Genomic DNA, 140,590 nt, shown 5'->3' on the forward strand with positions numbered 1-140,590 from the left:
ATGTTGAATTGGAGGCATTAGCCAATAATGGCACCTGGTGCATTGTTGATACACCACCAAATGTGAAACCTATTGGTTGTAAATGGGTGTATAGAATCAAGTACCAAGATGATGGTTCTATTGAAAGATACAAAGCAAGATTGGTGGCTAAAGGATATAATCAAATAGAGGGTCTTGATTATTTTGATACATTTTCACCAGTAGCCAAATTAACTACTGTGAGGACCCTTCTTGCTGTTGCATCTATTCAAAATTGGCATTTGCACCAGCTAGATGTGAACAATGCTTTTCTTCACGGGGAGCTACAAGAAACTGTTTACATGACAATTCCAGAAGGTGTCTCATGTTCATCTGGCAAAGTCTGTAAATTGAAGAAAAGCCTCTATGGTTTGAAGCAAGCTAGTAGAAAATGGTATGAGAAACTGACTACATTGCTTTTAGCTGAAGGATACAATCAATCCACTGCTGACTACTCTTTGTTTACCCTTCAACATGGTAGTGATTTCACAGCACTTCTAGTGTATGTGGATGACATTATACTAGCTGGCACTTCACTTGATGAGTTTCAGAGAATCAAGAATATTCTTGATAATCAATTCAAAATCAAGGATTTAGGGATTCTTAAATACTTTTTGGGATTAGAGGTAGCTCATTCCAAGGAAGGAATCTCTATTTCAAAGAGAAAATACTGTCTTGATTTGCTTGATTCATCAGGTCTTTTAGGTGCCAAACCTGCTCCTACACCTTTAGACACTTCAGTCAAATTGCATCAAGACACAAGTAAACCTTTTACAGATGTGTCTTGCTACAGGAGGCTTATTGGAAGACTATTGTATTTAAACACTACAAGACCTGATATTTCATTGGCCACTCAACAACTGAGTCATTTTCTCAATGCTCCTACCACTACTCATTATAAAGCTGCGTGTAAAATTCTAAGATACCTCAAAAATGCTCATGGCCTTGGTCTTCTGTTTCCAAGAAAGTCAGAAGTACAAATATTGGGGTATGTTGATGCAGATTGGGCAGGTTGTGTGGACACTAGAAGGTCAACTACTGGCTTCTGTTTCTTTTTGGGTTCTTCACTCATATCTTGGAAGGCAAAGAATCATCCAACTATCTCCAGGTCCTCTTCAGAAGCTGAATATAGGGCTCTATCAGTGGCAACTTGTGAGCTTCAATGGATATTGTACTTGTTGAAGAATCTTAACATTAAATGTGTTAAGCAGCTAGTTCTTTATTGTGATAGTCAGAGTGCTATTCACATAGCATCAAATCCAGTCTTTCATGAGAGAACAAAACATCTCGAAATTGACTGTCATCTAGTTAGAGAAAAATTACATAAGGGTGTTCTTAAGCTCCTACCCATTTCAACCAATGAGCAACTGGTAGATTTCTTAACAAAAGCACTTCCACCTCCAAAGTTATGCAAGCTGGGAATGATCAACATATATCATGCTCCAGCTTGTGGGAGGCTGTTGAAAGAAGATATGAAAAAGATAGAAATGCATCTGTTAAATGAAAAAGAAGCAGAAACAAGCTAGAGTTGAATAAACTGCTGTTCAGAAGCTGTACTTCAGAAGCACAAGTTCAGAAGCTGTACTTCAGAAGCAGTACTTCAGAAGCACATGATCAGAAGCTGTTGTACTCCAGAAGCTGTTGTTCAATAACTTGCAGCTCAAGTCACCAGCCTTGTTAGCTCAAGTCACTAGCTTATATGGCTAACTTGTAGCCCAAGTTTCTTGTAACTAACTTGCTTAGCTGTCAATTAGTTAGTTATAATCATGTGCGAGATGGTTCATAGCAGCTTATAGTATAGCTTCATTTTATACACCTATATAAGGCTGTTGTATCAGTGATTCAAAGCTAATGAGAATTATTCTTCATTCTTCATATTTTTCTCGTTTTCTTCTCTGAATTTCATCTTCTCAATATGGTATCATTGAGCCTTCAGATCTAAACACGTTTCTTCCGCAAGCTTTTCAAGCTCTTCATCAATGGCGCCACGCAACAAAGACGTTGGTACATCTTCTCCTTTCGAGGAGGATCCCACAAATCATTCAAGTCCTTATTTTGTTCATCCAAGCGATGGTCCTTCTTCAGTTTCTGTTTCTCCGGTTCTTGACGGATCAAATTATCATTCTTGGGCTCGTTCAATGCGAAGAGCTTTGGGCGGGAAAATGAAGTTTGAATTCGTTGATGGATCAATCTCTCCAATTCTTGATGAATTCGATCCTCTTTTTCGTGCTTGGAATCGCTGTAACATGCTCGTTCATTCTTGGATTGTGAATTCGGTTTCTCCTTCAATTGCTCAATCCATTGTGTTTATGGAAAATGCATGTGATGTTTGGGTGGATTTGAAGGAACGATTTGCACAAGGTGACTTGGCAAGGATCTCTGAACTAATGCAAGAAATTTACTCCTTACAACAAGATTCCAAAACAGTTACCACTTTCTACTCTGAATTGGAGATTTACATGCCTATACCAAACTGCACTTGTAGAGTACGTTGTTCTTGTGAATTCATGAGAAATGCACGACGTAATCATACCCTGCTTTACGCTATTCGTTTTCTTACTGGTTTGAATGAAAGCTTTAGTATGGTGAAATCTCAAATTCTGTTAATGGATCCTCTTCCCTCTATGAACAAGATTTTCTCCATGGTTTTACAATATGAAAGACAATATAATCCTTCTCCTACTGTTGATGACTCTGTTTTAATCAACTCTATTGATTCCAAGAAGTTTAAAGGCAACAACTTTTTTGGTAAATCATCATTTCAAGGATCAAATTCTAAAGGTACTTCTCGTGTTTGCACCATTTGTGGAAAGAGCAATCACACCGTTGAAACTTGTTGGAAGAAGCATGGAGTTCCACCTCATCTTCAGAAACAATTCAATTCTGCTTATGCCAATCATGCTGCACCTGAGGGAGATAATAATGTTGCAGAATCCCCAACTAGTGTTGATAGCAAGGGTAGTGCTCCAGCTATTACACATGATCAGTATGAAAGGTTAATGAATCTTCTTCAAGGTTCATCTCTTAATCAAAGTTCAGGAACTGTGCATGCTTCCAATCAGGTTACTTCTATGTCTGTTGGTCATTCACCATCAGATAGGCAAGGTACAAGTTTCATTAATTCTTTGGCAAATTATAATTTCACTCAAAACTCATGGATCATAGATTCAGGAGCTTCTCATCATATTTGTTGCAATCTAAAGTGGTTTCATTCTTACAATGAAATTGCTCCCATGTCTATAAAGTTACCTACATGTCATATTAGTATGGCAATATATTCAGGAACTGTTAAATTTTCTTCCATTCTTATTCTTTATGATGTTCTTTATGTCCCTGATTTTAATTACAATTTGCTTTCTGTGTCCAAAATGAATAGTTCCCTGAATACTATTGTCAGTTTTAATGGTTTTCAATGTTTGATTCAGGACAAGAAAACCATGAGGATGATTGGTTCTGGTGATAAGAGAGAAGACCTGTACTACTTGAATCTGGATAATAAGTTGGCTTGTTCTGCAAGCAAGACCATTCACTCAACCATCCCTTTACCTGACAGTGCCCTTTGGCATTTCAGACTTGGCCATCTTTCATTTTCTAGAATGAATTTGTTGCAATCTAGTTTCCCTTTTGTTCATGTTGATTCTAAGGCAACATGTGATGTATGCCATTTTTCTAAGCATAGAAAACTCCCTTTCCCTATCAGTTGTAATAAAGCTTCAAAACCGTTTGATCTAATACATTTTGATATTTGGGGCCCCATTTCTGTTCCTTCTGTTCATAATCATGTTTATTTCCTCACTGCAGTTGATGATTATAGTAGATATACTTGGTTAACTCTAATGAAAACAAAAAGTGAAACCAGACAACATGTCATTGCCTTTATAACCCTCATTGAAAATCATTTCAACTGTAATGTGAAAACTGTCAGAAGTGATAATGGTCCTGAATTCAACATCCCTTCATTTTATGCATCCAAAGGAATTTTACACCAAACTAGTTGTGTTGAAACACCTCAGCAAAATGCAAGAGTTGAGAGAAAACATCAGCACATTTTAAACATTACTAGAGCATTACTTTTTCAATCTCATTTACCTAAACAATTTTGGTCCTATGCTGCAGTTCATGCAGTTTTTATCATGAATAGAGTGCCCAGCCCCATTTTACAAAATCAATCACCCTATTTTCTATTGCATAACATGCAACCTGATTTACATCAACTTAAAGTTTTTGGCTCCTTAGCCTATGCCTCTACTTTACAAGCTCAAAGAAGCAAACTTGATTCTAGAGCAAGAAAGTGCATCTTTCTTGGCTACAAAAGTGGCATGAAAGGTGTTGTGCTTTTAGACATACACTCAAAACAAATATTTGTTTCTAGAAACGTCACACATCATGAAACTATTCTTCCTTATCAGTCCAATCTTTCACATATTCCTTGGACCTATCATACCAACATACAACCTGTTTCTGACATTTCTTTTTCCCCTAGTGCTGAACCTGTTTTTGATACTTCACCTTTATCCATTGAATTCTCTCTTCCCACTACCAATGACACATCCACATCAACATCCCCATCCACCATTTCCACTATTCATTCACCCAAACCCACAAGACTTAGGTCTCAACCAGCTTATTTGAAAGATTTTGTATGCAGCTCATCTGCTCAATCACCATCATCAGTCAACTCAGGTATACTTTATCCACTCTCCTCTTTTCATTCTTTTTCTCATTTATCATCTTCACATAAAGCTTTTTCTACTTCTGTCACACAAAGTACTGAGCCTAAAACCTATAAAGAAGCATGTCAGTCTGATCATTGGTTAAAAGCAATGAATGTTGAATTGGAGGCATTAGCCAATAATGGCACCTGGTGCATTGTTGATACACCACCAAATGTGAAACCTATTGGTTGTAAATGGGTGTATAGAATCAAGAACCAAGCTGATGGTTCTATTGAAAGATACAAAGCAAGATTGGTGGCTAAAGGATATAATCAAATAGAGGGTCTTGATTATTTTGATACATTTTCACCAGTAGCCAAATTAACTACTGTGAGGACCCTTCTTGCTATTGCATCTATTCAAAATTGGCATTTGCACCAGCTAGATGTGAACAATGCTTTTCTTCACGGGGAGCTACAAGAAACTGTTTACATAACAATTCCAGAAGGTGTCTCATGTTCATCTGGCAAAGTCTGTAAATTGAAGAAAAGCCTCTATGGTTTGAAGCAAGCTAGTAGAAAATGGTATGAGAAACTGACTACATTGCTTTTAGCTGAAGGATACAATCAATCCACTGCTGACTACTCTTTGTTTACCCTTCAACATGGCAGTGATTTCACAGCCCTTCTAGTGTATGTGGATGACATTATACTAGCTGGTGTAACGCCCGTCTTAATTATTTGATTATTTAAAAATATATTTATATATATGATTTAAGTGATTTTCATGATTGATATGTGTGAATTTTATGATTCATGAAGTTGAGTGGTTTATATGATTTATAAATGAATTATGTGGGGTATTTTGTTGTGGTGAAGTTGTTATGTTGTTATGACTTATTTTATTATTAAATAAAATAAGATATGATAAATAAAATAAAAATATTAGAAGTTGGGCTGTGATGTGTAAAGAGTAAGTTTAGATGTGAGAAGAGTAATACGAAAAGATAAATAGGGCAAACAGAAGTTAGAAACGTTTTTACGTGAAACACTTTTGGAGAAAAGGGAGAAAAGTCAGAAAAGAGGAGAACTAGAGGGAGAGCTGCGATTTCATCATAACCAGGTAAGGGTGAGACTAATTTTCAATATTATTAAGGGTATAATTCTATAGGATGAATTTAGCATGATTAGGTTAAGTTTTGGTGAGAATTGAGAATTAGGTTTAGGATCAATTTTGATGAATGAATCAAGAACAGATGTTAGATTGATGCAAAATTAGTGTACAGACCTTAGATATGACTTAAGATGATAATTAGATGCTATTTGGATGAAGGAATCATGAATATAGGTGAAAAGTTGTGATTTTTAGGTTTCTGGTCGTACTGACATTCATCCCTCGCATCTGCGAGCAAGAACACTCGCAACGGCGAGCTAGAACCCAGAGCTCGCATCTGCGAGCAATGCAACTCGCAACTGCGAGTGACCTGTAAGCTCGCAACTGCGAGCAGAATAACTCGCCACTGCGAGTAAGGACTTAGGAACCCAGAATGCACGCTTTGCTCGCCATTGCGAGCAGAGTTACTCGCCACTGCGAGTTAGGCTGTTAGTTGCCCAAAATTGTCCCGATGCAATCCCTTCGCACGTGTAGTCTTGAGATGACCTTAGAATTAAGTAAGAGAGCTGTTTAAGATGTTTTTATAGACCCTGCAGTCTGTTCAGGTGACTGAGATTAGAAGTGTGGTTGCATGAATGTTATAATGATGCTTTATGGTATTTATGTTGATGTAATTCATACCTTAGATGATGTTAACGCATTCAAATGTTAATAAATGTTGTATCTTGCTGCTGTTCCCTGCTTTTGACTGTTAGTGTCTTGAAGTTGCATGAGTCGGTCTATGTTGTAGAATTCAAGGAGTGGTCCATGATTATGAGTCGTATGAGTTGTTTATGTTGTTGTCTAAGTTGTTGGAAGTTGAGTTCATTGCATACTCATTAAAGTTGGGGGCTTTAGGCCCGGCAGCCTTTGTGCTCATTAAAGTTGGGGGCTTTAGGCCCGGCAGCCTTTGTGCTCACACGTTGAAGAGCCTATTATGCTCATTTTGTTGTTGAATGGTACCACATGCATTTGCATATCAAGAAGTTTCATGTTGTTTAAGTTGTCAAGTTGTTGTCGAGTTGATAGAGTTGCATGGTCAAAGATGAGTTGTGTTGTCAAGTTGTTGTTGAGTTGATAGAGTTGCATGGTCAAAGATGAGTTGTGTTGTCAAGTTGTTGTTGAGTTGATAGAGTTGCATGATCAAAGATGAGTTGTGTCGTCAAATTGAGTGTTAAGTTGATTATGATTTGCGATGAAAATTAGTAATGGTATTTGATGATTGTATTTGTTATGAAATGAAAAATATGCTAATTGTTAACTGTTGATATGTTATTAATGTTTAAGTTGTTAAATGCATTTTATTAGATTATATGCTTAATGTATTGATTATGAAATCTCACCCCTTCTGCGTATATGTTGCCTCGACCGTGGGTAATGTGCAGGTAATAAAGATTAGAGGCGTTCGTGAGTGGACTCCTCACTTGGTGTTTAGGTGCTCTGATACGTAACGGGATGGGGGCTTGCTTTTACTGCTATTCCTTACGTGTCTCTTTTATGAACTAATTTATGAGATTTTCCAATAAGGCCTGCGTGCCAAGACTTTAAAATGTTGAACTATTTTCCGCTGCAACAGTTTAAGATTTTTCATGATGTTGATTTTGAAGGATAATTATTTTTATCTGTTTTGAGATGTTAAAGTAGTGTGTGGCATTCCGTTATGAATTAAATACTCTGATTTTAAATGAAATTTTTATGTTGGGAAAACGGGGTGTTACAATTGGTATCAGAGCAGGTCGGTCCGTCCGGCCAAGTAGTTGAGTCGCGTTGTGTCGTATTACAATTTTGTATTGTATTTAAGTTGTAATTGTTGTTGATTGTTATGTAGAGAACCAATACCTGGTATGAATTGGTTGGAGTACAACCATGTTCGTATTAATTGTTTTAGTAAGTCGGTGTATTTCTCTTCTGCCGAAGAAGAAAGTGGAGCAGAGTTTTGTCTACTAAGCAGCTGAAGCAGTTAGCACGTGATGGAATTTTGATGTTTTCGTTGATGGCGTCACTATCTATTGAGAATAAAGCAGTGAGTGATAAGTTGCAAATTGTGTGAGGATTTCCCGAAGTTTTCCTGAAGAGATTGTTGTTTGATCTTACCGGCACATCAGGAAGTGTCTGCCGTCGGAGGGAGAGGTTGAATTTTCTATTGATCTTGTTCCGGGAACGAAGCCGGTGTCAATGACACCTTATCGTATGTCAGCTTCTGAGTTGGCAGAATTGAAGAAACAGTCGGAAGATTTACTTGATAAGAAGTTGTATGCTAAATTGTCTAAGTGTGAATTCTGGCTGAATGAAGTAAGTTTTCTTGGCCATGTTATTTCTGGTAGTGATATTGCAGTCGATCCATCTAAAGTTGAAGCAGTATCACAATGGGAGACTCCTAAGTCAGTTACAGAGATTAGAAGCTTTTTGGGTTTGGCAGGTTATTACCGAAGATTTATAGAAGGATTTTCTAAGATAGCACTTCCATTAACACAGTTGACGTGTAAAGGTAAAACCTTTGTGTGGGATGTTCATTGTGAGAACAGTTTCAATGAATTGAAAAAGCGTTTGACGACGACTCCAGTTTTGATTTTACCAAAATCTGATGAACCGTTTGTGGTGTATTGTGACGCGTCCAAATTGGGCTTAGGCGGTGTGCTTATGCAAGATGGTAAAGTTGTTGCTTATGCATCAAGACAGTTGAGAACTCATGAACGAAACTATCCTACTCATGACCTTGAACTAGCTGCAGTCGTATTTGTCCTTAAGATTTGGAGACATTACTTGTATGGTTCGAGATTTGAGGTGTTTAGTGATCACAAGAGCTTGAAGTATTTGTTTGATTAGAAAGAATTGAATATGCGACAGCGACGGTGGCTTGAATTGTTGAAGGATTATGACTTTAGTTTGAATTACCATCCGGGTAAAGCTAATGTTGTTGCGGATGCCTTAAGTAGGAAGAGTTTACATATGTCTGCTATGATGGTGAAGGAATTTGAATTACTTGAACAGTTTAGAGATATGAGCTTAGTTTGTGAAATGTCGTCTCGGAGCGTTAAGTTAGGAATGCTGAAAATTGATAACGATTTCTTGAAAAGTATTAGAGATGCACAGAAGGTTGATGTTAAGTTTGTGGACTTGTTGGTTGCTAGTAATCAAACTGAAGATGGTGACTTTAAAGTCGATGATCAAGGTGTGTTGAGGTTCCGAGGTAGGATTTGTATTCCAGACAATGATGAGATAAAAAGGATGATTCTGGAAGAGAGTCATAGGAGTAGCTTGAGCATTCATCCGGGAGCTACAAAGATGTATCATGATTTAAAGAAGCTGTTTTGGTGGTCAGGATTGAAACGTGATGTGGCACAATTTGTGTACTCTTGTTTGATTTGTCAGAAGTCGAAGGTAGAGCATCAGAAACCTGCTGGGTTGATGACACCGTTAGATGTACCAGAATGGAAATGGGATAGTATATCCATGGATTTTGTGACGAGTTTGCCAAATACTCCTAAAGGGAATGACGCAATTTGGGTGATTGTTGACAGATTGACGAAGTCGGCACATTTCCTTCCGATTAATATTAGTTTTCCTGTGGCTCAGTTGGCAGATATTTATATTCGAGACATTGTGAAGCTGCATGGTGTTCCTTCGAGCATTGTGTCAGATAGAGACCCACGATTTACTTCTAGATTTTGGAAGAGTTTGCAAGAGGCTTTAGGCTCTAAGTTGAGATTGAGTTCGGCTTATCATCCTCAGACAGATGGTCAGTCGGAAAGAACAATTCAGTCACTCGAAGACTTGTTGAGAGTTTGTGTACTTGAGCAAGGTGGGACTTGGGATAGTCATCTTCCGTTGATAGAGTTCACTTATAATAACAGCTATCATTCAAGTATTGGGATGGCACCTTTCGAGGCTTTGTATGGTCGGAGGTGTAGGACTCCGTTGTGTTGGTTTGAGACCGGTGAAAGTGTGGTTCTAGGACCAGAAATTGTTCAACAGACTACTGAGAAGGTGAAAATGATTCAAGAGAAGATGAAAGCGTCGCAGAGTCGACAGAAGAGTTACCATGATAAGCGTAAGAAAGACCTTGAGTTTCAAGAGGGAGACCATGTGTTCTTGAGAGTTACCCCAACGACCGGTGTTGGTCGTGCATTGAAGTCAAAGAAGTTGACTCCAAAGTTTATTGGTCCTTATCAGATATCTGAGAGAATTGGCACGGTGGCTTATAGAGTTGGCTTGCCACCGCATTTATCGAATTTGCACGATGTGTTTCATGTGTCGCAGCTGAGGAAGTATGTTCCAGATCCGTCCCATGTGATTCAGAGTGATGACGTGCAAGTTAGAGACAACCTTACGGTGGAGACTTTACCTTTGAGGATTGATGATCGCAAAATGAAGACGTTGAGAGGCAAAGAAATACCTCTAGTGAGAGTTGTTTGGAGCGGCGCTACTGGTGAAAGCTTGACGTGGGAGCTGGAGAGTAAGATGATGGAGTCTTATCCAGAGTTGTTTGCTTGAGGTAAATTTTCGAGGACGAAAATTCTATAAGTTGGGGAGAGTTGTAACGCCCGTCTTAATTATTTGATTATTTAAAAATATATTTATATATATGATTTAAGTGATTTTCATGATTGATATGTGTGAATTTTATGATTCATGAAGTTGAGTGGTTTATATGATTTATAAATGAATTATGTGGGGTATTTTGTTGTGGTGAAATTGTTATGTTGTTATGACTTATTTTATTATTAAATAAAATAAGATATGATAAATAAAATAAAAATATTAGAAGTTGGGCTGTGATGTGTAAAGAGTAAGTTTAGATGTGAGAAGAGTAATACGAAAAGATAAATAGGGCAAACAGAAGTTAGAAACGTTTTTACGTGAAACACTTTTGGAGAAAAGGGAGAAAAGTCAGAAAAGAGGAGAACTAGAGGGAGAGCTGCGATTTCATCATAACCAGGTAAGGGTGAGACTAATTTTCAATATTATTAAGGGTATAATTCTATAGGATGAATTTAGCATGATTAGGTTAAGTTTTGGTGAGAATTGAGAATTAGGTTTAGGATCAATTTTGATGAATGAATCAAGAACAGATGTTAGATTGATGCAAAATTAGTGTACAAACCTTAGATATGACTTAAGATGATAATTAGATGCTATTTGGATGAAGGAATCATGAATATAGGTGAAAAGTTGTGATTTTTAGGTTTCTGGCCGTACTGACATTCATCGCTCGCATCTGCGAGCAAGAACACTCGCAACGGCGAGCTAGAACCCAGAGCTCGCATCTGCGAGCAATGCAACTCGCAACTGCGAGTGACCTGTAAGCTCGCAACTGCGAGCAGAATAACTCGCCACTGCGAGTAAGGACTTAGGAACCCAGAATGTACGCTTTGCTCGCCATTGCGAGCAGAGTTACTCGCCACTGCGAGTTAGGCTGTTAGTTGCCCAAAATTGTCCCGATGCAATCCCTTCGCACGTGTAGTCTTGAGATGACCTTAGAATTAAGTAAGAGAGCTGTTTAAGATGTTTTTATAGACCCTGCAGTCTGTTCAGGTGACTGAGATTAGAAGTGTGGTTGCATGAATGTTATAATGATGCTTTATGGTATTTATGTTGATGTAATTCATACCTTAGATGATGTTAACGCATTCAAATGTTAATAAATGTTGTATCTTGCTGCTGTTCCCTGCTTTTGACTGTTAGTGTCTTGAAGTTGCATGAGTCGGTCTATGTTGTAGAATTCAAGGAGTGGTCCATGATTATGAGTTGTATGAGTTGTTTATGTTGTTGTCTAAGTTGTTAGAAGTTGAGTTCATTGCATACTCATTAAAGTTGGGGGCTTTAGGCTCGGCAGCCTTTGTGCTCATTAAAGTTGGGGGCTTTAGGCCCGGCAGCCTTTGTGCTCATTAAAGTTGGGGGCTTTAGGCCCGGCAGCCTTTGTGCTCACACGTTGAAGAGCCTATTATGCTCATTTTGTTGTTGAATGGTACCACATGCATTTGCATATCAAGAAGTTTCATGTTGTTTAAGTTGTCAAGTTGTTGTCGAGTTGATAGAGTTGCATGGTCAAAGATGAGTTGTGTTGTCAAGTTGTTGTTGAGTTGATAGAGTTGCATGGTCAAAGATGAGTTGTGTTGTCAAGTTGTTGTTGAGTTGATAGAGTTGCATGATCAAAGATGAGTTGTGTCGTCAAATTGAGTGTTAAGTTGATTATGATTTGCGATGAAAATTAGTAATGGTATTTGATGATTGTATTTGTTATGAAATGAAAAATATGCTAATTGTTAACTGTTGATATGTTATTAATGTTTAAGTTGTTAAATGCATTTTATTAGATTATATGCTTAATGTATTGATTATGAAATCTCACCCCTTCTGCGTATATGTTGCCTCGACCGTGGGTAATGTGCAGGTAATAAAGATTAGAGGCGTTCGTGAGTGGACTCCTCACTTGGTGTTTAGGTGCTCTGATACGTAACGGGATGGGGGCTTGCTTTTACTGCTATTCCTTACGTGTCTCTTTTATGAACTAATTTATGAGATTTTCCAATAAGGCCTGCGTGCCAAGACTTTAAAATGTTGAACTATTTTCCGCTGCAACAGTTTAAGATTTTTCATGATGTTGATTTTGAAGGATAATTATTTTTATCTGTTTTGAGATGTTAAAGTAGTGTGTGGCATTCCGTTATGAATTAAATACTCTGATTTTAAATGAAATTTTTATGTTGGGAAAACGGGGTGTTACAGCTGGCACTTCACTTGATGAGTTTCAGAGAATCAAGAATATTCTTGATAATCAATTCAAAATCAAGGATTTAGGGATTCTTAAATACTTTTTGGGATTAGAGGTAGTTCATTCCAAGGAAGGAATCTCTATTTCACAGAGAAAATACTGTCTTGATTTGCTTGATTCATCAGGTCTTTTAGGTGCCAAACCTGCTCCTACACCTTTAGACACTTCAGTCAAATTGCATCAAGACACAAGTAAACCTTTTACAGATGTGTCTTGCTACAGGAGGCTTATTGGAAGACTGTTGTATTTAAACACTACAAGACCTGATATTTCATTGGCCACTCAACAACTGAGTCAGTTTCTCAATGCTCCTACTACTACTCATTATAAAGCTGCGAGTAGAATTCTAAGATACCTCAAAAATGCTCCTGGCCTTGGTCTTCTGTTTCCAAGAAAGTCAGAAGTACAAATATTGGGGTATGTTGATGCAGATTGGGCAGGTTGTGTGGACACTAGAAGGTCAACTACTGGCTTCTGTTTCTTTTTGGGTTCTTCACTCATATCTTGGAAGGCAAAGAATCATCCAACTATCTCCAGGTCCTCTTCAGAAGCTGAATATAGGGCTCTATCAGTGGCAACTTGTGAGCTTCAATGGATATTGTACTTGTTGAAGAATCTTAACATTAAATGTGTTAAGCAGCCAGTTCTTTATTGTGATAGTCAGAGTGCTATTCACATAGCATCAAATCCAGTCTTTCATGAGAGAACAAAACATCTTGAAATTGACTGTCATCTAGTTAGAGAAAAATTACATAAGGGTGTTCTTAAGCTCCTACCCATTTCAACCAATGAGCAGCTGGCAGATTTCTTAACAAAAGCACTTCCACCTCCAAAGTTTAATTCTTTCATATGCAAGCTGGGAATGATCAACATATATCATGCTCCAGCTTGTGGGAGGCTGTTGAAAGAAGATATGAAAAAGATAGAAATGCATCTGTTAAATGAAGAAGAAGCAGAAACAAGCTAGAGTTGAATAAACTGCTGTTCAGAAGCTGTACTTCAGAAGCACATGTTCAGAAGCTATACTTCAGAAGCAGTACTTCAGAAGCACATGATCAGAAGCTGCTGTACTCCAGAAGCTGCTGTTCAATAACTTGCAGCTCAAGTTACCGGCCTTGTTAGCTCAAGTCACTAGCTTATATGGCTAACTTGTAGCCCAAGTTTCTTGTAACTAACTTGCTTAGCTGTCAATTAGTTAGTTATAATCATGTGCGAGATGGTTCATAGTAGCTTATAGTATAGCTTCATTTTATACACCTATATAAGGCTGTTGTGCAAACTGGCCATTTAGATGCCAAATCTTTGAAAATGTGAGAGAATTGAAAAAAAAAAATCCTACGTCCAACCAAAGATAATCTAAATACTAAGTTGCCTTACAAAGCAAAGGTTTCGTTAACAAAGAACTAGTTTTTTTCTTTTCTTTTCCGTGTATAATTGTTTTCTTATCTCAACAATTGCAGTATGAAAATTATAATAAAAAGGTAAAAATGATGGAATCAAAGTCGTTTTAGCCGCGCAGTATGAAAAATTATAACAAAAAGGTAAAAATGATGGAATCAAAGTCGTTTTAGCCGCGCCATACCGAATATGCACAAGAGCACTATTTTGTATGGTATGAATTGGATTTGAATCCTCTCCAATTGGAATTTAACATGAATGATTATGTTAGTGATCTCACCGTTAAAACGCGTTGTGGAATCCCATAAATATTAAGGGTAAAGATCACAATTATATCACACATTCAAATATAGGTTCTTTTGCTATATTCAACACAGGTTTAAACATTTTTAACAATCTTCTCTTATTGAATCCCAATATATCACAGATTAAAATCCGTATGAAATCCAAACTACTGTTTCTCTTGCTATATTCAACATAGGTTATGGAGTGCTTGGTTTCCTTCTTTTTGAACATTACTTGTGACATACGCACATGAAAATGTCTAGAAATGCTTGTAAAAATTTCCAACCCAATTCGATGCAGACTTATTTGCATGAAACTTTTATGCAACAAGTTTCCTATAATTCAAAATTTCAGAAGAAATCTTGCACGACAGATGCAACATCATACCAACAAAGGTAATGGTTAGTACAGAACAAATATGTTGTTTATTTGTTCTAATACAAGGACACACCTTGTGCCATGTGCATGGTTAACCAAGTTGAGGCTTCTAATTAAATTCAAATTCATATCAGTGCAAGCGCAAGATCAAGCAATTAAGGTTGAAAAATAATTTTAATTAAACTACATAGAAAATTTCAAGTTTCTAGCACATGGCATATTTCAGCAGACATTTTCAGTAGTAGTAGTGATAAAGTTAACTGAACTCATTGAAACATATCTAATTCAATACTGAATAATTCAGATAATATCTTATAGTTTTAGATCAAACAACAAACACTGAAACTGTTTTATTTTCCAAACACTAAGAAACTTTTAGCATAGATTTAAAAAGCAAGGCGTGACAATGTTGTTAAACAGCAACGCCAGCTGCTTCCAGAAGCTGTTTCACCTTAGTGATGTAATCACTCATTGCTTCCTCCTTGGATTTCCCTGCAATTAAGAAAAAATTGACGTCTCTTATAAAACAAAAAAAAAAAAAACGATATAGCACCAACATTGATACTTCAGATTGATGGCGTGTCAGTACGACACGGACACTTTTACTTTTGGTTTCTACACGTCGGTGTCAAAATCGTATCAGGTGTTTTGTTTCAGTGTTTCATATCATAAAAGCACCACAAGGAAATAGAAACTAATCTAGATAGCTGTACATATGATCAAACTTGAAACTGGAAGTTTATATTTACCTTCAACAGCCTTCCATGCATCCCATTTAGCTCTGTCCCTCATGTTGAACATTCCAGGACGTGCTGTAAATCATACACAGATACATGAACAATCATAAGCCATCTTTGGATAAACAACTTTATTAAGTGATTATAGCATAAATTTGTATCATGTAAGTTATATGGATAACCTATTTCTATAACAAACGATAAAATAAAGTCAAACTATTTTATAAACTATCATGGAGCTTATGGAAATATGCGAAAAACAACTTTAGGACATGTCGTAAGTTGTTGCCATAAACTCTCAAGAACAATCTCACAAGTGCTTATGTCAATAGTAGATACGCTCATAAATTAATACAGATAGGCCTATAGAACAAAGGGAGGGTTGAATTTTAGAGAGAAAAGAATTCCTCAGCCAGCCCAAAGGCAAAGTGGGGCTTTAAGATAGGTGGGTCTAACAATGAACAAATATATGAGGAGGCATCATATATAATATTTTTAGTTAGGTATCAAAATAAAGACGAGGCTATGGGTTATGCCGATAGCTGAGTTGGGTAGGTTGAGGAACCTAAAGACGTGCAGCTTATGTCGGCCATGACCCCACAACCCCTTATTGTAGGAAGGTGACAGAGTGAACTCAAGCTCGAAATTATCACTTACCGGTGTCGACCTTTCCAACAGTGGCTTGCTTGTACAATCCATAAAGGATAAGCAAATCCTCATTTGACGGGCTCTCTGTCAGAGTCTTGACTTTGGCGGCATGCTGCTCAAAATCCTCCTGCATCACATTAACCAACAAATGTGAGATGCTTGAAGTACCATTTACTTTTACTTATAAGCACAATATCAAGCATCTAGCTAAGTATATATAACTAGTTCAAATTGATAACATAAGCACACAGAAAGTTTTGATACAAACTAAATTTCTATGAGAACATACCACGTTCACTAGAAAGATCAAATTTAACATTCCTGCATAAGATTAACCAGGCGGGCTCTTTGATAATATAAGCAAATCAAAATTTCCCTTTACAAATTACCAATCTGAGAGCATGTGATTCTTCCTACAATCAATAACCCTCAAAAGAACAACCAAATGCATAGTGAAATTACAGCAGACTGTTACTTTTTCTTAATTCAAAACAAAGACATAGCCGTCTAATCTAAAAAAAACAATGTGTGAAGGATTGAATTTGCCCTCACAATTCAAATTTCCAACAACCAATCAAAGAACATCAATTTCAACAAAACATCCACCAATCTTAACCGCACTAACACAGACACCTGATACACAACACTGACTCTGACAACAATTTAAAATAATAATAAATTGATTGAAGCATGTGTAAAATAGTTTTACACCACAAATTAAATCGCAGTAATAAACAGTGTCACAGATCTGAGAAACCATCACAGAAAGAAATACAGTCGAGATAAGATGTAATTGCTCAGAAAGCAATAATCTGAGCTAAATTGTTTGTTTCATATGATATGATACAAGTGGTAATTAAAGAAAAACAAAGGTTGAAATTGAAACATAATAGAATAGAATAAACCTGCAAACCCATGATGTGTGTGTTTTGGTTAGGAGATTGAAACAAGAGTGATGATTATGATTGAAATAATAGAGGGGAAATTTAGATATGCGTTACGTTCGAAGCGTGTATTTATAAACGGATACGAATTAGAATAATATTCCCACTCACGCGCGTATCACTAACGCGAGCATATCCATCATCATGAATCATATTCGTCTCACCGTTTTAAGAAGGTCATAAATTTTCATAGGTGGCGGTTTTATCTAATTAACTAATTTAAGAAGGTCATCAATTTTTATAGGTGGTGGTTTTATCTATTTAACTAACTAAACAGGACCACCATCCCCTAATATGGTCTCAGTTTCGCTTCATTAGGGTAGCTAGATAGATACGTAAGTTGATATGAGGAAAACATGTTAGAAGTTAGAACCTCTATCGGGGCAATAACTTCAAGAGCATGATGAAAAATGCGCATAAATTTTAAAATATGTGTGAGACACACTAACCTAGGTTCGATTCATGATCAAGCGTATTTTGTGCAGTTGTACTTTTACATTAAACGTATTGATCAATGATAGTTTATTGATAAAGTTCGGTCAATTTCTCTTATGCACTAAAAAGAATGATTTAGTATTATTTTCGACAGAATTTCGGTTCACAAGAGTGTGATTTCCTGTCTCTTTTTTTTGAATGATTTTCTGTCTCAAAACTATCTCTGTTTATAGATAAACTAACGTCATTTGATGTAGATAATCAATCATTTGAAAAAGTTTGTTCATGAATGGTTAGATTGATTAAATGGTAAAACATTACTCCTTTTCTATAAAAGTTCTCTATTTAACCATTGGAACTTTTCAAATATAGTTTAGAAATTTTTTCTATCACAAAACATGCGTGTGTGATTTTGACTGGAATTTCTCCCTTGTAGGATTGGAAACCGGGGTTTTACCATGGGATAAGCAATCTTAAAAGTTGCATCAAAATAAGTGATCTACAAAAGAAATCGGGTTCTGACTACCATTTGTTTTGGCACTTTAAGTTTCCTAACACTAGAGGCTGTTGACATTCTTAAAAAAATTCGAACGGCCATGCTTAACAATGGCATGTCCTCTGGGTCTTTGGATGTTGTGTTTAATATGATTGGTTTTGTCATCTAAAAAAAAGGTAACAACACAGTTTATTGTCTGTTTGCCTTTCATCTATAATGCAATGTAAATATATTTTGTTTGTTTAATATCACCTCCATAATTGATTCTTATGACTATTTAAGGACAAAACTAAATTTAAGCATGCCCACCATATCATTTACAAAAAGAATCTGTCATCTCTCAACAACAAAAGGTCAGTACGGTCCATAATGCACCCTTTATTTGAAAATAATGTTCCTTAACAGTATTTTAGCTGGTAAAAAAATTGTACTTAAAAAATGGTAAATTTTTATTTTTATCAAGGTTAATAACAAGTATTAAAACAAAAAACTGAATGAGTGAAAGAAATTAGTGATCGAACAATTCATATGTAGTGAGTAGCAATGACCCATTAAATGCAATTTTAACACTCAAAGTTCACTTTTAAAAACAGACAACATATCAAATGCAATCATGGAAGAAACCATGAGAACCAAGTTATAACAGCAGGTTATAACACCTAAGTTTGATTCAAAGATGGGCTAACCATGAGAACCAATAAACATGGAGGAAACCTTTAAAACAACACAATCAAAACTTGTATGGAAGAGATGTCAAAATACAAACTGAGATTCATCTTGTCATGGCCTAAGAAACTTGTGTTCAGATTCAAATAAAAAGAAAAAACTCCATCAACAAGAAAAAAATGTGATGTTTTTTTAACACAAAATGTGAGATTTAAAACGACTAATATTTTAAGCAATATATAATTTGCTATTACTAGTTATGACAATACTAGAAGATTTTTGTCTGCAGAAAATGACTTATCCAATGAAAAAATAAAACATGCTAATCTGACCAGAATGCGTTAAACGAACAAACTTGAATAGCCATAGTTCACAAAATAACAACAGCAACAGTGATTCATGTTTTAGACTAAGCAGATTCTTAATAAAGAAAATCTCAAACAAACATTGTCTTGCAATAACAATCATATGGGTGATTAGGAACTCAAACTTCCTGAAGTTTTCACTTCTTGTCTTCCTTCTCTGCCTCGGCAGCCCTCTTCAGTCTGGCACCCAAATGGCGTTTGTTTGTTCGCTCAAGACGAAGCTTGTAATAAGCCTTAAATGCCTTCATTTCATCTGTAATCTTAACAAGCTCTACAGATGGCTTCTCCCTCACAATTGGTAAGTATGAACCTTGAACCTGTGTAGCATTTGCTAGTTCCTCAGGAGTGGAATCACCAGCCTGGAAATATAAAACAGAGCCATAAGAAATTAAGAATAATGCACAACTTTTTCCTTTACAAATTTATCAGCAATGATGGTACCAAAATTAAGAAAAAGGCCATATATTAAAAGCATATAACTACAATTTGTATTTACCTTGACCTTGCGTGCACGTCTTGGGAAGACTACCAACTTGGCCTTGTATGTCTTCAGCCTCTGCACGTTGGCTTGCAGACCTTCCAAAGATCGGTTCTTGCGGCGATGATCGACAGAAATGCCGATAGTAGGAGCAAGCTTTTTGGGAATACCTGCAGCCTACATTGTAAAATAGAAGAAATAAGAAATAAACCATCGAAAAAGGTAAAGTAAAATAGCAGAACATCACAGTACAAAACATAGTTGTATTCCATACTAGATGCACTCAAACCAAGGTTTTTTACTCTTTTATCATCTTGAAGCTAAAATTAGACAGAATTGAATATGGAATAGATCACAACTGAGAATATTCGGAGAACTCAGTCTCAAACTGTCTATGATATGATAGTGTTTTCAGTTTTCAGTGGAGTGTATAAGCAAAGAAATCATGGATCATACAAGGAGGTTCACCTGCGTACATTGGAGATTGGTGTAATATCATAAGTATAATTGTACTGTAACAACTAAAGTTGATTTTGATGGTCATGCTAGATAAGAATTAAAAGCTCTTAAAACCAGCCATAGACCTAAACCTTGATGGTCAGGGTTACGATTAATGCCAGACATAGACCTTAAAAAAAAACTCAATTAAATTGGCTAGCTTATCCTATAGATAAAAACACTCCATATGGACAGGTTGGTCACTTGACAACGGGTTTGTACAGGAATTAAGAGAAAATTTTCCAATCGCAAATCCATGCATTGATGTAGATTGCAGACGCAGAATTACATCAAACAGAAAAATACTCTATAGGCAATGAAACTAAAAACAAAATGAACACCAGTTTCCATATAGTGATATTGCTACTAAGACCATGTAAATGCGAAGACACAGGGCACACCAAGTTTTATCCAATAAGATTAGATTATATCTTTTAAATTATAATAATATCATCAGGTAGAGTTCCTATAATTTCACATAGAGCTTGTTTGTAAAAAAAAAAAAAAAAAAATCACTTTCAAAGGTTTTCATCCATTAATCACATACTCTTAAAAATGAGAACATGATAATAAATAATAATCAAAGCTTCAAATGAGAAGCTGTTTTGAGTAGCTTCTCTTGAAAATAATTTTCAATAACCGATTTTAGTGACTTGCAATTTTGTAAACAAACACAACAGCTTCTATTTTTTCTTTAAATCTCCAAAAGAGCATCAAAACCACTTTTCTGATAATGCATAGCAATTCACTAAACTACATCGAAAAGAAATATCACATAGGTTAAAGTCACAAATATTTTACCTTCAACTCCTCAAGGGAGAAGCCTTTACCAGCCCTTAGTTTCATGTTGTATTTCTGGGTCTGTCCATGAACAATAGGCCTGAGAGGTCCAGCTGTAGGCCTTGGGAAAATCTTCACCGCCTTCTTCTGACGAGCTGAAGAATGCAACAACCCATTATGTCAAATAAATCAAAATTAACATTTTTACTTACAATTTTCAATACATACAACTGAATCAATCAAAAATCAATATCAATATTATTATAGAGATAATTATTACCTAAGCGTCTTCTTGTCTTTCTTGCAGGTTGGTTAAACCATGTCTTAACATAGTTTTGCCAATGCTTGCGGAAGTGTTCGTTAGGGATAACATTGTTATGCTTCACCATTTTTTACCTTACCTTCAAATAATCAACCATAAAACAATAAATCAGAAAGGTTTAATTCAAATAAAGTATTATGAGAATAATCACAGTATTAACATCGAAATTTGAAGAAAAAGTTGAGATCTACGATGAGAAAAGCACAAAAAATTGAGATTGGAACGTGTAAGGGAAAGTGAGAGGCGCTAGGTACCTGAGGCGGGTTTGGGAGCAGGAGCAACTGGAGAAGATGATGGTTGAAAATGGAGACTAGGGTTGGGTCTATGTTAAGGCCCGAATCGTATACAATTGGGCCAAGATTGAATTCACCGTTTTTTTTTCAAAATTTGCTCTTTAGACACCCATACTTTACTAAAATGAAGCCTCGGTTCCATGTTAAATAACTTGAAGCTCCAATTATTAATTGTCTGGAACTTCTATATGCTCATTTATCTTTTGACTTTTAATCTCTTTTTCTTTACGGACCAACTTTTTGGTCCGCGATAAAAAAAAAAAGTTGACGAAATTTTTTGGTCGAGAACATCAGCATATCTGAAAAAAGTGTATTTGGATTAAACTCATCAGGCTTTTCCCTTCTTGAGGAAGATATATACAGTATGTTGCTGCTCTGGTTTTCTTGAGAAATAGTTAGAATGATCTAATGTAGAGGCATTATGGGCTATAAATTTGCAGATTTCACAGAGAAAAAAGAAGATGAGTTTTCCGATTTATTTATTTTTTGCGTTTGGTTCGGATGTTTGAAATTTTATGTGAGAAATGAAGAATAAATGAGAAATTTGTGATCAAAATCATTAACCTCAACAAAGAAATACAACATACACAATTAGCAAATGATTAACCTCAACAAAACATGATAGATGCATTTCGCACAACACTTCAAACAAGCAAATAAATTTGTCCATTTTTCCATTATATTAAATAAATTGAAGATTCCATAAACTCATGCACATGTATAACTTAATTTATAATAGCAAATGTCGATCTTTTATGAATTATCAAACAAACCATGCTATATTACATTGATTACACCATTATTTGGCAAATTGCAGGCCTACAGCTACCATGGGATCCGCTTTTCTGATGATGATATTGCTTATTTTTTTTTTTTTTTTACTAAAAATACATGGAACAATTTTCCACCCGCAATTTTAAATGCAATGACAATTCTTTAAGAAAATGAAAATACACGACAAAGGAATGAAGATAAAGATGAGAGAAGTACAATTCTCACTTCATTGAATTAGAAAGCAATACCCACTACTTATTTATACACTGAACATAATCACACATAATTTAATGTTGCAGACCAAATTCATTGAACACACTCACTCATACACGGTTCCAGCTAGACAATCATGCAGCATACACTTCTTCTCCCACAAATGACCTTATAAATTTTGTTCAATTACTTATGAGTGTGATCACCTGAAATTTAAATCAAGAGGAAGCTCATTATTGCCTTTGTATTTTGTAGGTTAGGAATTTTGATATGCAATCAATTAATCAGTTAGTTATGACTAATGAATCAGAAAAACATGTTAATTATCTCACCTACGAAAAATGCCTTTCTGATTATGCTAAGTTCTCTAGTGACATCCACAATAGTCATTCTTTCTTTAGGTGATTCCATTGAACAAAGAAGCCCAATCCTAAAAAGTGAAACTAAGCACTCCTCTACACTTGGAATAAAATCCTCACAGTTTCCATCTTCAATTGCTACTTCTACATCTCTTGATACAAGATGTGGGTCCAAAATTGTTTTAAGATTATCAGGAAATGAAATTGCAACAAAGTTATGCAGATTTTGACCATCTCGAAAAACTTCATCTGTGGGTCTTCTCCCGGTAAGCATTTCCAACATAAGGATTCCAAAGCTATACATGTCACCACATGTAGACACTTCAGCACCCATTCCGTACTCTAAAATATGTAGCAAAAGTTGTTCATACTATATAACTAGTATGCACCAGAACATAGGAGAATTCAAAGAAACAGCTGATGATTCAAGAATTTAGAACATACCTGGAGGAGCATAGCCAACGGTTCCTTTTATCCCAATTGTACTAGTATTATTATGAGAGGTACCACCAATGGCCGAGACCAGTTTTGCTATGCCAAAATCACTCACATGAGCAACCATGTCATCGTCAAGAAGGACATTGCTTGGCTTTAGATCACAATGAATAATCAATTGCTCACATTCTTGATGGAGATAATGTAACGCAGAAGCAACATCGAAAATGATGTTTAATCTTTGACCAAGGTCCAATGGTTTTGGAGGCTCTGCATTTAAAATCTCAGGATGCAACCATTGTTCCAAGCTTCCATTTTTCATGTAATCAAAAACTAGAGCTTTAAATTCTTGACCTTTGTAATCTGTACTAGAACAACATGTTAAAACCTTAACTAAGTTTCGGTGTCTAATGTTTTTGAGTGCATTACATTCAACAATAAAACTCTTGTGAGCTCCATTCTTTTGAAGGTTTAGGACCTTCACAGCAACAACATTATCTTCCGACACAAGATTTCCACTATACACAGAACCAAAACTTCCTGATCCAATCAAGTTTTTATCCGAGAACCCATCAGTTCCTTGATGTAACTCTTGGTATGAAACTTTAGCTAGTTGATCAATTGTTGGTGAATCAATAGATGGTTTTTTGTTTCTTTTTTTCATCCAGGTGATAATTATAATAAATGAAACTATGATAAGAAAAGAAACCACACTAACTATCACTGATATCAACCTGAAATTATGGTTTGTTGCATGTTTTCTACCCTTGATAGGGCATGGTGGTAGATGCAACTCTGAAATACCTCCACAAAGCTTATTGTTTCCAATCATTGCTACTTGGGTTGCATTTCCAAAGACACCGTTTGTTGGTATCTCACCTTCCAACATGTTAAAAGAAACATTCAAGTGTTCTAAACCAGAGATATTCTGCAGAGCACTAGGAATTGACCCGTACAATTGATTTCTGGAAAGGTCTAAATATAGAAGACCTTTGAGCGAAGCCAAAGAGGACGGTATTGTTCCATTGAAGGAGTTCCCTTGCAAAAAAAGGTATTCCAAGCTTATGCACTCACCAATCGTTATAGGAATATCACCTGACAAATGATTTTCAGAGACATCTAGCTTATTAATATTTTTTAGATTGCCCACATCTCTTGGCAATCTACCACTCAAAAAGTTATCCGACAAGTCCAATAAGTTTGATAAAGAAAACAGATTAAAAATCTCTAAAGGTATGATTCCTCTAAGCTTATTTTGTGCAAGATTTAGATATTGTAAATGTTTGCAGTTTCCTATGCTTCGAGGAATACTTCCTTCAAACTGATTATGACGTAGATTCAACCAAAACAATTGGCTGAGATTGCCTATAAAGGGTGGTATATCTCCTGACAACTCGTTGCCATACAATGTTAACTGTTGCATCTTTTGGAACTTCTCGAAAGCAGCTGGAATAATTCCTTCAAAGTGGTTATTTTCCATTCTCAAGAGAGTTAAGCCAATTAAATTGCCCAATTCTGCAGGAATTTTTCCTGATATTTGATTATTCCCAAGATATAGTTCAATAAGTCCAGGGGATAAATCGCCTACAGAACTTGGCAGAATGCCTCCAAAATTATTATGGTATATAGAAAACACCTGCAACTTACTACAGTTTGCCAAAGATTTTAAAAACTCCAAATCCTTCGTTGAATTGTCACCTAGATTGTTGACTTCCAAATTTAGCAATAATAGATCTTTTAGCCTTCCCAACGTTGGAACTTGTCCGACAAATTGGTTTTGACTTATATCAATCAGTGTAATGGCAGAAGATGCATTTGTTATGGAAGCGGGGATTGAACCTGAGAATTGATTTCCCCCAATTGCACAAAATTGGAGATTGTGGAGTTTGTGGAACATGTTGGTTGGAAGAGAACCATGAAACTTATTCATTGTTAGTGTGAGCTTAGTAAGTGATGAGATATTGTAAAAACAAGAAGGAATCGTACCCGACAAGTTGTTCACACCAAAATTTAAAATTGTCAAGCTTTTGAGGCGACATATTTCTTGCGGAATATCTCCCTCGAAGTGGTTAAACACAATTGCAAAATTGGTTAAGCGTGAAAGATTCCCTATGAATGAAGAGATTCCTCCAGTTAAATTGTTCATCCAAACATCGAGTGATTGAAGCTTTTTCAAAGAGCCAATTTCAATTGGTATTTTGCCAATCAAATCATTCCCTCCCAAATGCAAGCCTTTGAGATTGGAGCAATATGTTAAGTTTGTAGGAATTTTTCCCGTAAACGAGTTATTGGTGAGATAAAGTTGGGTAAGTTGCAACAACTTACCCAACTCCTGTGGGATTTCTCCATGGAAGCTGTTGTTCATGAGATTGAAGTTTGTAAGAAAAGTGAGATTGCCAACATAGGGTGATATTGATCCATGTAATTGATATCCTTCTAAGTTTAACTCTGTAACTCTTTGATGCATGAGGTTGCATGTGATTCCACGCCACTTGCAGAAATGGATGGAAGAATTCCAAGATTCAAGAGCTTTATTTGGGTAACTGGATATTGATTCTTTGAATTTTAGCAATACAAAATGATCTGTTTGGTTTGCTAATGCTTGTGTCACAATTATGTTTGGGCCAAACCATGTTAAATTTAAGGAAAACCAAAAAAGGAAATGAAGGTACACGTACAAAAGTATAACTGACAAGAAAGAAAAAGGCTTCATTAATTTGGTTTAGGAGAAAGAGGTTTATGCTATATCATTTTGTTTGTGTGGGATAATTATGCTGGAATAGAGAAGAAGCATACTGTATGCATTTAACTTGTGCCTTAAGGGCACAAGTTAACATTTCCCTTTTAATTATCTTCTCACCCAAAACAATTAATGAATTAGTCGAAGTTCAAACTTCAATCACAACATTTGATCTAGTAATTTCAATTTTTTTTAACTAAAAATAAACAATATTCAAGTCATGTTAATAGCATAAAACTGCAAATTACTTAAGTTTACAAATACCTACCAAAAACAAACTATATTTGAGTCTCTCGAATTCCTACTAAAGTCATTGACTGGATCTACATTGGATCCTAGCTGATCTAACAATTTGAACTGAACAATATGAGAAAAACAAACAATATCGCACAAAGATAACGAACAAAACAAAGTGATATTAACACGATGAAATCACATAAGAAAAAACTAAATAGTTATGAAAATCATTTATTTAAATCAAACGAAGGAGAAAAATGATTTAGAGAAATTATTTGAGATAAAAAATTGACCGTCAACCACCTTTTTAATGGATGAAAAAAATTCAAGTTTTAGGTCACAAGAGAAAGGGACTTATCAACAACAAACTTTTGTAAATAGAAAACAACCCAATAATTTCGACTTTTAAAAACAATAAACTAACGTAAGTACTATTTTCTAAGTCAGTCGTTCACTTATTGTCAATATAAAAAACAAATATAGGAAAGATTAGCCGCCCCTTTAAACTTTTTATTTTTTATTGAAATTTGAAACATCAATAGATGATCATTGAAGACGACGAGACAAAAAATGTAACATCCTACTATTTTATATATTATTTCTGTTAATAGTAACAACCCATGTTTACTTTAATAAATTTCAATATATGATAATTAATGGTTAATATTTTTTTTTAAATGGATAATATTTTATTGGGTCATGCTAACTGGACACTGGTTAAAGAAAAAAAAATTAAAATTGAAAATGACAACTTTTTGGCCCTTGAAAAGTTGATTACACAATTTATATTATAATGCAACACCTATTATATTTACTTCCTTAACCAGAGCTTCGAAGGCAATGGTTATCATTTCCCTATTTTATTTCATGATTTACATTATTGGCGTTGCTAGGATAGCAATAATTAAGTGATAACACCAAGAGCCTTTGATTCTTTCGAAAAAAACACTAAGAGCCTTGATGGTATGATTTTTTTTTGTTACATCTTGATGGTAGGGTTAGATACACCTTTTATTTTATTTTTCCTTAAATGTCACGATAAGAAGAAAAAAAAAGAAATGTTTGTGCTTTGTCTATGAGAGTGTATAGAATAGAGTGAATTCCTGGTGATTTACGAGTTTGTTGAAGGAGTTCGGAATTTTTTAGTATATATTTTACCAAAAAATTAAACTAAATAAAAAATGTCACATTGTTTTAATAATAAATACAACAACCCTTTATTTTGTCAAATTAGCAAAACACATGCAATTTTTCATTTTCAAATCCAACCAAAGATCAAAAGTGAATGAATTTGAAATAATAGAGGTTAAATAAAAGATATAGCATGAAAGTGAATAACAACCAATAACTAAAATTTAAGATAAAAAATTAACAAATGTCATCCAATACCTAACAAAGTAGTTTATCATAATTTTGGGATAATGTTCAGACTTTCAGATGAGCCTACATTGAGTTAGAACACCATATTAGGTCAAAAGCAACCATAAAAGTGAGATTGCCACACCACATCTTCACAAAAAATCTTAAGTCATTAAGCATATGTGTCATCTCACTTATATGTTGTTCAAAATCTACTATTTTATCCAATGTAGAATGTCAACTCACACTTGATACATTAACATATGTTAATCAAGTGTGTGACTATCCACATCCGTAAATATGTGACATAGTCAAATAAGGTCAATCGTAGGCACATCATGTTCAAAAAGGTAGTTTGATAGTGATTTCATGGAGGAAAATTTATGTTTATTTATTTCATGATAATAGAGAAAGGAAATTAAAAAGAAAAAATAGAATACGAAAAAAGAATTTGAACATGATAAAAATGATTAGGGGAAAAAATATATGTAGCATGCTTTATCCGAAAAATTATTGGGAATAAACTGAGTTGCCGGTAATTATATGGGTTTGTTGAAGGGGTTGAAGATTTTTGGGTAATTATTTTACCAAAAAATTAGACTTAATTAAAAAAGCGTCACGTCATTTTCAAATGTCTAATAAGCATGTGCTTTGTCAAATAACATAACACATCTGCATTTTTCCATTGTAACATCCCACTAAAGACCAAATGTAGAGTAATTTTAAATGATAAAGGTTGAATAAAAAATGGCATGAGAGCGAATGACATCGAAAAACTATATTTAAGTTAAAAAATAAATAAACAAATGACATCTAAACACCAGAAAAATAGTTCATCTTAATGTTGGGACGACATATGGAGCCTATATTGTGTTTGATCCTCATATTATGCAAAGAACAATCACACAAGACTAAAAGTAAAATAGTTTGAAATAATAGATATTGAATAAAAAAACAGCATCAAAGCAAATGACATCCCTAAACTATAAATTTTAAGATGAAAAAATTTAATAAATGATATCCAAAACTAACTAAATAGTTCATCATAATATTGTGTCTTCTGAGGGAGCATTTTTTTTTATATAATCAGTTTAGGCTAAGATCAACCACAAAAGTAAGATTCAAACCACATCTTCATCTAAAATCTTAAGACATTATGTACATAAGTTATCTCACTTATATTTTCCTCACCGTCTACCATTGAATTCAGTGTGAAACATTAACTCACATATGACACATTAACATCTCTCTTAAATGTGAGACTTTTTGCATGTGTAATATGGTGACATATCCAAATTATAAGGACAAATTGAGACCTAGCATGAAAAAGGAAATTTTTACATGAGATAGATGGTAAGGAAAACAAGTAAGGGTGTGTGCTTTAACCTTTAAAGTATAGCAAATAGATTGAGTTGCTTGCAATTTTGTAGGTATGTTGAAGGATTAGGAGATTTTGGGGTAATTACTTTACGAAAAAAATAGACTCAATTAAAAAATGTCACATCATTTTAAAATTTCTAATAAGTATATATTTTTGTAAACTCAAAATAATACATTTATCTTTTTTCATTATAAGAATTCAAAAAAAACCAAAGTCAAAGAATTTGAAATAAGGAATGTTGAATAAAAAAACAATGAACGTGAATGAAATTCAATAACTAAAATTTAAGATAAAAAAGTTAAACAAATGACATATAAAAACTAACAAAACAGTTTATCATGATTTTGGGACTTCTAGGGGATTATGCATAGAGTTTGATCACCATCTTAGATTAAGAGAAACCTCACAAGTGAGATTGATATCATATCTTCGTCCAAAACCTTTAGGCATCAGGAGTCATCTCTCTTATATGATGTTCAAAATCTATTATTCCATCCAATACAGAACTCTAATACACACTTGATAAATTATCATTCAACTATCCACCTTCGTAATTACATGACGTATTTAAATATGGTCAATTGAAATCACAAAATGTTCAAAAAATTTGGTTGGCGGTGGTTTCATGGAGAGGGGTTTATGTTTCTTTCTTCCATGAGAAGAAATAAAGAAAATTAAAAGCAAAAAAAATAATCAAAAAAGGAATTAAAACACAAGGGAAGATAGGCAAAAGAAAATAAGTATTGTGCATTTTTTTTGTGAGAGTATAGAGAATAGTGTGAGTTGCTGGTTATTTTATGGGTTGGTCGAAGGAGTCCGAGATTTTTGGGTAATTATTTTACCAAAAAATTAGATTCAATTAAACAAACGTCACATGATTTTTTTTAAGGAAAATGTTACATGATTTTAAATTGTCTAATAAATATATATTTTTGTCAACTCAACATAACACATCGACAATTTACCATTTTCACCTGCCACAAAAGTCCAAAAGTGAATAAATTGAAATAATAGACGTTGAATGAAAAAAAAAACATATGGAAGAGAATGCCATATAAAAACTAAACTTTAAGATGAAAATAAACAAATGGCATCCAAAAACTAAAAAACCGGTTGATAACAATATTGTGATTTTCGCATAATCCTATATTGAGTTTGATCATCTCAACATACAAAGAGAATCCACACAAGTGAGTTTGACACCACATCTTAACCTAAACCTTAAAAAATTAGGTATATGGATCATATCACTTATATGTTGCTGAACATCTACTCTCACATCCAATGTGAAACTTTAGCTCACAGTCAACACATCAACATATCTCACTTAAGTATAAGACTCTCTGCAACCGACATTTGTCACTGGGATTCACCCATGCTTCATTCGCAAAGTCGAACCGAGTTATAATATCATCATTGGACCTTATGGAAAGAGTCAGCACTGGTGTTAATCTACTCATTAGACATAAAGCAACCACATAAATGAGAATAATACATCTTCATCCAATATTTTAATTACGACGAAATTCTATCCTGTGCTTGGCACGGGTGTCCATACTAGTTATATATATTTGTGCTATTTTTTTCAATAGTACACGTGTCATTCTCTCTATGCTAATATTAATTGTTTTGATCTTGGCATATGTTATGGTAGTATCACTGCGTTATCATTGATTTTACTAAGAAAGGGTTTTAATTAGTGAATTCTTAAAAAGGTACCAGATCATTGTTTTTATTAAGAAATGATTTTAATTTTTGAATTCTTAAAAAGGTGTGTATGTAAGGGATAAAAAAACGGTACAATAATGTTTGACTTATATATCATTAATTAAAAATCTTTTTTTTGGGTACAAATTAAAAATCCTTTTATTTTGTATCTCTTATTTATCTTCATCTTCATCTTCGTAGTAAACATTTGCTACGGGTGGCATGTTTATTTGCTTATCAACATGGACTGCTTGGATTATAAACTAAAACCGTGTATTATTACCAAAGTTGATTTTATAGAGTAATCAATATGCAAATCACAAATACGATTCGAATTTGGAATGTCATTGAATAAAAAGATTACAGGTGTTTGAAAAGGCATATTCATTCACTCATTTTTTTTTCATTTTTCATAATAAAAGAGGGGTGACGCCCGATTCTTTGGTGCACTAAACAAAAGAAATTAAGAGGGCTGAAATTGCAGATCACCGATTCCATGAATCACGCATGAATCATGTTCTTCATTTTTAGTGTTTAGGGTGCTATATATACATACCACTATTTACTCATCTTGCACAATAATTCATCATTCATCTCTCAGCATTAGCAGATGCACACACAACAACAATTTTTTATTCATGGATGCATCTTTTTCTGTATTATTATCACCTTTGAAAGAAAAAAAAAATTGTCTAGCATTTTGGTATCTCAACGGTGTATGTTAATGCTATTTTATTGGGAGTTTAAGGTTATATAATTGTTGTGCATTTCTATTTGGATCTAGATGTATGTTTCTCTTTAGCTATGTAGTGAGTTTGAAATGTTCAATTTAATTTTTAATCTTCAGGTGTGGAAAAGAAGTTTAAAAAGCCGGAGAAGAGATACCACTTCATTTTGTAAACTTGTTGATAATCAAGAAATAAAGACTGATGGACTTAAGGAGTTGTTCATGTCACGATAGCAACCACTCTAATTTTTTTAGAGAGCCACAATACGTTGTGTGAAGATGATCATCAAAAGTTTTGCTAGGATTCACAATTTTACAAGTTTTTTTTTTTTTTACAAAGATGGTCATATGTTTTTACTCCTACATTTTGATCTATATATTGGTTAATTCTTAATGCTAAGTTACAAATGCTAATGATTTTTCCATGTGTGTTTTTGTATTCTGATATATGGAATGAAATCAAAATAACAATTCTATGTAATTTTCTATTTGAATGTTGATATTAAATAAGAGATTAAGAAAAGATTACGAGGTTGCTGAATTTGTTTTAGTGGTTTTCATTGTAGCTCTTTGACAAGAAGTTCTATGAGTAGATAACCAGGAACATAATTTAGCAAATATAGAGTCTGTATTTTTACATGTTCTTTAACTATATGGCTGCTTAGTCCGATCGCTTTTTATGGAAAAACCTACACCATAAAATGAATCCGTAATATGTGAAAAATAAATTAAGCGATTATTGCTTCTTCTTTTCTTTTTTCTTTTTTTTTTTGTAGAAGAGAGTAGTAAAACATTGATATGCACCTGTAAAAAATGTAGAGGGCAAAATTATTTAGTGAACCACGTTTTTAATGATTTTTTTCAGCCGCGCTATTTATCGTGACACCTTTTCTCGCGAATGTATCACAAATGCATTGTGAATATGTGGTCAAACTTTCAACGAGAAGAACGACCTTGCATATTTGTTTTAATTTTTTTGACAATTTTCTTTTATTTTGATCAGAATGTGATTTTTCAAGCATCTCTCTTTATCCATCATCACCTCTTTAGATTGGTGTTGTGCTTTTTAGGTTTAATAGAACGTTTTCCTTTTTTTTTTACGTTAAGATTTCCACGCTTACCAAAAAAAATTAGTGTAATATTTGTCGAAACTTATATATTAATTTGGCAATTATATTAGTTAAAACTTAATTTAAACTTATTGTACAATCTTGACTATGAAATCGCCATCATATTAATTCGGCAACATTATGAATTCATTGTACTATTTCTTTATTTTTATTGATTTCTTTAACCAACCGTGATCTTTTTTTTTTTCTGGGTACAAACTAACCGTGATCTTTATTTTGCAAATAATGGATACTCATTTTTTTTTTTTTGATGGGTAGGGATACTCATTTTTAAATTGAAAATATCAATTTATATTAATATATCAATTTTAATATCTATTTATACTACGATAAATATCTTCACCATTTTCATATCATGTTTTGTTAAAATGATATATTAATATAAATTAATATCAAAAATGCGATATTAAGATTGAAAATAGATTAAATAGATATTCAAATGGTAAGACACTTTGTGATGCATTCCCAAGAAAAGTTTCACGATAAATAGCGGTTGAAAGAAAAATGATTAAAAACGCGGTTCACTAAATAATTTTGTCATCTATATATAAATATATATTAAAATATGTCCAAAAGATATTTAAGAAAATTGAAAATATCTTCACCATTTTAATATCTATTTATATTAATATATCAATTTTAAATGGGGTTTCCTTGCTAAAAATGTGATTTTGAATCTCCTTTATAACATTAAGTTCTCTTATTTACGATTGGAAATATGTTTATTGTCTTACAATAATCGGTTTAAAATTAGAGAAATTCTAACCGGTTTAAATTTTCTAAAGTACACATGACACCTCTTCTTTCTAATGAGCATTAAATACTACTCCATCTCATAAAAAGAGTTTTCACTTGTGATTCATTTGGCAAGGCAATGTATGTAGATTAATTCGTTACCTTTATTATGTCTTTTCATCATTAGTTTTTGCTTTGTTATTAAAATAATTTAGAGTTAAATATGTTTCTGGTCCCTATAAAATTGTAAACTTTTAAGTTTAGTCTTTACCTAATTTTAATACGTTTTTTAGTCCCTACAAAAAATATTACTTCTAATTTTAGTCACTGTTACAACAAAGTTTGTTTAATTATCCTTAAACTCTTAAATTCTTGAACGATTTGTTTGAGACAAGTTTAGAACACTATGAAAGATTCATTTACTAAAATTTAGAATTTTTTAACATGAAACGAATTAAATATGATTTTTTTTAAAACGACAAAAGTTAAAGATAAAATTAACAAAATCTGGACGTAAAAATCAAATTTTGCAACAATTTTTTGCAGAGGAACTTTTACTAATTTTCTTAACACGTCTGCAAAAAAATTGTTCAAAAACTCAAGAGTTTAACCATAAATTAAACAAATTTGAATTGAGGAGAGATTAATACTAAGTGCAGGAAAAAAATTAAGGACTAAAATAACAATTAAAATTAAGTAAGGACTAAACTTAAAAGGTCCCAATTTTATAGGGACCAAAAACATATTTAACCCAATAATTTATTTCAATATTTTAATAATTATAGCTAGGAAAAAAAAATGGTTTCAAAATTTACATTAAGTTTTGGCTTATTGAAAACCATTATTCTTAAGAATTTGTGTAAGGAGTTCGAACGAATTTATGATACATATGTTTCATTTAAACCCACTATTGTTTCCTTTTGGTGAAGATTGATATTACGTTGTTGAATTGTGTTACTAGCTTCGTTTACAAGAAGGATGAGATATATTTTCACAACTTCAAGGATGCCATGTAACTCAAATTGAAGAGAAATATAAGATTTTATCAAATCTGTGGTTTGAAGGAGAACAAAATATGCAAGAATTTGAAATGATAGAGATTGAATAAAAAACATAGCATCAAAGTGAATGACAGTCAAAAAATATTTTAGATTAAAAAATTAAACAAATGACATCCAAACACTAACAAAATAATCCATCATAATGTTGAGACTTCGGGAAGGAGTCTACATTGGGTTGAACCATTATATTAGGGTAAAAGTAATCACAGAAGTGATATTGATACCATGTCTTCACTTAAAATGTCTAAGAAACATGTATTTTGTTAACTCAGCATAATTCATCTATATTTTGACATTGTTAGATCTCATCAAAGACCAAAAATGAAGGAATTTAAAATAATGGAGGTGGGATAAAAAAAATAGCATAAAAACGAATGACATAAATTTTTTTTTTTTTTTAAAAAGTTCATCATGGGGGTGGGGGTTAAACTAGGTTGGATAATCGCATTATGCTAGGAGTAACAACAAAAGTGAAATTGACACAACATCTTCATCCAAATTGTTGACGCATTAGACATATGGGTCATTTAACTTATATGTTTCTCACCATCTACTCTTGCATCTAATGTGAAATTTTAACTCGCATGTGACTTATTGACATTTCTCGCTTACATGTGAGACTGTACATATGTAATCTGGTAACATAGTCAAATGAGATTGAGGAATGCATAACAGGGTAAAAAGATGGGTTGGTGATGAATTAATAGAGGGAGGTTTTTGTTCATTTCTTTCATGCGAAGAGAGAAAATAAATTAGAAATAAAAGACAAAAAAAGAATTTGAACATGAGAGAACTGATAAGGAAAAAAGGAGTGTTTGTGCTTTGTCTGTAAAAGTATATAAAATAAACTGAATATATGGTAATTTACGGGATTGTCGAAGGAGTTAGAGATTTTTGAGTAAATATTTTACCAAAAAAATAAACTAAATAAATAAAGCGCCACATTATTTAAAAAATCCTAATAACCATTTATTTTGTCAAATTAGCAAAACTCATATAGAGTTTTCCATTGTCAAATCTCACCAAAGACCAAAAGTGAAAGAATTTTAAATGATAAAGGCTGAATAAAAGATTTAATATGAAAGTGAATGATATCTAATAACCAAAATTTAAAATAAAAAATTAAACAAATGACATTAAAAAACTAATAAAACAATTTACCATAATGTTGGGATAATGTTAGGACTTTTGGGTGAGCCTACACTGGGTTGAATCATCATATTAATTATTTTACCAAAAAATTAGACTCAATTAAAAAAAAGTCACATCATTTTAAAATTTCTAATAAGTATATATTTTTATCAACTCAGAATAATACATATGCATTCTTCTAGGGGATTCTACACTTAGTTTGATCAAACATTATATTAAGAGAAACCAAACAAGTGAGATTGATATCATATCTTTGTCTAAAACCTTTAGGTATCAGGTATTTGAGTCATCACACTTATATGTTGTTCAAAGTCTACTCTTCCATTCAATATATATATTGAACTTTTTAACCCACACTCGACAGATTAACATCTCTTAATCAAGTGCTCAACTATCCACATCCGTAATTACAAGACATATTTAAATCGGGTCAAATTAAGGCACGATTAAACAGTTTGGTTGGTGGTGGTTTCATGGAGTGAGTTTTAAGTTCTTTTCTTCCATAAGAAGAAAGAAATAAAATTAAAAGGAAAAAAAATATGGAATTGAGAAAGGAATTTAAACATGAGAAGATAGGAGAAAGACAATAAATATTATGTGTTTTGTTTTCTTAAAAAAATAAAAATATTATGTGTTTTATTGTGGGTGTATAGGGAATAACGTGAGTTGTCGGTTATTTTATGGGTTTGTTGAAGGAGTTGGAGATTTTTCGGTATGGACAAAACTTAGGTACAATTCTTTAGGTGCTTTTCGTATGATTCTTAACTAAAAATACACCTTTTTTTTTTATATAACAAACTTTGATAAATTATGGATTTAAGGAAATCATGGTAAATTTAGTTAAGAACCATACGAAAAGCATCTAAGGAATTGTACCTAAGTTTTTTCCTTTGGGTAATTAGTTTACCAACAAATTAGATTAGTTAAATAATTTTAAATTGTCTAATAAGCATATATTTTTGTCTACTTAGCATAATGCATCATCATTTTACCATTTTCATTTGCCACCAAAGTCCAAAAGTGAATAAATTTGAAATAATAGACTTTGAATGAAAGATTTCATACGAAAGAGAACGACATCCAAATATTAAAAAAAGAACGGTTCATAACAATGTTTTGACTTTCAAAGAATACTACATTGTGTTTGATTATCTCATTAGATAAAGAGATTCCACACGAGTGAGTTTGACACCACACCTTAACCTAAATATTAACAAATTAGGTATATGACTCATGCCACTCATATGTTTCTCAATATTTACTCTTGCATCCAATGTAGAACTTTAGTTGACACTTAAAACACTAACATCTCTCACTCATGTTTGAGACTCTCTACATCTGTAACACCCGGAACCACACATGCTTCCTCCGTAAAATTGAATTAGGTTATTATACCATCGTTGGACCTTATAGAGGGAGCCAACATTAGTGTGGATCAATCTATTGGACATAAAACAACTATATAAATGAGAATAATACCACATCTTCATCCAATATTTTAATTACAAGGGAATTCTAGCCCGTGCTTGGCACGGGTATCCATACTAGTTCTACTAAAATGAGCAATTTGTTATTGATTTAAATGCACTTTTGGTGCTCCTATTTTTAGAAAAATTATGTTTTGATTCCCCTATTTTTAAATTCAACTTTTTTGATCCCCCAATTTTGAGTATTTTTCATTTTTGATCCCCCACCCCATTTTGAAGTTATTTTTGCTTATGTGGCGCGTCTAGATACTTGTGCTGATATAAGTTTGTCTCTCTATGTTTGCAGGGATGAGTTGTGGCATACTTCAAGCAGCTCATTCCGAGGAAGCGTGAGCAAGAGTACGAGCATGCTGACCCGCTTGTGTATAGATGGAAACCTACCATGGGCTATGCTGATTCTGGACACTTTAGAAGCCTAATGGATTTGATGGAGCATGATAATGTCATCTGGACATCGTACGCGTCTCGGTGAGACGTGACACCTTTTCAGGACATTTGCTGGTACTCCAGATAGATCATGACCAACAAATACATGATGTATCGTCACATGTTGGAGCGGGTTCTGAGGCAATACGATTATGTCCAGACCATTCCCAGACCTCCTACGACGATTGGGGATCTTGCGCCAGCAGATGTGGTTATGGCCTTCGCGAAATTTGTTGTCCATGTCCTTAGCCAGCAGGAGAGGGGTGATCCGGTCCCGGAGGACGAGGTGTGGAAGCATGAGGTGTGGTACATGAAATGGTTCTACCGTGCATCACATCCTATTATGATCGCCCATGAACCCGTTGCTGACTACACAACTCCTGTCCCTCCTTACGAAGAGGTTATTGTTGATCAGCAGTGGGTCAGACAGCCTCTCGACCCATTCTAGATCATCGACAACATCAGACGCAGAGTGGAAGGTGCTATGGAGATTCATGATGTGTTTTCAAATCCTCATGTTCTCAGCGTTATGAAGGGCATCCAGTCCGAGTATAACATTCTGCAGGAGGTGTCGGTTCCGCTGAGGAGGACTATGAGTCATAGTCCACAAGAGGAGTAGGTTTTTTTGTGTGTTTTCATGACATTTGTATATATTTAGATGTTTTTATGACACTTCGGCGGATATGGATGTAATATATTTACATTTAAGCGTATGCGATATTTTATGACATTTTGGTTAATTTTCGGTTATTTTGCGTATTTAAATTTTGAATGAATGAGAAAACGTGAATGAAAATGAATGAATGGATGTATTGAAGTATGAATGAAAGATTGAAATTAGGTAAAAATGCCAAAACAGCTGTTTTGGTAGTGGACGCAGAAACCAACGTGAGTTAAGTCACGCAGAAAATAAACCCAACATGACTTAAGTCACGCTGGGGGTATTTTTCGTCAGTTTAGATGGGAGTGAGCAAATCATGATGGGAGATGAGCAATTTTCCTCATACAAAACTATAGAACAGTGGATGGTATTCATATAGCACACATGCCCGATCCTAGGGGACTGTCACTATAACAAGGTATTTAGGCCTCTGAATCTTTTTTGTTTTTAATATATTTTTTAGATTCATATTCTTTAAACACGTTTACGTCTAGTTCGGATGATAGTTAAATGAAGAATTGTAGACTTATAGTTTATATTACAAGTTTGATCCCAAAGATATCTATTTTATTTGATATACATTATCTTAATTTTTTTTTTCTCTTTAGATTTGTTTTAATATCATGTTAATTGTTGAAAATTTATTAAGACACATTGTGTGCAACTAAAATATCCAAATGTAAAAAAGTAATTTATATTTGTGTTAGAATTCAATATGCAATATAACTTTGTTATTTCAAGGTTTAATAATTGGTAAATATTGTATATATTAACTTAGGGGTTTGCTACAATAGACCCACTCATTTTCATGAAGGTCTATTTTAGCAACCAGCACCTTTTCACTTGGACACAAAGACCCTTGTTTTTGTTTTTTTGAGAAAACTAAAACTAAAGGATATAAATGTAATTTTCATTAAAAGCTTAGATTTTAATTTTTTTTTTCCATTTTGGTTGCTAAAATAGACCTTCATGAAAATGAGTGGGTCTATTGTAGCAAACCCCATTAACTTATATTATTAATTAAACTTAAAAAAGTTATTGCGCTAATGGGATTGAGTCTAACGAAAGAAGTTAAACTCTCACAATCTAACGGATCAATGTTCAAACATATAATTATTGGTTGATGTACCTCAAATAAAATTGCGCATTTATTTATTGTTCTCAATATTTATGTTTCTTAGTCAACACATTTAAAAAACCTCAATTTAAAATTCTTTTTAGACCTACGAATACATCTGGGCCGATCTTGATTGCACGTTGTGGGAAAACTTGGGTCACTTTGTCAAGGTTTGGTGAAGGACCTGAGAGTCATTAAAGGACAAGAATAAGAGGTTTGGAAAATTGAAGAGGTTGGTTTTAATATTAGAGTATTACTTTTCCCACCCTGCTGTCTTCTCGCGCGTTCTGTAAAAATTCCAAAAATACCCTTGGTTCAGATTTAGTTTTCCGAACCAGATTGTTAGTCTTTCCGGAAAATAAAATCCGGACACATACAATATGAAATTTTGTGTCTTTCTTTGACGTCAAGGGTCTCTGTTGACCGTCATATAACCCCCGCATAAGCTGCTATGCAATTGTAGGGGTCATATGAATGGTCAACAATGACCATGACACCACAGACACACCTAAAAGCTACCTAAAAAACTAATTTTTTTTTTTAAGAAAATGTAAGAAAGGAGGTGAAGAAGAATGAAGGAAATTGATGAAGATCCAAGCCTTTTTATAGCCTTATATCAATCATAGGTCTTAATTACAGTCAAATAAAATGTGTTCCACAACCTAAATCGTGCAAAAATCATTAAACGCCCCACTAACCGTCCAAACCTTTGGTGAAACGTCGCCGATCAAAATGAAACTGAGGTGTTCCGGATTTTATATTCCGGAATGCATGAAGTTTGTCCGGATTGTATTATCCGGACTGCATCAGGCCCTTGTTTTTGTGGCGAATGGCTTGGAAAAAATTGGAACAAAGGTACATAACATAAATAAAAGCAACATAAGACAAATAAAAAATTAAAAAAAACCATAATAACAGAAATGATGAATCTTTTAGATCTGCAACATAATGAAGAAAAGTAAGGTGTTTCAAGAGGATTTTTTTGAGTTAGATCATGCTGCCTTGCCAAATGACTTATTCATCTGGCAGGCAGCAAGATCTAACTCATAGAAACCTCTTGATATTCAAATATAGAGCAACCTCTTTGTATCTATATATTTTTGTCAGCATGTCGACGATCTTCATCACGTGGACGCGGTCAAATAGAGAGCTATCTATTTGCGACCACGTGAGAAAGATCCCCAGCTTAATGACAAAAATTTGCATGGTTTTCTTTGGTGTGTTTGTGTGTTTTGCTGGTATTGAAGCTGAAAATCGAAGAGCACTTATTTATAAAGGTCCTTGGATGTTGTGGACAACATAAACTCTTGGTGCAATGTGGTCCATACAAAAGGACCCTATGCTGAAGTATTCTGGATTTAGTTTTCCGGAATACACTTACGCCCTATGTGAATCCGGATTTCATAATCCGGAATGCATAACTTTGGTTATTTTTTCGATTAAATGAACATCTTTGATGTAAATTAAAACATAATGAAAATTTAAATAATATATATATTATTGTAAAAATAATGCAACAATTTAATTCAACAACACATAACTAACACGCAATTAAAACAACATAAAACACTTGATTAATTAAAACACGGCACATTATCACGGATCACCTAAACTAATTTCTTCATCTGGTCCCTCCAGCAGAGCCCTGATCTCTTCGTAGTTCCTGGGCCGGTTCAAACTTTTCAGAATTTGTTCAGCAGATCTAACCAACGAAGCGTCCAACTCGATTGGTCCTCTAGTACTTTGCGGACCAAAGACAGAGAACATGGTTCTCACGTCGTCGTCGTTTGTGAGTTTCATCCGGCTGAACCGAAGAGATGAAACTGAGTCGGACAATGGACATCGATATTCAACACCGACCACCCTCCCCGTGTCTCTGTGGTTGAGTTGACGGTTGATTTGATTCAGCTCATCCTTCAGCTCGGAGAGGGTGACATCGTTGCGAATCATAAACAGATGGGGTTGTTTTCCCCCCGCTAGCTTGGTGTTCTGATCAAAGCCAGAGAATTCCATGATTTTTTTTCCAGGTGTAGTTTACTTGTAATGAAAACAGGGACCCCTATTTATAGAGTTATCTGGGCGTTCTGGACCACATAAACTCTTGGTGAAATGTGGATCACACAAAAGAATCCAATGTTGAATCTTTTCGGATTTCAAAATCCGAACCATCCATCACCCTACAGGAAGAGCAAAGTTTCCCGTAGTTTCACCATGATCGTATTTTTCTGGAACATATAACCCGGAATCCATGTGTATTCCGGATTACATATTCCGAACTGCATCAGAAGCTTTTGGCCGGTGATCTGCACCACAGATAAAACGTTTTTCAAACGTTTTGGGCGGTGGTCAAGTTGAAAAACGTGTTTTTACACGTTTCTTGACTGTAATTATGGCTTCCCACCTATTTGTTTTACCCTCCCTCCCTATAAATTATAAATAGGCTTCATTTCCTCACAATTTATCACACCCTCTTCTCCTCTTTCTTCTACAACGATGTGTTTTCATCGTTTGTCTTTCATTGAAAGAGGCCTCTTTAAAAATTCATTGGGGTTATATGATCGGTTATCAGGGGTTTAATTTCTTTAATTTTTCATATATAAATATAAATAAATGTTGTTCCACCTGTTGCACGTTCCACTTTTATGTTACCGATCAAGATTTATATTGCATCTAAAACCACATGTATACATTTTTTATGTAGTAGTTTATGGTTTTTTAATTTATTTTGTGACAAATGTACAGATGATAGCATTTTTTTGATGACAAATGTAAGTTATAGTGTTTTTTTACGATCTAAGTGATAGACGACAGTTATACTACAGCTATTATCGGAAAGCCATTTTATTTCGCCATCGTTTAACTACCACTTCAATAAATCCAAACACATCCTTAACTCTTTTTCCTCTTCGATCCCACGTTGCCACTGCACACAACCATGGTAGTTTTCCTTCAACATCGGATTCCACCGCAAAAATTGTTATCTCATCGATCCTGACACTCTTCCAATTCTTTATGGTTTGTTCAATTACTCTCTTCTCTTCCAATTTGGGGTCACAACATTGCTTTACTTTTTCAATTGATTAAGTTTTTGTTTTTTTGTTAATTGTTTCAAATTGGTCTCCTAGATCTGTTTTTTATACCTTCATTTATAGTATGGTTTCTGTTATTTATTGAAACAAATCTTGTTCAATGATAAAATTCTAGCATGCCATATTGACCCTGTTTGGATAAACAGCTTAATTTGCAGCTTATAGCATAAAGGCTTATGTATAAGCTATTTTTCTATAATAAAAGATAAAATAAAGCAATTTGTTTTCGTATAAGATGTTTTCATAAGTTATCCCGAACAGATAAACTCAAATAAGCCAATCCAAGCAGGTCATTTTCTTATTTAAATTCAATGGATTGAGATTCAAATTCACTTTTTTTTTTTTGTTTATTTGTGTTATGTACGAGTATAGTCATGTACTTTGATTTGATGTTATGATTATGATATGATTCTAAGAAAAGAAGTAAACTTTTTTAGCTGGGTGCAGAAATTGAGGACTACAGCATATAATAGACAACAAGGTTCTAGTGCAATGGCAATGGGGGAGTTCACCGGGACCGGGAGCGAGTACGTGACCGTAGGTGAAATGCCTTCCCCAAGAGCAAATCACATGAGGAAACTTTCAGTTTTACCACTTGTGTTTCTCATCTTCTATGAGGTATCAGGAGGACCTTTTGGTGTTGAGGATACTGTGAAAGCAGCCGGTCCTTTGTTAGCTTTACTTGGATTTTTGGTTTTTCCGTTTATATGGAGTGTTCCTGAAGCTTTGATTACTGCTGAAATGGGTACCATGTTCCCTGAAAATAGTGGTTATGTTGTTTGGGTTTCGTCTGCTTTAGGTCCTTTTTGGGGGTTTCAGCAGGGTTGGATGAAATGGCTTAGTGGCGTGATCGATAATGCTTTGTATCCTGTTCTATTTCTTGATTATCTTAAGTCAGCGGTTCCGGCTGTAGGTGGTGGTTTACCTAGAGTATTTGCAACATGGGGTTTGACTATAGTTCTTACTTATTTGAACTATAGGGGTTTAACCATTGTTGGACTTGTTGCTGTTTGTTTAGGGATTTTCTCGCTTCTCCCATTTGTTTTCATGGGGTTTTTGTCGATTCCAGAAATGAAACCTGAAAGATGGTTTGTTGAGACAAACCTAAATGACGTTGATTGGAATTTATATTTGAATACACTGTTTTGGAATCTCAATTATTGGGACTCCATAAGTACTCTTGCTGGTGAAGTTGAAAATCCAAAGAAAAATCTTCCCAAAGGTTTGTTTTATGCTTTGATCCTGGTTGTTGTGGCATACTTCTTTCCTCTTCTGATTGGTACCGGTGCTGTTCCGGTTCAGCGCGAGTTGTGGACTGACGGGTACTTCTCTGAAATTGCTATGATCATTGGAGGAGTGTGGTTGAGATGGTGGCTTCAGGCTGCAGCTGCAATGTCAAACATGGGAATGTTCGTTGCCGAAATGAGTAGTGACTCTCACCAGCTTTTAGGAATGGCTGAGAGGGGAATGTTGCCAGAGTTTTTCACCAAGAGGTCTCGTCACGGAACACCTCTTATAGGGATTCTTTTTTCAGCCTCCGGTGTGATTCTACTATCTTGGCTTAGTTTTCAAGAAATTGTAGCTGCAGAGAATTTCTTGTACTGTATTGGAATGATTCTGGAGTTTATTGCATTCATAATGTTGAAGATCAGACACCCCAACGCACCTCGGCCATACAAGGTACCAGGCGGAACGACCGGGGCAATTATCATGTGCATCCCTCCTACAATTTTGATATGTGTGGTATTAGCTTTCTCCTCCCTCAAAGTATTTCTTATAAGCGTCATTGCTATGGCGATTGGTCTTGTGATGCAGCCTTGTCTTAAATTTATGGAGAAAAAGAGATGGATGAAGTTCTCACAGAGTCCTGAGCTACCTGATTTTGTCAATGGAGAGGACACTCAATCTTTGGTGCAATAAATTTGTGCTGTTTCAATCTGTGTCGATAATAATGTGGAAAGGTTGTACTCTTTATGGTCCTTCAACCATAACAGTTAAACTTGTCACCTTATCCAACACAACCACCATCAAAGGGCAGCTTTGTATTTCATGCTTTTGACACTTTAGCTATTTATCTGTCTGTAGTTTTTTTTTTGGTACCATCTATGTCTGTAGTTTTGTAATAGATGAGATGTCAGTTAGAAACTTGGAAGCTAGTATTTAGAATGTCTTTATTTTTGTTTGGTTCCCTGCATCAAATATGTTATGTATACAAAATTTATATTATTTTGAACATTAATAAAATGATGTTGAGCAACTTATTTCAGCTGCCATTGTGTAAATGTTTTCATATTCTTGTAGTTATTATAGTTAAGTCTTAAGATTAACTATAGTTATTGTACTAGAAGGGTTTGCATGTGTTCACAAATAAAAAGGGTGCACATGCTTGTCTAAATTGCACCAAGAGCTGTTATCATTATTTCTGTTCAAATGTAGTACTTTTTCAGTTTTGTTTGTGTAAATTTGAATGTTATTGAAGTAATGATGAGCTCAGACGCTCTGCAACGAAGGAATAGCAAATTAAAGGATAAACCAGAGTCAAGGAATCCCAGTTAGAGCCCTAAAGCTCCTAATCAGAGAGAAATTCTCCTAACAATTATCCATCATGAATTCAATCCCATGCCCTCTCTCTTGTAACCACATTATCAGAACCACCTGTTGACTTCCACTTTCTTCCACAGTATCATATGTCATTCTACTGAAAAAAAAAATGTCTACTTTTATGTTGTTTTATAATATTAATGAAGCATAAGATAAACATTTGTCCATTTTACAAGTTTTATAATATTTCGCTTCAACTAATAAATATAAGGAAACACGAGTTCAAAATTTCTGTTAACATTTTTAAATTTTAGAATATATCTGGGATTTTTGAAGATGTAAAAAACATTGTTTGTATTGTTTCTATAATTGCATTCTTAGTTTATTGATCATCTTCTCTCTGTTGCAATTGTCTCACTATATTAGTCTTCATCTCCTTATTTGCAATTTAAAATGAACAAAACTTTTAAAAAATGAAAATGAAAATATTTTGAGAAAATTAACATGTATTAGAATTTTGTTTCAAAAAAAAATGTATTAGAATTCAACTTTTCTTTTATAATTTTTTTTATAAAATATCACCTTGTATTTACTTTATTTTATTTTTTTAACTATTGTTATGAAGGAAGTTTCCATGACTGTTTAACAGTGATACAATATCCATTGGATACACGGCGAATGCAAGATGAATCTTTCTTTTTTATTTTAAGTACATAAATATATTTGACACTTGAAAATTTAACTTTGCAACCTTTGTTTAATGACACTAGAAATCAACATCATATTAAATTTGGTCAACGAATACATCAATATTGAGGAACTTATTAATCAAATATAAGATAAACTTACACATGGGAAATGTTATCTTGTGCCCTCAAGGCACAAGTTAAGAAGGCAAAAATAGAAATATTTTATTGGAAATTGTGCATTCAATATTCTTGAAATTTGATTTCTTATCTTTTCAAGACAAAATTTATTATTTAATTTCATTTTTAGATTCTTAACATGTGCCCTGAGGGCACAAGTTAACACTACCCTAAAAAAAAACCCATCATCTATTCGTTTCTTTTTTAATACATCATTTATTCATCTCAATTTTGTTATCTACAAACATAGCTAACAATTGGAGAAAATTTAGTTAATGAGGTTGTTAGTGAATTATATCAAATCTAGGTGTATCTTTTTTTTTTGTTTGGTACAAGGTGTATATTAACCATACTTTTGCACATCGTTAATACCAAATATTGCATTTGTTGAATTTTTAGAGTGTCTAAATATAATTTCTAATTTTTTATTGACATGTATACACAGAAACAATAAAAGAAAACTAACATTTTATTTTAACAAGAAGAAAAGAAAAACTAACATCTTCTAGCTTTTTTTATTCAAAAAAAAAAACATCTTCTAGCTTTTTATTTTCTTTTTTGGTAAAAATTGGATTTTTTTTATATATAATAAAAAGCGTATTTCTTTGTCAATTTTAAAAAATAATACCACTAAATAATATTCACTACTATTTTTTCTCCTTTGTACTTCTATTTTCTTTACCACTTTCTAACAAAGTTTCAAAACTGGCAAATTGCGATTATTATTATTTTTTCAAAAAATAAAATAATATTTCGCCACAATATAAATACCCGCAAATTTAACCGCGAAATCTAAACTTCAATTTGAATTTTCGAAAGAAGAAAGAATTCGATGAAGAAGAGAGGAAGAAAACCCAAAGTTTCCGATCTCCTCAAATCACCGTCACCGTCGCCGATAGCTTCTCCGGCGGAAAGTTCACCGAAATCAGCACTCTTCACGAGAACCGCTTCCACTTCCAAAGGCGTGAAGAGAGTCGCCGCCGCTCTTACCACCACTCCTTCTCCACCACGCACCACTCACAAAGCTCCAAACAACATCTCCGATCTCAAAAGCCTCGCGTCTTCAGCTATCGACGAACTCAAACGCCGCATCGATCGTTCTCACTCTGAGATTCTCAAAGATCTCGAAGCTTCTCATTCTCGTCTCCATAAACGTTTCAAGGTTTCTTCTCGTGCTTTCTTGAAATTGATCTATTCTTCATAAATCCTTGATTCTTATCTGAAAACACTTTGGATTCTGTGATTTAACGGAATATTCACATTAGCAGGTTCAGATCTGATTAAGTAGATAATTAGATTAGTCTGTTTGACGAATTTTGATTTAATCGAGATAGATCTTAATTAAGATTAATCCCGTGATTTATTCTTCCGTAGTAGAATCAGATCTAGTTTACGAGAAAATGGAGATAATGCAAGTAGATAATTAGGTAAGTAGATTAGCCTAGTTGATGAATTTTGATTTAGTTAATAGATCAAATGTTATGAAATTTGTTTTAATCGAGATAGATCTTAATTAAGATTAATCGTTGATTTTTAACTGTGATGTTGCTAATTTAAGAAGTTTATAGATGCAGAGTCAAGGATGTCAGCAAGCGATGGATGAAGCTGAGAAGGATTACAAGAAGTTGTCTGAACGGATTACGGAAAGTCGAGAGGCGATGAAGGTTATTAATCCTTCATTAACATTCAAAAAACTTGATTAAGATTTAAGAGACTAATACATATGGTTATTTTTTCAGGCTTCTTATGAAGAGTTCATGGCTGAGGCACAGGCTACTGCAAATCGTGGTATGCATAGTAGAATCAATTTCAAAATAACATAGTGCTTTTGATCCAATTTATGGTTGTTATTTTATACTGCCTAGTGCCTATAGTATTATGTTATATAGCATCACTGTTTTGTACTAATTGCTTTGTATGATAGAGTGATGATTGTTTTTGTAGAAATTACCATTTGCATGCTATTTGTATGTTTTTGTGGATGTAATACATGAGAAGAATAAAACATAGGCTTAATTAATGATTTGGTCCCTTAAGTTATTTGTTGGTTACATTTTGGTCCCATAAGTTATTAACGTTACAATTTGGTCCCATAAGTTATTAACGTTACAATTTGGTCCCTTAAGTTATTTGTTGGTTTCGTTTTGGTCCCATAAGTTATTAGAGTTAAGGGAGTAGTTTGGGACCAAAACGAAACCAACAAATAACTTAAGGGACCAAATTGTAACGTTAATAACTTATGGGACCAAATTGTAACGTTAATAACTTATGGGACCAAAATGTAACCAACAAATAACTTAAGGGACCAAATCATTAATTAAGCCTAAAACATACATGAAATAAAAGGAGTGACTTAAAAGCTATATAAAACAAACACTGACTCGGACACGATAATGACATTGAAACGTGGACACCGGTTACAATTTAGTCAATAGAAGTAATTAAATACAATCACGTGTGACACACTGTCAATCTATATTGGTTGTGCTATGTAGTTTAAAAGTCAGACAGGTAGCATTCATTTGATATTTGTATTACAATGTTTTTACTGATAAGCATTCATTGATGACTATGCCAGATTTGCTCTTTTTAGAGGATGGAAACTAGAATTTTGTTTTGTTTGGTTGATGTGGTAAATTACCTGCTCATTGTTCAACATATGCTTGTATTGAGATGTCATATCTCATAATTGTGAATTTCAGCATACATGCATATAAATATTGCATTCTTTTGATGCCTAGTCATTTTCATTCAAAAATTTCAGCATGCAAAACTTCTATAAATGAGCTTTCGCAGAAGTATGAGAAGGCTATTGATTCTCTTCGAAACCGTCATGGGATTTCATCAAATTAGCTATATCATTTGGTGGGTGTGTACTGATTACTTTATGGTAAGTATCAATTCTTGGTATCTTTCATGGTGTATGGGGATTACACTGTGTCTGTGTCTATTTATTCAGCGGTTATGTTTTTCAATTCTTGATTCCTTGAATGATTGCATGCATATTTTGTTGAAATATTCACAGAGCTCCCAAGCATCACAAATATTTTTATGACTGATTTGACTAAATACAAGATTAAATGATAAAATCTCATTTATTTTCTGTTTTATTTCATTTGTTGCTTTCACATTCCTGTAAGTGAGATTTTGAAGTAAAACAAATATTGCAAGTGTCAGTATGCAGTATAAACCTTACCACCAAAACTTATTTTTTGAAATTAATGAAAAAATGCAGCCATGTCAAGGATATCAGCATTCTCATACAGAGCAAATTTGATTTGTTTGTGCCCTCTAACTATTTCTAGTTTATAGAATCTTGTGATTATTCATTCAGTATTAGTTCTGGGTGATGGATTTGTGCACAGTATCATCTAAATTTAAAAAAAAAAACATTTGACTACTGCTATCTAAAATTACAAATTTTGATGTTCAGGAAAGATAGAAGAAGAGTTGCCTGGATTCTGGAGGGCCATATGGGTGGATTAAAAGGAAGACTTATTATCCAGTGGTTTTATATTTTCAACTTCGTTTTGTTATTCTCATATACTTCTACATTGCAAAAGAAAAAAAAAATTAGGAAATACTTAGTTCATTATTAGTACTGTCAAATATTAGGCTGTTGCACCACCAAAAAAACAAATACTTGGCTGTTGATAATTGTGATCTTGTTGCATGTAAGTGTATGTAACTATTTGGAGGAAGCAAGATTGAATCTAGATTTTGACCTGTTGGATGTTTTCGAATATAATTGATTTTGTCTCGATAATTGATTTTGTGTTAAAGCTAGAACTTTGAGCTTTTGCCTCTCTACAATTGGTTTTTGACCATAAATCTATTGTTCAACCCACTTTTAAATGAATTATGAATATGTCTAATTTTAAGAGAAAGGACCAATACCTTAATTAGTGTGCCCATCGTGAATCTATTGTTATTTTAATTAATTCAGGGTTTATCTTGTGTACTAACTACTTTAAATACATGGTTATTCTAAGCCAACCCAAGGACTAATTTGATTTCATTAATATGAAAGAAGGATTAAACGAATATCAGTGGTTAAAATACAAGGATGCAGTTGATAATAATCACACTTCATATTTCATCTTCAACTTCTTGCCATTGATCCATTTTATGGTTACACATGCTTAGTAAAATATTTAAAAAATTCAAACAAACATTATTTCTATCAAATACTTAATCACTCTAAGCTCATTTTCTAACAATGAAATTTGTTTATCAACCTTGTCCTCCAAACCTCTTCATTGTCACTTTCCATAACTATTGAATGAAACTTTTCCATCAATCTTGACTTGTTTAATGACCACCCCATTGTTTTTAAACTATCCTATAGTTCTTCAGCTTACTTAACTCATGCAAAAAATTGCAATTATATGGAAAATCAATGAAGACAAAAAAAATCATAACGTTAAACAAGACATGCCCATTTTTTAACAAATTATTTGGTTACAAACCCAAATAAAATATGTTTGACAAAGTCACATATTTACACAAAATTTAAAGAGAAAAAAAAATTTAAATAGTGTTAAATGATTGGACTAAATTACTTTTCTTTTAATTTTTTTTCATTTGTGTCCCATTTCCACAAACCTTTGATAAAAGGCATGTGTAGAAATATCTTCTTGGATTCTTGGATGTATTGGTCTTTCTCACTATTAGACATGGAAGTTCAAGATGAAACCCAACTTTGAGAGCTATTTTTGAACACACAACCATCATCCATCATTTTGATTTGAGTTTGAACAAATTTTGTGGATTGTGGATTTTATATTAGCATTTCAAATATACAAAATTAAAGAAGAGTCGTTGTGCAACGATCATAAATAGTAAAAAAATTTCACTTCTCAAAAATTTCGATCAAATATGTTCTTATAAGCTGACTTGAAATTTCAGTTAGTAGTTAACATCAAACGTTAGCACTTTTTAACGACTCAACTTAACAATAAACATAAGGGTCTTGCTAACCAGTGCCCTAAGGGTAATGGTTAAGGATTCCATTAAAAGAAACTTTGTCTTGAAAATACAAGTCTTTACGTTTTTCTTAACAATAATTACACCACTTTCGAAGCAAATTTACTTATTTTAGTACTTTAACCAATGCCCTAAGGGCAAATGGTTAGCATTCTCCTAAACATAATTGATTATTGATTTTACAACATTGAGGACATTATAGTCATTTCAATTAACTTAGAAAACGAGTAGAAAAGAGCATGTTTTGGTTTTTAGGACAAGATTTGGGGGCAAAACCGCGAGAAGAGAAGAGAAGAGAAGGAGAAAAAGGAACACTGAGCAGAAACAGATGGGTAAACCAAATCCACAGAAATCAGGGACCGGCGGCGACCTTCATGCGGCGGCAAGGTCCGGTGATCTGATTGCAGTTCAGTCAATTTTGATTTCAAATCCTCTGGCCGTCAATTCCAGAGATAAGCACTCCAGAACACCGTATCCTCAATTATCAACGCAACCCTAACTCTTTTTCGTGTCATCATTTATTCAATTTATTTCATTAGCTTTTATGTCTTTACAGCTTGATATTTCATTAGCTTTTATGTCTTTTCGTGTCACGAATGCAACTCTTATTTCCAGCTTATAGCACAAACGCTTATCATTTTAAATGCTTAATTATGTATAAGTTGTTTCTATAGTAAAAGGTAAAATTAAGTTTAAATTGTTTTCGTATAAGTTATAAGTTGCTTTCATAGTATCTGTTTGTTACAGCGGTGGAAGAGGCCTGTACCCACGTTTTGGCAAAAGCTACAATTTTAAGCTTCCTAAAAATCACGGTGGGTTAGCATTGGGAAGTGGTATTTATGCTCCCACCACTATACCAAACAGGCTAATAAGCTATCTTTGAAGACTTATGAAAATAAGCGGAAAATAGTTCCCTCTTAAAAAAAAAAAAAACGGAAAATAATTTATGAATAATGTCATAAGCTAACCCACTTTCTCAAGGTCTTAGGATCGATTACTTCCGATGCCAATTTTGATGAGCTAGTCCATACAGAGCCTTGCGCTAGCTTTAAATGGGGCTCTTGCAAGTGGACGGTGGGATTGAACCCCTCAAATTAATCGACCCTTAGACCGGGCTTTCAAAAAAAGAACAATATCATAAGCTATTTTCATAAATTCTCTCAAACAGTCTCACAAAACTTATGTCGGTCGATAAACTCAAATAAATCAATCCAAATAGGCACCATTACATGGTTATCATTAATGGCAGAGGTTTAAACCAAAAGTTTGGGCATGGAGGATCTAATCTTAGTTATGAGTTATGACATAGGGGAGTTTGGGCTCCCCCAGATATTTTAAAAGTAATGTATATATTTCTTTCTAAGGTAGTTGAGTTCACCCCCACCACCTTAAACATGGAGCAAAAAGCAAGAAAATGAAAATCACACATGAAGGGATATGGTGTTGTGCTGGTATAAATATACCTTAGAAAGAAACATGCATATTATTGTAAAAATATCTACAGGAACCCTAGCTCTCCTATGTCATAACTAAGATGTGCCATTGGTTATCACCCCCAATTTTGTTACTGTATATTATTCTCTCATTGTACTGAACTGAAATGCTATTTATCTGCTTGTTAGGGTATGCTTGCATGATCCTGAGAATTAAAATTTTCTTGTAGATATGAGTTGTGCTTCATGTTTTGCTTCTGCGTGTATGTGTCTATGGATAGTTGACTATTTATTCAGTTACATGATTGTGTTCTAGAGAGAAAATAAGGAGGAAAACTTTATCTGGGGTGAAGTTACTAGATTTTTCTTTGGAATTTTAGCATTGCAATACTGTTTCTTCAACAATCACCTTTGGACCATAGACTACATTTTACATGATTGTATTCTGGGGAAAATTGGAATTAAGGAAGATAATTTAGTTTGGTAAAGTTAGTAGTAACTGGGTTTGACTTGGGAATTCTAGCATTGTCATATTGTTTCTTTAACATACATATTTGGACCATAGACTATATTTTAGATGACTGTATTCTGGGTATATTGGGAAATAAGGAAGAATACTTTATCTGGGCGAAGTAACTGAGTTTTTCTTGGTAATTCTAGCATTGCCTTGTTGTTTCTTTAACATCCAAATTTGAACAATAGACTACATTTAGCTGCATTTTCTGGGCAAACAGAAGTAGTCAGTTACCTCTGCAAGAATAAAGCTGATGTCGGTGCTTCTGCTATGGATGATATGGCCGCAATACACTTCGCGGCACAAAAAGGACATTTAGAAGTTGTTCGAGCTCTGGTTTCAGCTGGTGCCTCTTTCAAAGCCTCTACTCGGAAAGGCGTGACTCCATTACATTTTGCTGTTCAAGGTTCCCATCTGGAACTTGTCAAGTACTTATCCAAGAAAGGGGCAAGTCTCACTATCAAGACAAAGGCAGGAAAGACCCCATTGGATCTTGCTACCAATGATGAAGTCCGCGCCTTTCTAGAGGGATTTGAAAAGTCAGCTAAGAATGGAGAGTCAAAGAACGAAGATAAAACTGAAGGTTCCGATCCAAAAGAAAACGAAGAATCCGATCTAAAAGCACCTGAAGAATCTGATCCAAAGGCATCATCCTCTTTAGGCTCCGAAGGTAATTTGAGTAGTGAACCTCCTGCAGCTACTGTTGATGAAGAAAGTGGTGAGAAAGAGAAGAGGAAGGGTAATGAAGATGATGAAAGGGAAAACTCTTCACAACCGAAAAAGGCGAGAGTTCAGCTAAGCCATCTCCAAAGTTCAGATGATGTCCAAGAAGAAGAGACCCTGTAGGTTGGTAGAGGCATACTAGAATGGATTTTTTTTTTATCAGTCTGTAATATACTAATAGTATCTGATTTATAATCCCTTTGTTGGGTTGGTAGATTGGGCCATCTAATGACTGTTAATGACACTTTTCCTGAACTAACACAATATTATCATTTGATAATTTCAACTCTTGTTGAGTTCCTTTTAAGTAGAAATCCTGAGTGTATGTTTTGCTCTTGAAGGTAGCAAGTTTTCTGTTTTTTCTCTCTAAGCAATTAACCACGATGGAATGAGTCTTCAGTAGCACAGTTTTCATGCACTAACTTCGTGTGTGTTTGGAAAAATTCAATTCCATGACCACACCGCACGTTTAGTGTGAAGCTAGTGTCTGGAGCTTCTAAACATCACGTTGGTTTGTGCATTGAGACGTGAGAATTAAAACTCTTAACGCCAAACAAAACATTGGCTTCATTGCATGCATAAGCAGGCATTTGTGTACATAGGAGTAAATATTCATTTTGGTCCTTAAATGTGAGGCATTTTCAAAATAGTTTATGGATGTATTGATGTATTTAAATGGATCTCATTAATCAGTTTGGTTCTCAAACGTTTTATTCAATAATTGTTTGGTCTTTGGCGTATCTTTTGTTAATCAATTTGATCAATAAAATTACCAATAAAAGACACACTTGGCAACGATTTTGTAATCTTTATAAATTTAATACTAGTATCCATGCTTCACATGTTTCAGGACTAAAATGACTATTTACACGACAGTCAATACTTATGGGCACCCCAAAATGCATATGATAATTAATTATTCTTTAAATAATTAATTATTCTTTAAAAAATTCAAATATTCCAATTTCCAATGCATTAATTACATGCATTTTCATAATATACTTACTATTTATGGTCCTTAAAGAATGCCCCGGGGCACTCATTAACATTTCCCATTTTAAAAATATACATTATTTAACTCTTTTCTTTCTACCTTTTTCTAAATGTGAGTGTGACCAACAGTATCCAAAATCTTGTGTCAACCCAAGACTTCCTCTTACTCGACTTGTAATATACTCCCTCCGTCCCTTAATGTAACCCCCCTTTGCATTTTTCACATTTCTTAAGAAAGGTTGTCAGTGTAATTAATGTGTCTGTTTTATGTATTAATATTACTAAATTGTCCTTTGTTTGTATGTGTATTAAATTTGATTATTCATATTTGAAGACAAGTTAGTAGTATTAATTAAGGGTATGTTTAGGAAAAAAGTAATAAATGCATCTAGTAATTTGAAAAGGGGGTTACATTTAGGAACAAAAATAAAATCAAATGGGTGGTTACATTAAGGGACGGAGGGAGTATAATAACAGAAATTTACATAACAGCACTGCTGGTTACATTTTAATATAACTCATTTCAAATACATTTATCCTTAAAGCCTTGTAAATCTAGCCAAAAAACTAAGCACATAATTGAAGATAAATGAATCTATACTCTTGCAACATGGATACTGCTCGATTAAGCGACATAAATTTACAAAGTTGAGCAGCTACTGAACCACATTAAAATCTCTGCCGATCAAAGTTCTTTACAACTCATCCATTCTCACTTTATTTCCTAAATAATGTTTCACTTTTTCTTTTAGCCTAGTTTGTGATGACAATTTTTTTTTTCTTTTCAAAAATAGGAAAACAATTCCTAAAACTGTTTCTATTGTGTCTCCTTGAACCCAGATGATGTATTAACCAAAAATCATAATGGTATAAATCTCACTGAAGGCTGCAGAATCAACCATTCCAAATTCCGAATATTCAAAGTATGGTGCTGAAACTTTCGATGGGATCAAATTCTTCCAGCATGGAAGCTGCCTGGAAGCAGTCCGCAGCATCACCCATTCGGCCATCATGCTTGTGAATTAATCCCAAGTAATACCAAGCCATACGATTGGTCGGTTCGATTCTAAGCGCATCAGACAGCATGCTTCTCGCAGCAGCAGGCAAAGCCTTTGAGCCCATTTTATGAATCGAAGCACTCATTAAGATTTTGCTTGGAACATGGTTTGGTTCAAGTAGTATAGCATTAATAGTAGCGTTGAGAGCTTCTGGATTTTGCCCGCGTCCTTCAAACAAAATACCTGGTATAGAAGAGTATAAAAGAATATATAAGTATATAGATATAAATATCATACAAGTTGATAATTCTTAGCTCTTGGCTTCATTTTTTATGTGCTATCTCCACATCCTCGATGAATGTGGCTTTACAAGTTTAAACATTGATATTTTTAAAGATTATAACGCACATATCTAGCACTGGCCAGTCATAAGCACTTTTCTGATATGGACATGAGTTTTGAAAATACGAAATCAAATCTATAAATTCAACATGCTAGAACGAAAAACTTAAACAGCACAAAGGATTTAGTCTTGCCTTCAGTGCGCAAAATTTCTGCAGAGTACTCCTTCAACTCTCTGGCCTTTTGCAAACAGATTTCAGCATCCTTCCAACGAGAAAGGCTGGCATATAAATTTGCAAGACCATGCCAAATATCGAATTCATTAACTTTATCATCTTCAACCTAGAAAGAGTTGAAAAATTAAAATAAGAATGATTTTGCAGTCAGTAATCAACCAGTATCTCAAATTTTCTTTTGGTGAGGGAGAGGCAAAACAAAACCGAAAGAAAGAAAGAAAGGATACATCGGTAGGAAATATTAAAGCTTAAGAACAACATAAATGGAAAAATACATGAAACAGTTTTCTTTTAATATCTAACGGTCTTTTATTCCAAAAGTAATATAATGGTTCATTTGTGTTCAAAATAACAATTCTATCATTCTATGAAACAACTTTATTTTAGATCTTCAGAAAATAAAATATTTAGCCAAGAGAGAAGTAACAAAACAGCTCTATTTGTTGAGGTTGTTCCCCTTTTCTGAAAAGCAGTTGTTATAATTTTTTAAGGGAAATGTTAACTTGTGCCCTTAAGGCACATGTTAAGAATTCCACTAATAGAAATTATGTATCGGAAATTGTGTTAATTTATTGCTCAAAATGTTTAATATAATCTTTTTTCAATAAATTCTTACCATTAATGCTTAACATGTGCCCTAAGGGCACAAGTTAACATGACCCATTTTTTAAATCGCAACAACCAAAGCTTTACCCCACTATGTGGGGTCGGCTACATGGATCAAATTACGCCCTATCATAAACCATTATTTTTCACTGCATCCAGGTGATGATGCAGCGGCCCTTTCTCATTAGACACTGCACTCGAGCTATACAGCGCATTGCTTCTGGGCAACGACCTAGCATTCACACTATTTTGTATTTGGTTCATGTCATAGAGATTCGACAAAGTGTTACGTTGGTTGTTGAGGCCTAACACAACCCTCTCCTTTTACCCGGGCTTGGGTCCGGCAATGTATACCAAGGCTAACATAGGCAAGATTTTTTTAAAACTCAATCATTAATTAAAAAAGTACTTTCACTTTATATAAAACTACAGACAAGCTTGGCCCTATGAGGAAATGCAATTCCCCCAGGACGTTTATTGAGCTACTACTACAGTCTAAAGCAAAATCCATTATGATGAGATTGAACTAATTAAATGAAGAAAAAAACTTATCATAATCTGCTAAGCTCACATCAATGTTTCACTCATATTAAATTAAAGAATCCCTCAAAGAAGATAAGTAGATGGCAGAATCTTACCTTTGAACTATTTTGGTAAGACCCAAAGGATTTCCTCTGGGCTTGAACCAATGCAAGAAGGTAGCGATAGGTTTCGATAGCATCCATCGGTTTTGATTGGGCGATCTTCAGCTTCGCTTTAAGCTTAAGCAGAGGCCCCTGCTCCCATCTCACAGTCTGATCTAAAGCAGCATCTGTCACCACTTCAGCTTCTGGAAATCTTTGTTGTGCCGACAAAATCAGAGCAAGCAATATCCAAGCTTGCACTATTGAGCCACCAGTTTCGTTGAAGAAATGCCGCGCAGACCGCAAAGCAGCGGTGAGATTACGGTGCTCAGCGTACTGAACCGCCAATTCAAAAATCAGATAAGAATTATTTTTCTCCAATCTAGTTGCCTCTTCCAATGACTCCAGAGCTTTGGACTGAAACCGAGACCTCTCGAAGTCAGAGGAAGCAATTTTAGCTTGCTTTCCAAGACAAAGTCCCAACATGCGAAGAGCAACACCCTTTAAATGCTCATTTGGACCATGAGCATTCTTGATTGCCCTCTGCGCATGGCTGACTCCCTCACCGGCAAGATAGGTATTCTCACAGCAGATCTTAGCAGCTAATAATAACGATGTAAGGTCATCTGGTCGTTCGTGTTTGTGCAAGGACTTCCTTAGCAGATTCAAAGCACTGACATTTTGTCCGGCAGCACAATGACATAAAGCTAAAGAATTCCAACGATCGATACGATGGTATACTCCAGGCATCAAGTCTTCAAATTGCATTGCTAAAACGGAAGTTTGGCTACATACGGAAAGTGCAAAAGTTAGGTGCTCCATGATTGAAGGATCCCATTTTATCTTACCATGACCAAACTTTCTTATAAGAATCATTAAAAGCAAAATGGCCTCTTCGAGATTATTTTTAGGCACATAAGAACCATCAACCTGAACTGCTAAACTAGGCGGACTTGCCTCCACACCACTGTACAACAGAAAAACAACAAATGATTTCTGAATTCTTGAACAGCAATCATTATCAAGGTTCCATTGACTAAGAAGGGCACGCCTATAAGCAGAGATTGCCTCGTCATAGCAACCTCCTTGTTTCCAAAGCTCTGGAAGGAGCTCTACTGCATGGCTGACTATCTCTTGCAGTTTACCGTCCACTTGAAAATCAGGTATGCCCTGATAAAATATCTTCTCAACAGCATCAAGAATACGTTTACAGTCATTAGCAGCTTCTGCAAAATACATTAAATAAGTATTTCAATGTTTGACATCTGATTCAGAAATATCGAATATAGCATTACTACCTATGAAGCAGTGACACAACCCTAAACTGACACCTATGGGTACTAAGTTAAGAAAATAAAAGTGATCGAATGTAACCACACGTGTCAGTGTTGTGTTGATGTCGGACACGTCGAACACCAGTCGCGTTCGATCTGAAGTGTGGTGCTAACTACATTATTACTATAAAGAGGAATCATCTCAGAAGATAAAGTAAGATTAAGAAAGTAAACAGGTGGAGAACAATTTTCAACAGTATTCAATACGAACAACTATTTTAGAATTAAAAAATAAAAATCAATACCAGCAAATTTCCCCAGTTTTTGTTGAGACTTGGCTTTTAAGTAGATGGCTTCAAGCACCAAAGTAGCAGCATGCTGAGAGACTGAAGAAGGTGATTCTGTGCGAGTACGACCTTTTTTGACAGGCGATTTTTCAGAAAACGAGGGTTGCAACCGTTGGATGGCAGCATGGAGGTCGATCCCATCAAAGACACGAAGAGCACCTTCTACATTACCTCTCTGATACTCCAACTTCCCAAGAAGAGCCCTTGCTTCCTGTTAAAGTTTCAAAAGAAATCATGGGCAAAAACTTAGACATCTGATCCATTTATCCAGAAAATATGTTGTGGAAGATCTTGAAAAACAAATTTATCAGGGATACCTTGCATTGGTTTTACATATTTGTACCAACTATTAAGGTTCGTTTCTTCACTTGGCACATTTATCAAGTTTCAAATCCAATTAGGTAAGCAAATCATAATCTATAGCATAGTTAATGCTTACGTAAAATACAATCTCAGCAGTGAATGCATTAAAAGAAAGAGAAAAAAGTTTACACTCATGAACATGGAATTTTTATTCTTTGTGAAGGGAGTACTATACTATAAGGTTTTACTCATATTTAAATAAATTTATCACCTAATTGTTTGGTGTTAAAAATGACAACTTAATTGCTATATTAGCTAAAGAAGATGGGCATTAAAAAGTTTCAATACTGAAGTTTAATATTTTCTTTACTAAAACTTTATTATTTTTGTCCTCATTTCTCAGCCAACTCCAAACTCATACCATCAAAAAAGACAATCCTCATAAAAAGGGTTGCCTGGTGCACGAGGCTCCCCCCAAAGGGGATCTAGGGAGGGTAGATTTACGCGTTACGCGTTCTTACTCCCGCATGCAGAAAGACTGTTTGAAGACAGCAATTTTACTGCCGCGTCAATGCTTGCCCTCAAACAAAAAATTTGGGCTGTGCAAAACGTAAATGAGAGATAATAGAGCCCAAACAGCCTGAGGACAAAAACTTCTACAACCCAAAGAAATAGTTAATGAATGGCAGGTTTGAACATATTTTCAGCAGAAGGTTCAGAGAAAGGACCAAATTCTTCTACACTAAAATTATGGTACTAGAAAAGCCTTGTGTCCTCCGAATCTCAAACAATTCATTATTAACATAATTGATAACCTTGCCACTTGTTTCAATTGATTGCTCCAAAATGGGTATCCATTGTAAGACAACATAATGGAACTAAAATAATTATCAAAATGAAAGTAACAATCATATTTTTTTTTAAAAGGCAACCTAGAAGGGGAAAAAACATGGCAGGCACAAACTAACAAATTAAGTGATCATCAACAAACTAACCTCAAAATTGAGTGACAACCCTTCTCGCAATGCAGATTCTGCTTCTTGAATATTTCCTTCATCGAGCTTAGCCTCAACTTCTGATGCAGCCATGCGGCTTCCATTTGCATGAACCTCTCTAACCGACAACCTTTCATGCTCACCAGAGGACTCCATGATTCATCTCCCCACTACCTGCACACAACCACACTTTTAACATAAGTTTCACACTTTCTTTGTCCCTTTGACCCTTCAATGCCACTGCAAATTCATCATTCAAATTTCAAAAATTCAAAAAAGCCAAGTGCATGTTTGAATTGACAGTGTATTTGACATAATCACATTGTGTCACCGTGATTCCGACAAAAGCTACATTTTGGAATTTCAAAAAAATCACCTTGCCACCATGATTTTATCAAACTCACCGTGATTCCAAACAAGCACAGAACAAAATTTCATAAACAAAGCGTTTGGAAGTTTCAAAATCACAAAAAAAAAAAAAGTTTCTCCATTTCCCACGGTAACGGATCCAAACAATGTCTAAAAGAATTTCAAATATCCAACAAAACTCATTATTCATGAAATGGGGTTCCATAATAACACAAAAAGAATCAAACTTTAGAAACAAATTCAAAATTGCAAACAAAAAATCATTGGGTAGAAAAAATTAGCAGATCTTGGAAATGGAAGAACAGAGATAAAAAAAAAAAAGACATGATTTAACGACTAACCAAAGCAACGTGGAGACGGAGCAATGGTGAGAGATGCTGCAAGAGTGAAATCAAACAAGATCTAAGGGACACTTGGTTGTGATCAGCATTGGATCAAATCTTTGCGTTGAAAGAAGTTAACCTATGTTGTTGTTGTTAATATTTGTGTTTGTTTTTGTTTTTGTTTTTGTCTTGTTTTTTGAGAAAAGAACAAGACAAATGAAAAAGAACAGAAACGTAAGAGTAGAGGTCAACCGCTTTCACAGCATAAACGCAGAATCTAGTGAGAATCTGCACAAAATGGAATGCCAAAAAAATGTTACAAATAACTTATAAATTGTCAAAAAAAAAAAAAACTTATAAGTTAATTTATTGTTGAAAAGTTAGCTCATAGATTATGGTTGAAAAGTTAATTTATTAAAATTAAAATGTTTGATAAAATATTTACATAAGAGATTAAATGACATGTTTGTTTGATTTTTGATATTGACATTTTCTTTACTTAATGTTTATTATCTTTTTAAATGTTTTAATTTATTTCAAATTATTTTCATGTCCAAAATAATGTTTGATTTTTGATATTGACATTTTTTTTAACAGAGCTTATTTAACTTCATTATTTTATAATTTTATTTAAAGTCAAATACATTTTAATCATAAACATTTTATAAAAAATTGAGATTTTTTTGTTTAACTAAATTTGCTTCACTATTTATAGTATATTTTATGAATTCAAAAAATGAGGCAACATGTCCAATATACAAATCAAGAGCAAGGTAAAATAAAGGTGAGTAAGATGTGCAAAAAGTATTAAATTGTATGGAATTTAACGGATTTAACCTCTAAGTAGGATAATCAAAATTAAATAAGATGTAGTACGATTTTAACTTCCAAAATGTTTAGATTTTAACCTTTTCAGATAAACAAGAAAGTTGTTCTTTTTAGTTATGAAAAATTCTCCTGTTATAATCCTTCCAAATAATAAATAGCAGGGATATCCAAATGATGTTATAAGCTAAACTAGAGTTCTTGGAAAAAACCATCAAGCCCCCAAAACTACATAGAATGTGGACCGTCATCACATTCCTAAGGGCATGGGAGCCCACCAAAGAAGGCTCTAAGCCCTCCAGAAAGGCCTGGGCGCCCTCCGGAAGGGCCTGGGCGCCCTCCAGAGGGATTCCTGAGCCCTGGCGCGCCCCCTGAAGGGCGCCGCCTCATTAAGCTTCTAGAAGCCTCTAGAAACCGCCCAAAAACCCCAAGTTACACAAATACCCCTGTTACTTGGGAACCAAGCAACCAAAGCCCAGGCCCATAGCAGGCTATAAATACCACTCTTGAGAACGTTCTCAAGGCATCCAATCATCAGTCTAAAACCCTAGTATACGATTCCTAGCCCTAGAATCCTTACCGTACTTTTGCAAGTACAGTTGGCGCCGTCTGTGGGAAGAGGTAAAACTAACCTTGACCACGTCCCTGGATCGCAAATCGTGATTCAGAAACCCTTAAACTAGACCTCTAAATCGTAAGACTCCTTCGCGATTTAGAAACCCCAACCCCTTTCGACCAACCTAAATCGCACCTCACGTACGATTTAGAGAAAAGCCTTCATCATGGCAACAGCCGAAGAATTAGAATCCATGCGAACCCAACTCGCCCAGCTGAAGGATCACAACGATGCCCTTCAGGCCTCAATGGAGACCATGCAACAAAAGCAACTGGAGGAAAAAGAAGAATCACACCATGGCGAGCTAGACGACCCTGAACCACAACCATTATCCTCTGAAATTTGGGACGCACCAGTTCCAGACGGCTTCAAGCCGCCCCACCTATCCACCTTCGACAGAAAGAACGACCCCATGGAGCATGTTACGGCCTTCAACACACGCATGGCGGTTGTTGGGGCTCCCGATTCTCTGAAGTGCAAATTGCTAGCAGGTACTTTCACTGACGCTGCCTTACGATGGTACATGAACCTCCCACGGTTCTCCATCCTCAGCTACCAGGACATGACCAGAAAACTCATACAACAGTTCTCCGCCAGTCGACATCGCAAGGTCCCAGCAACTAGCCTTTTTAATGTACGTCAAGGACATAATGAATCCCTCAGAGACTATCTAGCTAGGTTCAACGACACAACCATCAAGGTAATCAACCCCAACCAGGAAGTGTTCGTAGGAGCTTTCCAAAACGGACTAAGGGCAGGGCAGTTCAACGAGTCTCTAGCCCAGAAACCTGCGGATTCCATGGAAGAGGTTATAGCCAGAGCAGAATGCTATATCAAGGGCGAAGAGAGCAACGCAGAAAAGAAAGCCAGAGACGCCAAGGAGCGCGCCAACAATCCAGAACGGCGACCTTATCAACCAGCAGCTAGCAGAGATCGCGCCCCCTACAGAAGGCCGGAGAGGCGACCGTTCAATCCGTATTCTCAAAGGGACTTCACGCCCTTAAATACCAGACCTGAGCGCATCATGAAGGAAGTCTTGGAAGCAAGGCTGATCCCAGAGCCCTTGCCAGCCCGCAGCTCCGTCATGGGAAGGGATGAAGACAAATGGTACAAATATCATAAGGTACGGGGGCACGACACAGACTCATGTATCCATCTTCGCCAGGAAATTGAGCGACTAATACAAAGTGGGAAGCTAAGAGGGTATGTCAGGGACAGAAGGGGCGAGAGTAAACAGAAAACAGATCATAAAAAGGAGGAAGTGAATGACGAAAAAAGACACGCCATAAACACTATTTCAGGCGGCTTCGCCGGAGGGGGGGAGTCAAGTTCGTCGCGAAAGAAATATGTGAGACAAGTAATGCTATGCCAGGAATATGAGGAAGCAGATCAGAAGCACGAACCAGAGGTATCTTTCACGCCCAAAGATTTTCGAGACGTGGTACCCCACGACGACGACCCCATGGTCGTCACTTTACAAATCTTCAAGTGGGACGTAAAACGGGTGTTGATAGACCCAGGGAGCTCTGCGGACATTCTTTACTATGACACATTTGATCGAATGGGGCTGGACCCGGAGCAGCTGCAACCTTTCAGAGGAACTCTAGCGGGCTTCACAGGCGAGCAGGTTCATGTGAGAGGATACATCACCCTCAAGACAACTTTCGGAAGCGGATCTCACGCCAAAACCATTCGAGTCAGGTACCTCGTCGTGAACTCGCCTAGCTCTTACAACATTATCATAGGTCGCCCTGCCTTCAACCTGTTGGGCGGATTCTTATCCACGAAGTACCTGGTAATGAAGTACCCTCTTGATTCTGGAAAAATTGGAACCATTCGAGGTGATCAAAAACTCGCCAGGGAGTGCTATCATAATAGTTTGCGTTTGCAAAAAACCAGAAAGAAGTCAAGTGACGAAGTAATGCACGAAGTCAACATGATCGATCTAGACCCCAGAGAGGGCTTCCAGCAAGAACGCCTAGAACCCACCGAAGAGTTAAAAGAAGTCTCCATCGGACCCGAAGCCCATCATACAACAAAGATTGGCACGTCACTACCCCCTGAAGAGGAGGTCGCCCTGGTCAAGCTGCTAAAGAAGAATCTGGATCTCTTCGCCTGGCATCCATCAGAAATGCCAGGGATGGATCCCGACATTGCTTGCCACCACCTATCCATCAAGGCTGGCGTGAAACCGGTAGTACAGCGGAAAAGGAAGATGGGCGAAGAAAGAAGAAAGGCAGTTGATGAGGAAGTAAAGAAATTAGTTGAAGCCCACTTTATCAGCGAAATAAAGTATCCCACGTGGTTAGCCAACACCGTACTTGTTAAGAAAGCAAATGGGAAGTGGTGAATGTACGTGGACTACACTGATTTGAACATGGCGTGCCCCAAAGATCCTTATCCTCTCCCTAACATTGACCACCTGATCGACAACGCCTCTGGTTACCAAACTCTAAGCTTTATGGATGCCTATTCAGGTTACAATCAAATACGGATGGACCCTCTGGACGCTCCAAAAACGGCCTTCATGACCAGCACAAAGAATTATCACTATGAAGTCATGTCTTTTGGTCTAAAGAACGCAGGCGCCACCTTCCAGCGATCTATGGACACCGCGTTCTCCGCGCAGATAGGACGGAATCTGGAGGTATATATTGATGACCTAGTCGCAAAGACGAAAGAGGGACACAGTCATTCTGAAGATCTGGAAGAGATATTAAGCCAGGTTCGAAGATATAGGATTCGTCTGAATCCATCAAAATGTTCTTTCGGGGTGCAGGCAGGAAAATTCTTAGGTTTCCTCTTAACAAGACGAGGCATCGAGGCAAACCCTGACAAATGCCAGGCGATCATCAACATGAGGAGCCCCGCCAACATCAAGGAAGTGCAACAACTTACAGGCAGGCTCGCCGCCCTTTCTCGTTTCTTGTCCTGCGCCGGCGACAAAGCCTTCTCTTTCTTCGCCTCCATTAAGAAAAAGGAAAGATTCGAGTGGACTCCAGAATGCGAGGAGGCTTTCCAGCAGATTAAGAAGTTCTTGGCCAGTCCGCCCGTCCTTCAGCGGCCAAGTCCGAACGCCATTCTTTTCCTATATCTGGCGATATCTGAGAACGCCATGAGCACAGTATTGGTAGAAGATTCAGCAACAGGAGAGAAGCCGATTTATTTCGTCAGCAGGGTACTCAAGGGGGCAGAGCTGCGATATCAGAAGATAGAACGTCTCGCCCTTGCTATTGTCGTAACAGCAAGGAAGCTTCGCCCCTACTTCCAAAGTCACAAGATCGTCGTAAAATCAGATTACCCGATCAGGCAAGTACTGGGGAAACCTGATTTAGCCGGAAGAATGGTAGCCTGGTCCGTAGAGCTGTCAGAGTATGACGTCCAGTTCGTACCAAGGGGGAGCGTCAAATCCCAAGTATTAGCAGATTTCGTAGTAGAGCTCGCCTCCCCAGTGCAGGAGCAACCTCCTTTCGTATGGCTCCTATCTGTAGATGGCTCATCCAACCTGAAAGGCAGTGGTGCAGGCATTATCTTGGAAGGGCCGGACAACGTTCTCATCGAACAATCCCTCAGATTCGAATTCAAGGCGAGCAACAACCAGGCCGAGTATGAAGCTCTAATAGCGGGCATGACCTTGGCCCTAGAGATGGGCGCTGGAAATTTACGAGCCAAGAGTGATTCCCAGCTCGTCACAAGTCAGATCACGGGCGACTATCAGACGAAAGACACACAGCTAGCTAAATACCTAACTAAAGTGCAGAGCCTCGCCAAGAAATTTAGCTTCTTCGAAGCCACTTATGTACCACGGGAGCAGAATTCCAGGGCAGATTTGTTGGCAAAGCTCGCCAGCACCAAACGACCAGGCAACAACAGAACAGTTATCCAGGAAGTGGTTGCGACTCCCAGTACAAAGGTGGATGAAGTACTTCAGGTCGTAGAAAACGCAGGAGGATGGATGGAACCACTACTTAGATATTTGACAGGATCATTCACACCAAACGACGGCGAGGAAGAACAGACAATCAGGAGGCGAGCGTCCAAATTCACGTTGGTCTCGGGGAAACTCTACAAAAGAGGCCGCACGACCCCCCTACTACGATGCCTAGGAGAAGACGAAACGCAATTGGTCCTTCTGGAAGTACACGAGGGCGTTTGCGGTAGCCATATAGGCGGGCGAGCCTTAGCCGCCAAACTCCTCCGCGCCGGCTATTATTGGCCCACCATGCTTCAGGATAGCTCGACTTTCGTAAAGAAATGTGACAAATGCCAAAGGTTCTCTGACAGAAAGCACGTCCCAGCTCAGGAGTTGACCTCTGTATACTCGCCATGGCCCTTCCACAAATGGGCAGTCGACATCGTTGGGCCCTTTCCCCTCGCCCCAGGGCAGCTGAAATTTCTCATAGTAGGAGTGGATTACTTCACCAAATGGATCGAGGCGGAAGCAGTCGCCAAGATAACTGCAGAAAGAGTGAAGAAATTCTATTGGAAGAAGATCATCTGCCGTTTCGGCCTGCCTAAATGCATAGTGTCAGATAATGGAACTCAGTTCGCAAGCTCAACAGTTTTGGACTTTTGCAAGAACCTGGGGATACAGACAAAGTTCGTCTCGGTAATTCACCCGCAAGCCAATGGACAAGCCGAGTCGGCCAACAAAGTTATTCTTAGCGGAATCAAAAAGAAATTAGAAGCCGCCAAAAGTTTGTGGGCAGAACAACTCCATGAGGTATGAATAATTTTCAGAATAAATTTACTCTCGCTGCAACTTTCCACAGTTTTAAATCTCTTTCAAGCTTCTATACTATATATAAACAAATGCATCGATCAAAATAAGTACAGGTACTATGGTCTTACCACACTACTCCCCATTCTACAACCAAGGAGACACCGTTCACTATGGTTTATGGCACAGACGCCATGATACCTGTCGAAATCGACACCCCCACGTGGAGACGAGATACGTTTTCCGAAGAAGGTACCTATTTCATTTCGCCAGGCGACTAACATTTTTCGGTGCAGGGAAATATTGCTGTTATAAATTTACGTGTTATTTTCCTTTCAAAAGCTAATGAAGTAGGTATGGCGGTAAGCATGGACGTCATTGATGAGGTTCGGGAGCAGGCACACATCAGGGAATTCGCAGCCAAGCAGAGAGCAGCTAGACGATATAACTCCAGAGTAACGCCCAGGGAGATGAAAGAGGGCGACCTAGTCCTCAAGCAGGTCGTCGCCCCAACCAGAATAGGCAAACTATTTCCAAACTGGGAAGGACCTTACAGAATCAGGGAAAAGTACGCTCACGGGGCATATAAGTTGGAAGAATTGAATGGAGACGCCGTACCTCGCACTTGGAATGTGGCCAATCTGCGTCACTATTATAGCTAGATTCCTTTCCTTTTGCATTTTAATTTTGTTATGTATTAAATAAGGATGATGTAAAAATCACCACTGCAAACTCTTATCTTTTGACTTTATCAATAATACAGGGTTAGGGTGGCACTCTTTTCCCCTGCAAGGGCAGGGGTTTTTAACGAGGCGCCCTTTCCTTTTTCATATCTATGGCTCCATCCGCATTTTTTCTCTATCATGCAAACAGAATACGCACACTGAAAGTACTAAGATCCACAACGCCAACCACGATAAGGGCTCTGGCGGCGTCGACGCAATTACTCGCCTAACCTTCCATCAGAGTTGGAAGCATAAAATACAAAGTCCTCCTTCAGAGTAGGAGGCGCCTTCCATCAGAGTTGGAAGTGAAAAGTCTTCCCCCAGAGCGGGAAGCCCAAAGTCCTCCTTCAGAGTAGGAGGCGCCTTCCATCAGAGTTGGAAGTGAAAAGTCTTCCCCCAGAGCGGGAAGCCCAAAGTCCTCCTTCAGAGTAGGAGGCGCCTTCCATCAGAGTTGGAAGTGAAAAGTCTTCCCCCAGAGCGGGAAGCCCAAAAGTCCTCCTTCAGAGTAGGAGGAGCCTTCCATCAGAGTTGGAAGTGAAAAGTCTTCCCCCAGAGCGGGAAGCCCAAAGTCCTCCTTCAGAGTAGGAGGCGCCTTCCATCAGAGTTGGAAGTGAAAAGTCTTCCCCCAGAGCGGGAAGCCCAAAAGTCCTCCTTCAGAGTAGGAGGCGCCTTCCATCAGAGTTGGAAGTGAAAAGTCTTCCCCCAGAGCGGGAAGCCCAAAGTCCTCCTTCAGAGTAGGAGACGCCTTCCATCAGAGTTGGAAGTGAAAAGTCTTCCCCCAGAGCGGGAAGCCAAAAGTCCTCCTTCAGAATAGGAGGCGCCTTCCATCAGAGTTGGAAGTGTAAACATCTTCCCTCAGAGTGGGAAGCAAAATATCCCTTCAGAATAAGAGATGAAAGAGTAAACGCCGGGCATCCCGACGGGCCCGCCAAAATGCTTATAACGACATTTTAGGGCGACGAAATTTAAAAAGTGACACAAATCACCAAAAGCTCTCGCTTTTTTGAAGAAACAACTCCTGAAGAACCATCCGACATATAAAAACAATCGCAACGTAGAGAGTCATAAAAATATTTAAAACATTTGCGGAATATCAAGCCATAACAATAAAGGAGTACCACATCTGACATAAAGAAAGCGTTCAAAATCACAAATCGTCAAGCAACCAAAAGTGTTTAAAAGGGCGTTCTAAGAAGCCGCCAATATCAAGTTACAGACCAAGAAACATAGTTTAAATAAAAAACAAATAAAAAAGAGCAAGAACTATTCATCGTCCACCAACTCGCCGTTCGCAATGATCTTGAATGGATCAAGCTCATCAACCTTGGCCTCTGGGTTAAACAGAAGCACCTGATCTTTGGCACGCATAAAGCCATCCTCAAAATATATCGCCAGAGCCCGCCGTCCTTCATCTACCGCCAACTCTGACTTTTCTAGCGCCGCCTTCGCCGCGTCCCTCTCTGCTTCTGCGGCCTCCTTAGCCTGCTTCATTTCTTCTAAGGCGGACTCGGCGGCTGCTTTATCTTTCAACGCATCCCTGAGACGGCTTTCTAGTCCAGAAGACTTGTGTTTCCATTTCTCCACATCTTCTGTAGCATCAGTATGCTTCTTCTCCACCAGGTCATACTTGCTCTCCAGGCAATGGCTCAACAGCATAGTCCTCAAAGCTGCGGTATGGATATCCGCCACCAGGTCGCTGCACTTAGCCTTCAATCCAGCTTCCACGTCCACCTTAGTAAAAGGCACCTGTTCTTTCATATACCTGCAGGATCCTCAAACAGTAAGGTCACTAGAGTTCAAAAGCCTAAACGGCCAAAAGGAATCAACGCCTAAGAAAACAAAAATAAATATTATACCGGCGGATGTCGAATCCGGAATGCCAAAAGGAGTCCATCACGTCGTCGTTCAAGGAAGTCCCTCCGATTTCTTTTCCCGAAGGCGGGCGACTGCTGCTCGGCTTCGATCCTCTTCCCGTCCTCGCCTTCTTAGATGACGGCGAGGCCGCCGAAGTAGGAGCATTTCCTCCACCAACAGCTTCGAGATCATCCACCTCGATCACGCCAGAGTCGCCTTTGCCGGTTGCTTTCCTCTTCAGCCTCCTCAACGAAACGCCTGCTGGACTGCTGGACACATAGCCGTCAGGATTCTTACTCCTATCCAAATCGGCCAAGTACTTCTTCATCTCGGCACCAGTCAGGGGCAACATCTCGCCTGCACAAAGTGGAACAAACTCTGGTGAATAAACCAAACAAAGTGACGAAACAGGACGAATACAAAACTTTTAAAGGACACTCACGCAAATAAGCCGCCATGAGGACGCCGTCGCCCTCCCTATTTAACAAGTCATGGATATTTGTCAAGGGAACCTTCTCCAGAAACTGAGTTAGCTCATATTCGTAGGGCGACATTGCATCCAAGTCATACCCTCTCACCGCCAGAGGGGCACTGGTCCACCGAAGAGGGAACTTTGGTTCGCCTTTTACCAGAACTGAAGCCGTCGAACACCCAGGCGCCCCCTGCACTCTAACAAAAGTATCCCGCCATTCCTTCTTAAAATTACACGCATAAGGGGGGAAGAGCCTCTTTCCAGAGTGAGCAGAAATGGCTATCCAGGTCCCTTTGTTGACGTCTTTTGTACCATAAAAGCAAAAAAAGACGGCGACAGAAGGCTCAAGACCCAGCGACTTGCAGAGAATTTCAAAACCCCGAATGAACGCCCAGCTATTTGGGAATATCTGTGTGGGCGCCACGTTCAGAAACTTCAAAACGTCCATCTCAAAGGGCGTGAAAGGGATTTTCACGCCGAATTCCTCTAAGACGGCAGTATAGACAAAGTAAGACTCGTCCCCCTCGCCCGCCATCTCCTGGTCACACACGCGTTCATCTGGGTCACAGGACAACAACACCACATCCTCTTCCCGACCAGTGGCAGAAATATCAAATTTACTTCGAAACGAATCCATAGCGGTCACATCAACGTAAAGGGAATCTTCCAACAACACTTCCTCCGCAAACAAAGACATCCCTATTAGCCTAGAAGGTAACCTCTTTCCCTCCACGCGAGAAGTCCCCTGAAGTGGACGAATTTCCCAGCACTCGTCCTCCTTAGCTGCCCCTGAAGTGGCAGACAGAAACACACAGTCACTATCACGACCTGAACTATCACTTGACTCGCTCGAAAGGTCACTAAACAATTCCTCCCCGAATAACCCATCGTAATAAGCATCCCAGTTGATAACCCCATCAGCACCAGTAGCGTGCCTCAGACACGCTTTCCTCAAATTTTCTTTTTCAATCGGATCACTGGGTTGGATCAGTTTCCCCTCACCGTCGCACTCTCTAATTAAAACCATATCCTATGCTAAACGTTGTCGCTTTAAACGTAAAAATACAGAAAAGGGAAAAATGAAGGGAGAAGTAGTCAAAGTACCTGCGAGAGCGTGGAAGGCAGACCCTCGATGCTATAAACCAACGAGCGAAAAGAGTAGAGAACCGGAGAAGAAGGCAGCAAGAAGGGTCGGGAAAATAGGAAGTGGAGAAATGAAAACCCAGAAAAATCGCTTTTAAAAGAAAGCCAAAAGGTCGCCTCGGGAAGCGTGTCGGGCACAGTTAAGATCGCGACACGTGGCGGTCATCAACGATTAATGGAATACCAAAGGTCCGTGAATACACCAAGAACGCCCCGGGAAACTCGCCACAAACAAGGAACGTACGAGATCGCCTAATGGCGACCACCTTCAAAGCAAAACATACAGCAAATCCGGATCATCAATCATCTCGCCTTGTCCCAAGACTCGTGCTTGGGGGGCATATAGAATACGGGCACGCAGAACATACACCCTCAGATTCCGTCAAAGCATTCCACGACAGACTCAGTGCAGCGCTCCAAGTTCAAGACCTATATCTACCCTTGGGGTATCCGTGACATCCGTAAACCGCCCCGGAGAAATCCTTTGAAATAGTCCGACGGCATAGCGAGATTTCACGAAACCATCACCACTTCGCCTTGTCCCAAGACTCGTGCTTGGGGGGCTGTGGACCGTCATCATATTCCTAGATGAGTCAAATGATCCCAGAAAGACTCTTCGCATGACGTCATCACTTCGCCTTGTCCCAAGACTCGTGCTTGGGGGGCTGTGGACCGTCATCACATTCCTAAGGGCATGGGAGCCCACCAAAGAAGGCTCTAAGCCCTCCAGAAAGGCCTGGGCGCCCTCCGGAAGGGCCTGGGCGCCCTCCAGAGGGATTCCTGAGCCCTGGCGCGCCCCCTGAAGGGCGCCGCCTCATTAAGCTTCTAGAAGCCTCTAGAAACCGCCCAAAAACCCCAAGTTACACAAATACCCCTGTTACTTGGGAACCAAGCAACCAAAGCCCAGGCCCATAGCAGGCTATAAATACCACTCTTGAGAACGTTCTCAAGGCATCCAATCATCAGTCTAAAACCCTAGTATACGATTCCTAGCCCTAGAATCCTTACCGTACTTTTGCAAGTACAGAATGGTCTAAAACATTCTCATGAAAAGTCGTATAAATCCCTAACCATCCAGAAATCCAAACCCAGAGTCGACCGTAAACATCACAAGTGAAGAATAAATTGTCTCGACACTCCACATGCCGCCGAACAAAAAGAGTGGGCATACTCCAAAATATGTCGCATGCACAAATTATCCTTTGTCGCTATTCTATATTGAAAAAAGTGCCAAACGAAGATATTAACCTTTAACATAATCGCCCTGAGCCGCAACACATGATTGAAGCCTTCATTGTGAACAATTTCAGCAACAATTAAATTATTATAGCCATATAGACACTTACGACCGTGTACCGTTGTGAAGAATGAAGCTTCCAATCCACCGGTCTACCACTGCAACCTTCAAAACAACTTGAGACAATCGACCCACACACTCCCTCACCAAACCTTCCTCCCAAACGACGAGCCTCCTCCCCTATCAAAACAAGCTTATGAACTATTCGAGTCAATTTTAAGGTAGGTTATTTATGTTGCAAAATAGAGCCTTACTAGTCCTCAATGTACATTTTGACCAAAAACACTGATGTGACTAATTTTAATGATGTGTCTCCATGTATTCGTCAAAGTGAAAATTAACATTTTACCGATATGTTGAAACATATTTTAAATTAGAAGGCACACAGCTAGGGCCTCAAATATCACAGTGCACAATATCAAATGAAGACTTGAATTTTTTTTATTTACACTACTAGGAAAAGGCCCCCGAACATATTTGCCAAGTTGACAAGACTCATAGTTTAGTGTCTTTAAATGTGAAAGTTCCGGAACAAAAACCTTTAACTTATCCAGACTTGGATGACCCGAAAATCGATGAATAATATCCGAAAATGCAGAAACATAACAAATTGTAGATGTATGAGAATAAAGGTAAATAAGACCTTGTGATTCAGATATTGTTTCAATTTTATTTCTTGTATTTTGATCTTGTATAGAGAAAGAGTCCGAGTTACAGAACAATTGAAAGAACATGTAAGTTTACTAATTGCAATTAAATTAAATGGAGAACCAGGTACAAATAACACATCATTCAAGGATAAATATGGCAATGGTGAAGCTTGACCAAAACTAGTAACCAGGTACAAATAACACATCATTCAAGGATAAAGATGGCAATGGTGAAGCTTGACCAAAACTAGTAACTTGTCGATTAGAACAAATAGCAAAAGTGATTTTGTGAGGTATCTTATGAGATGACAAGTTAGAGATAAGATAGGGATTAACAATGACATGATCAAAAGCACCAAAATCTTAGATCCATGATCCCATCACTACCACAATTTTGGCTTTTTATAGCACCAATTTAATAGCGCTTTCTACAAAATGCTATTATAAGCTACCAGAGTTTTGTTTAGATAGCGCTTTCTGAAAAACGCTATTATTTAACTTTACTTAGATAGCGCTTTCTAAAAAAACGCTATTATTTTACTTGACTTAGATAGCGCTTGTGTAAAAATGCTAATATTTGACCACCCCTAAGTTAGCGTTTCAACAAAACGCTATTGTTGAACTTTATTAAAAAATAAATAAATAATAGGCCAATATTTTCATATGATGAGACCAAAACACTCTTCTCTCTCCAAACCCACTAACCTCACAAAATCTCTCTTCTTTCTCAACCTTTCGTTCACTCTAACCCACCCACCAAATCACCACCGTCCTCTCCAAACTCACCCACCACTCTCCAAGTTGAACTCTCTCACTCACTCTTCTCTCTCAAAATTAACCCACTCACTCCCTTCCCTCCTTGTTTTCAATTCACCACGGTTGAACTCACCAACCACCAAACATCACCTCTCCGTTTCAACTCACCACCGTCCCCATTCCGTTTTATCTCACCATCGTAGAACTTGTCAACCTCCATCGTCCTCTCTCCGAAACCTTCCTCCACTCACTCGTTTCCTCTCTCATTCGTTTTCACTCATGCGCCACCGTCCTACTCTTCATCTCATGCAACTACCTCGATCGAGAATCGGTCTTACTCGTCTGTCGATTGAAGCTGGAACCCGTCGATTGAAGCTGGAACCGGTCGAGATCTTCGAACCCGTCGATTGAAACCAGAAAACAATTGAAACCCTAACATAAGATTATGGTGAATCTCAATTTCATCCTTTTCAATTTTAAATCTCATATTTGTTGTTATCTTTTGTTTTTCGTATTTAATTTTGGTTCTGATTTTACGTTGTGGATATAGGTCCAATTTGGTTATCGTAGTTGGTTATTTTAGTTTGGGTATCTTTTTTGGTTTTGATTTTGTTATGCTATATTTCTTTACTAATTGTCAAAATAGGCTAGTACAAATAAACTAGTACAAAGATACCCAAACTAAGATAACATAACATAATTCTTTTATAGTTTTCAGTGAATTGACAATTAGTAAAGAAATATAACATAACAAAATTGAATTGAAGAATGAAGGGGTCTGGAAGAATAGGCTAGTATATTTCTTTATTTGCATCGAATTGAAGAGAAAGAACACAAGAAATGACATTGATTTGTTTTAGTTTTGATTCATTGAACACTATAAAAGTATTTTTCTATATTTCTCTCTCTCTCTCTCTCTCTCTCTCTCTCTCTCTCTCTATATATATATATATATATATATATATATATATATATATATATATATTTCCCAAAGTTGCCTCATGCCAAGGCTTTAGCTCTCCTATGGAAAGGTTCAATTTTTCCTACGGCATTGATTTGTTTGACTTTTAATTCACTGAACATTATAAAAGATTTAATGTATGATTAATTTTTTTGACAGCCCTTATGAGTAATTCATCTCCTATATATGGTTGTATCAGTAATGGCGGAGATATAGGCGACATAAATGATGGTGTGGAATTTAAAGAATATCACCTGTAATGGCTTGACACTTGAGAGACTTTGTTTTTGTTAATGTAGATGTGCTGTTATTGGTATGGCTACTCTTTTAGACTTGCATATCTTCATTTTGATTTCATCCGTAATGTTGCTTCTGAAAATTTTGATTTTTTAATCAAATTGAAAGTTTGGGTCGAAATCTAATTTATATTTTTTTTTGATTTTCAGCTTTGGATTTAAATTGTGCTTGCAAAACAAGGTTGTGTTTTGGATTCAAACTCTGCTCAATTGAGGTATTGTGTTCATCTGATTTGTTAGTTAGTTTAAATCGTATTAGGTGCGAATTTGCTGAGTTGAGAATATATTAAGTGATTTGTGAGTTAGTTTGGAAGTGATTAAATGAAAGTGAACTCTACACCATACACATATATAGATACTCATACCAGTAATAATTTGAGAAAATAGAAGTAATTAAATACACATGTGTGAGTTGAATATTGTGTCATTGACACTTTTCTGACACCAAACACGCCTTTAGTTAAGTTTGCATTAGTTATTGCAGACATATAATATTATCATTTATCTATTTATTATGGTATCTTAGTTATATTGGAGGATGTGTAGGCTAAAAGGCTGATGTGCTGTGATAATGAACAATGCTTGTTATTTTGAAAAATCAATCTTAATTATGCATTTATCTATGTACGTCTGCTTTAAGATAATGCTCATGGACATGTGATGGTTATTTTGCTGTTACAGCTCCAAACTTTGTGGCTTATTCTGGTTTCCTTCTATAATGCAGCGGTAACGTTAAGTTTTATATTTGCTGGAGCATCCTGTGTTATAAATGCACTCGGTTACGCTGAGCTAGCTTCTCGATTTCCTGCTGTTGTTGGAGGAGCGTATCTATATACATATACGGCTTTCAATGAACTTACCGCTTTTCTTGTTTTTTCACAATTAATGCTTGACTATCATATTGGGGCAACTAGCATAGCAAGAAGTTTAGCAAATTATATTGTTACATTTCTAGAGATCTTCCCTATTTTCAAAGATAACATTCCAAAATGGATTGGACATGGTCTAAACATCGGAAATGTCTTATCCATCAATGCCTTGGCTCCAATTCTACTAATACTTCTCACTATAATTCTCTGTCTTGGTGTTAGAGAATCATCGGCAGTGAATTCGTTCATGGCAGTGACCAAGGTTCCTTTCCATCTTCCCTAAAGTATTTAACATTGAGCAGTGTGTTAATGCTGTTGTTTCATGTGAGAAACGAATCACTAGTTATTTTACTGTCTTCTGTAGATAATCATTGTTATTGTTGTCATCTTTGCTGGAGCTTTTGAGGTTGATGTTTCCAACTGGTCTCCGTTTGTTCCAAATGGTATAAGACCCGTCTTTACAGGAGCTACTATAGTCTTATTTGCGTATGTTGGATTTGATGCAGTTGCCAATTCTGCTGAAGAATCTAAGAAGACACAGGTTTATTGTCTTGATATTGCTCCAATGCTTTATGAGTTTTCTAAATGTCATATCTGTTATCTGATGTTTCTGTTGAGAATAATAATGATGTTACAAGTAAACGTTAACTGATGTTTCTATTTGAATTTTTGTATCATCTACCAGATGCCAAAGTCTATTGTTGATACTTTTACATTAATTATATTAGAAGTAAATAGTAGATATTCGGATTTTAAATAGTTGTTATAAATTAACTTTAAGTCCTTCTGTGAATCTAATAGTCCAACTCAACAGACGTGTAACAAAAACTATCTTGCAATAATGTATTCGTCTACTAATATTTTCTTTTTATCTTTCTTATTTTTGACATTTCAGAGGGATTTTCCAATAGGCATAATTGGAAGCCTCTTGGTATGTATTGCATTGTACATTGGAGTATGCTTGGTGATTACTGGAATGGTTCCATACAGTCTTCTAGGAGAAGAAGCTCCTTTGGCTGAAGCTTTTAAATCTAAGGGATTAAAATTTGTTTCTATTCTGATTAGCATTGGTGCTATTGCTGGACTTACAAGAGCACTCCTTGTTGGTCTCTATGTTCAGGTGAATCACGTTCACGTCGTAATACTGATTGATGTGCCGGAGGCATGTGCTTATTTACATACATGACAGGTTTTTTCTTTCTGATGAGCAGTCTCGGCTATATCTTGGACAGTGGCGGAGCTACACCAGGACTGGGGTAGGCCATGGCCTACCCATTTATTCTGTGAAAATACCATAATACCCCTGAGGTAATTTTAATATTACTACCATATGCCACTAGTTCACTCCAATTTTTCCTCCAAAGTCCAAAACGTGAAACTGGAAAGAAAAGAAACTGCTTTCTCTTCTCTGCATCTCTGCATCAATCTCTCTGCATCTACTCTCTCTGCAGCTGCAAACCGTGAAACTGGAAAGAAAAGAAACTGCTTTCTCTTCTCTGCATCTACTCTCTCTGCATCAATCTCCAGAATCAAAGTTTCATTGGTCTCAATCTCTCTACAAACCCTAAAAATGTAAGTGTATCTCTGAATTTGATTCTTTATCTGTTAGTAATGATAGTGTTTCAATTTCTTTTTGTTTGTTAATGAATTTGATTTGATTTTTGATTTGGTTTTCAATTTCAATTTTTACATAACCCTAATCAAAACAAAAGGGGATTTTTTATTTTTTATTTTTGTAAAGAGTTCGGATGCCATAGTTTAAAGTAATTTCCTGTAAATACACCCTAAAATATTTTTTATTCTCTGCATCTACCCTTCGGATTTTTTATTTTTTATATATGTCCTGGTAATTTAAAGTAATTTCCCTAAAATACACCATAGTTGAAATTAACGGCATAATGCCATAGTTGAACAGTCTTAATATATGTCCCTAAAATATATGTCCTGTAAATACTTTTAGCACCTTTGAACAGTCTTAATTTAAAGTAATGACCATAGTTGAAATTACATAATAAATTACCTCAGGGGAATTTGATTGTGAATTATGTAATTTAAAGTTCAACTCTGTTAATTGCAGAATCCTTAGCTTCCTTATAAATACCTACAGGATAGCTCTGTTAATTGCAGATTCTTTAGCTTCCTTATGCAACAGATTCTGCAGCTATTTATTAGTTATATAAACACTGCAGCTGCAGAAATTTTGTTGTAGTAAACTATTTCACAATTCACACCTGGTTTGAAAGTAGCAAAGAGTAACTTATTTGTTACCTATATGAATTAATCATCTTATTTGTTATTAACCGTTTGTTGATAATTACAAATCTTTTAACATTGATACTATAAGTACTCTTGTTGAAAAGTATTATCCCATGGATTTTAGTGATCAAGAGAAGACTAATTTGCAATTTCAACTTCGACAATTCCTTTTTCATGCTCAACGATTGCCAAGTTTGACGAATTTATCAACTATTCAAGAATTATGCTCATGTTTGGTTGCAACTGGACAAGCCAAAAATTACTTATTGATTGATAGATTGTTGCGCCTTGTTATGACTCTTCCGGTTTCTACCGCCACAACTGAAAGATCTTTTTCAGCAATGAAAATTATCAAGTCTAAGTTGAGAAACAAGATGGGACATGGGTATCTAGCAGATAGCATGACAGTTTATATTGAAAGGGAGATTAGCGCATGTATTAGTTCCGAATCAATTATTGATGATTTCAAGGCACTCGGAAAGCGTAAAGTGCATCTTTAGGTATGTAATGAACGACTTTATTATATTATGTAGTTTAAATTTTGAATGATCGATTTTTGGTTTATTACGACTTAAATGTGTTGTGTTTAATATGATTTATATATTTTAGTTTATTTTGATGGCGAGATGGCGGCCACCCCAAACTTTTTTGTCTGGCTCCGCCACTGATCTTGGACTTGGCAGGGATGGTTTACTACCCGCAATATTTGCTAAAGTTCACCCCAAATGCCACACCCCTCTTCATTCTCAGATTTGGGTTGGATGTGTTGCCAGCATTATGGCTGGGCTGCTTAATGTACGCATGCTGTCGCACATTCTTTCAGTTGGTACGCTGGTAAGAATCGATTTCTAAGATCATGGTAGTTAACAAAATGCATATATGTTCTATCTCATCTTGTAATACTAAGTAGTATTATAGAGTATCCATGTTTTATACAAGGTTGTGGGACATCAGTGGAGATGCACATGACCCACTTGACAATGGTGGTAGACTTATAGAATTAGCAGATTTGTGTCTTAATGAACCATACTAAAAAGCTTTACATTTTTCAATAATGAGCACGCGCGAGATAAAAATTGAGAATTGAGTTGAGTCAAAAGTTCTTTTAAATAGGACCAACATTGCCTTTTGCTACATTTTGACATGATTATAGGGAAAATGATACTATGGGTATGGAAAAGTGCAACATATGTGTGCATATGTTCTTTCGTTATGATAAGTGTCTTTTTGTAAATTGTGATCATTACCTGTTAGTATGGTTAGATATCATTTATAAATATCAATGTGTTTGGGTGTGTGTATTTGTTTGTATTCAGGTATCTAAGTCATATCGTATTTTAAGATTTTAAGAATCTCCTATATTCAGTTCGAGGAGGATTGGGCAACCTTTGTGGTGGAGTATCTTAGTGAGTTTCATTTTCTTTTTCAACAATTTTCATTTGCGTTTTTTAACTGAGTTATTTTAAATCGTAATTGGTTGTGCTGGAAATTCTATGTTAATTAATTTTTTAACTGAGTCTTTTTCAACTAGTTGTGGATGTAATTTAAAAATAATCGGGACTTTTATTAGCGCTTTTCTGAAAGTGCTAATAAAAGGGGTAATTAAGATAGCGCTTTTCGGAAAACGCTAAGAAACATCTGTCTAAAAATAGCATAAAATAAGGCTTTATTAGCGCTTTTCTGAAAGCGCTATCGAAACATAGCTATTTAATAGCGTTTGGAAAGCGCTATTATAGGCTCCTGACCTTTTATAGCGGGGGCTTTCTTAGCGCTTGAGAAGCGCTATTAAGAGCCAAAATAAGTGCTATTAAAGGGGGTATTTTGTAGTAGTGCATAAAGTTAGATAGACAAAATAAGGTGGATGGCGATGAAACTTGTTGGGTAGCCATCAAACACTTGGAATGCAACCAGAGTGACAAAAGCCCAAATATTTGCAAAACCTAGCCTCATGTAATTGTTCATAACAACAAAAAACAACACAATCGCAAGGAAACCTTCTTAAGACACCTCAAACACGGGAACATGGACTGGAAGAGGTTCTATCATAGCCAAAAAGGAGGAACGAGTCAGTGGCAATAATGGTGACACGAGTGGGTGGCTGTAGGGCGGCACGTGGCTCACGCGCTAGAGAACAATTGTGACAACGCATGGAGGCGAGTGATTGAGATTTTCGGCCGTGTAGCTTTTAATGATATAGTGTTTAATAAAAACTGAGATTAAATAGTCATCCAATTTAATACATTAATGAAACATCTAACTAATTTTAAAGAAATGCACAATATGCATGATAGACTGGCAGTAGTAATGCCCTATAATATGTCATCATATAATAAACATCGATCCCATATTTAGGTATGTGCTGTTTCCTGGGATTTTCTTCTACTGACATGCAGAGGGACTAGCCAACCTTCCTACATTCTGGACTATTTCATTTCTATGTTATGGACAATAACTTATTGATTATACTACTTTTCATTTTTTCCACATACAAGTACAAATATTCATATTGTCATTCTTCATTTAGAGAACCACTCTCAACTTATACAAAAAATTCAAAGATTATCTCATTCCTGTCATTTGAACGTTGCATGCATGCAAGTTGCAACTGTCTTTGTCTCTAAAAATGGATGACCTACAACCAGGAGACCGAGCTCCATCTCAACAATCAGGCGGGCCGCACGAAATTGTGAAGGCCGAAACAGCTACTGCTGCTGCAAAAATCATCAAAAACTTTGCTATAACAATACCAAACAACGACTACTCCAAGAATAGCAACATCTCACCTTCCACTCCATCTACACTGCACCACCGGACCGAAACCTCAGACATGATCTGAACCCTAGTGAAAATAACCTTTGGTACCGGCTTTGAATGTTTCTTTCCAAAATAATGTGTCCCCCCATTCCCCACCAATTTTGAAATCGATCCAAACACCAATAGTTACGAAGTTGCATTCAAATATGTCAATGTAACTGTAATTGTGAGACATAAAAAAGCGTTGATGTTGCAACCACAATAACGTTTATGGACCATTTTTAAGAGTTTGTTCTAGGTTTAGCCAGAAACAACATTCATCATCTTATTATACCAATGGATAAAAAATAAGTCTTTACACAATTATACACATAATTCATTACACTACTACTAGAAAAATTGAAACATCCAACGGAAAACTTAGAGACAGGAAAAGACAAAATATGTCAATTTTAGAGATGTCAAATATGGTGACCAGTTTTATTTGTTTGTATCTATTTTTTCGTCCCAGCTGTCCATGGGAAATTGGACATAATAAGGTGAGTTATCTCCTCCAACCAGTTTTTTTTTTCTTTTTCTTTCACGAGTAAATATCAAATATATGACCACTTATGCAGCTCTCTCTTATTGAATAAATTCATTCTTGGTTAAATGTAAACACCTTTATTATTTTATTAAAAAAAGTAAAAAAAAACTTTATAACTACAATTAAATTAAGACTTAAAAAAACTAATATTAAAAACTAGCGAAAAGATGGGCACTCACGTGCCCGTCTTTCCGCTCTTTTTATTGCACTAACGTTTGAAAATTATGAATGATATTTTTTTTATGAAATTTTGATTTTGATTAAAACTAAAAATATAAAACTAAAAATATAAATGTTTGTTGCTTTCAAGTTATAACAAACCTTTTTTTTTGTGGTAGCCAGGGTTTGAACCCGGACCTTTGCATATATTATGCATTGTTCATACCAACTGAGCTAAGCTCATGAGGACATAAAAAAGTAAGTATAAATATATTCATCTAGTTTGTTACATTTTTTAAATGATAAAGGAAAAAAACAGATATATATATATATATTCATATCGGGTTTGTTACATTTTTTAATATTTAAATTTGTTCTTATTATCTATTTGTTACATATGTTATTTGTATTGAAAATTGAAGATATTTTTAGAAAGAAAAATTCAACTTAAAATTGAAAGAGGTAGTTTTCTTAATATATAATATAGAAGATGAATGGAGGAATAATTTATTTTTTATAAGAAGATTTTCTTTAGAAAAGATAACATAAAACAAAAATACTCTACTTGACACTAACTTTTTTTTATTTTATTTTATTTATAATTAGATGACACTAACTTTTTTTTATTTTATTTTATTTATAAGGAAAAATGCTACTAGAAAAATAGCATCAAGAATTTTTCAAGACACAGTTGGCAAATTTTAATTGGATGATTTATTTGTCCACTTCCTATTTTTGAGCCACACCTCCTTGAATTGTGGCAAATAGTGCATTGTGATTGGCTACTCTTTATTCTTTAAGAATTCTTGATGTTATTTTTCTAGAGATATAGCATTGCTCTATTTATAATTAGATACTACCTCCGTCCCGGTATAATTGACCTACTTTGGTTTTTCACACAGATTAAGAAAAGTGTATAAATAAAGGGGAAAGTAGAATATATTGTATTGGGAATAATAAAAGTAGTATTATTTAGTGTTATATTGTATTGGAAATGATGAAAGTTATATTGAAAATTGAAATGAGTCAGTTATTTTGGGACACTTTTTTTTAGAAAATGGGTCAGTTATTCTGGGACGGAGGGAGTATTAGCTTTCTTTGCGCCTTTAAAACACACTTTGGCCGTTAAAGAAAACACACACACACACACACTTTGGAAATCCCATAGGACGTGTTTTTCGCGGGAAACGTTTTGGAACGTGTCTATATATTGAATTTGTTAGGTTTAAGGTTTGGATTCACGTTAGAGTCACAATCGAAGATGGCTTATTCGGGCAGTGAGAGGCATGATCAAAACGTTCATTCCTCTACGACAAAGGAAACAACTTCCATCAACAATCTGCTCTCGGTTGTACCAGTTAAGCACCTTCGTGTGTCCACCACTCTTCCTTCCGACCTCATTCCAGAAATCCTATGTAGGTTACCGGTGAAGTTCATCCTTCGATTCCGATGTGTTTGCAAGTCGTGGAATTCTTTAATATCCGATCCCAAATTCGTCAAGAAGCAACTCCGTGTGTCCACCACTCGGAACCTCCACTACCTAGACTACATCCGCAAGTACATTCTCACATCTTACCCACTTGACTCTCTTTTCACAGACGTAACCTCAAACTTCACTCACTATGAGTATTTTTCGAACCATTATAATGGAGATACTTGGACTTGTTCCAGTTTTTATAGCTTGATTGGCTCTTGCAACGGTATCGTTTGTATTGCAGATGATCGTAAAGGCTTAGTTATATTATGGAACCCTTCCACAAGAAAATTCAAGGAGTTGGCCCTTTTTGAAAAGCCTAGTGACGCTTTCATGACGTTTGGCTTCGGCTATGATTCTTCAAAGGATAATTACAAGGTGGTTGTTGTCCTTTCCTACGATCTTCTTCATGAGGAGGGCAGGAAAACCGAAGTAAAGGTTCATACTTTGGGTACTAATATTTGGAGAACCATCCAGAAGTATCCTTTTGGCGGTCTTGTTGTTCCCGTTATGAAGGGGGAATTTGTGAGTGGCACTATTAATTGGTTGTTCTCTAAACAATGGTGTTGGGAATGTCCACGCTTTATTGTTTCTTTTGATTTGGCGAAGGAGTCTTATCAAAAGATTTCACCTCCTAATTTAGGAGGGGTGGATGTGTGTAACTTGTCGGCTTTGGGTGTTTTGAGGGATTGCCTGTGCGTGACGACTACTCGTGATGATGTTTGGGTTATGAAGGAGTATGGAAATAAAGAGTCCTGGACTAAATTGTTTACTATTCCTTACATGAGAGATCCTTCTAAACGTGATGTCTTTGCCAAGGTAGTATATATTTTTGAGGATGATCAAGTGTTGTTGAAGTTTATGAATGATTTTGACTTGAATTTGGTTCTTTACAATCCTAAGAGCCATAGTTTGAAGGCTACTAATTTTGGAGATATTCCAGAAGTCTGTGTTGACAGTTTAGTATCACCTTATTCTCTATGCTAGGATGTAGATGTGGTGCTATGTCACTTGAGCATTGTTAGTTTCTGTTATTTATTTTGTATTTGTCTTGGTTACATTCAGAAATTTCTGTCATTTTCATTTATATTATTTGTTGTTTGTTAGAGGTTTTTGTTCTCTCATCATACAATACATTTGATATAGTTCACAATTATGCATTGTGTTATATGGTTTTTCGTTTGATTTTCTATGATTATAAGATGTTTTTCAAAGGCCCTGTAATTTTTATTTTTTGCAATGTATGCTCAAGGTTACACAAATTTTATAATGTTTGCTACAAACCTTGCAGAGTACATTATGAATTGAGATACTGCAATGGTCACAATTTGTGTATAAAGAATGAGGAAGTTATAGGAGTGTCGAGCAAAATGAATTACTTACAACTGAACTGGTTTTCATTTTCCCAAAGCTAAAATGTTGCTAAATTATCTTCCTTTTTCTGTTTTTGTTTTGTTGAATAACATACTTTATGTTTGCTACAAGCCTTTTGCATTTCAAAGACATAAGATATAGGAGTATTACATTTTTTGTTAAACGTAAATATGTAGTGTGAACTTATTATAATACCCAAACAACTTGATAATTAGATCTAACTAATTGAAAAGAGTAGTTGTAATACTTATGCTTTAAAGTGGTATGAATATAGAACGTTAATATAAATGTACATTAATTGGTTACAGTTGAAAGGGGTACATCAAACAAAGATTACAACCATTTGTATTAAACTTATCCCCAAATACTCTTTTAGATGACTCAAATATGGTTCCTTTCTTGACCATACTTATAGGTTATTCCCGGGGCCGGCCTAAGGGCCAAGCAACCCAAGCAAGGATTTTAAGTCTCAGAATTTTGGATGAAAAAAAGGCCTCTAAAAATTAATTTGGTTATAAGTATATTATATTACCAAAAATGCATCGATTACTCTTGGTCATTAATTTAAATTTTGGTCTCCACAAAATTGATTTTATATACATATTATGTTTAAAAAATATATTTTTAAAGGCCACATTAAAAATTTTGCTTTAGGCCTCATAACTTGTTGGGTCGGCCCTGGTTATTGCTCTACCTCTTAGTTGGACACATATTTAGAAGCAACAGTTGACACAACTGATGTGGTAGATGCTTCTGTTTCAACATTGTAATGTCTCAGAATTTTGATTCAAGATATTACTTAAAAGCCTAAATTACATAATCGGTCCTTTAACAGATTTCATATTGGTCCTGTAATTAATTTTTGTTTTAATTTGGTCCTATAACTTACCTCCGTTAATCAAATTAATCCAATTATGTTAAAATTTAACCCTAATGTCTTAGGTAACTTACCTCCATTAGTCAAATTAATCCAATTCCGTTAAAATTTAACTCCAATGTCTTAGGTGACACACACTTAAGGTTGTCCACCAAAGGACTCATTAGTTTGTTAAATATTAATCGTTCGATCATTTTTCTAAAAATACAACCATTGGATCATACATGTCTAGTAGATCTAACAATGCAATAACTTCTTTCTCCTTTTTTCATCTTCTTCCTTTCACCGATTTTTCTTCTTCATCGCCAAGTTCATACATTCATCAAAAAATTCAAACAAACCCATAAAAAATCCAGACAATTAAATTAAAAAAGTCAACCCAAAATCATAATCTTCATCATCATCTTTTCATTTTGATTTTGGAAAGATGATGATGATAAAGATTATGATTTTGGGTTGGAATTTTAAATTTTTTTTTTTGGATTTTTAATGTGTGCCAACCCAAAGGCACACATTGAGCCACACAAATGCTCGCATTAGGGCTGACAATGAACTGAACCAACTTGACAATAGTTTGAAACTCGATTCGACAATTATCTCGTTGAACTTGGTTCATGAACCAAATGAGTTGAACTTGAGTTGAACATTAAGTTCGTTAAATAAACGAGCTGAACTTGAGTTGTATATAGTTCGACTCGATTGGTTCATGAGCTGGCTCGATATATATATATATATATATATAGGGTTATGATAGAAGACACCTTTTATGAAGGTGTCTTTTATCAAGTTACTCTATGAGCATTTGCGAAAAGACACCAACTTACTTTTATGAAGGTGTCTTTTAGCAAAGTTATAACTAAAAAGTGAAAATCACACCTTAAGGTGTGACTTGTTAAAAGACACCACCAAAGAGTGGCTTGTAACAAAACTCATATATATATATATATATATATATATATATATATATATATATATATATATATATATATATATATTTGTGTGTGTTAGTTTAGTAAAATTAAGTAAAATACAAGCTTAAATGTTAAAAGACGAAATATATAATTTATTACAAGATTCCTCTAATATTAATGTATTTATTTTTAGAGGAATTATTACTAATTTAATTAACAATAATTATAATAAAAAAGAGAACAAAAGAAGCTAATACTTACTATGGAGTGTAGATATAAAATGAGAAGTGCGCTCCTTTACATGGAATAAGCTACTGCGCTACACTACAACTAGGGGTGGGAACAGGCCAGGCCGTCCGACAGGGGCCTATGGCCTAGCCTATTTAAAGCCTAGCTCGGCCCAGCTCGTTTAATAAAAAGGCCAGGCTCAAGCTTTTTATAAAGCCTATTTACTTAAATAGGCTAGGCTAAGGCTTACAAAAAAGCCTATTAAGCTCGTCGGGCCGGCCTATTAAGCTTTTAATATATAATATGCATTTCATTATTGATAATGTCGATGCTTTATTTTTATAAACTCAAGCTTTCATATGATTTGGCTATTTAGTAGCAGATATATTGGTGTGATTAGCCCTTCGTAAGTATTTGTTATTTAGTAGAAGTCATATTTGTGTGTTTTAGGCCTTCATAAGTTTTGGCCTATTTAGTGGTAGGCTTATAGATGTTCCTAGGCCTTAGTGTAAAATAGGCTTTTAAATAGGCTTTCAGACTTCATCAGGCCTTTAAAAAGGCCAGGCCAGGCCTCGAAAATAAGCCTATGACGGGTAATAGGCCAGGCTCAGGCCTATAATTTTTGAAGTAGGCCAGGCTTAGGCCTTACAAAGCCCGGCTCGGCCTAGCCCATTTCCACCCCTAACTACAACTGTGTTATTACAATTGTTTTAGTTTTATTATTTAGTAATAAAGTAATACTACTTTTTACTTTAGTAGTATTAAGAGTTTTATTTTATTTAGTTCAATTTTTGATTTTTTTTAATAAATTAAAAGGTGGAACTTTTTGACAATTTTTTTTAATAAATTAAAAGGTGGAACTTTTTGACAAAAAAAAAATTGAACCTAACGAGCCAAATCGAGTGGTTCGTGAACTTGAAACGAGCCGAACTCGAATTAAAAAAAAGATTCGCAGCGAACTCGAGTCGAGTTTTGAGTTGAGCTAATTCTTATCGAGTCGAGTCGAGCTCAGATGAGTTAGGCTCGACTCGACTCGACTCATTTCCAGCCCTAGCACGCATACTCATTGCTTCCACGCCTATCAATAATAGTTTGCACACAAATGCGCACATTGAGCTACTATTCTTTTAATGATTGCAAGCCTATTTATTCATCTCTTATACTCATTGTTTGAACTCTTATTTACCATGGTTTGCTCATAAAGGCACACATGACACATAGTCACACAACTTTTAATAGTAACACTCTATTTATTCATCTCATATACCCCATACCTACACACATATCTAAAATGCTACGTTCACAAAGGTATACAATGAGTTGCCCAACTTTTAATGATTGTACACATTTCTTTTTATCGATCACTTCAGGGACGGATGCATGTTGTTCTATGTATGGGCTTGTGCATACACAAAATTTTTAAAAACTTTTTTTGTAGTATAACTAGACTCTAACCCGTGCAATGTATGAGTTTTGTAGAATTTCGTATATAAATATCATATTGATTATACATTCAATACTATGCTATGTAACGATTGCAAAAAGCAACAAAAAGAAATGCAAAAATTACACCAATTTAAGATATTAACTTTATTTTCTTACTAATTAATATTACCAGGTTGTGTTCATGAATTTCTTCTTTCTCAACTTTCATATTCGATTACATTCATGCTAAAAGAACAATTAAAATAAGCAAATTGAAAATATTATAGTCAGGATAAATAACTTCAAGTAATATAATATATGAGAAACAAAGAGGGCGACAAAATTACACTAAAAAGTGAAGTTTCTAATGATAAAATTATCATTTGAATCAGACAAATTATCAACAACTTTAAAAATGAAATTTTAATATCGTAACACGTAGTAAGTATACACCAAGAAACTGATCCTAACCACAAGGGGGTTAAATCAATAAAAATGAAAAGGAAAAGGAACTGCTATGTGGTAACTGAAAGAAGAAGAAATATGAAAAAGAACTTTTATGTGGTAAACGACAGAAAATAATAATAACAATAATAATGAAAAAGAACGACCATCAATAAAGGAACTAATAATAATGAAAAGAAATTGCTATGAAAAAGAACCGCTAGGGCATTTATGTCTTTAAAAAAAAGCTTTAGTGCGATATATCAATTTTGGAAGCAACAATATTTCAATCAAAATGGAAGTGGCTTAGTGGTGAAAGTTGTAAGCTGTAATCATATGGTACTTTTTATAATAAAGATAAAGATGTACCAATAGTTTTTGAAGAGGATAATGTACCAATAGTTGACATTTTGACCACATGACCCACACTTATCAGAAATCATTTCTCTCTTGGCTCTCAAATATAATCATATATCTTAAGTCATTTCTTGATAATATGAATATTATGAAAAAATCATATGTGAAATCGAGTGAGATAATCGGTTATGTTTAGTTATTTATATAGAGAAAAATATTTTTATTGATATCGAAAATGCGAAAAATCATTCAAAGTTTTCATAATATGAAAAATCATAGAAGAAAATTATCATTGTTATTTTATCAATTTTTTTTTATCATTGTTATAAATTTTTATGTATGGTGTCCTACTATTCAAAATCGTGGATCCGCAAGTTAGTATAATTTATCCTCTCTCTTCTCTCCTTCTCAAACCCTAGTCGTCACTCCTTTCTTCTTCTTCTTCTTGTCAGAGGAGTGATTTAGGGTCAATTTTGATCCAAAAATCACCCCTCCGAGTTGTTTTTCCTTCTATCCTAATTGAATAAGTGATTTCACATATTTCCTGTTTTCTTTCGTTTGTGTTTGTGATTCCGTCGTCTCTGTACGACTTTGTTTGTTTTGATTTCCCGTTGTTTGTGCGGTGTGTTTTTTATTTCCCGTCTTAGTGCGGTATTTATTTGATTCAGGTTGAAAGCTTTAAGCAAGTGCAGATCCGATCAATGACTTTGCCGTCGTCAACGTTGCAGATCCGGAGACATGAGTATTCTGGAGACTTGAATATAGTCATATTAGTTATATTTGTAGGCATCGATACTTTGTCGTTTTATGCTATTAACATGGATGTTGTGAGTTTGTTCACAGGCTCATCCTTTTTCTTTTTAGCGAATTTGAATTTGTATTGTATCGATGTAGTCTACTAATTTAAATGAATCAATATTGTTTACTTTTGTAAAAAAAAAAAAAAGTTAGTATAATTTATATGATAAATAAATTTAGCGAGGGGTTTACTAGCATACTAGTATATCACAATTTACTCTCTCCCATTTCTCTCACAATCTCCCGCAATGGATTTCCTCACAACCTCTCTTTCTCATCCTTCAACTTCCCTTCCATCTCTCTCACAACGCATTCCCACCCTCTTTTCAAAACCACCCATTTCCTCTTTCAACCCTAAATCCCAATTTCGCACAACTCCAATCAACTGCGTCCTCACAACCCCATCAACAAAACCCTCCAAAGATTCTAACTTTAACCCCCAACTTCAAAAACCCACTATCACTTTTCAAATGTCTTCGCCGCAGACGCCGGAACGGGCTATGAGAGGTGCTGAATCTGATACCATGGGGTTGTTGTTGAGGGAGAGGATTGTGTTCTTGGGTAGTGAAATTGATGATTTTGTTGCTGATGCTATTATGAGTCAGTTGTTGCTTTTGGATGCTCAAGATCCTACTAAAGATATCAAGCTTTTTATCAACTCACCTGGTGGTTCTCTCAGGTTATATGAATTTTTTGTTTCATTGTTTGTGTAGTTTTTTTAAATGTGTAAAATATGTGCCTTGGAATTGGATAAGGGTTTATCAGAATTGTTGGAATTGTATGTGATAAGATAGATTGGAAAGATAAGATTAGAGGGTTGAAAATGAAATTGTAAAAAAAAAAGGGTGTTTTTTGTTTTGTTTCATTGTTTCTGTTTCTTTTGAATGTTTATAATATTTGCTTTGGAATTGGATAAGGGTTTATGAGAATTGTTGGAACTGTATGTAGTCAGGTGGATTGGTAAGATAAGCTTAAAGGGTTTATGAGAGTTGTTGGAATTGTATCTCATAAGCTGGATTGTGAAGATAAGGTTAAACTTAAAGGGTTGGTAATGAAATAGACAAAAAAGGACCTTTGTGGCCTTTTTATGTTAGTTTTGTGGGGGAACATAAGAATATGAGAAGGATAACTGTGACCGATTTTGGGGGTGGCTTGGTTTGATTTTAGTGTTTAATTTATGCTTCTTTTGATTACATTTTGGTAAGAAAATACTTAATTGGTGATAGTATGATATTATACTACTACTTGAAACTCTGAGTAAACGGACATGTAACGTAAAAAGGTTAGTTTCATGAATAACGAGTTGTGATTGGATAGGAAAGGATTGTGTGTTTAATATGGGGTATTTTTTAGGAGTTTAATGGAGATGCATTGTCGGTATATCCATATAAGACATCCAATGAGAGCTAATAATGTTTCTACGTTAGCCCACTTTGTAACCGCAATTTAAAAATATCTACGGAATGTTTGATTCTCATTGAACATCAGTGTAGAATCAGTTTACATTGATGGTGCATGTCTCATTTTCCCTCTTTTTTGTGCCTGTTTCATATTGATTCTGATAGAATATTTTGATCTATGAAGCACAGACACCGGACACAAACACGTCAACATCAATAATTTTTTTTTACAAAATGACACAATTCAACGTAATCACTAGTGTCGGTGCTGGACACGACACATGTCGAACACCGGGACACGCCTTCAAAGTGTTGGTGCAACATAGATTTTGATGCATGTTAACAATTCATTAGATTGTTAGTGATGGAAATTAAAAATTCTCTTGTTTTCCCTCCAGCATTTTATACTATTATATTTTATTCAATGTGATGGTTTTCGCATGTTGACCAATTCAGGAAATGAGAATCTTTTCTGCTGAATATTTTGTTTAGTTTTCAATTTTGTCCTTTTTGAAGTATTTTACAGGAGGATATTTTGTCCCCTTATCGGGAACTTATATCTACGAGCATTGTTTTCCTCTTCTTATGAAAGACACACACAACATGAATGGAAACACCAAAAGATTGTATTGTGATCCATCTTTAAAAGAATAGCACATTGACTAAGTTACTTGAGAGCGGGTCTATTTTCTCTTAATTTTTTTACCTTCTCTCTGCATAAATAATGATTTCTCTTATACTCTTGAGGGTTCTGAATGCATCAGTATTTGTGTTCGTTGTTGGAAAAATATCTGAATCATATACTTGCTAAGTTTGAGTTCCTCTAAAAAAATTCTTTAAAAGTAAAATTGAAGTAGGAAAATACACGGGGGCTGGCATTTATCTCTCATCTTGTCATTGCTTTATTATATTTTTCACTAGAAACAACCAATGCAAGTACAAATCCATTTGTGCTAATATATTACCAAACCTTAGGCAGCCATACATTTGCACCTATGAAGCACACATTCTTAAAGAAAGAGCCTTGCTTGTATATGACATGTATTAGACACTTGGCTCTTACAACACTTATGTTATGGAGACTTATAAAGCTCTCATAAGAACAAAAAAATTATGCATTTAGTCTGGTAGATGCTACCAACATACTCTTTCCATAACACCATCTACTGTTGGGTTGAATTTTACAGGGGTCCCATACAAAAAGAGTCAGTTGGAAGTCCAAATGAAATTCATCCAATAATAGTGTTATGGATGGTCTAAACATGGCCTACGAAATACTGCGTTTGATTAAAGATAGGATTATAAATACAATCGTTACAGAGAAAAATTAGGTAGCTTCCATTATAGAGATGGTAGAATATCTTTTTAGGTGGTTTAAACATGTATAGAGTGGTTTGTGAGTATTGAGAGCCAATTTTATAGATAAATGTATAAAGGAGTCAAGATTCAATTGGGAAGTAGAGACTTGCTGCCATGTTAAAATGTTTAATGACTCGATGTTTTTTTCTTGGCTTTTTGAACAAATCTAATAATCTAGACTTGTTCTTCTCATTTGTTACATAAGATTACATTTCCCATGTGTGTGCATTGTGCACACATACATCTCTGTCATTGTCTATGTTGTGTCATTTGTTCTATTTGTTATTACATTTGATATTACCATCATAATATGCTGTGTCCTATGCTGTGTTCATGCACAATGCCATTTCTATGTTTTTTACCTTAACTTGCTAAAACTATTCTATCTTTGTTTTGTTTGAAATCCATCTAGTCACCATGCTAGTAATTATTGCTTTGGTGGTTTGAATGAAAGTTGCATTTCCCCCCCTCCCGTGGTGGTATATTCATTAGCACCGTACAGCCATTTTCCTCCTGTCTTCTCATTCGTGTTGTTTAAGTTTGGATTGGCATAATGATCCTCTATGCTGTTAGGCAGCTAGGAAAACTAAATAGATGACTGTTTAGGTTTGCTTGGAGTCATGTGTCTGATGGCTTCCTTTTGTTAACTTGTTATTAATTAGTGATCTTTTCTGCATGTTTTTGTTTTTCGTTGCAAGTGTTTGTTCTATCTGAAGCCTTACATCCTTTTTCACAGCTGACTTATTTTGCATGCTATTTTTTGTTTAGTGCTACAATGGCTATCTACGATGCAGTGCAGCTTGTTAGGGCGGATGTATCCACAATTGCAATGGGCATTGCAGCATCAACAGCCTCAATTATCCTAGGTGGTGGCACCAAAGGTAAGCGGCTAGCTATGCCCAATACGCGAATCATGATTGCTCAACCACCTGGAGGTGCTAGTGGACAAGCTATAGACGTAGAAATTCAAGCTAGAGAAGTCATGCACAACAAGAACAATGTGTCCAGAATCATATCTTCCTTCACCGGCCGCTCACTTGAACAAGTTCTGAAAGATATTGATAGGGATAGATATCTGTCTCCAATTGAAGCGGTGGAATATGGAATTATTGACGGGGTAATCGATAGAGAAATGATTATTCCTCTCCTGCCAGTGCCAGAAAAGGTGGAAGAAGCAACACTAAACACCGATGATGCGGATTTCCTAACCCCACATATCCCAGATGATGAGATATACTAGCCTTTAATGACAGATAGTGGTACGGTATATCATTGAATACTTAAAATTCATCCTCTTGCGGGGCTTGTGGTATACCGCATTTTAGGCAAAAAAAGGTGATGTTGTAACAAACTCTGAAAATTTCAGGCTTATTGCGTGTAGGATGCCGCGGCAGTTTTATTTGTCTTTCAAATGTGATCCAGTAACGGAGAAATTTGTTGATTATTGTTATATTGATTGTTCCTTTCTTATGTCTTAACTACTACAGAGTTTTTTTAGTCGTACGACATTTAGAACCCCAACTTTTCCTAGAGCCCGGTGTATCTGTATTAGGGGTATTACAATTGTCTTAGGATACGTTTGGATTGGTGGAGTGAAAAGTCGCAAAAGCTGTGAAGTTTGACATGATGTCATAGCACCTATTGAGGAGTTAAACATCTCGAATTAAGTTGTGCCATCGGAAAACGCTCTGAGCGCAATATCTTCATTTCACTGCGAATGCACTAGCAGATGGCACGATGAACAACCTCTCATGAAGTCTCTGTTGGGATCTACTCATTGGGTAAAAATTCGAAATCAAAGCCATCGCTAGGGTCCAGCAGAAACGTATCAATGAGAGTTTAAGACTTTACACAAAGGCATAAATAAAGGTCTCTTGCAAGTTTTAAAATATTCATTGTATAAGCACAACTTATAGGTCTTACGCTTGAATTTCTAATGGAAATTCAAAACATATTTTCTAAGATCTTGAACTTTGTCCACAAAATAGATCTTGAAAAATAATACAAATGATTCCTTTTTAAAAATAGTTTTTACTTCTTGAACAGGTAAGTTTGAATAAGCTTAAAGATTCTATTGAAACATGAGAATTTAACCTAACCAGAACTTAAACTTCATTTAAAATTGTTGAAAATACTGAATATAAAAGAGACGAGGGATATAAATATTACACACAATAATTTATGTCCTCACCCCTATATTATTAAACATAAAATGTCAATAATGATAGGCACTGTTCTGTAGGTCAATCTTTGACTTGTCACCAAAAAATGAAATGCTGCCGACTCATCAAAGAAGGAGCCTTTATGATATTAGTACACCGTCGTTTAATAGTAATTAATCTTCGTTGGAGAATTTGTGGAATAAACAAGGTGTGTTCTTCTATGTCAACCAAATTTTTTTATATACATGAGTCAGAAATCGAAACTCAGACCACATGTTTAAGGAGCCCAAATCTCTTGTTCCTTGGACCAATATATTTTTGATGAGCCTCTAATTACTAATTAGTGATTAATCAAATATTAATTTTGAAACTCAACTCTCAGTGTATGTCATAGTGTGAGAAGAGCTAAAAAGAGTAGCCTTGTCTTTTTTGTTGAAAATTTGGGAAACTTATTGCCGGATTAACCGAATATACCCTTTGAATGATAACGCCATTTCATGTTTTGACTCTAAATATTCAAAACTCAAAAGTCCAAACTAATACATTTTATTAAATAACATTAGCAATCAAAGTCTATTTCTTGTACTAATTATGCCTGCAATGATGCACATGTGAAGTGTGAACACATTATTATTGATGCTACCACTATTGTCAATATTATCTACAATCATAGATGACCATTAGCTTAAATAAATAAAGGTCCAGTTTATTTAGACTAGCTTTTGATATATGAGCTTTTTATTTAAAAAATTGCCTAATTCTTTATTTATAAAAGGGTTAAATATGTTTTTAGTCCCTATAAATATGTCAACTTTTCGTTTTAGTCCCTCTAAAATTTTCCTTCGACTTTTAGTCCCTATAAAATTTTCAATCGCTACTTTCGGTCCCTATTTTTAATTTAATTTTTGTATTTTTTAATGAAATTGTGCAGAATTGTGTAAAGTATTCTAAAAAAATTTCCTAAAAAAAATTAGAATTTTTTAACAAAACACAAATTAAATATGAATTTTTAACCGTAAAAAATATGAAAATTCATATCAAATTCATGTTTTGTTAAAAAATTCTGAATTTTTTTTTGAGTGATTCTTATAATATTTTGAATTTTTCTGAAAATTTTTATTAAATAATATGAATTCTACATATGAGTTTACTTTAAAAGAGGGACCAAAAGTGAAGATTGAAAATTTTATAGGGACTAAAAGTTGAAGGAAAATTTTAGAGGAACTAAAACGAAAAGTTGACATATTTATAGGGATCAAAAACATATTTAACCCTTTATAAAAATATTCTTATACTTACAGGGAAATGAAAATTAAATCAATCTTAAAATTCAAAATATATAGATTAATTTTAATTTACTCGAAAAACCATCATATAAAGATACATAATTATTTGGAGATTATTTTAATCATTTTTTAAATAATTAAATAATTCACCTTTATCCTTCAAAAATAAAAAGTAAAATTCACCTTTACCTCAAGGAGCAGCAGTTAAAACATGGAACCTACTAGTAAACTATCGTAACGATGTGACATACAAGATTTGCTTTAGCTGTTGGTTCAACTAGAAGCCAAGCCCTAAGAAATATTTTTCTTTTCTTATTTAAATGCTAGCTTATTGCATTAATATCAATCAACTAGAAGCCAAGTATTTTTTTTTTTTTGAAGGATAGAAGCCAAGTATTATGTTGTTCAATATTGTATCTTCCACGCGAAATTTAGAAAAAATTTCTTTCGAAATATGAAGATCCATTTAAAAAGCTTACATTCCTCATCAGACGCTCCTCTTATACGTACTAATTAAATTAGATATCATACTTGTATAGTTACGAGATATAGTTATTTACGAACCGTGTCATATCATATCATATTGGTGGATGCAAGGAATATATATATACTGTATAATTTTGCCTAGCAAAACTAGTTGCATGATCAGGAGACGTGCCTAATCATGTCCTTATCTTTTTGTCCTTAAAGTAACCAAAAATAGAGTTGCAAAGGTGTTATATCTACTTGTTTTAATATGTTTAATTCCACAAATGATACATCACAATTTACATATATAATAGATTAGTATTTGTTCAAGTAAGTGTAGGTACATGTATCTTTAAAAGAACGTCATACTATTCTATAGCCACCATAGACTCATTTAGAGGATCATTTTATTATGTACACTGTAATCACACTAACTAGTTTAATAAGTTGAATTGTTAAGAAAAAAAATAGTTGAATAGGTTAAACCAATGTGATTATAATTAGATCAGATCAGCTTTTTGAATCGGTTGAATCGGGAATAGGGGTCTAGTCTGGCTCATGCAGTCCATGAGAAACTAGCATGTTATGATTATTTACTCAATGGCCATATTTCTAAGATTCACTTGTAAATTTCATAAAATAAAGACTTTCACTCAAATATTGTTCTCAATTCATATGTTCTCAATTCTTACTATACTTTTTTTAGAGGAGGTTGTTAATATACTTATAAGTTATAAGACTTGTATCATATAAATGACTCACTTAACATTATGAATTGTACACATTGAAGAAGAAAATACAAAAATTCGCTCTTATCTCTATTGTTGTATATTTTTCTATTAAAATTATTATTAATTTTTTTTTGAGAGCTAAAATTATTATTAATTAAAATGACATTAAAGATCATTTTACAACCGTTCTTAATGTGATTTGAATTATGTCTCTTAAAGTTACAAAATCAAGCTTTCTTACTATAAAGACGGCACCTCATGAATGTATGCTTTCGATTTTTTTGCACTAGTTTTGATTATTTTCATGAATTAAGACATTTAACTTTATCATAGCATGTGAATGGAGTGAGATTAACAAAATGAGATTCAATTAAGAACAAATGGATTTGGATAATTCGAATATGAGTCATTACAACCAACAATCTCACTTTACTTGGCCCCTTTTTTTGTGAGAAACAAATGGTTAAGACATAAAAATAAAGTTTTGAAAAGATCATAAAAAAATATGTTTGAAAAGATCAATTTATTATTCATAATTAAAGATCAACTTTTTTAAAAAAAAAAAAACAAAAAAAAAAGAGAAAAGAAGATACATAAATTTGTTTGTAAATAAGTCTAATGACATGACTCCTGAATTAAGGATACTTCTTTTATGGATCAAAACATCATTTAAACAAAATCTTTAAAAGAACTAATTTCAGTAATCATAAAATCTTTAAATCTAAAATTTATCTACCCCTAATCTTTTAGGGCTTCTTTGGTAGCTTTCATTTTCAATTCTTTTTTGGTTTTAGACTTTTAGGAGTATTTGCCCCATCCTTTCCCAACACCTCTACTTCTTCGTAATTTCAACATATCCGTGTGATTATGTTAAGAAAGTCAACTCTTATGTCACCTTAAAAGTTGATTCTAATACAGTTTTGTCATCTATGACCATGATAAAACACCATATAATTAATATCAATGATCAATATGGTGACAAATATTGGAGATATAAGATTAGGTACTTCCCCTAAAAAAAAATAGATCCTTAGTTAGTTTGTAAAATAGTATTAGTAGATTTAGTTTATATTGTTGTAATATAAGTATATAACCACCTCATTAAAATGTATTTTTTTTTGGTACTATTTGTTATACAAGGCGTATCTGCACACAGCTTAGCACTTGTATGAGTTATCTTTATTTCATTTTCTATGTCATGATAGTGACTTACACAAACCTCTTCACATTAATTCTATCTTCTCCTTGCTACTCTCACAAAAATTATCATATAAAATTTCAAATGTAAATATTTTGTATAAAATTATGGGACACGCATGAATTTCACTCGATAAAAGAATGAATATCACTTATACGTAACTAATAATTTATATGACATAAATAGACTTTAATATTTTACATAACAGAATAAATTTTCACAGTCCTATAAAGAATTCATGGACGTGAGGTGAACAAACATTGCTGAAACATGCTTAGCAAACAATGAAAGCACCACCTTAACAGCTTCCTATTTTAAAACAAAAAACAACCAATCAATGTTCCTCAACATCTCTTTCATAACACCATCATCCAATTACATCACCTACGGCATTTTATTTATTTAATAATATCAAAAGGTGACCAAATTGTCATTAAATTAATCAAAATGACCCTCTTTGCTTGATTCAAAAGCTACAAATTTTTTCTCATTTTTAAACCTGTCCATTAAATTTCCACACACGGTTTTCTAACCTTTGAAGATTACTTTTTAACATCACAATCTTTTCTCTTTCATTGTACACAAGAGACAAATGAATGGTACATGGAATCTTTTGAGTATTTTTTTCACTCTTAGATGTCACAGCCACTGCTCTAATATTTAGTATTTATTAATTCTATTGACAAAAACAAAAATCAGAAAAATATTTACTATTAGTAAATGCCAAGTTCTAAGACAAAGTTTATTTATCTATATGCAAGATTTCTTTCAAGTTTCACGTGTAAATTGTTGTAGGAAGCTGTTCCTTTAACTGTTTCATGTTAATTAGTTACTACATGCTTTTGGAATAAAACAGTTCATAAAGTCTTAATAGTTGAGTCTTTCTTTCATTTCCTTGGTTTTTGAGAAGAAATAATAGTTGCTAGCTTAGGTTGAATTTTCATTGAGTATTCAAAATTCTCTCCCTTGGTTTTTGAGGAGGGTATTGTGATGGATGGTAAAGAATTCAGATGAAAATTCATTTATGAAACCTGAAAAATCTTAGCAAAAAACCTGTGTTGAAAATAAGTTCAAGCATCATTCAAGTGTTTCTTTTTAATCAAGTATCTTTGAAGTGTTGAAATGGAAGGGAGAGGATTTTCTGGTTTATACAAGAATTCAAGTGAAGAGTTATTCTTGAAGACAGTGATGGAGAGTCCTATTGGTATGCCTGTACCTACCATGGAGATGTTAGGATTCAAGACTGTTTCTCAAAGCTTTCGCACCGATAGTGAAGAGCTTTTCAAACGCTGGCTAACAAATGATCAAGAGGCAAGTTGATACATGATATATGACTACATAGTTCTTCAACTTTATATCTCTGGATTATGTGTATTTGAGCACATATATACCAGTTGACTATGATAAAAAATGAAAATCTAGGACCATCTATCTCAGTCTTTTTCATTCATGATATGATCACATTATTTGTAAGATGATTTTTTGTCTTCTGTTTACTAAATATAAATTCTTCGACTATGGAACTTGTAATTGGATTTAACTTCTGTTTACCTTTTCTACGTTTATGATTACAATTCCTTTGAATTTGATGTATCTTTGTTTCTTAAACCAGGGATACAATTCATCAAGCATGGGACTTAACAGTCGTTTGTCGAAGAGGTGAATTCGCACTCTTTTTTTACAACAAATGTTAGTAGTTTAGTGAAATATGCACATTCTAAAGAATTAATTGGGTGAATTCCAAAAGTAACCTAGGCTTTCTATTATAAGTATTAATCAAGATGTTGCGATTTTTTCTCGTGACGATTTTATGTTTTTTATGATGCATAAGTCCTGATTCTTGTTCATTTTCATATTTTGACCTTATTGTAATATGTAACTGCAGAATATCGACTGAACTAGTTAATATGTCTAATCAGCAACACATTGGTGTGGCTTCAGAAGGAAGAAACAATGATAAATCATGCTTACAAAATAACTTTTTGGCAAATGATGTTTCAAGTGAATTCAATTTTCCAATCAGGTAAATGACGTAGTCTTTCACAAATACAGTAAATTATTTTATTTGAAAAGTTGTTCAATATTGTAACTTAGTTTGGTGTCAATTTTCATCAGAGATCCAGTTGATAGAGAATTGCAATCTAGTAACTTGTTTCTGGCCAAGGTATGTTAATATCAAACTCTTTTCTGAAGCCTTAGTTCAATAAATCTTCATAGTCATTAGATGTTTCATTATCAATGCAGGCCTGGTTTATTACCGATCAACGAATGACAAGAAGCCGGTCTTCTGAATTGCGGTATGACTATCACACCTTCTATATTCTCTTCAAAACCATGTTCATCTGGAAAAGCACTTAGATGTTAATTTACTATATTAGCTCATCTGTTAATTACTTAGTTTCTTCTCTTGTTACATTCATGTAAAATACATACTTTAGATCCTGAGTAATTTCAACTGCTCAAGAGAAATTCCAAACCACTTGAGGTCTGTTTGGATTTGTTTATTTAAGCTTATCTACTGACATAAAGACTTGTGATATTGTTTGAGAAAACTTGTGGAAACAGCGTATGAAATGTCCATAAGTTCTCCAGAATAGCTTATGAAAACAAATTGTAGCTTCTAGAAAAACATTATCTTTATTTTATCATTTGTTATAGAAATAGTTTATACATAACCACTTATATGGTAAGCGTTTAGTTAAGTTGTTTATCCAAACATGGCTTAATCTGTTAGGCTTCTGTGCAGGCGAAGATATACAGAAATGCAAAATTCTCAAGCACCACAAGGATTGGATTCTATGTTCATGGTTCCTGAGCATGATACTAACACTATAAAGGAAGAACTTGCAAATTTTAATGGTTTTGATTACCTTTCCATGTGTGAGTTACCAAGCCAAAAGGGCACATTTATGTCTCCATCCAACTCATCTTCGTCTACCTTCAACACACATCAATTGGTTGATGTAGATAAAGTTTCATCTTGTGTAAGTATGCTAAAAGGTACATTACAGCGCAAGAAACTCGAATGCCAAGTCGAGAAAGAAGCTGCAGAAGATGGCTTGAATGAAATATTTTGCATTCGAGAACCTCTTTTCCAATCAGCCTTTAATGAAGAAGAAAACTGGAATCAACAAAAGCTAGTAAACGTTCAAGGAGATTTTACTGATCAAGTTAACGATCCCGGAGTCATGCAAACCCTTGAAGGAACCACAAACTTTGTCTTAGACGGTTTTGCAAATCAAACGAACCAAATACAAGGCGGAACAGCTTCCGGTGAACCTTCTCAAAGTGAATCTTCTGCTGCTGCACCAGTAATCTCATCTGGCTTAGATGCATGTGAAGGTCCCAGCAATTCAAATCAAACTCTTGGTGATAGCTCATGGAAACAAGTGGGAGAAAGCACTCAAAATAAAGTCAGAGGTATAATAACTATTAGTATATGACTATGGAATCTTGCATCATATTCATTCTGTAATTTTTTTTTCTTTTTCTTTCTTAGTTCTTAAAGTTTGAAAAAGGTAATATGGATGGACTATTAGTTAAGTTAAGAAATTGAATCTGTTCAATATGGTAGTGTTTTATGTGAAACACCAATCACCAAAGAAATGATACAAAATTAGAGTCTCCACCATAAATATGTAGGAACAGAAACGTTTCTTGATTATTTAACTTTCAAACAATGTCTATATTTTTTACTAGACTGTAAGTGTGCCTTTTGTGAAAATGCAGGTGTCAGAGAACAGATAATGGATAATCTGAAAGATGACAGAAAGGTATAATTACCTACTCTTATAATAACATGTATTGTCTAGAACTATTTTTGACCTTGAAATTTTGACTAATAACTTTATGGGGGTTAATCTGGCTTAAATTATGCAGAGGAAAAGTCTAGAAAGATATGGATCAGTAACATCAGCTGTTTCAGGTAACCATTTATTTTCAAGATTATATGGAGTCATTGTGCTCTGAAGCAAACATTGAGGTTTTGGTTCTCTTTACTGTTTGATCTATTCCGAAGCTTTTGACCATAATTTTAGAAAATTCGGGTTCTATTTTCCGGAGAAATAATTGTGAATGACAAAAACATCAATAAATCATTATTCATTAGCCAAAATGAATCCACAGAAAAGACAACAAATCCTATGTTAAGATACTTGTAACTTTTACCACACTGGTAACTGCAATTTTTTCAAATGTATTTATTTTAGTTTTTAGATAAATGCATGTAAATCAATCATCTTAATTAATCTTACTAATGACAATTTTGCTAGTAACTTTATCTGTTTACTTCTAGCAGAATAGAAATTTTTTTATCATGACAAATAACTTGCTATATGCTATTCTTGAAGCAATATTCATTAATAAAGGGGTACATGCTAGATTAAAAGTATTGGAACTAAGATTTAGTAACATACTTTCAAATTTTACCTTCTCTGCACAGAATTTGATGTAATTATCTTTGTTCCGCTCTAACCAAATGACTTTGCAGATGGCAAGATGGATAACACAAAAAAGCGGAGGGTTGAGCGCTCAAGAAAGTACGTAAATTATCCCTATAAACAGATTACGAGAGTCTGTTCTTCTCTAATATTGCATCGGATGCATGTTTCTAATTGAATAACCATGTCATGCAGAATGGCTGAAGCAAAGGAAAGAAATTTGACACCAACAATTCCCTCAGATATGCAAGCTATCTTGAAGAGATGCGAAAACCTTGAGAAGGAAGTTCGATCACTAAAGCTTAATTTGTCTTTCATGAATAGGTAATCAATATAAGTTCCTACTAAGATAAATAGTAATGCTCTATTAGCTGTTAAATATTTCAATGCAAAATAAACATACAATACAATTTTTCAGGAAGGATTCTGAACAAACAAAGCAGATAGAGGACCTTCAGAAGCAGAATGAAGACTTGGCAGATGAAAAGGAGCGCCTCCTCGAAGAGATTGAAAGACTTCTATCAGAAACTGGAAAGATTTGATGTTCTGTTCCTCTATTATATCCTTACCCTCCTCAGAAACAATGTAGTACTCAGACAAGCTGAAAATCTCACCACAGTTTACTTGTGGATGAAACATCTTAGGTAGAAGTGAAAATAGTGATTAATAGTGAACCTATGGATTCTATTAGCAAAATATAAATGCATGGAATCTGAGATATTAGTAATGACATTATATATCTGGTAAAATCTAAGTGTTATTCAAAATTTGAGGAGCATGCATCATGCATGAACGATGGATTGGAGCCATATAAATGAATCCAGTAAATTTAAACATGGTCAAGTGTACTTACCAATCTCAATCATATGTAACAAACAAATATCTTCAATTTTTTATGTTCACAGCATTTTTATTTCTATAATAATAAATTTATTATTTTCAGAATATTTTTTGTTTAATAAAAATAACCAAACATTTTTTTCATCATTACAACAGGTATCTTATCTATTCATTCAATTGAACTTTTACTATTTTTTGTTTTCATATACTTAATAATCCTCAACATCAATTACAAAAACATCCTAAAAACTGAATTGTTTAATAAAAAAGGAATTTCACCCCTATGAAAGGATACTATCCTTTGAGCATATGTGTGTGAAAAGATGACTATTCCTTTATAATGTTAACAATAACCTTCACACAAAATAATAATAATAATAAATCCTCTTACGACAAAGTTTAGTGATAATTTGTCACATCTAAGTTTATTATGAGCAAGTCAAAGATAACTATAACTTAATAAACATTTCTGTTGTGGCATCGTGCAACCATCACAAAGCCACGCCGTATGATGGGAGGTGGTCAACCACAGAAATAAAAATGAGCTTAATTAGACTCTGATAGAGTACACGTTTCTACTAAAATCATTCCATCAATCCAAACACGGCCACAATGGCTTTTACAACACTGTTAATTAAAGTGTGTTTGTGACTCGTCATAGTTTGTAACGGGAGCTTAAGAGACATATTTGATGTAAGACAGCCATGTAAACCAGTATTAATGAACATAATATTTTAACCAAAAGCTTGCATTTTTTTTTCTTAAGTAATAACAGGAACTCAGTAACTATTAGTACATTTTTCATTTTCACTCGAACTATACATGACTTCCTTATTGGTGCAGATGGGACAATAGTGCCATCTACTCCAATTATAATACACGGTATTCAACCAAAGGGTCATAGCACTTCACCAAAATAAGTGCTATAATATTGGGAATCTGAAAATCTCGGCGAGGCCAAGCCTTTTCCCATATACAATAACTAACCAAGCCACAAAAGATGAGTATGCCATAAGAAAACATGTGCGCTTGATGAGAACGGTATTGACACGCCAAAAAAGTATCCATGCTGCAAACGGTCGATGTAATGAAGATAGAAGTTGTTTGAGGAACATAATAAAAGTTATGGTGATCAAAGATGTTGAGAATCCAGATATGGCACCAAGTATTATTTCCCACCTCCAAAAATTGGCCCTCCTTCCCTTATCTGAAAACCAATAATTTATCGTCTCCATGGCCCTGATACGATGTACGTGTATAAGTTAATAGGAAGACAAAAATATTGGAATTTTTCCCAAAATAAAAATAAAAAATACCTAGATCTATATGAAAGCTAGTCAACAATACATAAATATTGTAACACAAAAACCACTATGAACAATTTATAATTTTGGAGACCTTAGATGTCAATACTCAACTGTCATGAAAGTAATTCATAATTGTATAACAGCAGCATCTTCAGGACGACAGAGGGGTGGGAGAGAACCCTTTATTATGTTGATGCGCATCAAATTAACAATTCAATTAAACCTTGTTTTCAACAAAGTTTGTTTAAAGAATGGGATATAGCTCAAAATTCACTGGCTACGAGAGACAGAAAAGAAATAGCATGCTATCCAGCTTTATATAGCATGTAATCTCGACGAATAAATGAAAAGATGTGAGATTGGGAGTCCAGTTCAGTAACATTCCAACTAGAAATAACAGGTTTACCAAAAATAATTGGGATTTTCACATTTTTCTCAAAAATAATAGGCTTACCAAGAGAACTGATCTTTTAGCCATTTTAAATCTAGAAATAACATTTCCATTTCTTTGTTCGCGGAACCTTTTGAAAAAAAGATGTCAACTGAACATTTTTTACGGGGACTAAGATTAACTGAACCAATTTTTTTTTTTGTCATATTTTTTCAGTATGTCGAAGAGTAGTTGTCACAATTTAAACTGATGGTTTTGACCTAGATCTCCACCCACCAACTCAAGGCTAAGCCCAAGCCTTTTTCTCCATCTTCAAGTAAACGAGTAGGGGTGGGCAAAATTAACCAATAACCGAACCGAACGGTTAACCGAACCGAACGGTTAACCGAACCGAACCATATCAAAATTAACTGAACCATTTCACTAATTTTTGAACTGAACCATTATTTTGATAACAGTTAATTAACCGAACCGAACCATTAATAACCACAGTTATCCAAACCAAACCGAACCATAACCATATAACACAATCACGCAACACCTCTTATTTTTCACTTGATCCATATAATATTGATGCTTCAAAATACAATATTGGCACTTTAAAATTTCTACTTCTGATCCATATAATATTGATGCTTCAAAATAGTAGTAAAAAAGAGAATTTAAAGTACTGTTCCTGCCAAAAGATATCCATTTGCGCATTGTATTAATTTTCAGCATGCATGTTTGGTTATTATTACATGTAGTTTATGAACAATGTTTTTAAACTAAAATTCACTGTTTCATTGATCTGTCATAACCAAAAAAAATGCAGTCACGTTTAAATACCCTAAACCATGCTTAGAGATCAATATTTGAAGTAACATGAAGTGAAGAGAAGTTGTTTCACCATGTTAATGTAATTTGTGTACTGAAAATATAGGATAAAAAATACATTTTGGTTCAAAATTTTGGTTTTGGTTCGGTTCGGTTAATAGGCAAGCAAACGGTTAACCGAACCATAACTTTGGTTCAGTTCGGTTAGTTCCAAACCTTAAACGGTTTGGTTTGGTTATTCCGAACCATTTCAACACTTCGGTTCAGTTCGGTTCGGATAATATGGTTAACCGAACCATGCCCACCCCTATAAACGAGCCTCACACATTTGAATGGCCATAAAGAACTAGAGAGGGTGTAGATCTTTTTTATTTGGAGATTTGACTCCTAGGTGTAGGTGTGGGATTACAACATTGAATGAGATATCAGTGGATGACATCATGACTAAGTACATGCGTATGTATCACAAATTACGAAGTTGTTGAAATTTCATTAATAAAATTTTAAATCAATAGTTATATGCCCACACTCTACTCTCTAAAGTGCATCTCTTACTTTAGGGAGCCAAACCCTTTGCTTGAGATTTAAGTGTCTAAATTGAAAATAAACGAACTTAAAGTTGGACACACTAGCAGAATATTAAGTCTTAACAATGTTCTACTTACAAGCATTAAATTATGAATTCTAGCACTACATAGTTAAGTAATCTAAACTATGATATCATAGAAATTATGCAGTCAAATATTAAGCAGATTGGAAAGATAGTGTAAGGTACTCACTGGGTATAATATTGTACAATCTTCTGAATAGTAGACTGCTCATCAGCACGGCAACCAAAGAGATTGTCTTGATATAAATGTACTTTGGAAATGCCAGATGTGTACCAGCAATCATAAGTCTCATTAACCTAGTATAATAAATGAGAAAGAAAATAAAAATGAAATAACAATACCAAAGACCTCTAACCACTAGTAAATGGTAAGAATTGTTCAAAGAGAAGAATTCAGTATGATAACATAATGAATGAGGTTCAGTATGATAACATTACTGAAGTTATAGGCTTTCAAAAAAGGAGGAAAGAGAAGAATAAAGACTTTGAATTGTGAATATGGTTTTGATATGATTGATAATTTAATATAAAAAAAGACCAAACATGTGCAAAACAACAACAATGACAAAACAATTGTGGAATCACAACTGAGACAAAACATGTGCAAAACAGCAACAACAACAACAAAACAAATGTCGAATCTTAAGTGAGGCAAAATTACTGACAAACCGTACATGAGACAAAACCGTGCCAAACTACAACTAAGACAAAATCAGTGTTTTCAAATAAACACATTAAACAGTAAATTGAATAGAAGAAAAAAGGATAGATCTGGGTAGATCACGTTGAAGTGTCCTGCAAGCAATAAATGGTAGTGAAACCAAAGGCAAATGAGAGATCCACAAGCTGAATGTGGTATCAACCAATAAAACCGTAAAGGGACAAGTACAAAGCTTGGCCAGTGGCATGAAGAAAGTGGCGTGTGGACTTCATGCACCGAGAAGAACAAAAACTTGATGATCAAAGCGCAATGGCGATGGTTCGAAAAGGATTTTGAAAACAATTATTATAGTAGAGTCCAGATCAATATAAAACTTGGCAACGGAATAGTGATAGAAAAGATTATGGAGGATGGGACCACTCTACCATGCTCAAATTGGTTTTAGATAAAGAGGAGAGAGAATGAATAAATACCTTGAATTATGAGTAGGGTTTGATATAATTTGATATAGAAAAGACTATGCATTAACCCTTAATTATACTAATATGGAAGACTTCAGATTCTAATCAAATAGGGAAACAAATCATGATAATAACAAAGAAATATGAAACCTAAGCTTAAGAGATAATCTAATATACTCTAAGACAATAAACTAATCTTACGAATAATCTAAGATATGCTAAAGTAATATCAAGTTGGTATAAAGTCATATCTGATAATAATCATAATATCAAAGACCACAAGTTGAAGGCCCCACCTTAAATTTGTACTGTGTCAACCATGCAGCACCAAAATTAGGTCTGCAATAAAGAGGAAGGGCTTCACTTGGAGCCTCAGCAAACGCAACTTGTCTCTGACCTGAAAAGTGATCTTTGTATTCCACCTGAAACAATGTTAACATAAACTATTTACAACAACCCAAAAGAATTACCTAGGTTTATAGTTATATAGACCATATATTAGCTAACACAAACTTGCATAATTAATTGGTTGTCATATATGGGAGCATGCTTTCTGTATAGGTTGATAAATGTTATTTGGACAAAATGAGAAAACTCTGTATGATTCTGAAACAAATAGGACAAGTATGCAAAGCAAGAAATAGCAGCTTACTTCTCTCAAATTATTCTGCAACCATTTTTATTTGGAATAAGCTATTCAGAATTATTGACGAATGTTTGATGTGTCTTTTGACTTTGAAGAAGTTCTCATTGATTAATTTCCGAGAATATGCAGGGAAATAAGATAGTGAGTAATTTTTGTAGTTATTTCGTGTATTCAGATGGAAGGAAATGCTTGTACTTTCCAGGGTGTTTCTCTGTACTTACTAGGCCATCTGACTACGGATTCTGAGTAATTCTCCTTTATAATGAACTTGTTTGTTAGTATTATTTTCCTTTTCATAGTCATTGTTAAGGAGAAATGTTATTTTCCTTCTTACTCATGCCTTGTTTTTCTTCTAGCAAGTAATATATTTTCTTTTACATAAGAATTAACAATACCTAAATTGGCAAGAAGTTATAATAACCTTGAATACTGAAGCCCAGTAGTAATCATAACGGCAACGAAATTTGCTACTTTCAAAATGACGAAAAACATCCTTTGCTTTATAATTTAACAATCTGAGTTCACAAATCTTAGATGATCTAATATCAACACCTGTAAGAAAAATGATATTGTGCAATTTAGAATGAATTAAAACAAACATTAATGCCCCCCATTCATCTCAAAACTTCTTAACTTCAAACTAAATGAGTATGAGTATTACTAATCAAACGGATATGAGAGTGGAAAAATATAAACCACGCCAATCATTAGCTCATAAAAGATATGAATATCATGGATAATTTACTTCCTTTTCTGACAAATTAATTGACGAACAATACAAAAACACATTTCTATCTTTGAAGATTAAAGAAGTAAAAAACACTGCTCTGTTCTTTCCAAAAAAAACACTCAAAATAGCTTCTCTAAATAATGAAAAATATGATTTTTTATTTTCTTCCAAAAACTTAACAAACTCCTCTAAATTGAGATTCAAATTAGAAGATAATGTAAGTAATCTCAACTGCCGATAAATTGATCAACCACATTCATGATTTATTACACAAGGGTTGATTCATTCATCAACTATCGAGATTACTTACTTCATTGATACTAAAGTTTATTACCAGTGATCCAAATCCACACTTTTTTGTTTTGAACAAAAAGTAATTCAAAACAGCTTCTCCAAATAATGAAAAAATATTCCATAATATTGTTGAACATTTTATCCAAAATCTTAGCATACTGCTCTAAAGCGAGCACGACCCTGTTTTGAATGAACAACTTATTTTTGCAGCTTATAGCACAAGCACCCAAGAATTAGCTATTTCTATAACACAAATACACTAAGACAAACTGTTTTTGTATAATCTATAAGCTATTTTCATAAACTATCTGCGAGAGCGAACGGAAATAAGCTGAAAACGCCATACGAACACGGCATAAGCTGTTATCATAAGCTCATCCAAATGGTATCACAAGTGCTTACGCCGGTTGATAAGTTCAAATGAATCAATCCAAACAATCCCCAATTAACCTTAGAAGCTAAAGTAAGTAATTTCAACAGCTGATAAACTAATCAACCACATTCATGGTTCATTACACAAGGGTTAATTTAATTCATTCATAAACAATTAAAATTACTTACTTAACTAAATCTAAGGTAAATTAATATAAGCAAAATCCAAACATATATCTAATTTAAAGTTTAAACACAAGAAAAACACAATTGCACTAAAAAATTCAAATTTCGCAAAATTCAGAAGAAGAAAAAAATAGAAAACTAACCGGTGGAGACGATTTTGCAGTGTGATTGAAGAGAAACGGGGTTTGGGACAGAGAAATCGGTAATGACAAGAAGAAGCAAACCCAGAAGAAAAGGAATGGAGAATAAGAAAACGAAGGGTAATACAATTGCAATAACCCATCGGAGTATTACGAAAGCGATGATGCCACCGTTCCTTCTAGGGGGAAGGCGATCTTGTTGGTTGGATTGGGAGGGACAGTCCATGGAGGAAGGATTGGTTAGGGTTTAGGGGTTGCCGGAATTTGAGGGTGTTGACGCCGGTCACCGGAATCCGCTGATCGGAGAAATGTTGAAAATGTGTAATAAATAGTATAGATATTTTGTTTGTGGTCATATAAAATGAGATTTGGTCAAACAAAACACACACTCCGGATGTTTTGTTCGGTATTTATCTTTTTATAGATCAAACGCACCTTGTAAGTTGTAACTTTAGATATATCGCATAAATTCATTTTATTTTTGTCGAGTGTAGATAATACATATTTACTCCCTCCGTCCCAAATTGTATGACGTTTTGGACATTTCACACATATTAAGAAATGTAATTAATATTGCATGGGAAAGAGATATTATGCGTTGTTTTACAAAATTGTCCTTAATAAATGATATGGGAAAGATAAATGAAAGAATTGAAAGAAGAAAGAGTAATAAATAGTTAAGGATATAATAGAAAAAATAACATTAATGTTTCATTGGTATTGTAAAGTGACATACAATTTGGGACAAATTTTTTTTCTAAAGTGACATACAATTTGGGACGGAGGGAGTATCATTATAGAATCTCTTTTCTTTTTATGATAATCTCTTTGTCAATAATGTGAAAAACTCATTATAGGATCTCCTCCATTGGTTGGATGGTTATGTGAAATATCAGTCACTCATTTAGGATTATTATTACATGTGATTAATGACATTGATTAGTAGATGAAGAGATGAGATGAAAGCATAATGAGGAACAAGAGAGAGATGGCCGAAGGTGATTTGCTTCTGAAAAACTTGTTTGTATATTTGCATTTTGTGGTAATTAGAGTGGACTCCATGTCCGAATGTTCAATTTGATCTAAATCGTGGGTTGTATATCAAGGCACACTTTTGCCATTTTCTCTTTTAGGTTTGGTGGGTTAGGGTCGCACAAATTATGGGTTTATATATAGATTTATGCGACAAGATCTCAAACAACAAACCAAAAAAGTGTCAACAATCTCATATTTGTATCTTCAAATATAAACCAAAAAATTGAAACAATTTTTGCTCGAGTTTCGGTGAAAATAAAGATGAGACAAGATGAACATTTGCAAGACTCATAATTTTTTTCTTCAGAAAATATTAAATTTCCATTTAAAAAATCATGTGGAAAAGATAAATGAAGAAAATGGTGATATCGCAAACAAGTCATTTTTTTAACAAAAAATAGAAGAAAAAAATGATAACCTTATTCATATTTTAAAAGATAAATTGCTTAAACGATAACAAAAATAAAGGACCAACATGTTATAAAAAATGGTAAGATAAATGATTTTGAAAGTGTTTTTTACTTAAAGAACTATAGTTTTTTTTTTTTTAGGGATATAGATGTTTTTCTTTTAAAATAAGTAAAGATGTCTATCCTTAAAATTATGAGTAATGATATATGAACAACCATTGGTGACAACTTTCATGACAACTTTATTTTTCTTTATTTCTATTGGTCAAAAATAATAGAGAGAAAAAGAAAGAGAGAGAATCTTGACCAAAAAAAAAAAGGAAGAGAGAGAATAAAAACATAACGTGGGTATGAGAAAGAAAGTTGTCAAAAAGTTGTTGCAAAATGGTTGTACAAATATCATTTCTCTAAAATTATAAAAATCGTGTAATTTAGCCTTTCAAACTTACAATATGATAATTTCTTAAATCAATGTCAATTAATTTAGTTTTTTTATCAAAGGATATCTTTATTTGACATTCATCAAAATCTACGAAGCACTTACATATTAAGTTAAGAGAAATGATATTTGTGCAATCATTTTGTAACAATTTTGTGACAACTTTCTCTCTCATACTCATATATGTTTTTACTATAGTTGTCCAATGAGTTGTTTATCAAATGATTGTTCAAATAACACACTTTAAGTCTCATTTCCCCCCTCAAGTTCCCTTGTTGTGTGGGTGAACGTATTTGCGCTCATAGGTGGTCCAAAGGAACTAGTGTGCATGGGTCTCACAGTAGCTGGAAGCACCTGATCATCTATCAGCTTCGCTATATAACACTCTAGAACAGGCCTATTAGGAACGAGGTACTCTATAACTTTATGAGTGACCACCACTTGTAGAGTATTATGTCTTGCTTCCATTGTTACATCCACTATAATATTGTTTGGCCTCGCCGTCCCTAAAGCGTGGCCAGAGATTCGAGTAGTCGGCACATCCCTATTGAGAAATGGCGGGGATATTTCCGTTGTCCCAGTCTGTTCCAGACAAAATAAGGAACCATTATTTTAGTTATAACTTACTAAAATACTTGTAAAAAATAAGTGATTGTACGATAGCAAATTATATAGAGATTTGAAAAAATAAACCTATTAGTTTTGGGTTTCTTCAGAATACGTTTTATGAAAGAGCATTTTAATAAAAAAAAAATTTTGAGAGGAAGTAACATTTCATTAGAAGAAATCAATTAAAACAATATTGAAAATTGAAACTTACATTATTTTTAGACAATTTTATACTGTATTTTGCTATTGAAAGTAATTGTTTTGACATTTCAAATCCAATCATTCCAAATTAGACCTCTAAAAATCCCTAAACTGTTGTGGCTTCCTTCACAAGTCTCATACAAAGGGGACACATTTGGTATTTAAAGAAATCAATCGTAGCGCCTATTTTAAAAAAAAGTTTAGGGTTTCAAATTCATTTTTATCTCACTGATAAGTGATAACACATTTATATACTGTAACACATTCCTAGATCAAAATCAATTAGGGTTCCTTTCCTTCTCTTGTGCATCGAATTTTGCACGAAAAAATCCAAGATTGAAAACGCAAGCAGTTATGGCTGTGAATCTGACACAAGGTGCCATAACAACGATGTGTTTCACATTGGAAGTATTGGAACCGGTGTTACAAGTTTTTGATTTGAAGCCTGTTCAGTCGCAGCAGAATAGTGCTACTGAGAGATACCGACTCGTTCTCTCAGATGGTTTGCATTATCAACAAGGAATGCTCGCTACACAGAAGAATGAGTTGGTTCATTCTGGAAGATTGCAGAAAGGTTCCATTGTTAAGCTTTCTCAGTTCATTTGTAACGATGTTCAGAATCGCAAGTAAGTTTCATTCATAGAAAATGGTATCTGAATGCCGTGTGGTAATTATTTGATTTTCGAAGCCACATTTGATTAAATGATGAATTTTTTTTAGGGAAAATTATAATTGTGACACCAATAACAATTTGAGAAAATTATATAATTCAGTCTAATTACATGTCAAGCATGCCTTTCCATAGGAAGTGTCATTAGTGCTATAAAGATAATTGATTTTACATTGTCAATTTATTCATTTTTTCCAATCAGAATTATCATCGTAGTTGATTTGGATGTTATAATGGACAAATGTGACTTGATTGGAGATCCTGTCCCGGTACCAAAAGAAGCACCTTCACAATCTGCTGTGAGTCATGCAGGAGATGTACAATCAGCTGCTGGACAATTAGGAAGCACTGCTGAAAATTCACAGTATTTGAACAATGGTTCCCATGCAGGTGGTGTTAATGGAAAGTCTTTTGGGACCAATGTCGTTGAAGGTTATAATATTTGTGACACAAATATGCTGATAAGAACAATATGTGGATTTGGTTTTGGTATTCTCCTCCTGATGGCCTTCTGGTGCTTTTGCTAGCAAAAGCCCTTATTTTGTGCATTGGAATCGCAAAACTGAAACCCCAAAATCAAAGTCATAAATCGATTTGCTTTTGTGTATTGAAACCCCAGATTCACAAACCTCTTGAAACCCTAAACACTTGATCATTTTTTGATGGCAAACGGTGGTCCAATGATGAATTGAGAAAGAGGGTGTGTAAATGTTGAAGCAATTGAAAATGCTAACAACTTGTATTGCTTCATGTGCAAAATAAAGTTACTCAAGTAGATGCATAAAATAGTTTTCGCTCCAAGACAGGAGAGTTTATTTTGGACGTCCACATAATCATAAAGGGAGTGGTGATAGCCAAATATTGTAGTTATAAACAAACTCAGGATTGATTAAAAAAAAAACGCAGGAAGCATAAAAGGAGAACCATGCTTGAATAAAATGCAACCACAATACCCTGAATAAGCAATCTCTATTGAATTTTAATAAGCAATAAGCAACTATAACAAAAATGGAGATGCAAAAGAAAATTCGGTTATGCATGCCATTATGTATTGAACCATTTTATAATAAAACTTTGAAGATATTTGAAGATAAACTTAAATATTTGAAGATTATGCTAGAGAAAGTTGAATAGAGAATTACCCTATCTTCGTTTCGTTGACATCCATAGAAGCTTCCAAGAAATATGTTGAAGAACATCAACTTGTTACTTTGCCTTGGTAGAAGTTAAAAGAGACCATAAAACCTAATAGAGAAGAAGATATTAGGTCAGTTCTACATTTGTTTAGTCTTCAAAATAGATTCATTAATCGGAAGTTCGATCAATAGAAAGTAAAGTCTGACTAGTCCCCGTGAGCATAGCTCAGTTGACAGGGACATGCATTGTTAAATGCAGGGGCCGGGGTTCGAACCCCGGACACCCCACTTATTCACCTTTCAAGGTGAATTCTAGCCACTAGGCTACCTGACAAAAAAAAAAAAAGTCTGACTAATAATAGTTTTATTTAAGAATTAAAATCAAATTCTCTTGAACAACTTATCCTTTGATAGAATTCATTAATCACTTAAACTTGGTTACTAATCTCACAAATAATTGTAATTATGAAAAAATATATACTTGCAAAAATATATACCACTGGCACTGTGCCGACTTTGATGTATCATGAAAAAATTGTTCCTGTATAAAATGTTTTTCTACGACACACTCCCATGAATAACACAAGCAAGCACATAAACTCTCAATATAAACTAAATAAGACAATGTCAAAGGAAGAGTATAGATGTTTCTCATGAGGATTTTATTTGAAATAATATTGTTAAAAAAACTTTTATTCCAATTATTTCTAAATAATCTAGTGTATATATAAGGGACCCCTTTCATCTATAAATATAAGGACTTGCAAAGAGAAGAGACATTGAGCATAAATTACTTCACTTGATTTTTAACACGTTAAGAACATTTAAAAGACTCTTTCATCAAGTGCACTACATTAAATATCCAGCAACAACTTTTTTATTTGAATTCTTTACAAAGGCGAAAAACAAATCAAAGCCAGAGCAAAAGTCTTCAAGAAATCACTAAGTGTGTTAGTGATAGTCTACTAAACTAAATAAGAAAATGAATGTCCGTTGAAATTACCATTTTGCCCTTCTGAGGGGCATTTTGGTAAATTAATTAATTGGACTCCCCTGCCTATGTATATATGTGTGTGAAAAGAAAAAAAAAACAGGAGAAAAGAAAAGGGAGAGAGAAACGGGAACGGGAGAAGAAAGGGAGAAAACCATTCTCCACCGTCGCGAAAAACGGCGGCGCCTCCATGCATGTATAATTCTCTTTGGTTGTTCCATATCGCAGGTTTGTGTCCGGTCGTCCCCTTCCTAAAAACAATCGTTCATCAGCTTCTGGTTCTATCTCTCCGTCAACGTCGCCGTTCTCTGAGCCGGTCTCAGACCTCCAATCAAACACCAACCGCCACCATGATCATCTTCTCTGATAAGTTCTTCTCATCACAACGGTGTTTTATTTTTTTCCTATCAGATTGCATGTTAGGGTTTTGTTTTTTTCCTTTAATTAAATTCCTTTATGCGTTTTTCTTATTCTTTTCTGCGATTGGGGTGTTTGATTGAATGTTAGAGGATTGGTTTTTCCTTGATTCTGGTTGCATGTTTTTGGAGAGTTGTTCTTATTATTTTAGGGTTAGATTTTGAGGTTTTGGTCTGTTTTTGGGTGATTCCGGTTTGCTCTTTTGTTTGTTGGTTCATGTTTTGAAAATTTCTGTTTTTGTCTTTGTTGTTTGGTGATTGTGTTTATTGGTTTGTTTTGTTGATTATGCAAAGGATATAAATTGAATCATATCAAACTAAGTATCCAAATTGTCTAAACCACAGTATTTCTGTTTTCATCCTTTTTCATCATCTGTGCTTGGAACACCAGTTACTAATCTGCCTTTATCATCTCTGAATTTTAATGCTCCACCACCAGCCAGTTTGCCACAAGTGACTACATGTTTATTTGTTCTGAATGCCAATATGCTTTTTTCCTTACATTTATCATAAAAATTTGGACCTTTTCACTTTATTCTAGGATGAATGTTAGCCACAATTAAAGTTATGCTAATTAGGAAAGTTTTTTGTTTGTTAGATGACACGTGATGGACTGGATCTGGACAAGCCGTTCCTGTTGATTGTTGCTATAACAGCAGCAACGAGATGCAAAGTAGTAAAGGGATTAGTGAAGGCAGCGCGAGCAAGCCTGTTAAAGGTTAGAATTCTTCTTTGTTTCTAATTTGTACTTGATTCTGCTCAACACAATAGCTTAATAAATTTTTTTTTATAAAGGATCTTATAATAGTTTGTAATAGTGTTGTGCTTCTTGAGATTTGATTCAATTAACTATAACCAAATTCTGGAAACCATAGTTCTAATGTTTTGATATCGCCCAATCGTTTGTCCCACTTATGCAATGATGGGAGTTTTCTTTTTTTTTTGGTAGAAATGATGGGAGTTTTCTACAAGCACTATATGATACACCTTGCCAATAAACACTATACGTGACACCTTGAAAATCTAGAAACCAAGAACAAAAGCTTGGATGAAACCATCCTAGAATAAAAAAGAGGTAATTTACTTTTCATGAATTATTATTAGTTTCTGGAATTATATGTTATGTCATGTAAACATGATCATTGGACATACAAGTTAACATTCACAATTAGTATGAATATATTTTTTAGTGAAAGCACTGCATAGTACAAATGCTGGTGATTAAATCATGTATGAAATTTTGGTGAAAGAATTTAATGTCCTGGCTAACAATGAAGGAATCAGTTTTTTCATGCCCTGAACTTCTCACTGAGAAATATATATGAGATGTAAGTTGGAACATGTTTGGATATAATTTTAAACACTTTGTGTAGAATTAAGTTTGTATTAGCTACTAATGTTCAATTCAAACTCTAATATTCCCTTTTCTCAGTTGATGCTTTTGTCTGTTTGGCTTTCTTTCCTCTTAATTCAAATCATCAAGGTAAGTTTCCCTCTCACTCACTAAGAGTTCTATTAATTTTATTTATTTATTTTGCTTTTTAAAATAAGCAGTTTATTGTTGGTTTGCAGACTGATGTAGAGGACTGCAGTGTATGGTATTGGGTGTTCTTCGGCTTGCAGGTACGATTACAAAATTACATAACCAAACATATTATGAATCGCAGTAATGGTCGCGGACTTCCAGTCTCATCATGATTCTTGATATTGCAAAGAATCGCGGTCACAAACCTTTTTTAAAACTCTATAAATGCAATGTGGTTAGACTTTTCTAATTGCCATACACATGTCCATTTTTTGTTTCAGTTTCCAATTGCATTTTTGGTGTTTGGCTTTGAAGGATTCAAGTTGCACAAGGATCACAAAATGAGGATGGGCACAGGGAGCCTAAAATACATATGTGAGGCATCAATGGAATGGAGTGCTACATCACTTGCATTTTGTGGATTGAGTGGTATTGTAGGTGGAATTTTTGGAGGCTTACTTGGTTCTGGAGGTGAATTTATTTTCAGGCCTCTTCTCCTAATTATTACCAATATGTAGATGGTATGCACCCTCTTGGTTTTCAATCCCACATGTGTTGATGGTGTTGCTACGAGGAATAGCTATTAATCTCATGATTGTGTCTAATTAGATTTTATATTTTTAATAAGTACAAGTGTTGTTAAATGAACTCATAAGTATAGTGTTTTTTTTATGCTAGGATTTCTGAAAATGCTGATGTGCCTTCCCCCTTGAGAGTATAACTCAGTTGAATGCTCAGTTAGAGCCTGTGGAGAAATTTTTATTGAACACTCAGAGAAAAACCTTGCAGGGTCTTAACAACTACTCAACTGTATGAAAACTATATTAACTTATTATTTTGAGATCTGATTCATTACTGTTCAGTACTTAATCACAATCAACTAGCTTATATTTGGATTTGAATTTTGAACTCTGAAAATTGGTTTTACACTGCTTGCTCATGCAGTAAAGCAGTCATACCAGACTCTCAGATGTAATTCTGCAAGAAATGCGATAAGCATGTCACTAAAGTGTTTTCAAGGTAATGATCCAAACTAAGAAAAATCATGATTTTAGGACACTGTTTTGACATATCTGTTACCAACATGATTATATTGTTGAGGCTTTTAACTTTTTATAATCCATTTTGCAGGTTTCTTATCAAGATAAGGGTGATTGACAACAGTGAGAGTGCAACCTTGGTGATGTTTGACAGAGAGGTGTGTGCCCTTTTCCAGAAAACACTCAACAACACAATGGGGTATTATATATTTTCCTTCAAATTTGATTAGAACCAGAAAAGTCCCATTTCATATTCCCTTTCAGGAACTCCATCTATTACTTCTGAAAAGTTTAATAGAAAAAAATTATTTGGATTGGTACTTTGCTGTCAAATTTTGGTATCTTGGTCAGGGAATTTATGATCATTTGACACCCTAAGTTGAAAGTTTGTGCAAAATTTACGTTTAGCTTCATTCTTCAGTGGTTGTTATTGTTTAACTAATGCATCCACTCATCTATTGCCTTTTGTGTTTGATGCCATTGAGGATGTTACAAAATTTATGCATAGTTATTTCTTTTAATATTTTAATTTCCAAATCGGTTAATTTGGTTATAAATCACTTTGCTAACTCATAGTTCATCTATTTTTCATCTTTTCTTTCCTGCTTTCAGCTACGAGAGGGAGCGAAGATTACGAGTTACTATTGTTCATGGAATAGTTAGAATGGCAGCTTTGATGGCTTCCACCTACAAGGCATATCTAGGTGTTGGTCTTGGACCCTTTGAGGTAGCTAAGAACTAAGTTGTTCTAAATTAGATTATGAACAATAAAGTGAAGGTGATACTTCATACTGTGAAACCTACAAATTCATGGTTGCTTTATATTGCAGTCTTTAACCAAGTTTAGAATACCACATCCGGGAAGAGTTGGAGGAAGGTTTTTTATTCAAAAGTTGATGCCTTTGCTGTTGAATTGGGTTAATTACCTTTGTATTTTGAAAAAGTTGATGCTTAATTATGATTGTGATAAAATTGATGATGTTTTGTTTGTATGCAAAACAGTTGAGCATGCTTAATTATGATTAGTACTAGATAATATAAAAGTGCAAATTATGATTGTAACATACCTGTGATATAATTCATGCTTTCATTTTTCAAAGAGTATAAGTTCAAATGTACCTCTATTCTCTAAAATTTGTTATGTCCTATAATTGTGCACACAGTTGATATATGCCTGCATAAATATGAATCTGGTGGTTGCGAAACCAATTAGATTGGAAAGCTTACTTTTACTACTTTAATACTGTCAAGTCTTATATTTTTATATTGGTTATGTGATTTATAGTGATTTTATGAATTGAGCTGTTCGATTTTACAAGTTATGTTGCGTCAGTCAGCTTAGAAAGTTAATATCTTAAGCTTGGAAACTCCTTTTCGAGTGGGACCAGTTGCGTTTGAAAGAGGACATACAGTAGTTTCTTCATGTTTAATTTCATAATTTCATAATTTGCCTATATGTCCCAGTTGCTATCTAAACACAGCTGTTCTGTCACAGAATTTTAAGGTTCATGGTTGACTTTAGGTAATCCTAAACTTGAGTTATGAATCGGCTTGAGAAGCTGTTTTTCCAAGTTTATGTCTATCTTCTCATCAATGTGTATGTTATGTTGCAGAGACAAAGAAACATCATGAAGAGTAATAAACAAAAACTTAAGAACACTCTGTTAGAACTTCTTTGATTTGAGTTGTGTTTTTTCTCTTCCATTTTAAGTCTTAACTTTTCTTTATTTTCATGATGCAGGTTTTTATTTCCATTGCATTAATCCTTGGTGATGGACTATACAACTTTATCAAAATTATATATTTTAGTGCCTTAAATTTTCAGGCCAGCATGAAAAAGAGGGATCACAATGCAGGTAAATAAATGACCTTTTATCACTTTTTGCAGTAAAAAAGCGTATTAACAAAGCTATTTATGCTCTGATAATAAGTCTAAAAAATGAGTCACTTCAAAAGTGACAAGTGGTTTAGGTCATTATACAAGTATATGGATGATTAGTTAACAAAACCGTAGGCCATGATGCTAGATAACTTATAATTTTATGATCCTAAACTCTCACATTTTGTCTCCTCTAGCAAGGAAAAATTTTCTGCACTATTTTGCAGAAATCATACTTAAATATGAGTGTTTTCAACCTTGGTGGATCAATTGAAGATGAAATAAGGTGGAAGTGCTAGGCAGCCGCCTTGAAACTAACCTTTGTTTGGAGGGAATATGAAATGTTGTTTTGAATGTGATTGTTCTCTCTTGGACATCCTTTGTCACCAATAGTGGTGATCAATTTCAGTGTTGCTAAGTTAGCTTCTATTATCCTTTTAACTCAACATGTTCTTACATATTTTAAGATAATTTCAGGCCTGCAATGCTCATGGACTTTGTTGCGTTCCTTTATATGATACCTTAGGTATGATCCCACCTTCTTTGGTATCTATCTACCTACTGAACAATATGAGAAGTGATTTTGCCTTTGATTTGTGATGACACAATTAGAATGAATAATGTTTAGTTGAATGTAACTTCTACCTACACAAGGAATTTGTGACGGGTTCAAGAATAACCAAGGCAGGTATTAACATAAATAATTAGTTATCAATTATCGCAACAGAGACTTGCTTTTTCGTTTGATTTTTGTGCATCATATCTGATTTCTTGCTTTCCTTGGGGTTCTATTTGTTCAACTATAAGTAGTTTCAATCAAAATTTAGGTGTCACTATATTGTTGTTGCTTGCTTTTTCATTAATTATAGTCAATTGTTGCTCAACAATGAGTGGTTGTGGTTATGGTATCTTTGCAGATATTAAAATGGCTTGGGAAAGATTTTGGAATCAAAATTCTTGACAAAGTTCGGTTTAAGATGGATCATCAGAGGTCAAAGGAACACTTGATTTTTGAAGATGGGGTGAGAAAAAATAAAGTAGCAAAGGCTAGACTTCTTAGAAAAAATGTTCTTCAAGTTAAGAAAACAAGAAGGCTGAAAACAATGTCAAAAGAAAATGCTCCAATCTCATGTAAATGTTCTATTTTTTTATTTTTTTTTATGAATATGAAGTTTGCATTTTCACTCATATTCTAATCTTTTGGAAATTGTATTCTGGCATGTATATTTTGTATAATATTTCAATGACAACTTCACTTCGTGGTGATAATAACCAACTTCGAAATAATATTAACATGATCACAACTTCTACAGCTGCATTACCTAACAAACCATTAACATATACTGTGAATTCTAAGGTGAATCAAGAAATAGAAGAAAGTAATGTTACCTCACCTAAAGTCTCAGAGATTCAAATCTCTACTCCTTCGCCGAGTAACGAAGCAATGCAAGAATCAATCCACAACAGGAAGAAATGGATAAATGATGAGGAGAACTCTTCAAAAGTGGTGAAAGGATTTTGTAAGCTTATTTTCTTTGGAAGAAGGGGTTGAAGAACCTTTGTGGATTGATACTTTTTCAGAGGGGTTCACATGAACTTATGAATTGTTCATGGAAGTTATGAGTTCTCTTTATCCATGCTTTTGGTTATTCAATATTTCAAAAGAGAGTTTACTATGTCCATTATTAGCTCAGTAGAAAGTGTTTGGCAAATTGAATTATTTGTTGTTATTGAACATACTCATTCATGTGACATGGTAGTCATGTGGAAGATTGTAGATAGTTTATAGCTTCTCACACCTTATAAGAATAATACCATGTGGATTGGAATTGCTATCATACTAGGATGCCAAGTATAATACATTTTCCAATGTTTTGGAATAATAATATTTTCCTTTAGAACAAATTTCCTTCATTACTTTAAAAAGTTTATAGCAAAAAAGTTTTTCGGTTGGATCGAGGTCCACTTCTGGAACCCCACCCGCATTAGTAGATGTAATGATCCTTTTTAGTTTATAAATGTGCAACTTTGACTGTTTATCATTTTAGAGTTATTAATCTGCAACATTTACATATATGTTCTTAGATAAATTGTATCAACATTATTAAAAAGAATAGAAACCTGAGCGCAAATACGAATCGGTTTTAGTAATAAACAGATTTTCTAAATTATAACTTATTCAAACATATAATAAAGAATTTCAAAACCATAGTATTCTAAATGCCCACGGGTACCCGTGGGTAAAATCCGTCACGGGCATGGACCGGGTAGCTAAACGAGTATCAACGGGTATAATAAACGGGTATTTGACTACCCATTTTTATATGGACACAGACACGGATTTGATTGTATCTATAACCACGGGTACCCATACCTGATAATAAATTAAGTAAATTATTAAAATATCTTTATATATCATATCTTATTACTTAAGGTTGTTACCATATTGAAGAAAATTTTACCGTCCACCTAAAAATCCTCAATAATAACCTATTTTTATTTTATTTTTTTAATTCAATCTTATTAGGTTTACCATTTCCACTTCATTCACATCATAAAACATATATATTATCTAAGAATCATGAATTTCCTATGGATTATGTATGATTTATGAAATTTTGAACGGATTATGTATGGATGTTTAAAAGTTGAGGTTTTTTGGTAATTAAAAAAAAAGTTTTTATTTGTACCAAAAAATAAATAAATTCAAAACTCCATGGGTACCCATGGATACCTAAATACCCACGAGTACCCGTATAGTGGGTACCCACGAGGTTAGATTGACTCTGCATAGTGCAGGGGTGGTGGATCAGATCAAGTACACAATTCACAATTATTCTACTAAATTAACTTTACATTATTGAATTGTTGAAAGCCACTACTTTTTCAATGCACGTTTAGCCTTCTCAATTGTTGTCTTCGCTGCAACTTGCTTTGTATCTCTCTCTACAAAAAAGTCCTTAACGTTTTCATTTGTTAATCGTGATAAGCCGTTTTGAACATTTCATTTTCTAACTCGTGATGCAGAAGTACTCTAAATATTGTGTTATGGTTTATAATTATCTGTTATTTCGCAATCTATCCGTCCGATATAATATTTTGTCAAAAAAGTAGTTAACCCCCGTGCGAAGCACGGGTTTGTATCTAGTTATTTGTAAAGCTAGTGAGTAAAAGTAGTGTGAAGTCTAAAGAGGTGAAAAGAAAGAAATTATATAGATCTAAGAAGCGGTCTAAGAAAATATATAGTTGAGATATAGTTAATACTCAACTATATATTGGAAAATCTTACAAAGTTACAATATTGTGGGGATTGGAGTGGCCCACATTTGGTGTACGAGTGTGAATTCTCTTTCCTTATCTCTATTCATTCTACAATATCACACACCACACAAGTATTATTGATTATTAACTAACCAACTAATCTAATCCAAGTATTTACTTGAGAAATTTTTATTGGTAATTTTTATTAGATCACAATTCAAAACCCTCTTACCTGTGATATTATTTTACTTCAGAACATTTCGTTCTTCTCAGAACTTTCAATCTTCTAATAACTCCCAAGCTCTTCCAATCTTCTAAGAACATTTCAATCTTCTAAGAAAATTCCAATATTCTATAAACTTATAACCTTACGATCTATTTCAAGCTTCTAAGAACTTACAATCTTGTATGAGATTTCAATCTTCTAAGAACATATCAATCTTGTATGAGCTTACAATCTTCTAAGAACATTCCAATCTTGTATGAGCACAATCTTCTATGAACTTTCAATCTTCTATGAACTTCCAATCTTTCAAGAACTTACAATCTTCCAAGACCATTCCAATCTTCTAAGAACTTTCAATCTTCTGTAAACTTCCAATATTCTAAGACCTCCTATCGCGTCATTTTTCGGACGGTCGAATGCCGTTTGACTGGCGTTCGACCCGCTTTTGATTTCACGACTGAACATTTAATTCTTTTCAAAAAGAAAGTGGAAAAAGGTTCAAATACCACATTTTTTTAGGGATTAAGGGTTCGGGGGTTGGTTATATTTAGGGAAGGTGTTAGGCACCCTAAATATTCATAGTACTCTACGAAAACCTCTTGGTTTTATTTAACTTTTGTGTTATAAACTTGCTTGCTTTTTTAAAAGAAGGAATTTGAAATGATAAAAGAAAAGAGACCTAATTATCTACATTTTTATTGATTTGGAAGGATGCGTATCCTTTACCTACGTACCCGTTATGGATCAAACCTCGTAGTTCGGGGTTGAAATTGACGTTTGATTTGTTTTGTGTTTTTTAAAAGTTTTTGCAAAAGGTTATAAATGAAAAGCCAAATGGCAAATTAGAATTTGTTTGTATTTTTTTATTTTGAAAGAAAGATGACTCAAAGTAGAATTAAATTGCTTGATGATTTGATTAAGAAAAAAAATAAAAGGACGATCGCTTGATTTAAGATCAAGGTTTGTTTATGAAAATATTTTTGTGATTTTGATTATATTTGCATGTTTTTTTTATTTCGAATATAAATGAAAATTAAAACTAACAGAGCGATAAAAATAAAGTGCGTACATTGTGGTGTCGGTGCATTTTTATTATATGAGTGTTACATCGAACCTAAGTACATTCTAGAGCTTTAAAATAAATGGCAAAAGATAAAGTGCACAAAGTAAATTACATTAGTTCCTAAATACATTCTAAATCTTGCAGTAAAATAAATGATGTTAATAAATGAATAATGCGACAAATAAATATGCAACAAGATAATAATACACCTAACCTAAATGAAATGCATGAGAAAATTTTAGAAAGAACGATTTCAATACTAAAAGTTTAAAATAAAATGCATGCTGGGGGGTTGTAGTGGGTGATATGGGGGGTGCAAACAGTAGAAACGTAAAGGGAAAAAAAAAGAATGAACAGAAACGAGTTGGGCTTATGGCAGATTCGGGTTTGGGCTTAGTATAAAAGCTGTTATCTCCTCCTTTCCTTCATTTTCTTCATTTTCCTTCTTTCTCTTCACCCATTCTTCTCTCTCGGCACTCTCAAGCCCTCCCTCATTCTTCTTTCTTTTTTTTTTTTCTTATTTTTTTTTATTAGATGAAACAAAAGACTCCCACACTCCCTAGATCTGCAACAAATAAACAAAAACAAACACAAAAGATTACTACCTTTCCTTGCAAAAACAGCTCGGTTTTAGACTTGTTTCGAGGAGTTGGTGACGGTTGTTGGTATTGAAATTTGAATGATTTTATGATGATTTGGGACAGTTGTGAATCGCTGGTTTCTTTGAATTTGTGGCTATGGAAATTGGCTGAAGGCTTTGAGGATTGTTGGTTTTCTGTTGATGAATTCGTGTTGTGAAAATTGTTGTGTCACTGTATTTTTTGTGCAGGTTCAAAGAGTTTTCTCTATGCAATTTTTCGGTCCCTCTTTATGTCATATGATGCTGCCCTTATAATGCTGGATTGAGAGTTGGAGCAGACAGGTGAGTATGGGCAGAGCGTGGGTCTTCTGTGAAATGGAGGCGTGGGGGACAATTACATTTGGGAGACAGAGGCGTGGCTGCCAATTTTGGACAAAAGAAAGAAAAAAAGATTCTTCATGGGCATAATGATAAAATAATAATAATAATAATAACAACAACAACAACTACTACTTAAATAAAAACTCAAAATAATAAACTAAAACGAAAGTTATAAAACGAAAATTAAAATAAATTAATAAAAAGAAATTATATAAAAGATGAAAATTAAAAGTGAAAATTGAGAGTGGAGGGCCCGACACGGAACCAAATATGAGGTATTTTAAAATACCTCTCTGCCGAAATTTTCACCGAAAAGTCAAAAACTAATCGGGGTCAAAGAACACACGTCGGTGTATGAATGCATGATATTTGGTCAAAATTTGGGGTATGACACCTCCCAATCTCTTCCAATCTTATAAGAACTTCCAAACTCTTACGAACTTCCAATCTTCTAAGAACATTTCAATCTTGTATGAGCTTACAATCTTTTAAGAACATTACAATCTTCTAAGAAGATTCCAATCTTCTAGGAGCTTACAGTCATATAAGAACATTCCAGTCTTGTACGAGCTTACAATCTTCTATGAATTTCCAATCGTCTAAAAACTTCCAATCTTCTAAGACCATTCCAATCTTCTAAGAACTTCCAATCTCCTATGAACTTTCAATCTAATATTATGAGGCCCAAAATGGCCGCCTAATTTCCCATCCCCCTAATCTCAATATTAGGTTTTTTAGGTATATCATTCTAAATTACAAAAATGTATCCTTGAAACTGGTAATCATTTTCCTACAATCAAAAAGATCTCAAAGACACGAAGAGAGAAGTCGTGATCGTTCGATCAATATCAATACCCTAAAGAAAAGAGGAATTTTAAAAAAATTATATAATTATATTGCAAAATATCGAGACCATACATGAATCATCCAATTTTAATGTAACGAATATCAATTTTGTATTTTTTTTAAGGCATCGATTTTCTAAATTTTGTGAATGCATGAAATTACGATAACATGAGATCCATATCCTTTCAAACTAACACCCTCAAAAGAGCATAAATAACATATTTTTATGCAAATAAAAAAAATCCTCCACGCATAAATAAACAGACTAATCCTAGAACCAAATAGAATCATAAGTTTTCATTGTTGTATTTTCATGACCGAACTCGAGGCTAAAATCTCATTTCAACTTATAAATAACACGTGCTTATAAAAATCTTTAAATAATTATATTTACAGTTAATTTGGATTTAATTTAGGGCCCGTTTGTTACGGATTAAAATAAAAGTGATTTTGATATAAAATAATTTAGAGATTATTTTTTAGAGATTTTATGAAAAATCAGAATCTATTTTGTGTTTGTTTACTATAATAAAAATCACTTTTTTTAAACAAATAATCTAGTTTGTTTGGATACAACTATATAAAAGGGATTTTTTGTTACAAAATTAGTTCAATATTTTAAATTATATTTTCTCTCTCCTCTAAAAAAAATCTATTTTATTTTAAGCTGCTCCTAACAACTTCTCATTTGAAGATGTTTTTATATTATTTTTAAATTTTGATTTTTTTAAAAATCTATAACAAACGGATGCAAAACTCTAAAAAGTGATTATTTGTTTAAAAAAAGTGATTTTTTTCTTTAAAAAGCTATAACAAACGGACTCTTAATTTAATTTTGTAACAGATGCCAATGTTTGTTTTCCCATTAAATGTTTTAACCTTTCCAATTCCAATCATCCCAAAATTCCAATAACCCCATCCACGATCTCATCAAATCCCTAAACTCGTGTAGCTTCCATGAGAAGTATTTAGCAAAATCCCAAGAATACCCTTCTCAAAAATGAAAGTTCCCCCCTCTTCTCGAAACGGTACCAATAATGGCGCGTCTTTAAAACCTTATTTAGGGTTTCAAATTCACTCATTTCTCATCACTCTCGCACCACAATCCTTTCAATCAAATTAGGGTTCTGTTCTTTCGTTCTCTTCTTCGTCCAATTCGCGATTGTTCCAAAGCGATTGTTTCGAAAAGCGATTATGGCCGTGAATCTAACTCAGGGTGCGATAGTAACGATGTGTTTCACATCGGAAAACACATCGGAAGAATTGCACCCGGTGTTACAAGTTATCGATTTGAAGCTTGTTCAGTCGCAGCAGAACAGTGCTACTGAGAGATACCGAGTCGTTCTCTCCGATGGTTTGTATTATCAACAAGGAATGCTCGCTACACAGAAGAACGAGTTGGTTCATTCTGGAAGGTTGCAGAAAGGTTCCATTGTTAAGCTTTCTCAGTTCATTTGTAACGATGTTCAGAATCGCAAGTAAGTTTCTTCTTTTGCATGCCCTTTTTTTTTTCGATTTCTTTATTTTTTGTTTTTGATTTTTACATGTATTGGAAATGGTATCCGAAATTAGATTTTTTTAGGTTAAGTATGTGTAGATGGTGAATGATGGGTTTTTATGTGTTGTCTCAGTTTTTAAAATTTTACAAAATAATGTGTTTTTAGTCTTGAATTTAATCTCTAACAAAAAATTAAGGACTAAAATTAACAAATCTTAGGAACTTAACATGAAAATCGCCATTTAAAAACGTTGGGCAAAATGCGTTTCAAAAACCCAATTTCATCAATAATTGCCTATTTAATAATAGATTAATAATGTCTTTTTAAATGTAAATAAATAGGTTATTTGCAAAAAAACTCGTTGTTCATTTAATTATGACTATTGTCTTGATAATTTTTATTGTTGAAAAAGGTTTCTCTATTGTTGTTGTTGAGACCGGAAGTATCAAATCAATACAAATAAATCTATCAATCTTGTAGTAATTTTTTTTTTTTACTTTGTTATTTGTGCTAATGTTTGCAATTAAACTTGTTTAGGGTAGCTCAATGTTTATTATTTGGGGTAGCCAAGGCTACCCCTCGCATATGAAGGGCTACGCCCCTGGTTACTTTGCCTTGTAGCAGTGAAATTTTCAATTTTTGAAGCCGGATTTGATTAAAAGAAGAAATTTTTCTAGGGCTGTTTATAATTGTGACAACAATAAGAATCTGAGAAAACAACATAATTCAGTGTTATCACATGCAAAGGTGGTTGTGTTGATTTCATTCACCTACATGGATGTGTCCTGTGTTGAATACCGGACAAGCCTTTCATGGGAAGTCTCGGTGCTACAAAGACAATTGATTTACATAGTAGTTTATTATTATTTTTACAAAGACATGGATAGTAGTTTATTATCTGAGATTAAAATCAATCACCGGATTTTTTTGTTTGTTATGTTTTTACATTTTAAGACATGTGAACTGATGACTCTAGGAGGTTTTTATGGGATGGGCGATGTAGCAATTATATAGTAGTTGAGTAATTTCATTAAAAGAATTTTTTTTTTCTGGGTTTTTTGTTTTGTTTTTGAACTAGTTAAATGCTTTACTAACCAATAGGAGGAAGTTTTACTCCTTGTTGTAGCTTAATTGTTTATAGCCTCTGTGCCAATAATTTGGTTTTTTGATTTACAAACAGAATTATCATCATAGTTGATTTGGATGTTATAATGGACAAATGTGACTTGATTGGAAAACCTGACCCGGCACCAAAAGAAGCACCTTCACAATCTGCTGTGAGTCATGCAGGAAATGTACAATCAGCTGCTGGTCAATTAGAAAGCAATGGTGGAAACTCACAGTATTTGAACAGTGGTTCCCATACAGGTGGTGTTAATGTTAGACCAAATGTAGCTCTGCCATCTATGGATCGCCCGACTGTGAATCCTCCAGCTAGCAGTGTTTATTCTAACAGTTCTGGATCTGCAAGATACGGTGCATCTAATGCCCCTCCACCTTATCCTAAACCTGAGCCCGGAGTCAGTTTGAACAGACCAGCGTCAGTGAATGGGTCTTATCGTGAACAGAATACAAGTTTCCGCAATCCACAATATGGGACTTCAAGACCAGTGCAAAATTCTTTTGTTCGCCCTCCTCAGCCTATGAACCAACAGCCATCTCCTATGTACCCCAATAGAGCGCCTACAGGAAGAAATGATGCTCCTCCAAGGATAATTCCCATATCTGCTTTGAATCCATATCAGAATATGTGGACAATTAAAGCCAGAGTAACAGCTAAGGGAGAACTTAGGACCTATTCCAATGCCCGAGGTCAGGGAAAAGTATTTTCTTTTGATCTTTTGGATTCCTACCAAGGAGAAATACGGGCAACTTGCTTTAATACCGTGGCTGAACAGTTCTATAATGTAATTGAAGTCGGTAAAGTCTATCTGGTTTCCAGGGGAATTCTGAAGCCAGCTCAGAAGAATTTTAATCACCTACGTAATGATCAAGAGATAACTCTTGATATCACATCAGTTATACAGCCATGCGTTGAGGATGATAACTTAATTCCACAACAGATTTACAATTTCCGTCCCATTGGTGACATTGAAAATATGCAAAACAACAGCATTGTGGATGTGATTGCCGTGGTTACTTCTATCAGTCCTACAGCATCAATCATAAGAAAAAATGGCACTGAAACACAGAAGAGATCTCTCCAGTTGAAAGACATGTCTGGCCGAAGTGTTGAATTAACTGTATGGGGGAGTTTTTGCAATACGGAAGGACAAAAGCTGCAAAATATTTGCGACTCTGGGGTATTTCCAATTTTGGTTGTAAAATCTGCCAGAGTAAGTGATTTCAATGGGAAGTCTATTGGGACCATTGCCACCAGCCAATTATTGGTAGAACCTGATTTTCCGGAGGCTTTTACACTGAGGGGATGGTTTGACCAGGAAGGGAGGAATGTTCCAAGTCAATCTATTTCCAGAGAATCATCTAGTTTTGGTAAAAGTGAAGTGCGGAAGACGATATCTCAAATTAAAGATGAAAACTTAGGGACTTCAGACAAGCCTGATTGGATATCTATATGTGCAAATGTTGTATTTTTTAAATATGATAATTTTTGCTACACAGCTTGTCCTATTATGTTAGATGGTAGGCAATGTAACAAAAAGGTTATTGACAATGGAGATGGGAAATGGCGATGTGACAGGTGTGAGCAGATAGTTGATGCTTGTGATTATAGGTACTTGCTGCAAATGCAGATACAAGATCACACTGGCATGACATGGGTTACTGCTTTTCAGGAGGGCGGCGAGGACATCATGGGTATGCCTGCAAAAGATTTGTATGCTGTGAAATGTAAAGAACAAGATGAAGAAAAATTTAAAGAAATCATCAGTAAGGTTGTCTTCACAAAATACATGTTCAAGTTAAAAGTAAAAGAGGAGACATTCAATGACGAAGCACGTGTTAAGTCAACTGTAGTGAAAGCAGAGAAGGTTGTTAACTTTGCATCTGATTCTAAATCTCTTCTGGATTTGATTGATAAACTTCAGTCTGAGAAAGCAGAAGGTACCACTATTAACTCTGCTATCAACACAACTGGACCGGGGAGCCTTCCAACTGGACAAGCTACGCCACCAGTATATAATCGTATAAACAGCAACACTAATACTGGTAGAGATTATGGGGACCCAGCAAATCAAGTGAGTCAGTATGGAAACCAACATAGCAGTTATTTTGCTTCATCAGGTGCTCCTGGTTCATATATGTCATGCAGCAATTGTGGAGGCTCTGATCATAGCTCTGCACAATGCCTACATCTTAGAAATCCACCTGAACAGTCTGCTGGGGGGGCCTACGTCAACACGATGTCTGGTGGATCGGGTGGTGCTTCAGGTAATTGCTATAAATGCCAACAACCTGGCCATTGGGCGAAGGACTGTCCTAGTATGAGTGAAGCCAACAGGGTATCTGGGGGATCGGGTGGTGCTTCAGGTAATTGCTATAAATGCAACCAGCCTGGACATTGGGCGAGCCAATGTCCTAATATGACTGCAGCACCTCAATCTCATGGAAACAGTAATACAGGGCAAGGAAGATATGGTATTGCTCAAAATCAGCAGTATGGAAGACATTGAAATTTGGCAAAACACTACTTTTTGAACCGGGTTTATGTGGAGTTCATTTGTATTTTGTTTTTTTTGAGGTCATGTCTTAAAAGTTGTCTTTACTCTTGAATATGTAGATATAGATGACATAATTATGTGGTATCGATGTGGCATTTCTTGTGCCGAACTTTTGCTAAATGCCTCACGCATCTATTAATTTCAGCTCTCATGTCTTTTCCTTTTAGCTGTTACAATTGATCAAAATAGTGATATGCATATTTAACTGCTTGCTCATTCATCACTTCAAACAATTCAGTGCAAATACCAAAATTGGTGCCTAACAAAAAACACTGGTACCTATTTTGTTTTTGTTTTGTTTTTGGAGGGACGTATTTGGTCTTTATACACACATTTTGAACTCATGTGCTGAATAATACAAACAATACTTCATATATTATTGGGAAAATAAAAATATGAAAGATTGCAAAGATTACTTTAGTGAAAGGCCTAGCATTCTAAATATTCATCGTGTGTTTGCCATTTTTAGAAATCGAATGGCTTCCATTCAAAATATTCCTTGGGTTTATGATTGGTGCTGGTATTTGTGGCAATGGCACATAAAACAATTTTGAATTAGGGTTTAGGAGACTGGAAGTGGACAATGTTCAGTGTGTCCATCAGTTTGCCAAGGATGTTGGACAATGTCTACCTGATTAAAGGTGATGGAGAACTGAAGGGGTCTACCAGTCATGATCTTCCTAAGCTGGTTCATAGAATCAAAGCTATGGCGTTTTGGGATTGTCATGTGAAGTTCATCCACACATGGCGCGATCACAACATGTACACTTTGGAAGTCCTTTTCAGCATTGGAGGTATGAGCTCCATGTTATGGAGCATCCAGAGCTTTTGTTTGATGACTTAGCAGGGGCCTCTCTGTCTAAGAGTGTTCTTTTGAATTACTAGTGGAGGATAGTGGTAACTACATAAGAGAATCAATTTCAAATATGACATGAGAAAGATGTTGCACGTCAGGTTAATACCATGGATAAGAACTCACATTTCAACCCAAAAAAACATTGTTATTGCTCAACTTGCATTAAAAACTTTTGATGAATTTGTCATTCGAATTGCATACAAGGCCTCCACAGGCTGAATTACTAGTAATCAAATCAGAAGATTCATCCACATTAACTTTGTGAACTCCATCCGGTGGAAACACCCAATGAGTAGAATAGGTTAATAATATGATGCATGCATTCGGAAGCGTGATGAATATCATGAATGATTAATAAAACAACATATGATGCCACAAATCAAGTCTAAGTCCGAATGTTAAAAGTAAATTAGAGAATTACTCTACTTTCAAAAGACATTCATGGAAACTCTAAAGAAAATAAATTTTGATTCCATGTAGTCACACTGTCATGACTTTAGTGGCCGTCTGATCAAGATCGGATCGAACAGTCCGTAAAAAACAAATTTGATTTTTTTTTTAAATACCAAATTTAAATCATGGTCGTTCGATCTTGATCAATTTGACGTGACTGCTTAATTTGTTAACCGCAACAAATCTTGGTCTAAAGAAAATGGACATAGTTCCATATGGGGTATTTCCAATTCCTTCCTCGGTAAAATTCCAATCAATCCAAGCATGTAAACCAAAACTAAAGTATTTGGCCTAATACTCCAAACAAATAATACTAGATCAAAATACAATATCTTGTTCACAATCTCTCAAAATATGCATAATGGGTTCATAAGCATTATCACAACAACGACAAAAATCATTAGTATAATCATGTTTCTCTTACATCTCTCTATATTCATTAGTCAGTAATTTACCATGAATGAGTTTCCATAAAAAAGAATGAATTCTGCTAGGACCACTCCAAGCCAGCATAAAATTTTGATTAAAATCATTATTTGACTCAGTTTGATGAAGAAGCATGTGAAAGTTCGAAGAGTCCGGGTCCGGACGGAGTCAATTTTGGATTCATCAAAGAATTTTGGGAGGTGATAAAATGTGATTTTAAAAGATTTATGGATGAATTTCATTCCAACGGGAGAATTGTTCGTGGTGCTAACAGTACATTTATAGTGTTGATACCAAAGTGTGATAACCCGGTAAAATTGAATGAATTTAGACCAATTTCCTTAATTGGTTGTATGTATAAAATTCTCTCCAAAGCTCTTGCAAATAGACTCAAGGCGGTAATTCAGAAAGTAATATCAGATCCGCAGAGTGCTTTTTTGGAAGGAAGGCAATTGGTGGATGGCATTTTAATAGCGAATGAACTTGTGGATGAGGCTAAAAGAAGGAAAAGAGAAACTTTGTTGTTTAAAGTAGATTTTGAAAAGGCATACGATTCAGTGGATTGGATATATCTTGATTATATGTTGGAAAGAATGGGGTTTCATCCGAAATGGAGAGGTTGGATATCTGAATGCTTACGCACCACACAAATGTCAGTGTTGGTCAACGGGAGTCCTACAAAAGAATTCAGTGTGGGTAGGGGTCTTAGACAAGGAAACCCGTTATCGCCTTTTCTATTTTTGATTGCTGCTGAAGGTCTGCATATGATGATGTCGAAAGCAGTTCAACAAAATCGTTTCAATGGATATCAATTTGGTAATGACGGAGGGGTTGTTTCTCATTTACAATACGCAGACGATACACTTATTATGGGAGAAAAGAGTTGGAAGAATGTATGGGCGATTAAAGCAATACTTCAATTATTTGAATTGGTGTCAGGGCTAAAGATAAATTTTCACAAAAGCCTTCTTGTCGGTGTGAATATTCAACAAACTTGGATGGAGGAGGCAGCAGCTGTGTTACATTGTAAGATTGGAACCCTTCCATTCAAGTATTTGGGGTTACCAATTGGAGGAGATCCGCGGAAAGAGGGGATGTGGAAACCAGTAATTGATGCAGTTAGAAAAAGATTATTCGGCTGGAATAACAAATACTTATCTATCGGTGGGAGAATAGTCCTGTTGAAATCAGTCTTGTATGCGTTGCCAGTCTACTTTCTTTCTTTTCTCAAAGCTCCGGCAGGTATCATCTCTAAACTTGAATCTCTTTTTAAAAGGTTTTTATGGGGTGGGGGAGAGGATTCTAGGAAGATTAATTGGGTTCGGTGGGATAAAGTGTGTCGTGCAAAAGATGAGGGGGGTTTAGGGATTAAAAATCTGAAAGCTTTCAATTTAGCGTTATTAGGAAAATGGGAATGGAGAATGTGTTCTGAAAAGAACAGCCTGTGGTATAAAGTATTAGTGAGCAGATATGGGGAATCAAATGGGAGAATCAATAGGGAGGGGAGGAATTGTTCGGCGTGGTGGAAAGACTTGCAAAATATTGAAAAGGGTCTGTGGGGATTTAAATTGAACTGGTTCTCTGACAAGTTAAGAAAAGAAATAGGGAATGGGGTTGAAACGAGTCTCTGGGAGGACCCGTGGTTGGAGGGGGTGCCGCTTAAAATTAGATATCCAAGGTTATTTGTTTTATCCGAAGAAAAGAATGTTTGTGTTAGGGACATTGTTCGATGTGAAGGGGGTGTGAGAGTATGGAAGTTTAGTTGGAGAAGAGACTTATCACAAGAGGAATCTGCTTGGGAAGAGGAGATGATGGGTAAAATTCAGAGATTAAATTTGAGACTTACTGGAGTGGACAGATGGGTTTGGTCAAGAGGATCATATTCGGTAAAGGAAGCTTATGATTCAATAATGGAGGGAGGGGTGACTGAGGAGCAGAGGAAATTAGCAGCCGCTTGGAATGGATTGGTCCCGTTGAAGGTTGCGGTTTTGGTTTGGAGGTTGTTTCAGAATAGGATACCTTCAAAGGATAATTTATGTAGAAGAGGAGTTCTTGCTGAGAGTCAATCCGGGTGTGTAAACGGATGCGGAGTGGTTGAAACTGCTTCTCACTTAATTTTTGAATGCCCTGCAAGCATAGAATTGTGGCAAAAGATTCTTTTATGGTTGAATCACTCATCTGCTTTACACAATAATGCATTGCAAAATTTAAATCAGTTTGCTGGTTTGGCAGGCAGGGGCAGAGTTCATGTGGCACGTATTAGTGTTATTTGGTTTGCGTGTGTCTGGATTTTGTGGAATCGCCGTAACGAAATGATTTTCAGTAATTTAACTAGTTCGGCAGCTGATTGGATAAAAGAAGTAAAGACTCTATCTTGGAAATGGACAAAAGCTAAGGCGGTCGGGTTCAACTATTCGTTAAGTGAGTGGATTTTAAATCCATTGGCGTGCACTGGCGGAACCAGGGGGTGGCAAGGGGGAGCCTTGGCCACCCCATCTTAAAAAAAAAAAAAAAATTATACCCTAGAATTTGCATAATTAATTTGGCAGAATTGTAAATGATACTTTAATAAACCCATTTTTCTTGTCTAGTACACTTAACTTTGCCTCCTTTGTCAATTTCAATCATTTTTGTTCATTACATATTGTTAAATTGAGAAACAAGATGGAACCTGAGTTTCTAGCCGATAGCATGTCAGTTTATATTGAAAGGGAAATTAGTGCATGTATTAGTTTCGAGTCAATTATTGATGATTTCAAGTCACTCGGAAAGCGTAAAGTGTCTCTTTAAGTATTTAATGATCGACTTTATATATTATGTAGTTTAAATTTTAAATGATCGATTTTTGGTTTATTACAACTTAAGTGTGTTATATGCAATATGATTTATATATTTTAGTTTATTTTGATGGCGGCCACCCCAAAATTTTTTGTCTGGCTCCGCCACTGTTGGCGTGTATATGATTTGTTGGAATCTTTGTTTTTGTAGGGACTGATCTGAATTTTTTTTGATATCTTTTTCATCTGTTTAGCTGTATCAGTCTGTTTTTGAGCTGGTTTGGGGTCATCAGTTTTTTGGTTCGGTGGCAATTCTGTATCTCACATGGCAGCTACATCTTTGCCTGTTAGTTCATTTGGTAGTTTGTTATAATTGTGGCTCACTAGCAGTTTTCTTGCCTATGTGATACTGCTATGTGATTTGGTTGTGTGTGGCTTTTTTCTTTCTGTTCTTAATGTATATGCCACCACATTTCAAACTCTTGTATTCTCTCTTTTGATCTATTCTTAGCACTCCTTGTGCATAGCATAGATCCTTTTAATTTAATTTGCCTTTTCAAAAAAAAGTTTGATGAAGAAGCAAATTGTACACATATTTAAGGTTAAAATGACCATTCGTAGAAGGAGTCCAGTTCGCTAAATCATTTTCATCATTCACATCAGATGATTTCATTACAAGGATCATTGTACAGTTACTAACATGAAGGATTTTACAAAGATACTCAAAATTCCAGATACTCATTCATAGAATAAAAGGAAATTCGAAATTCGAGAGACAGTTAATTGAAGCGGTTTTCCAACAAGATAAATTGAGCAAATAGTCACTTTGGTCCCTGACTCTGCAGCTCGCTGTCAGAAAGGTCCCTGACTCATGATTAAATACATATTAGTCCCTGACTCTGCACTTCTGTTATCACTTAAGTCCCTGCCGTTAAAAAAATCTGTTAAGTGATGATGTGGCACGCTGACAAAGAGTATGACGTGTCACAGGGACTAAAGTGAAAGTAAAAAATGGTCACTTTGGTCCCTGAATCGAAAATCAATAACCTCAATTTACTGTTAGATCCCTGACTGTGTATACTTACTGTCAGTTAGGTCCCTGACAGTAAAACAAAATTTCACTAAGATCCTTGGCAAGTTGTTAGTTTAACATGCTACTTACTGACAACACTAAGGTATCTGTGCTAAATGCCCAAATACTATAACACTTATAAAAATGATTTCATAGTTTAATAACAAATGTTTCCATAACATAACTATTAAGTCATTAATGTCATTGTCAACCATAGAGTAATCAAAAGATTGCACCATATTTGGGCATATAATTCAACAAGTCATTACATAATGATTCAGCAAAATATTAAACAAAATATTGCACCACAGCTGTGTTTATAATTTAGCAATTTCTGTACATAAATAAACTAACAAACATCACATAGTTGGCCTCGGACCCCTTGGAGTAAATCTTGGAGTTGACATGAAAGATGTAAGCATTTGTTGTTCATTCAGATGTAAGCATTTGTTATTAAACTATGGAATCATTTTTATAAGTGTTATCATATTTGGGCATTTAGCACAGATACCTTAGTGTTGTCAGTAAGTAGCATGTTAAACTAACAACTTGCCAAGGATCTTAGTGAAATTTCGTTTTTACTATTAGGGACCTAACTGACAGTAAGTATACACAGTCAGGGACCTAACAGTAAGTTGATGATATTGATTTTCGATTCAGGGACCTAACTGACAGTAAGTATACACAGTCAGGGATCTAACAGTAAATTGAGGTTATTGATTTTCAATTCAGGGACCAAAGTGGCCATTTTTTACTTTCACTTTAGTCCCTGTGACACGTCATACTCCTTGTCAGCGTGTCACATCATCACTTAACAGATTTTTTTAACGGCAGGGAGTAAAGTGATAACGGAAGTGTAGAGTCAGGGACTTGTTTGTATTTAATCCTGAGTCAGGGACCTATGTGACAGCGAGGTGCAGAGTCAGGGACTAAAGTGACTATTTGCTCAAGATAAATTAGTAGTTCCCACTAGCTGGTATTTATTTTATTTTTTTTAAGTAATTTGATGGTTAAATTCATTTATTTAAGTGTGAAGAAATGGAGAATCCGTATTGTCATTTTTATTAAAAACTATTGTATGTCTGTATATATCGATTAACTACTATTTTTTCAGTAATACTTTTAACTATTTATTGCAAAAAAAAAAAGAATTAAATAAAAAGTTACAATTCTTTCAGAAGAACATAATTTTTTTAGTCTTGTTTTGATATATAACCATAAATCATCCATTAAAAAAAGAAACGATCCTGCACAAAGGTCTAAACTCCTACGAGATGAAAACTCAAAATTTGAACCCTGTTAAAAAAAAAAAATTTAGTCAATATACTCTAGATGTCTTTTATTTTATTTATTTGTTACACTTGGTCTTTTATCTTCTTTTTTTTTTTTTGACAGATTGATCTTTTTTTTTTTTGAAAGGACAGATTGATCTTTTATCATCTTCTTTTTTCTGTTTAAATCCTTTGTCTTTTTAAGATCATTTGTTTTTCAATTAAGGCAAGAGTAACAATGAGTTATGGATTTGAATGTTGTGTTGTTGTGTATATGAAAGAAGATGATGGAGATGGTCGATTTTTTTGGATTTGTAGAAGAACCTTAAAAAGAGATGAGGATAAAAGGGAAATCATTTCACGCTAGTTAATTGTTTTAAATAAAAAAAGTAATTAAAATAATGACTCGGTCTCCATGTTAGTGTTGTTGTCTTTTTGGAGCAAAAAATTGAAAATAGAGATAATCTTGTGTACTTCCTAAAAACATAAAAACCTAAATGAAAAAAATAAAAGATAAAAGACCTAAATGTTACAAATAAATAAGATAAATGATCACTGAAATAATTTTGATTAAATTTAATATTCAACTCATCTTTACTGAAACTAATTATATTTTATTTATACTATTTATAAAAGAAATACATAGTTTTAAAATGATTTTTTACTTATAGACATAGTTACACGTTTAAACAAATTTGTTTAAAATTTGCTAAATTATTGATGTGTTTAAAAAGATAAAAAAAAATTATTCATTTGCTATATATATTTACTAGTGTGAAAAAATAAATATAGTTTGTTAAGCACGTGCATTGATTCATTTCTTTAAACCATCGCGTTCTCGACACACGTGCATGTGGCAACCACACGTCTTCGAAGCTCTTCTCTTCTCTCGGTACTCTCTCTCTCTCTCTCTCTCTCTACGCTTTCGATTTTCAATTTTCGAATTCCATTTCCCATTAGCGTGATTTTATTTTACCAATTCAATCATATCAATTCATTTTTCGTTAGGTTTTTGTATATTCATACATTCATGCTTTAGAATTTCTCGTTTTTCTCATGTTTTCAGTTATTATTGGTAGAAACTGGATTACTCTTAATCATGTTTAATTATTCATTAAATCATAATTATCTATTATAGTTTCTGTGTATGTGTTGTTGTATTTGTAACTCTCGAAGCTTCCAAACCTTCATTGTTGTGGAACTATATGAAATGAATTTTTCTAACGTAAAAATTTGGAAATAACTTAATTTTTTTATTTTTCTTAAGTTTCTTTGATTAGTCAGAATTGTTCTTTTTCTTTAAGCTTAAAGCTACTTGTGTTTGGTTCTACTGTGACAAAAATTGATTTTTGGTGAATTGATTCTGGCTAAAAGTTAAATTAAGGTTAATTGATGTAAAAGTAAGTTTAACTATAATTTTGAGTGTAAAAATCAATTCTAGAATAAAAAGCTACAATTTTTAGTTTCAAGTTAGAATCAATTTTGACGCCAAAATAAATTCTACCAGAGAGTAACCAAACATGTCAAATTCAATTTTATACCTCTAGAATCAGTTTTGTAATTTGTTTAATTTAGAAGATAGTGATTGAGACATTATGTTTTTGTTCAATTTGACAAATTACACATGGGATTGGGACAAATTTTTTGTTCAATTTGAGAGAATGTACACATTATGTTTTATAGTCAACTCAATCTCTTCCTTTTGAACTTTTTACTACATTTGTAGTTGTTTTGTTGATGCTAAATATGTTGTTTTTCAATTTCATTCACTTTTAGGTGCCTTATTTATCTTAAACTTATATTTCATTATATGTTATTGTTTAACGTAATGTTGGTTCCTTGCAAAAGAGCGTAGTTGATATGTTAACTAATGTGATTGGTTTCATGTGATTTGTTGATTTGTAGAATTTTTTCGTTGTTGCTAGAAGAAATTGTTTCA

The 140,590-nt window shown here is 34.7% G+C and overlaps 18 protein-coding genes and 2 long non-coding RNA genes across 33 annotated transcripts in view; 13 read left to right on the top strand and 7 right to left on the bottom strand.

Moving 5' to 3' along the window:
- Positions 1-14,938: 14,938 nt before the first annotated feature.
- ACBP6 (acyl-CoA-binding protein 6) lies at positions 14,939-17,033 on the bottom strand. Its single transcript, XM_085713943.1, has 4 exons — positions 16,952-17,033; positions 16,056-16,173; positions 15,411-15,473; positions 14,939-15,153 (listed from the first exon to the last, which is right to left on the bottom strand). The coding sequence occupies exons 1-4, from the start codon at positions 16,961-16,963 to the stop codon at positions 15,074-15,076; spliced, it is 273 nt and encodes a 90-aa protein (XP_085570069.1). The 5' UTR covers positions 16,964-17,033; the 3' UTR covers positions 14,939-15,073.
- Positions 17,034-18,924: 1,891 nt separating this feature from the next.
- Positions 18,925-21,408, bottom strand: LOC146920524 (large ribosomal subunit protein eL13z-like). Of its 3 annotated transcripts, none has more exons than XM_085713941.1 (5): positions 21,285-21,408; positions 20,989-21,109; positions 20,730-20,863; positions 19,449-19,607; positions 18,925-19,311 (listed from the first exon to the last, which is right to left on the bottom strand). In XM_085713941.1, exons 2-5 carry the CDS (start codon positions 21,095-21,097, stop codon positions 19,090-19,092), a joined length of 624 nt encoding a protein of 207 aa, XP_085570067.1. In that variant the 5' UTR covers positions 21,098-21,109; positions 21,285-21,408; the 3' UTR covers positions 18,925-19,089. The 3 variants fall into 3 exon arrangements, with proteins under 3 accessions (XP_085570067.1, XP_085570066.1, XP_085570068.1); XM_085713940.1 differs by having other exon boundaries at positions 21,222-21,291; XM_085713942.1 differs by having other exon boundaries at positions 21,191-21,291.
- An 893-nt stretch (positions 21,409-22,301) lies between these two features.
- Positions 22,302-25,880, bottom strand: LOC146920525 (receptor kinase-like protein Xa21). 2 transcript variants are annotated; one of them, XM_085713939.1, is made up of 3 exons: positions 23,114-25,880; positions 22,643-23,011; positions 22,302-22,516 (listed from the first exon to the last, which is right to left on the bottom strand). In XM_085713939.1, exons 1-3 carry the CDS (start codon positions 25,815-25,817, stop codon positions 22,497-22,499), a joined length of 3,093 nt encoding a protein of 1,030 aa, XP_085570065.1. In that variant the 5' UTR covers positions 25,818-25,880; the 3' UTR covers positions 22,302-22,496. The 2 variants fall into 2 exon arrangements, with proteins under 2 accessions (XP_085570065.1, XP_085570064.1); XM_085713938.1 differs by lacking the exon at positions 22,302-22,516 and having other exon boundaries at positions 22,617-23,011.
- An 11,457-nt stretch (positions 25,881-37,337) lies between these two features.
- On the top strand, positions 37,338-37,694 carry LOC146920526 (uncharacterized). The gene has a single exon (XM_085711150.1). It carries the CDS (start codon positions 37,338-37,340, stop codon positions 37,692-37,694), a length of 357 nt encoding a protein of 118 aa, XP_085567276.1.
- Positions 37,695-40,620: 2,926 nt separating this feature from the next.
- LOC146920527 (uncharacterized) lies at positions 40,621-41,037 on the bottom strand. The gene has a single exon (XM_085711151.1). It carries the CDS (start codon positions 41,035-41,037, stop codon positions 40,621-40,623), a length of 417 nt encoding a protein of 138 aa, XP_085567277.1.
- An 845-nt stretch (positions 41,038-41,882) lies between these two features.
- Positions 41,883-44,379, top strand: LOC146920528 (putative polyamine transporter At1g31830). Of its 2 annotated transcripts, none has more exons than XM_085713956.1 (2): positions 41,883-42,039; positions 42,551-44,379. In XM_085713956.1, the coding sequence occupies exon 2, from the start codon at positions 42,606-42,608 to the stop codon at positions 44,031-44,033; it is 1,428 nt and encodes a 475-aa protein (XP_085570082.1). In that variant the 5' UTR covers positions 41,883-42,039; positions 42,551-42,605; the 3' UTR covers positions 44,034-44,379. The 2 variants fall into 2 exon arrangements, with proteins under 2 accessions (XP_085570082.1, XP_085570081.1); XM_085713955.1 differs by having other exon boundaries at positions 42,561-44,379.
- Positions 44,380-46,183: 1,804 nt separating this feature from the next.
- On the top strand, positions 46,184-49,286 carry LOC146920529 (uncharacterized). 2 transcript variants are annotated; one of them, XM_085713944.1, is made up of 5 exons: positions 46,184-46,682; positions 47,089-47,184; positions 47,260-47,308; positions 48,285-48,410; positions 48,954-49,286. In XM_085713944.1, exons 1-4 carry the CDS (start codon positions 46,353-46,355, stop codon positions 48,371-48,373), a joined length of 564 nt encoding a protein of 187 aa, XP_085570070.1. In that variant the 5' UTR covers positions 46,184-46,352; the 3' UTR covers positions 48,374-48,410; positions 48,954-49,286. The 2 variants fall into 2 exon arrangements, with proteins under 2 accessions (XP_085570070.1, XP_085570071.1); XM_085713945.1 differs by lacking the exon at positions 48,954-49,286 and having other exon boundaries at positions 46,186-46,682; positions 48,285-48,415.
- A 1,485-nt stretch (positions 49,287-50,771) lies between these two features.
- Positions 50,772-53,462, top strand: LOC146920530 (Ankyrin repeat family protein). Its single transcript, XM_085713949.1, has 2 exons — positions 50,772-50,977; positions 52,642-53,462. The coding sequence occupies exons 1-2, from the start codon at positions 50,835-50,837 to the stop codon at positions 53,297-53,299; spliced, it is 801 nt and encodes a 266-aa protein (XP_085570075.1). The 5' UTR covers positions 50,772-50,834; the 3' UTR covers positions 53,300-53,462.
- Positions 53,463-54,649: 1,187 nt separating this feature from the next.
- Positions 54,650-60,889, bottom strand: LOC146920531 (protein NPG1-like). Its single transcript, XM_085713947.1, has 6 exons — positions 60,604-60,889; positions 59,894-60,067; positions 58,554-58,806; positions 56,990-58,200; positions 55,704-55,851; positions 54,650-55,410 (listed from the first exon to the last, which is right to left on the bottom strand). The coding sequence occupies exons 2-6, from the start codon at positions 60,047-60,049 to the stop codon at positions 55,088-55,090; spliced, it is 2,091 nt and encodes a 696-aa protein (XP_085570073.1). The 5' UTR covers positions 60,050-60,067; positions 60,604-60,889; the 3' UTR covers positions 54,650-55,087.
- Positions 60,890-62,192: 1,303 nt separating this feature from the next.
- On the top strand, positions 62,193-64,376 carry LOC146920532 (uncharacterized). The gene has a single exon (XM_085711152.1). The coding sequence runs from the start codon at positions 62,193-62,195 to the stop codon at positions 64,374-64,376; it is 2,184 nt and encodes a 727-aa protein (XP_085567278.1).
- Positions 64,377-75,560: 11,184 nt separating this feature from the next.
- Positions 75,561-79,433, top strand: LOC146920533 (cationic amino acid transporter 9, chloroplastic-like). Its single transcript, XM_085711153.1, has 6 exons — positions 75,561-76,031; positions 76,134-76,310; positions 76,665-76,889; positions 76,981-76,990; positions 78,693-78,859; positions 79,342-79,433. Exons 1-6 carry the CDS (start codon positions 75,561-75,563, stop codon positions 79,372-79,374), a joined length of 1,083 nt encoding a protein of 360 aa, XP_085567279.1. The 3' UTR covers positions 79,375-79,433.
- LOC146920534 (uncharacterized) lies at positions 77,004-78,650 on the top strand. The gene is made up of 2 exons (XR_015011820.1): positions 77,004-77,341; positions 78,303-78,650. It is a non-coding gene; the product is annotated as an uncharacterized LOC146920534 (long non-coding RNA).
- A 3,352-nt stretch (positions 79,434-82,785) lies between the features above and the next one.
- On the top strand, positions 82,786-83,985 carry LOC146920535 (F-box/kelch-repeat protein At3g23880-like). Its single transcript, XM_085711154.1, has one exon. The coding sequence runs from the start codon at positions 82,786-82,788 to the stop codon at positions 83,983-83,985; it is 1,200 nt and encodes a 399-aa protein (XP_085567280.1).
- A 5,662-nt stretch (positions 83,986-89,647) lies between these two features.
- Positions 89,648-93,649, top strand: CLPP4 (CLP protease P4). Its single transcript, XM_085713948.1, has 2 exons — positions 89,648-90,091; positions 92,940-93,649. The coding sequence occupies exons 1-2, from the start codon at positions 89,661-89,663 to the stop codon at positions 93,409-93,411; spliced, it is 903 nt and encodes a 300-aa protein (XP_085570074.1). The 5' UTR covers positions 89,648-89,660; the 3' UTR covers positions 93,412-93,649.
- Positions 93,650-98,892: 5,243 nt separating this feature from the next.
- Positions 98,893-103,400, top strand: LOC146920537 (protein CYCLOPS). Its single transcript, XM_085713950.1, has 11 exons — positions 98,893-99,327; positions 99,629-99,675; positions 99,902-100,039; positions 100,132-100,180; positions 100,261-100,313; positions 100,763-101,436; positions 101,746-101,789; positions 101,896-101,941; positions 102,506-102,554; positions 102,651-102,779; positions 102,874-103,400. Exons 1-11 carry the CDS (start codon positions 99,139-99,141, stop codon positions 102,995-102,997), a joined length of 1,542 nt encoding a protein of 513 aa, XP_085570076.1. The 5' UTR covers positions 98,893-99,138; the 3' UTR covers positions 102,998-103,400.
- Positions 103,401-104,027: 627 nt separating this feature from the next.
- LOC146920538 (exopolysaccharide production negative regulator) lies at positions 104,028-110,311 on the bottom strand. The gene is made up of 5 exons (XM_085713951.1): positions 109,913-110,311; positions 108,609-108,739; positions 107,838-107,963; positions 106,589-106,716; positions 104,028-104,534 (listed from the first exon to the last, which is right to left on the bottom strand). The coding sequence occupies exons 1-5, from the start codon at positions 110,133-110,135 to the stop codon at positions 104,219-104,221; spliced, it is 924 nt and encodes a 307-aa protein (XP_085570077.1). The 5' UTR covers positions 110,136-110,311; the 3' UTR covers positions 104,028-104,218.
- A 3,384-nt stretch (positions 110,312-113,695) lies between these two features.
- LOC146920539 (uncharacterized) lies at positions 113,696-123,888 on the bottom strand. Its single transcript, XR_015011824.1, has 3 exons — positions 123,754-123,888; positions 114,416-114,518; positions 113,696-113,835 (listed from the first exon to the last, which is right to left on the bottom strand). It is a non-coding gene; the product is annotated as an uncharacterized LOC146920539 (long non-coding RNA).
- On the top strand, positions 115,495-121,572 carry LOC146920540 (sulfite exporter TauE/SafE family protein 4-like). 8 transcript variants are annotated; one of them, XM_085713960.1, is made up of 12 exons: positions 115,495-115,766; positions 116,422-116,534; positions 117,249-117,299; positions 117,389-117,439; positions 117,623-117,812; positions 118,020-118,151; positions 118,287-118,361; positions 118,473-118,580; positions 118,994-119,108; positions 120,123-120,237; positions 120,738-120,786; positions 121,178-121,572. In XM_085713960.1, exons 1-6 carry the CDS (start codon positions 115,595-115,597, stop codon positions 118,052-118,054), a joined length of 612 nt encoding a protein of 203 aa, XP_085570086.1. In that variant the 5' UTR covers positions 115,495-115,594; the 3' UTR covers positions 118,055-118,151; positions 118,287-118,361; positions 118,473-118,580; positions 118,994-119,108; positions 120,123-120,237; positions 120,738-120,786; positions 121,178-121,572. The 8 variants fall into 8 exon arrangements, with proteins under 8 accessions (XP_085570086.1, XP_085570085.1, XP_085570088.1 ...); XM_085713959.1 differs by having other exon boundaries at positions 118,994-120,237; XM_085713962.1 differs by lacking the exons at positions 120,123-120,237; positions 120,738-120,786; positions 121,178-121,572 and adding an exon at positions 119,212-119,397.
- A 3,809-nt stretch (positions 123,889-127,697) lies between the features above and the next one.
- LOC146920541 (Replication factor-A protein 1-like protein) lies at positions 127,698-131,940 on the top strand. Its single transcript, XM_085713957.1, has 2 exons — positions 127,698-128,095; positions 129,297-131,940. The coding sequence occupies exons 1-2, from the start codon at positions 127,812-127,814 to the stop codon at positions 131,746-131,748; spliced, it is 2,736 nt and encodes a 911-aa protein (XP_085570083.1). The 5' UTR covers positions 127,698-127,811; the 3' UTR covers positions 131,749-131,940.
- Positions 131,941-139,504: 7,564 nt separating this feature from the next.
- LOC146920542 (uncharacterized) overlaps positions 139,505-140,590 on the top strand; it is a 3,282-nt gene continuing 2,196 nt past the window's right edge. Inside the window, exons 1-2 of one of the 2 annotated variants that reach the window (XM_085713953.1) lie at positions 139,505-139,726; positions 140,557-140,590. The exon at positions 140,557-140,590 is cut by the window's right edge and continues 154 nt beyond it. The gene's annotated coding sequence lies outside the window, so the exon portion shown is untranslated. The remainder of the gene's footprint in view (positions 139,727-140,556) is intronic. The other variant, XM_085713952.1, reaches the window with a different exon arrangement.

Source organism: Medicago sativa, chromosome 5, assembly GCF_051527215.1.
Source record: "Medicago sativa cultivar Bolivia chromosome 5, Bolivia_mono, whole genome shotgun sequence".
Lineage (NCBI taxonomy): Eukaryota > Viridiplantae > Streptophyta > Magnoliopsida > Fabales > Fabaceae > Medicago > Medicago sativa.

What these genes read in the sequence shown, in the direction of transcription:
- ACBP6 (XM_085713943.1), bottom strand. An exon ending in TGTTGGAAAGGTCGACACCG is followed by an intron (nt 15,474 to 16,055) that starts GTAAGTGATAAT and finishes TATGATTTACAG; the next exon opens with CACGTCCTGGAATGTTCAAC. An exon ending in TGCATGGAAGGCTGTTGAAG is followed by an intron (nt 15,154 to 15,410) that starts GTAAATATAAAC and finishes TCTTAATTGCAG; the next exon opens with GGAAATCCAAGGAGGAAGCA.
- LOC146920524 (XM_085713941.1), bottom strand. Translation starts at nt 21,097, where the DNA reads ATGGTGAAGCATAACAATGTTATCCCTAACGAACACTTCCGCAAGCAT. An exon ending in AAAGACAAGAAGACGCTTAG is followed by an intron (nt 20,864 to 20,988) that starts GTAATAATTATC and finishes TGCATTCTTCAG; the next exon opens with CTCGTCAGAAGAAGGCGGTG. An exon ending in TCTCCCTTGAGGAGTTGAAG is followed by an intron (nt 19,608 to 20,729) that starts GTAAAATATTTG and finishes TTTACAATGTAG; the next exon opens with GCTGCAGGTATTCCCAAAAA.
- LOC146920525 (XM_085713938.1), bottom strand. Translation starts at nt 25,817, where the DNA reads ATGAAGCCTTTTTCTTTCTTGTCAGTTATACTTTTGTACGTGTACCTT. An exon ending in CGTTGGCTATGCTCCTCCAG is followed by an intron (nt 23,012 to 23,113) that starts GTATGTTCTAAA and finishes TACATATTTTAG; the next exon opens with AGTACGGAATGGGTGCTGAA.
- LOC146920526 (XM_085711150.1), top strand. Translation starts at nt 37,338, where the DNA reads ATGACCAACAAATACATGATGTATCGTCACATGTTGGAGCGGGTTCTG.
- LOC146920527 (XM_085711151.1), bottom strand. Translation starts at nt 41,037, where the DNA reads ATGGAATTCTCTGGCTTTGATCAGAACACCAAGCTAGCGGGGGGAAAA.
- LOC146920529 (XM_085713944.1), top strand. Translation starts at nt 46,353, where the DNA reads ATGAAGAAGAGAGGAAGAAAACCCAAAGTTTCCGATCTCCTCAAATCA. An exon ending in AAAGTCGAGAGGCGATGAAG is followed by an intron (nt 47,185 to 47,259) that starts GTTATTAATCCT and finishes TTATTTTTTCAG; the next exon opens with GCTTCTTATGAAGAGTTCAT. An exon ending in ACAGGCTACTGCAAATCGTG is followed by an intron (nt 47,309 to 48,284) that starts GTATGCATAGTA and finishes CAAAAATTTCAG; the next exon opens with CATGCAAAACTTCTATAAAT.
- LOC146920530 (XM_085713949.1), top strand. Translation starts at nt 50,835, where the DNA reads ATGGGTAAACCAAATCCACAGAAATCAGGGACCGGCGGCGACCTTCAT. An exon ending in GATAAGCACTCCAGAACACC is followed by an intron (nt 50,978 to 52,641) that starts GTATCCTCAATT and finishes TTTGAACAATAG; the next exon opens with ACTACATTTAGCTGCATTTT.
- LOC146920531 (XM_085713947.1), bottom strand. Translation starts at nt 60,049, where the DNA reads ATGGAGTCCTCTGGTGAGCATGAAAGGTTGTCGGTTAGAGAGGTTCAT. An exon ending in CTTACCAAAATAGTTCAAAG is followed by an intron (nt 55,852 to 56,989) that starts GTAAGATTCTGC and finishes AACTCTTTCTAG; the next exon opens with GTTGAAGATGATAAAGTTAA. An exon ending in AGAAATTTTGCGCACTGAAG is followed by an intron (nt 55,411 to 55,703) that starts GCAAGACTAAAT and finishes CTTCTATACCAG; the next exon opens with GTATTTTGTTTGAAGGACGC.
- LOC146920532 (XM_085711152.1), top strand. Translation starts at nt 62,193, where the DNA reads ATGGCAACAGCCGAAGAATTAGAATCCATGCGAACCCAACTCGCCCAG.
- LOC146920533 (XM_085711153.1), top strand. Translation starts at nt 75,561, where the DNA reads ATGGTTATTTTGCTGTTACAGCTCCAAACTTTGTGGCTTATTCTGGTT. An exon ending in CGTTCATGGCAGTGACCAAG is followed by an intron (nt 76,032 to 76,133) that starts GTTCCTTTCCAT and finishes TGTCTTCTGTAG; the next exon opens with ATAATCATTGTTATTGTTGT. An exon ending in AAGAATCTAAGAAGACACAG is followed by an intron (nt 76,311 to 76,664) that starts GTTTATTGTCTT and finishes TTGACATTTCAG; the next exon opens with AGGGATTTTCCAATAGGCAT.
- LOC146920535 (XM_085711154.1), top strand. Translation starts at nt 82,786, where the DNA reads ATGGCTTATTCGGGCAGTGAGAGGCATGATCAAAACGTTCATTCCTCT.
- CLPP4 (XM_085713948.1), top strand. Translation starts at nt 89,661, where the DNA reads ATGGATTTCCTCACAACCTCTCTTTCTCATCCTTCAACTTCCCTTCCA. An exon ending in TCACCTGGTGGTTCTCTCAG is followed by an intron (nt 90,092 to 92,939) that starts GTTATATGAATT and finishes TTTTTTGTTTAG; the next exon opens with TGCTACAATGGCTATCTACG.
- LOC146920537 (XM_085713950.1), top strand. Translation starts at nt 99,139, where the DNA reads ATGGAAGGGAGAGGATTTTCTGGTTTATACAAGAATTCAAGTGAAGAG. An exon ending in CACTCAAAATAAAGTCAGAG is followed by an intron (nt 101,437 to 101,745) that starts GTATAATAACTA and finishes GTGAAAATGCAG; the next exon opens with GTGTCAGAGAACAGATAATG. An exon ending in AGGGTTGAGCGCTCAAGAAA is followed by an intron (nt 102,555 to 102,650) that starts GTACGTAAATTA and finishes CATGTCATGCAG; the next exon opens with AATGGCTGAAGCAAAGGAAA.
- LOC146920538 (XM_085713951.1), bottom strand. Translation starts at nt 110,135, where the DNA reads ATGGACTGTCCCTCCCAATCCAACCAACAAGATCGCCTTCCCCCTAGA. An exon ending in ACTGGGCTTCAGTATTCAAG is followed by an intron (nt 107,964 to 108,608) that starts GTTATTATAACT and finishes ACATTGTTTCAG; the next exon opens with GTGGAATACAAAGATCACTT. An exon ending in TGACACAGTACAAATTTAAG is followed by an intron (nt 106,717 to 107,837) that starts GTGGGGCCTTCA and finishes TTATTATACTAG; the next exon opens with GTTAATGAGACTTATGATTG.
- LOC146920540 (XM_085713958.1), top strand. Translation starts at nt 115,595, where the DNA reads ATGTATAATTCTCTTTGGTTGTTCCATATCGCAGGTTTGTGTCCGGTC. An exon ending in CACCATGATCATCTTCTCTG is followed by an intron (nt 115,767 to 116,421) that starts ATAAGTTCTTCT and finishes GTTAGATGACAC; the next exon opens with GTGATGGACTGGATCTGGAC. An exon ending in GGGTGTTCTTCGGCTTGCAG is followed by an intron (nt 117,440 to 117,622) that starts GTACGATTACAA and finishes TTTTTGTTTCAG; the next exon opens with TTTCCAATTGCATTTTTGGT.
- LOC146920541 (XM_085713957.1), top strand. Translation starts at nt 127,812, where the DNA reads ATGGCCGTGAATCTAACTCAGGGTGCGATAGTAACGATGTGTTTCACA. An exon ending in AACGATGTTCAGAATCGCAA is followed by an intron (nt 128,096 to 129,296) that starts GTAAGTTTCTTC and finishes ATTTACAAACAG; the next exon opens with AATTATCATCATAGTTGATT.